This window comes from Pyrgilauda ruficollis, unplaced genomic scaffold (genome assembly GCF_017590135.1).
Source record: "Pyrgilauda ruficollis isolate IOZ18807 unplaced genomic scaffold, ASM1759013v1 scaffold66, whole genome shotgun sequence".
Classification (NCBI taxonomy): Eukaryota; Metazoa; Chordata; class Aves; order Passeriformes; family Passeridae; genus Pyrgilauda; species Pyrgilauda ruficollis.
Window position 1 is genome coordinate 5351495 of NW_024528377.1, and position 142636 is coordinate 5494130.

General features: G+C 42.8%; 4 protein-coding genes across 11 annotated transcripts; 3 read left to right on the forward strand and 1 right to left on the reverse strand.

The window, feature by feature from the left end:
* The first annotated feature begins 10316 nt into the window (after positions 1-10316).
* PYROXD1 (pyridine nucleotide-disulphide oxidoreductase domain 1) lies at positions 10317-21304 on the forward strand. The gene is made up of 12 exons (XM_041484493.1): positions 10317-10551; positions 11785-11865; positions 13235-13354; positions 14486-14614; positions 15414-15487; positions 16094-16254; positions 16865-16965; positions 17804-17933; positions 18776-18888; positions 19961-20083; positions 20307-20444; positions 20781-21304. Exons 1-12 carry the CDS (start codon positions 10471-10473, stop codon positions 21027-21029), a joined length of 1500 nt encoding a protein of 499 aa, XP_041340427.1. The 5' UTR covers positions 10317-10470; the 3' UTR covers positions 21030-21304.
* RECQL (RecQ like helicase) lies at positions 13144-37059 on the reverse strand. 8 transcript variants are annotated; one of them, XR_005956561.1, is made up of 18 exons: positions 36685-37037; positions 35666-35738; positions 34389-34586; positions 32359-32538; positions 31733-31839; positions 30566-30764; positions 28987-29153; positions 28543-28624; positions 27357-27505; positions 27146-27263; positions 26372-26510; positions 25588-25679; positions 25083-25302; positions 23638-23767; positions 23172-23419; positions 19224-19332; positions 17859-17900; positions 13144-13282 (listed from the first exon to the last, which is right to left on the reverse strand). XR_005956561.1 is itself a non-coding variant. In XM_041484487.1 (15 exons), the coding sequence occupies exons 2-15, from the start codon at positions 35679-35681 to the stop codon at positions 23231-23233; spliced, it is 1986 nt and encodes a 661-aa protein (XP_041340421.1). In that variant the 5' UTR covers positions 35682-35738; positions 37029-37059; the 3' UTR covers positions 23091-23230. The 8 variants fall into 8 exon arrangements, 6 of the variants coding, with proteins under 6 accessions (XP_041340421.1, XP_041340420.1, XP_041340425.1 ...); XR_005956560.1 differs by lacking the exon at positions 13144-13282 and adding an exon at positions 16269-16573; XM_041484487.1 differs by lacking the exons at positions 13144-13282; positions 17859-17900; positions 19224-19332 and having other exon boundaries at positions 23091-23419; positions 37029-37059.
* A 163-nt stretch (positions 37060-37222) lies between these two features.
* GOLT1B (golgi transport 1B) lies at positions 37223-49747 on the forward strand. Its single transcript, XM_041484506.1, has 5 exons — positions 37223-37348; positions 42629-42720; positions 44415-44593; positions 47272-47353; positions 48697-49747. Exons 1-5 carry the CDS (start codon positions 37324-37326, stop codon positions 48733-48735), a joined length of 417 nt encoding a protein of 138 aa, XP_041340440.1. The 5' UTR covers positions 37223-37323; the 3' UTR covers positions 48736-49747.
* Positions 49748-61852: 12105 nt separating this feature from the next.
* BCAT1 (branched chain amino acid transaminase 1) lies at positions 61853-114404 on the forward strand. The gene is made up of 11 exons (XM_041484436.1): positions 61853-62105; positions 77190-77246; positions 91563-91763; positions 94970-95080; positions 95936-96055; positions 98306-98469; positions 99871-100013; positions 105972-106057; positions 107737-107877; positions 108988-109062; positions 113036-114404. Exons 1-11 carry the CDS (start codon positions 62097-62099, stop codon positions 113075-113077), a joined length of 1149 nt encoding a protein of 382 aa, XP_041340370.1. The 5' UTR covers positions 61853-62096; the 3' UTR covers positions 113078-114404.
* Positions 114405-142636: the final 28232 nt, after the last annotated feature.

The window sequence follows — 142636 nt, forward strand, 5'->3', positions numbered from 1 at the left end:
GGGATGAGTTCTGGAAGAGATAAAGAAGAGATAAAGATTGCCCCACCTGGTTTGAACAACTTATGAAGATTGTGGTATAATACATGCTTTTGGTTACATCTTACACTGTAACCTAAGTCACTCAATATAACAGTCTTTGGTGAGGTTCAGCATTCTTGAATGTTAGACAATTTTACAAAACTATTTTTCATGCTTCTTGGACTCATAAGCTTGGCTTGATAATAGGTTTGTGAGTTCAAACTAAGGCTGCCTTGCTTTTCAGAGCCATACCCTTAGAGGTCCAGGCACCACCAGAACCCAACTAAGCATACATATTACCATCCTTATCCCTCCCACCAACCAGGTTTCAGGTTTTTCTACCCAGGAAAAGAGGAAAAAGTCAGCAGGGAACAAATTTCAGTAAAATTTGCTGGCAACAAACTCATAGCAGTCTATAAAAAGAAACTTATAAGACATCAAAAATGCAACAATCACTAATGAAACTGAATTTACCTGGTACCCTAACAATGGTGATCAGCACCATGTAGGCAACAAGCTGGAATAGCCAGCTATTCTTTTGAGAACTTTTCTGGAACTACAGTCCAAATATTCCCCAACTACAGGTGCATACTCCTTTCCATTTACAGGGTTAAGCTTTTTAGCTTGATTTTTGCTAAGCCAGTGGTATCCCATTTTGTCTGGAACAGGCCACCAACGCATTTTTAAAATGCCTATTCCTCTTACATCCAAATATGAGCAACTCTGGCAAAAAAACCATATTGTTATTCCTTGGTTACACTCAAGTAACTTCATTTTTTGGTGCTGTGCTGGTTTGAAAGTAAACCAGTGTCTTGGGTGATTTTATGATTCTAATCTATTCCCTGCTCATCTGTTTTATGCCCAAAATGGTTGCTGTACCTCTAAGGTGGGTCTGGTGGGGGGTGGGAGGGTAAGCCCCCCTTCCTTGGCCTTTTTCAAAGCATCACTCCCCAGGCATCTGTGGTGCTGTGCAGACTGCATTCTTTTTTTCTTTTTTGCTTGGCTAGCTTGGTTTCTGTTAGCTTAGGCAAGAAGTATTGTTCCCTTTCCCTGGCCTTGGAGAGGCTGTGGCAGTGATCACTTGGCAGCTTTCTTTAAAGGGAAATGTACAGTTTGGTTCTGGTCTGAGATCAGAGAGAACGACCACTGGGAGAAGAATTGGCCAGAGAAGGCTGCTCCATCTCGGCCCCTGACTTCATAATATCTGAGCCAGTGAAAGAAAAGGACACCAAATCCACCAAATCCACCTGCTCCAATTTATTTGAAGAGGAGACCAGCATCAGGGATTCACCAGGTTCCCAACTGCTTTTGCTCAAGCTGCTGCATGAACACTCTGGTTTTTTTAGGTTTTTTTTAGGGTTTTTTTTAGGTTTTTTTTTTTTTTTTTAATTGAGACAGGAAAAAAAACCCTAAAAACCTTTTCCTACCATGTTCCCAGCTGTTGTGGGTTTTTTTCTTTCTGCGGAATTTTGGCTGTTTTGTTCTGTTGGTGGGTGGGGAGGGGGAGTGACTAAGGTCTGACAGTTCAATATCTAGCATTTATTCACCCCTTTTTCCTGTGCCATGTGGGCACTCCATTTGTCAGTAAAGGGGTTTGAGTCCTTGAGACAGGAAAAAAAAAGCCCTAAAAACCTTTTCCTACCATGTTCCCAGCTGTTGTGGGTTTTTTTCTTTCTGCGGAATTTTGGCTGTTTTGTTCTGTTGGTGGGTGGGGAGGGGGAGTGACTAAGGTCTGACAGTTCAATATCTAGCATTTATTCACCCCTTTTTCCTGTGCCATGTGGGCACTCCATTTGTCATTGAAGGGGTTTGAGTCCCCCAGGACTGAAGGGGGATTGAAGATTAAATAATGTGCATATTGTAGATGGTCTGGGCATTGGGAACAGGAATGTCCCCAGAGGCAGATGGGGACAGAGGGAACAGACCTACCCCTGCACCAGGAATGAAGGGGACCAGGGGTAGAATCCACAGCTGAATCCCTGGTTACAATAGAGCCGGGGAAGAGGAAAATTTACTTTTTAATAGACACTCTGCCCACTTACTTGGTATTAAATACAAACCAGGGAAAAATAAGCCAAGAAACTGTAAATATTGTTGGTGCAACAGGAAAAGTGGAAAAAGAAACATTCTTTAACCCCATTAAATTCAGAAAACAGTGGATAATACACTGATTTTTATATATGCCTGAGTGTGTGGTTCCTCTTTTAGGAAGAGACCTGTTAAGTAAATTGGAGGCTCAGATTGTATTTAAAGATGGAAAAATACAATTATTGGTACCTGAGAATAAAGCCATCAAAAGAAGGACTTTTATGTTGCAGGGAACACCAGAACCAGACAATTCTGGAGGCATACCCAGAAGCAGCAGCAAATGCAGTAACATCCCTGGTTACTGGTTTGAGCCAGTGGAACTCCAGGCTACTCCCAAAAAGTTCAGCCTGTGCTGTCCTAAAAACTGGATCAAGACTGGTAAGGCAGAAATCACATCCTTTAAAATTAGGGAAATCAAGAGCCTAACAGAAAATTTCAGGGAAAATCACTAGTGGTTTAAAGTGATAGATTTGAAGGATGCCTTCTTTTGCATTCCTCTTGATAAGCAAAGTCATGGCATTTTTGCCTTTGAATGGGAAAACCCCCAAACTGGTTGGAAGACTCAGCTTACCTGAACTGTGTGACTGCAAAGATATAAAGATTATAAAAAGATATAATGATTTTTGGGAACCAGCTGGCAAAAGAATTAGAGGTCTGGAAAAAAGAGAACGCAGAAGGGTTGGTCCTGCAGTATGCTGATGATATCTTACTAGCAACTGAACCTAGTGAAACATGTATGGAACTGACTGTGAGTGCTCTAAATTTCCTACTCCAAGGAGGTTACCAAGCATCTCAGGAAAAAGCTTAAATCATGAGGCAGCAAGTTACCTCCCTAGGATTTGAATCAGTACCAGAGCAGTGGAGTTTGGGAATGGACAGAGAAGAAGAATCTGCCACGTATTCCAACCTGAGCCTGCCCAAGATTTAGCAGCAGCCTCAGGTGTGGCTGGGTGATGCAGATTGTGGGTCTCAAATTACAGAATTTTGGTCACAAACCATTGTATGAGCTTTTAAAGGAGGCCTGGGAAGGACTTTTGATTTGGACTCCTGAGGGTGAATATGCATCCTGTAGCCTAAAGCTGGCCCTGATGTCTGCACCCGCCTCAGGACTTCCAGACTTAACAAAACCTTGAACTTTTTGTGCATAAACAGCAGCCCCTCACCCTTGGAGGCAGCTCTGGCTCAGAAGGTAGGAAACTTCAAGAGGCCTGTGGGGTACTTTTGGAAACAACTAGAAAAAGTCAGCCGTGGGTGGCCCTGATGCCTGTTAGCCATAGCTGAGACTGTTCTCATCCAAGAGGCCAGGAATTTGGGACAAAAGACATTGGTGCTCAATTTGCATGCTGCATCAGGACAAAAGGGGGACACTGCCTTCCCCCAGGTCACATGCAGAAGGATCCATCTGTTCTAATGGAGCAAGAAGATGTGGAAATTAAAGTAACCACAGCAGTAAGCCCAGTGCAGTTCCTGGAAACCCCAAGGCAAGGAGAAGAGCCACTGACCCATGACTGCTTAGGGACAATTGAGAAGGTTTATGCTGTTTGACCAGACCTACAAAATGCACCCACTGAAGATCCAGTGGAGTTCCTTACAGGCAGAAGCAGCCTTGTGCAAGGAGATGAAAAGCCAGCTATGCAGGAGATTCATCAACCAAAATAACAGGAGCTGCACTGCTGCCCATGGACACCTCAGCACAAAGGGCAGAACCCACAGCACTACAGAGAGCCTTGGAAGTGGCAGCAGGAAAAAGAGCAAACGTGTTTGAAACATGCTTTTAGCACTGTCCATGCCCATGGGGGTGCATGGAGGGAAAGAGGCCTATTAACAGCACAATTACATGTTAATTACAATTAGAGATAAACAAGCAATACTGTTCCTCCTTGATGCCATCCTCCTGCCCAAAGTGGCCATGCCACACTGCAGGGCACAGTAGTCTCACCCAAATTTTTTAGAATTTGTTTTAGCAGCCTCTGGAGGTTGATAGATTTATGTTAGATTATGAAACATCTCAAAATGTCTCAGACTTGTCAGAGTGTCAAGCTCTCTGAAGCAATCCTCAAACCTAAACAAAGCCCCTAAAAGGACAATGGGAGCACTTAGGGGAGGCAGGATGCCTAGATACTTGCAGGTAAAGCTGCTTGAGAGGCTGCACAACGAGGCATCCTGGCATTGGTACCTGAGAAGGGCATTTCACTTCCAGAAGGCAGCCCTGGCTATAGTCAGGCAGATTTAGAATTAGCTGCTTGCCTAAAAGCCCAGAGTAAAGAGGGTGGGTGGCTGGTAACTCCCAGTCAGCAGGTCATAGCTCCATCACAACTGATGTTACAAATTGTGAAGGACAAACAGCAGCAGAGCACAAAGGAATCGATGCTATGGTGCCCAGTCTGCAGACTCAGAGTGCTCATATGACAAAAAAAGTCAGGTCTATTACAGAAAAAAATGCCCAATATGTGAAAATAATTGTTTGAATTCAAAAGGACCTCCTCCAGGGATCACTAAAAGAGGAAACACTCCCAAGGATAAGAGGCAAATTGATTTTTCTGAGCTACCAACAAGGAGTCAGGTATCTCCTAGTGCTGGCAGACAGCTTCTGGACACCCAATAAAAGATTCTCCTGTTGCACCAACAAGGCCAGGGAAGTCACCAAGGTGCTCCACAAAGAGGTCATATCCAGGTTTGGAGTGCCTACAGGGATGTCACCTGATAGGGAACCTCATTTTATATCTGAAGTGTTTCAGCAGCTTAGTAGGAGTTGGGTATAAACTGGGATTTACACACTCCATGGAGACTGCAGTCCAGTGGAAAGGCTGAGCAAACAAATCAATCCCTGAAAAGACAAATTAGCAAAATATGTCAGGAAGCTTTCTTGGAATGGCCACAGGTGTTACCACTAGCCTTGTAACAAATTAAAATACAGCCCCAAACTAAGCTGAAGTGAGCCCATATGAGTTGATATTTGGGGGACTATATTCTGTATTCTTTCCTGGGTCCAAGAAACAGATTGGAAATCAGGAAATGGAACAGTAATTAATTTCATTAGGGAAATCCTTGAGTGGGTTTACCACTCCCTCTGAACCTCTTGCCCTAGACACCCCAATTCATTCATTTCAGCCTGGGGATTCCATACACATCAAGACCTGGAAACTGGAGGCACTTCAGGAGCATGGAAAGGACCTTATCTGGTTCTGTGGACTACAAGAACTGTGGAAGTGAAAGGAATTCACTCCTGGATACACTGAATCAAGAGGGCTCCTGGCCCAGAGTGGCCAGTGGAAAACTCCAGACCCCTGCAGCTGAAAATCTTGAAGACATCAGTAAATGAGCAGTGAAATGCAATACTTATGGGAATCACATTACCTGTAGGTGGGGGTGTTGAAGAAAATTTAATATTGACTTTAACCCAGGGGTTTGGTGAAATGTGCAATCTGTCCAGCATTAGAGCCTGCCTCCCTATGCCCCATTCAGCAGGGGAACACATTCCTTGGGGAATTGTCCTTATAGCTCTGTCACTGGTGATTCCTTGGGGAATTGTCCTTGTAGATCTGTCACTGGTGATTCCTTGGGGAATTGTCCTTATAGCTCTGTCACTGGTGATTCAATATAATAACCTGACCAAGGAGATAGCAAAGGCAAATGTCACCCACTACCTGGATGAGAAGGAAAGATGCAGGTGACAAAGAGATGGTATTAAAGATGATATTAAACCCTTGGAGGCCAGGGGATAATATGGCAGAGGGGTGAGGAGTGTCCAACAGGGCCCCACAGTCTCACCCAAATTTTTTAGAATTTGCTTTAGCAGCCTCTGGAGGCCAAGCAGCCAGGTTGATAGACTTATGTTAGATTAGGAAACATCCCAAAATGTCAGACTTGTCAGAGTGTCAAGCTCTCTGAAGCAATCCTCAAAACTAGACAAAGCCCTTAAAAGGGCACTTAGGGGAGGCAGGATGCCTAGATTGGGGAATCACACCTATTAATCACCCAAGTAAGGGTCAATAGAGGTATGGAGAAAAACAAAACAATTAAAGTCAGCCAGCACCACAGACTGGATGGCCAAGTTAGTTCTAAACTTTGGTAACCAGCCCTTAAATTGTGTCAAGTCCCTGGAAGTTCCTTCCCCAGGTTACACTGTTTGGGGTACCCCGAGGATATTGATCCACCTGACTGCTTGGCTCCACACCTGACAAGTTACCTTAGGATCATTAACCTTAAGCCCAGCTTGGAAAAGAAGCCCCATAAAAGCCCAGTATTGGGGGATGCTGTCATCTTATGGCAAAAGCTCTATGCTGTTGTCTCCTTATCACTAAAGTTTCACACCTTCTTGGTGTTTTCTCATGGGCAGCTCCTCAGAGCACTGACTCTCCCTTCCCCACAAAGTGGCTCCATTTCCCTTCCCACCCAGACAAGCCACTCTTTTACAGCACTCTTCTCCTCACTGGTCACAGCTGTGGCCTCTTAAAGTCAGGCCTGTTCCTAATCTTTGCTAATTGGCCCAGCTGCAACTCCTTAGGGTGAGATTACTTTCTGCACTGTCTTTATTTTCTTATATTCTATCCCTCCACAGGGGTAGGGTAAAGCAGGACGTGAATGGACAGGACCTTCAGCTTCCTCAGTGTTTCAATGGGCCCTGCTGAGTTTTGTCTTACCAGGAGCCATGGCTCTAAAAAAAAAAAAAAAACAAACCAAAAAAACAACTTATTTTTTTTACTTTCCAAGTTAGATTATCTAACAATCTGAAGCTATAGAAAGGGAATTTCAAATTATAAATAAGCAAACATTGAACTGACTTACAAAACAGACTGGTCTTAGATTGATTGCTGGCCAAAGAACAGGGGCTTTGTGGATATTTAAAAGTGGACAGAGAACAGTGTTGTGTACACATCCCAAACATAAAAGATCTCCAAAAACAACTTAAGAAAATGTGGCAAGTTGCTGAAGACAGCAATGCTATCCACAAGGCCTCTGAAATGAATTGGTTCAATAAAATTCTCCAAGGAACAGGGAGATGGTCCCTGAGAGGATGGCTGGCTAAAATACTGGAAACCCTTGTAATTACAGTTGTAGTTGTAGTAATTATTGGTCTTGCTACTGGTCATGTTTACAAAACAATCAGTTGTGGTCTTGTGAGAATGTGTACGATTGTAGATAGGAATTGAATTGAAATGTACCAAATAATCTTACAAAAACAGAGAAGTTTCAAAGTAAGGAATTGGTGCCATGAGGCTTAACTCATTTCTCCTGTGCCTGTGAACTTTTAGCCATAAAAGATCTCCAAAAACAACTTAAGAAAATGTGGCAAGTTGCTGAAGACAGCAATGCTATCCACAAGGCCTCTGAAATGAATTGGTTCAATAAAATTCTCCAAGGAACAGGGAGATGGTCCCTGAGAGGATGGCTGGCTAAAATACTGGAAACCCTTGTAATTACAGTTGTAGTTGTAGTAATTATTGGTCTTGCTACTGGTCATGTTTACAAAACAATCAGTTGTGGTCTTGTGAGAATGTGTACGATTGTAGATAGGAATTGAATTGAAATGTACCAAATCATCTTACGAAAGCAGAGAAGTTTCAAAGTGGGGAATTGGTGCCATGAGGCTTAACTCATTTCTCCTGTGCCTGTGAACTTTTAGCTGAGAAATAAACCATGCAAAATCTGCTCTGCCAGCAAGGACAGCTGGGAGAGAAGGAGACATCTGGCTCAGGAGTGCTGGAATAGCCAAAACAAGGACTGAGTTTGGGAACTTAGGGAGGGTTTTATGGCAATGGCCAAATTGTAACATGCATGTAACACATCCAAATTGTAATATTCAAGCAACAGACTTGTAAAATTGTGTGTGCACACAAAGTTAGCAGTTATCACCCATGTAACCAGGTGCCTGAATAAATGATGTCCTCCTTAGCTCTAAACTGGTGTTAAGCAGCCTTACTCAACGAGTTGTCAGTGCATCTGGGGACAGCTCAGGCTGAGATTTCCTCAGCAGGGTCTCAGCTGTCTCTCGTTCCATGAAGCCATTTCTTCACAGAGTAATGAATAGGGCAGGAGATCTTTCTCCTTTTTAATGCCTTTATTAAAGAGAATCAGCTCAGGTGGGGAGAAACCGGCGGATCGCGCCCACACCGCCGCTGCTCCCAGGGGTGGCACGGAGGAGGAGGGTGGTGATGATGATGATGCAGCAGCTGTGTCTGCTGGTCTGCAGGCAGAGCTGGGGATTCCGTCCTCACGGGAGATTAGGAGATTCCACCTTTTTGGTTTAACATTTCAGGTCCTCTCTCTAATTAACATCTTCTCAGGTGAGGGTGAGAAATAAAAAGGATCTTAGCAGGTACTGGATTACATTCCTCATCCTTAGACATTACCTAGGTCCCCTAATTCTATGTTGGCTCGTTGTTTTTAGGGTTTTTTTCCTGGAAAGTTTCAAAATTGGTGAAATGCATTCTGATCTGCCTACTAGCTCTGATGTCACACCCTTCTGGTACTGCAGGGTCTGGTGTCACTCCCTGGCAGCACCAGGGGGACAATGGCTAATCACCAACCATTAACGGGCAATTGAAGAAGAACCCTCAACAAAGCTAACAGCAACTGGTTCAGCTTGTTTTAACTCTGCAACCTTAAAAAAAAAAAATAGATAACTTTTTACTCATAACACCAGCACGATAATGCAGAAACAGCCCAAGCTCTCTGAAGCAAGGCTCACACCTGGACAAAGTGTTGAAAGGACAGTGGGGAGGCAGGATGGGGGCACCCCCAAACAAAGGTCTGTGGGCTTTCATCCTCTCTCAGCCCAAGCAGCATGCACGTCTTCCTCTGGACTCCTCTGCTCCTGCTGAGGCTCCTCACCACACATACACTCCTTTCCTTGGACAAAATGTTGGTGTTCCACGTCCCTTGTCCCTGGCTCAGTCTGCAGCTTGCTCAGCGTTCCCGTGCTGGAATCACAGGAGGGCTTTGTCCCCTCCTCCTGGCTCAGGTCACCAGGCTGCCACCATTCTCTCACCAAGGTGAGACTCATTCCAGTGGGAGCAGGCAGTAAATCTTCACAAAATGTCCAAGCTGGATTGTAGCAAAGGGAGGGTTGTGACACGAGCAGGAATTGAACCCTCATGCTGTAATTTCAGTGAAATTACAAATGCAGGATTTGAGAGGCTGCATGTCTCCCCAGCGGTGTGGTCTGTAAATGCACAATCACAGAGGGTTTGTAAATAGCATCCTTTTCCAACACACACAATACACAGCTGCAGCAGTTCAATCAGGACGAGTTTCAAGATGACAAACACCTTGTTCCCTGTCAAGACAAGTGTCTTGGGCCATCATGGCATTACTTTCCCAAAAAAACCTCTGTTGTTCCTGTACAACACCCTTGTGACACCCCCTGCCCTCCGGATCATCCCCTCCCCAGCCATGTCCCACCCCTCCTCATCCTCACTGACCACCCTGGGGCTGCCCTGGACGCTGATTTTCACAGGAATTTCACTAAATCCCACTCCAATTCTTCATAAACTGAGCACACCTTGCTGCTGTTCATATTACGTGTGAAACTGGCTGATATGGAAAAATCTGAGGAAAAGTGGAACTGATCAGGGTTTATATGGAACTGATGGGGATTGATATGGAATTGATAGGGGATGATATGGAATTGATAGGGGTTTATCTGGAACTGATAAGGATTGATATGGAATTGATAGGGGTTGATATGGAATTGATAGGGGTTGATATGGAGTTTGCAGGGATTGATAGGGAATTGTTCAGGATTTATTTGGAATTGATTGGGATTTATATGGAACTGACAGGGGTTGATATGGAACTGATAGGGGTTGATATGGAATTGAGAGGGGTTTATCTGGAACTGATAAGGATTGATATGGAATTGATAAGGGTTTATATGGAATTCATAGGGATTGGTATGGAATTGATAGGGGTTTATATGGAATTCATAGGGATTGGTATGGATCGATATGGAATTGACAGGGATTGACATGGAATTTATAGGGATTCCAGAGGATGCCGGGATAGGGCCCGGGCTATGGTGTGCGGAAAACCCGGACTGGATTTTGCCAGAATACGGAATGGGAGAAAACCAGGCCGGACTTCAGCGGAGCACGGAATGGGGGAAACCCGGACTGGATTGCGGCTCGATCCCGGAATGGGGGCCCTAGGCGCGGTCTGACCGCCGTGGCTGGCACAGAGCCGCACACAGATGGCACACCCGGCACACACCGGGCACACACCGCGCACACACCGGGCACAGAAGCACCGAACGGGCGGGCAGAGGCCGCTCGGGGCGGCGCACACGGGCCGCTCCTGCCCGCGGATCGGAGGAAGTTGCGGCGCTCCCGCGCTCCGTAGGCGGAGCCGCGGCCGGGCCGGGCCATGGCGGGGCCGGGCGGCGCCGAGCGGGGCCGGTTCGCCGTGGTGGGCGGCGGCATCGCGGGGGTCACCTGCGCCGAGAAGGTACCGGGGCCGCGGCTCTCCCTCCTTTCCCCCGCTCGGCGCCCCCAGCCCCGGAGCCGCGGTGGGGCCGGCCCGGGGCTGCGGCCGGGAGCGCCGCGCTGCTGCACGCTCGTCTGCGCTGTAACTGCGCTAATATTCACATGTGTGCGCTACCTCCGTGCTCTGCCCTACACGCCCCTGATCCCCGTTTCTTAAAAATGATTTGTCCCCTTGGGGAAAAGCAAGCGCGGCCCCAGGGCAGCATGGTGTAACATAAGGATGTAGAAGTACGCCTCCAGAGGTGCAGAGTTTATAAGGTTATTTTGAAGCAGTTTATGAAACGCTTCGTAACAAGAGTTAGTTATGAATAACTAGAGAGCTGTCTCTCTGTGCCCTGGTCCGCAGGTCAGGGATTCAGGATCCCTGCTGGAATTATTCTAAGGCTGCTGTGATGTGCTCCTTTTTATTACTCTGCTGTTTTTATAGGCTCCATGTTTTAGATCTGTATATCTCATCCACCCCTCTGTGAGCCCAAGCTCTAAAAAGAAATCAGTCTGTGTCTTGGTCTCAGGGTTTTTGGTTTAAAACAGTAACTGGAGTTAACTTTGTACCCGTAGAATGAAATCACGTGGGTATTAGTTTGATGAGGACTATTTTGTCTCTTAGGGCTGCAGAGCAGCATGCAGACCGTGTTTTGGAGGCACGTGTTCTCTGGCGATGTCAGGCATCCCTTCCCCCCAGCAGCACCGCTTGTCTTGGTCTCTGTCACCTTGCTGAGCAGAGCACATTTAAAACGGGAGTTCTTCCCTTTGGCTTGGGCTTTTATAAGTCTTGCATTGCTTAATAGCACCCTGAAGATGATCAGTTTACTAAATAGGGTGTAAAATATCCAGGAGAAATCAGCATTTCCTCTGTGAAAATGAAACCTGTAAGGAATTAGTCACTGCTGTGCAGTAAAAATAAATAAATTTATCCAGCAACTGGGCGTGTCAGAAATCCCAGGATCACAGTCTGACCCATCAGATGGCCTTTGGAATATTGTGACAATAGTCCTTTACACTGTGGCTGCAGTTCTTGAAGGTATATTTATGTGTGATTGAAATAAACGTTGTGTCTCCAAATTCTCCTCAGTCCTTATCCTTCTGTTACCCTCAAGTAGTGTTTTCTCAATAAGGTTCTACAAAACCAATACTGCTTTTCACCATAGTTTTATTGTGTTCAAGTCTCTCACCATGGTTTCTGTTTCTTTACAAGCTGGCTGCAGAATTCCCATCAGAAGACATTTTTTTAGTGACAGCTTCCCCAGTTATAAAAGCTGTAACTAATTTCAAGCAGGTAAGAGAGACTTCATTTTTCTTACATTAAGACATGTTCAAAGTTTATTTGTGCAGATAATTTAGAACCCAGTGGTGAAGATGCTCATGACTTTGAGGTTGTTTTCATATTGTTGTGATTGCAGTGGTGTTAGTAAGATTGACAGGCTATTTGACAATGATCAGTAATTGTGAATATATTCACACCAAGGCAAAGGTTCAACCATGTACTTACACGACTGAAGTGTGTTCAGAGCTACTGAAGCTTTATTTCACTGCTTTATTAGTGAGTGACCACTTTGAAGCACTGGAATGGTGTCATAGTCTTGCTCATGTTTGAATTTGGAGCAGAAACAGCAAAAGAAGGGATAGGCTTCTGGGGAATTGCTTTGAGCTTTGTCTACTCCAGCAGCTGCTGATTCAGTGACATCTTTCCTGCTGGTTTGAAAAAGAAAATCAAATGCATGCATGAATTTGTGGCTAGTAGGGTGATGAAGCTGAGTCTGGGAGATCTCTGAGATTGATGGAGTAAGACCCAACTACAGAATGCTTTCTGTAAGTGCTGAGTGTCTAGCAAAGACACCTGCACAGTGCAGAGATGTCAAGTCTGTAATTCACATCAGTGGAAATTTACAGAGCTGAAGAATAAGGGAATAGCTAAGCACTATTGGAAGGCAGCAGCATCTAAGTTTTGGACATGAGCATTTTACTTTCTGAATTGCAAGCATGGTGTGGCTTCTTGTTCCTAGCTGTGTTCCAAACTCTGAATATTCAATAAAGTAACAGGCCTGGAGGTTTCCATGCAGCCACTCTCTTTTGGAAAAAAACACAAAATTGTCATCACTTACTTGAATGTTTTTGAAGTTCTGGCTTGCCCCTTTGGGGTTTGTATTTTGTGTGTGTTTGCTTTCTGTTTGATGTTGTCCATTTCCCCTGAGGTCTCTGAAATATCAGATGGTGGCTCTGGACGAGTTATTTTATCAAAGTTACAAAAAAGAGAAAAACCAGGATTTTAACATAACATAAATGAAAAATACATACATACATAACATAAGTGAAAAAAACAGTGTTAACAGCTCTGATAATAGATTTCTTTATGGAATAAAACATTGTAGCAGTTAGAGCAACTGCCAGGCTTCTCCATTTTTTGCTTAATCTCTATATTTAGTATTAACATGTAGTACTGTGACTCTTCAACCAGGAACAGGCATGAAAAGATTCTGTATTGAAAAAGAAACTTTCAGCACTTACATGATAACACATTTTCAGACAATATGGGCTTTATGTTGTGACATTTTACTATAAATGAACACAGCACCTTGTGTCAAAAGCTTTAGAAGAAGAGATGGATAAATGATCCATATTTTTGAATACTTCTCTTTCTCCTACAGGTCTCCAAAACACTTGAGGAATTTGATGTCGAAGAGCAACCAAGTTCCCTGTTAGAAAAACGATATCCCAATATCAGAGTTATACAGTCTGGAGTGAAACAGTTGAACAGTGATGAACATGTAAGCTCAGCTTTTCTTTTTTGTTTGGTTTTTTTTTTTCAAATTATGTATATAAAAATAATTTAAGAGGTAGCTGTATGTTTTGGGTGAGAAATTTTGATCAAGAACATTTTGGTTATTGAATGGAAAAGTTACCAGAATTACAAGAAAATATTTCCTAATTCTAATTTCACTTACTGCTTAACACTGGTTTTCAAGTAGAAATACATATAGAGGACAAAACAAATCTGGAAAGAACCAACATTTCCACCTTTTCTTCCTTCTGTTTAGCAGGAAATACGTTGCAAATATGAGCAGTGGACAGCATGTACACACCCTTGTTAGCTCTGTGTCAGCATGTTATTTTCACTTCAGCATGTATGAGGAACTCACATTCACATCCCACACTGGTTTTGCTCACTTTTAAGGTTTGGAGATGTAATTCCAGGTAGATTCTGCTAACATTCTGAATCCAGTGCTTTTCTTACATCATTACTAGGATAGTGTTTTAATACAGGTCTTGGTGGACACAAATAATTAATCTGTGTGGATTTAGAGGATCTTTTACCCAAAACCACTCTAAACTATGCAGCTTCTAGTTTGTAGAACAACAAATAATGTCACACAATGTTAAAATTTCAGATCTTCTTTCTCAGAATGATGTAGCTTGCTGAGTGCCTCCACTTTTTCTTCAGCAAAGAACAGATTTGCAGATTTCTAAGCTGTGTCCTATCCTGTGCCTGCTGAACTCAGAGCACAGCCAGTGCTGTTGAAATGTTTGACTGAGATTCTCAATTGCTGATGTCCAGCAGTGCACAGTTCTGTCCCTGGGCCTGAGGGACATTTGTCACATAGAAAACACTGAACTCTTTTGGCTCAGCCAGTGAGTACCAAGTGCCACCAAGTGGCTGATGTTGCTTTGAGTGCACTGTGTGCACTCCCCATTTTATTGGTCACATATTTGTGGTGAGTGTGGTGGGAATAAATGACACACAGTCATGAAGAGTATGGAGCCTTGTTCCTTAAGAAGCCCTTGCAGCTTATCTCATCTGCTAATTACTGTGACATTGAGGAAAGATGTCTCTTAGATGTCTTGATTTAGATGAATTCTCTTAGGTGGATTAATTTTTCTTTTCTCTTCATTGTTGACAGAAAATTTACACTGAAGATGGGAAAGAATACATATATGAAAAACTTTGCCTGTGTGCTGGAGCCAAACCAAAATTAATTGTGGAAGGGAACCCATATGTATTAGGAATCCGGGACACTGACAGTGCACAGGTAAATGTGTTTGGGACTTAAAAATGTGTAATATATTCCTGCAGCTGGTGCAAAATACCAGAATTATTGTGGAGGGAAATGGAGAAACAGAAAATAATGTTTGTTGTTATATATTCTTAAATAGGAACATTTTCAAAAGCAAAAAAACAGCCTTATAATGCCACTAAATTAATTAGCCACTATATTTGTTAAGTTTATAGATGGCTCATATGCATTATTTCTAACATGATAATATGGAATAAATGATATTTTTTCACTGTCCAGGCAGAATCCAATTGGAAAATATAAAGAAATTTCCCTGGGAAGGTGTATGTGGTACCAGGTACAAAGGGCTGCTTTGTGCAGTGGAAAGCTACTGAAGGAATGACTTTTTATTCTCTTGTAGTTCTACTGTAGCTTTTCCTCTTTGTACAGAGAAGAGGTAGAAATAGTCAAAGATGTGGAAAAGTTTTCACTTGAGAAATTACTTAATAGACTAAAAATGAAGCTTGGAAGGCAAAGGTGAAGTTTCACTGCTACAGGTCTTCAGAACTAGGAGTGCTCCATAACCTGGAACTGCCATTGACCAAATGAAACTGGACCTTGAGGAAAATAAAGGAGTTACATTTTCAAAGAATCTGAAGTGACACTGAAATTGTTGTTTGTTACAACAACAGCTTCTGTTACAGGTCTCAGCCTAGCCAGATGTGTATCAGTAGTTGAGAAAATCAAGACTAAGAGCAAGAAAATACTGGAAAGGATATAGTTGATCAGTGTGAGGGAACATGCTCTAATTGACATTTTTCCTTTCTTAATGCAGGCTTTCCAGAAGAATTTGGCTCAAGCTGAGAGAATAGTGGTGGTAGGAAATGGTGGGATTGCCCTTGAATTAGTGTAAGTGAACAAAAAAATACATAAATAAAATCTTTACCAATGCAATGCTAAATCTAGTGTACATGAGTTTGGGAGAGGGTTGGCTTATACAATTTTATCTCTTAGAGCGTTTAAAAGCAAAACTGATTACAGGAGTTTTTTTTTTGCAACTGAATGGTTTCTACTGATACATAAAACTAGGAAAGCTCCAGAAGAAGCTTTGACACATAGATATCAAGAATATACAGTTCATGTTCCATATAGTGCAAGCAAGATCCAAATGCTTGTTTTTAACAGTGGGAGTCTGGCAGAAATGCACTTCTTTTTCATTACAGGGAGCAGGAAATACTAATTATTAGTATTATAAATTGGATCTGCCCCCTATCCCAGTTCAATCAGGGTTGTGTTGGTGAGAAAGTATGACTTGTCAACTTGAAGAGATATTTTTTAATGGCTTCCTTATGTAAATATTTAGAAGTGGATTTGACAGGTTGGAAAGTCTTGGATCCAGTTTTGGATCCCCTGGTTCTGGCTTCTGGAAGGAAAGTTGACACACTTCTGCTTGTGCTGCTAACAGTCAGATCCTTGTTGGATCTGTCACTTTATCCCTTGTTTCAATGCCCACAGGTATGAAATTCAAGGCTGTGAAGTAATCTGGGCTATCAAAGACAAAGCCATTGGGAACACTTTCTTTGATGCAGGAGCAGCTGAATTCCTCCTTCCAAAGCTCACTGCTGAAGGCCAGGAGACTCCCATCGAGTGTAAAAGAACAAAGTACACAGTGGAAGGTATGGGCTTTAGCTTCCTGACACTGCAGCAGCAGCATGTCATGTTAAAGACAGTCTTAAAATCTCAATTTAGCAGCTTGGAATAAGGCTTACTGTTATCATTAAAGACATTTCCTTCTTCAAAAACTGAGAGTAAAAACACAACATAAAAACCTATCCCAAATTTATGTAGACAGAATGTAATACAGTTTCTTGTGAGCTGTAAAAAGTGCTTACCTTTGTGCCAAATTAATATTAATTGCCTGTATTCCTTCTGCTGAAGAACTTGTTCTATTTTTTGTAATGTTTTGATGTGAACTCACCATTACATAGGGAGGAGCTGTCATGTAGTAAGATATTGGAGGAGCAGATGAAACCACACAGATTATTACAGGTGGAGTGAAAGTGCAGTCTCAGAAACAACAATTAACTAGGAGTGCATGAACATCACACAAACACACATAGGACCAAAGTCATAACAAAAGAAGAGCATGGTTCTAGACATCAGGCAGGAAGCATAAGGATATTACCCTAGATGGTATTTTTCTGTTAATTGAGACACCTTCTTCTGAATTCTGAGGACAAGGAAGGATGCACACTAAATCTGATACACTCCATGTCTTTGCTCCAGGAAGTGAGGAGAAGGGAAGACCTGCAGGAGCATCTGACAGGCTGGGCAGTGCCTTGGGCCCTGACTGGCACGAGGGCTTACACCTTAAAGGGACTAAGGAGGTATGGGCATAACCTTGCTGCCATATTTATTTGGGTCTTGTGGGCATGAGAACTGGGAAGAGTTCCATCTCTGCAATAAAGCAAAAAATCCTCACATTTAATTTTGTTTTCATTTATGAATTCCTGAGCTGTTAGGTGGTTGCATCTGTTTTGCATTTAAAAAATGACCTGTCAAGGGTGATCAGTCATAAACCAGCTAAAGGATGTTCAGGATATTTAGCAGATTAATCAGTGGTGGTTTGGCTGTTGAAGGCTGTGGAACTGTATTTGTGGAGAATAAAACAAGGCCCAAATTCACAAAACAATTTAGAGAAACAGGCAGCTTTCCAACTTCTGGCTGGAGCTCAGAATATGGTTGAAATGTGGGTTGATGGTACAGAGTATTTTTTCTTTTTACAGTGTTTAGAACATAAACTTATTATTGTTACCAAAATTTAATTCATGATAGAAAAGCAAAGGATTTGCAGTCCTGAAAGACAGAAAAGATGAGTTTACTTTCTGTTCTGGTAAGGTTTAAGATCTGATAAGGTTTCTGATAAGGTTTTAGGTCTCTTCCTGTAAGTTTAGGGAAACCTGTGTTTTCTGGCGTGCCAGAAAAATCTAATTGTTATGAACTTTCAAGGAACATGAGATAGCTGCTGAAAAAGCAGGTAAATTGCCATTGGCTGTGGTTAGATCTGTGCCAAAAAGAGGACTGTAGGAATCCAGTTAATGGGCTGGGATATATGGTGGGGGGGTTTCCACTTTAGTAATATCAATTGAGGTGAAGATATCCTTGCTATTATCAATCTTGTGATCACTAATCATTATGTTTATAATTCTGTCCATTTTTCTTTAGTTTTCTCATAAAGTACACATTGAAATACTGTGTGAAGTAAAGAAAATATACTTACAGCAAGAATTTATCCAACTGCAGCTGACTTCCTTGACTTTTCCTAAAGGAGAGAAAAATGTGGAAGCAGATGAGGGTGAGTGCCAGTGCTGATAAGATCTCGAAGATAAATCTGTGCTGGAGCATGTTTGATCTTGTTTGCTGGTTTAAAACAAATACAGTTTTGAAAAAGAAATTTTTTTTCTCTATAATTTGAGGTGTAGGAGTTTACAGTAATCAAATTTATGGGCTGCAATTAAATTACAAAATCTTTTGGGTCAGACACTTTTTTCCATAAAGTAACCAAAATCTTGTATGCAGAATATTCCATCCTAACACAATCCTCTAATATTTTAATAATGAAGTTAAAATAGGAGAAAAAAAACCACCAACATTTTGTATCAAAACTGAAGTAAACCTCCCAAGTAGAGGAAAATATCCATTTTTAAAAATTAATAATTATGCCTATAATTTCCACCTAATTAAAATAATTTTTAAAATATTATTTTAGTAATCAGTTACTTTCAGCAAAAGTTGAATCTGTGCCGTTCTTTTTGCTTGTGATGCACTTCTGTGCATCTTTAAATTTCTACATAAAAATATCTGGCAATTGCATACTTGAGAGAACACCCCACAGGACACAGTATTTACCCCCCTACAAATGAGAGCTTTAATTTAGGAAATTTCTGAAGAAAGGTATTAGTAGGATTTGGAGCTGAGATCCAAAATCGTTTTTTTTCTCTAGTTCTAAGCAATGGTAAGAAGAGTTATAGGTAATCTCTGATAACTTTTTCCTTTTTAATTTTAACCTTTCTTTACCTATTCAGTTACCTCAAAGGTTTTGTGGTTTTTTTTTCTTTCATATCTTACCATAAGATATAATTAATAAAATAACTTCTGTTGGTTACATTCTTGGGGCAAAATTTTCTCCTTTTTCAGTGCTCTGGCCTGTATATGTGGAATTAACTAATGGAAAAATTTATGGATGCAATTTCATTGTCAGTGCAACTGGAGTTGTGCCAAATGTTGAACCCTTTCTTGATGGCAATAATGTAAGTATACTGATTTCTTTTGGAGCTTTTCAAGTAAGGTTAAAGAAACCTTTTCAGCTGGTTTGTGCTTCTGTTCTGACATGAAACATGGATTGCTACAGATTTAAATACTGTGCACCATCTCAAAATAAGGCAGGGTATGTTGATAGTCAGATATCCAACAAGACACAAGTGTATTTGATTTGTGTCTTGGTTTGTTATGTTGTTCCCAGGTGTTTATATACAGTACATATGCAGTATTAAGCTTAACCAAATAGAGAAAATCATCTGTATAATTGGCTAAAGTGGCAAAAACATAGAATAATTTCTGTGTTAGTTCTGTACCATAGTCTTACCTTGCTAATCTTGACATTTGCTCCTGGAAAGGAAGCAATTATTTCCAGTACTTTCCATCTGGGACACTGAGCTGTCACAATGCTCATGTTCATTGAGGGAGGTCAGCACCTAAATGTGGATGGTGATTCTGGAGTTCATAACTGCCACGTGCATTTCCAACCTCTGGATCATTTTGTTTCTGTGTTCAGTGCCTGCTCAGCAACAACTCAAACATCCCTGGGTTATTAATTAACACTGATCACAAATCCAACAAATAGCACCATACAAGCTACTACTAAAAAATGATCCCAGACAAACCAGGAGGTTGTGGTATTTCAGGTTAAGTGGTGCCATCTGATTAGGAAGTAAAAGGCTGTGCTCTGGTTAGAGTAGGAAATGCTGAAAACATAGATCTGATGTTGAGCTGTGAGATATTTCCAGGCCATGCATTTTGCAGTGGTATTTTCTTACCTTGGCAAAACTACAAAGTGATCTCTTAAGACTGGGTGTCCCTGTAACACACAGTGTGATCTGGAATTTGGCAAGCCCTGTGACTTCCCTGCCTAGGTATCAGTAATAGTCCTTTAAAAACCTGTGCTGTGCTCTAGAAATAATAACAGTAATGCTTTGTACCTTCCATGGAGCTCTTGCCACTCAGGATAGTCTCACAGTAAATAAAGGAACAGCTGATTGCTTAGGGTGGAGGGAGCTGGGTGCCTTGATGCCTTGTCTCACTGCTGATGTGTGAACCCTGCAGTTTGCTGTGGGTGAGGACGGAGGACTGAAGGTAGACAAGCACATGCACACGTCGCTGCCAGATGTGTTTGCAGCTGGAGATATCTGCACAGCAGCGTGGGAGCCCAGCCCCGTGTGGCACCAGGTACGTCCTGGCACGTGTGACCCACAGGAGGCACCCACCAGTGCTCACACCGAGGAGGGAAAGGTTAACTGTGGGTAATCCTGGGGGTTGGTGGCTGGAAACCCAGCTGGGCAGCCCTTCTGAGTATTAACAACACCAAGTGTGCACTGAGGACTCGGTGCAGCGAGCGCTCATGGCACAGTGATGGTCTGCTGACTTCACTCTTGCCAATTCTCTCTTCCAGATGAGGCTGTGGACCCAAGCTCGGCAGATGGGATGGTATGCAGCAAAGTGCATGGCAGCAGATGCTTTAGGGGAATCTATTGAGATGGATTTCAGCTTTGAACTATTTGCTCACATTACAAAATTTTTCAACTACAAGGTCAGTACAGTCTGATAGTTGTAAATCACTGAGTAACACATACTGCTTGCTTATATTCACTTGGTGACAGTGAGCAGATGCTTTGAGGAAACAGGTTTCTTTATATAGCAATTAATCCTAGCCTAGACTTTCTCAGTTTGTACTAATGTGTATGATATTTCAAGGGGAAGATTTTTGAGTCCATTGTGTGTTTGCAAGCCAATGATGGGGGGAGGGACCCTGGGAACAAATATTTCTCTGTTTGCATCATTTTTAAAGCCGAGAACTGTTAGCAGCAGAAATGCTAAAAGCCACTGCAGTGTTGTTATGAGAGCTTTTCCCTTTTCCTTCTGCTAGGTGGTGGTTTTGGGGAAGTACAACGCTCAGGGCCTGGGCTCAGACCACGAGCTGATGCTGAGGTGTACCAAGGGACACGAGTACGTCAAAGTGGTGATGCAGCACGGCCGGATGATGGGAGCTGTGCTCATCGGTGAAACGGACTTGGAAGAAACCTTTGAAAACTTGATTTTAAATCAAATGGATCTTTCAGCCTATGGTGAAGATCTCCTAAATCCAGATATTGACATAGAAGATTATTTTGATTGAACAACACCCCAGTCCCATTTTGTATGAAGCTTCGATAGCAAGTCATACATCTTAGAAAACTGTTTTCTCAAGATTGGGGATAAATACAATCCTCTATTAAGGCTTTGGGTTAATCTTGCCAAAATACTGGCTGGTTACTGCCACAGGTACCAGCTAATGGTGCAATCTCTGTTGAGCTGGCTCAGATGAATAGAGAACCGTTTTAGAGCACAGGGTGCTCAGAGCTCTTGCTGCCTGGAATGTAGGTTGCAAATACATGGCCTTACTCCATTTTTTTTTTTGAACAACACCCCGGTCCCATTTTGTATGAAGCTTTGATAGCAAGTTATACATCTTAGAAAACTGTTTTCTCAGGATGGGGGATAAATGCAATCCTCTATTAAGGCATTGGGTTGATCTTGCCAAAATACTGACTGGTTACTGCCACAGGTACCAGCTAATGGTGCAATCTCTGTTGAGCTGGCTCAGATGAACAGTTTTAGGGCACAGGGTGCTCAGAGCTCTTGCTGCCTGGAATGTAGGTTGCAAATACATGGCCTTACTCCATTTTTTTTTCCATTTTTTCCTCCCCATAAGTTTAATTCTGAAATAAATGCATTTTCTACTCAGTTAAGTACAGAACACAAGGTTTGCACAATGAAAGCCAGGATGAGATGGCAGTTGAGAGCAGCTTTTGAACTGCTTGTCCCTTCAGCTGTCCAGGTGTTGGGGTAGAGCTGTGCTGTACTGGATAGTGCCAGCCCTGGACAGCAATTGTTTCATCCTGGCTTTGATTTTCTTCTACAGTTGCTGCCTGAGAGTTGCTATTTATTTTGGGTCAAATTGGGAACCATTTATTGTACTCAATACAAAGCTGGCAGTACATACTGAGACTTGTCCCAGACAAATCACCTAATGGTTTTTAGGAGAATGACTGTTTTTAACTAAATTTTCAATTTTTGGCAAAGGTCTCAGCTAAAGGATGGGTTAAAGACTATAGGCTTTAGTCACTGTCACAGTTTTACCAGAAAAATAAAGATGAAGAGCATGTTCTTAATGGTATGAGTTTTATATTTGTTATACATGTACGTGTAAGGGAGAAGAACCATAATGCAACCACCCAGAACTTGCATTTATTAATGAAACTGAACATGCCTTTCTGATCTTTGGCTGCTAAGATGTTAAAAGTAAGAAAACAAAACTGAATCTAGCAGTCAGCACATGTGCCTGAGAATGCTTGCAGGCAGCAGTAGCTGTTGAGTGTTTCCTAGGCTGGCAGGTTGTCTTGTTTGTAAACTTAAATTGAGGTACTTCTGCCAAGCACAGAAGTCATAAATTTCTATTTGAATAACAACCTAGAGAAGTCCAATTTTAAGAGCAACAGACATATTTCAAAGGAATAAATACACATAATATTTCACTCAGAAATACATACAATATTTCACTCCAACATGCCACAGTGGGGGTAGGGACAGTGCCCACGTGGGCTGAAACAACCAGCCCTGGCACAGCAGCAGCTCTGAGCCAGCCAGGGCTCCAGGGGAAGGATCTTGGAGCATCCCAGCCTCCAGATGTCTGCTGTCACTGCCTGGGGCTGGTGACAGCAGCTGCCCTGGGGGGGCAGTGCCCTGGCTGCAGGTGAAGAGGAAAACCACCTGCACAGCAGGCAGAAGGAACAGAGGGTCACAGGGTCTTTGTGCAGAGCTAAGGACCACCAAGTCCTGTGCTGCAAAGGAGAGAAATCTCTAGGACTCTCAGTGGAGCAGTGGGTGGAGACTCCCACAGGAAGGAAGTCTGGAAACCTCTGCACCTTTGGCAGTCCTTTCCAGACTGCAAGAACCCACCACAGTGTTACTGTATTCTACACTTCCAAAAGAGGTAAAAAGGCAACATGGTCATTATATAGCTTTTGTAATCATTGCTGTAACTCAAGATTGGCACCAATTATTTTGATATGAAACACTTTTTCCTCCTCTATTAGCCTTCGTGATTTGACAGTTTAAGGTATTTGTTCCCTGTTCAGTGTTTATTAAATAAAAACACCATTACTAAAGCACAAACTGAACTTACACACTGTCGATTTGACAGTTTTTTAAGGTATTTGTTCCCTGTTCAGTGTTTATTAAATAAAAACACCATTACTAAAGCACAAACTGAACTTACACACTGCATTGTCCATGGAGCAGCAACCATGATTAGATCCTAAATTTAGTCTTTGACACTCAGTCAATTAGTACTGGTTGGTCATCTGCACCTGCCTGAAGCTTAGGCTTCTTTGCTTTTAAGTTAGGACCACAGCTGGGCCGTTTATGTTCCTGTGATTTCTTCACCACTGAATCTTGGACAGTCTTTGTTCCAGTCTGGGCATTTTCTCTGCTTCCTTTTGAATTTGAAGATTGAGATGGTTTGACCTGTAAGATTTAAGAAGAGTTCAATTAAAATTCTAACATTGTTTTCCTCCTTTTCCCATGTTCCCACACAAGAGAGAAGATATTTATGAGGTTGACTGCATTATTAAAAAACATGAGCATATTACGAACATTTGGTATCTTTGAGCAGATACCAAATCATTAAATTAAGCTTTAATGGAGAAGATACCTATATGGCAAATCAGAACAGATGTAAATACCTTGAAAACACTTTTGCTGTTTGTTATCCCTTCTATGGTGATGACATGTCCCTCGTTTTTCAGCAGCCGGGCTTTGGGTCCCACCTTCAGGTAGGATATTGTAGCAAAGGCTGTGAAGCTGAAATCCTCCCTGCATGAATGAAATCACTGTTACAAGGGAAGGCTGGAGACAGGCCAGAATATGCAGGGGGGAAAAAATCATAGCATCAAAGTTAAAGACCTCCAAGATTATCAAGTCCAACCATTAACCCAGCACTGCCACTAAACCATGTCCTCAGGTGCCACATCTGCATGTTGTGTGAACAGTCCCAGGAATGGTGACTCCACCACTTCCCTGCCTCCATCCCAACAACTCTTTCCATAAGGACAGGGACACATGAACCCTTCTGATGGATGTTCCAGAGAGCAGCTTCATTCTGCTTTATTTATTCAAGTAGACAGTCAGGTGACTTAGAGCTACTCCGATCAACACTTAACATAATTCAGTTTGTGGACCTTGACACACACAAAAACACTCAGATGCACACTTGTCAATCTCTTGAAACACATGGAAGAAAATGATATATATCAAAAAAGATGTAAAAGTCATCTGCTCACCCTCTTAATAAAAAGCTATACAGAGAGATGCAAAGAAAAATTAAGTTAAAGGGATTAGATATTTATAGATATTCTTGAACTTAAAAATTATATGAGAAGACAAAACACATAGCACACAGACAGGTTACAGAGGCAGCACTGTTGTTAGTTTCACTATGCTTTCTTAAAATTCCTGAGTACCACTTTCCACATGAGCCAGTCTTTCCTGACTTAGACATTGTGTGGGCAACCCCATTTGCTATATCAAAAATGATATAGATCAAAAAAGATCTGCTCACCCTCTTAATAAAAAGCTATACAGAGAGATGCAAAGAAAAATTAAGTTAAAGGGATTAGATATTTATAGATATTCTTGAACTTAAAAATTATATGAGAAGACAAAACACATAGCACACAGACAGGTTACAGAGGCAGCACTGTTGTTAGTTTCACTATGCTTTCTTAAAATTCCTGAGTACCACTTTCCACATGAGCCAGTCTTTCCTGACTTAGACATTGTGTGGGCAACCCCATTTGCTCTCCTTATCAATGGAATGTGAATGAGATCTGAATAACTGCAGACTTCTCCAAAATGAATCCTGCTGCAGATTTAAACATTCTACCTGAATACAGAAGACCCCAGCTTTTTAAAATTGCACAAGATGCAGCATCTCAACTGTTTCTCCCACTTTTGAAATGTAAATATAACAATACTTGAAGGGTTTTTAAGAATACATTTAATGCATCTAAAATGAAAACAAGACTACAGAATGTATCCATTAATGTTACACAGAAGTAACAAGAGAGCAAGGAAAAACGACTACTAAGTGTTAAAAAACCAAAACAAAGAAAACAAAATAGTTACATACTTCAGATACTGCTGCAGCAGTAAATGGGCAACAATTCTCTCCAGCTCCTCTCGAGGGTGCTTGGGTGGAGTAACTTCAGGCACCCTGAACTTGGACACACCTTTCCCAGACCAGGCATCGATTAATTTCAGTGGGGTGAGTTTCTCACTCATGCTGTCAGCTTGCTCAAGGATCTTTATCAGATCCCTGCAGTATCCTGTAACATCCATCTTCTCACATGCTGCAAGTGAAGGAACATTTAAATAGAAAGCTCTTTGTAGTTATATATGTAGTTTTATGTAGCTATAAATACATATCTTTGTGCTATACAATAGCAAGGCTTCTTTTGTTTTGCTTTGAAACTAACTTGGCAACAGTAGGCCACCAAAAATTGATATTCATAACAAAATCTGCACCTTGAAAACAGTCAGTAATACAAGCACAGGTCCCAAAATTTGCTCACAGTTTTTCTACACCAGGTATTTCTTTAAATCAACTTTTCCCATGTTCCCTGTCCCTTACCTACCATTCTCTCTACAGCAGTTATCACACATTCTGTTGCAGTTTGCAGAATCCCACACTTCATCAAAGTGGTGGGCTATGAGCACCCGGCGACACCTGAAGAGCAGAGAGCAGAGGGGGGCTTTAGATCCCAGGTGAGTATGTCACACCTGCCATATACAACATGAAAATGGCAAAAAAGGTCCTAGGGACAGCTCAGATGTCAAAGCAAGCACAAAGAATTATCAGAGGAAAAAAACCAGAGAACAAATACAGCAACACCAGCATTCCCTATCAGCTATGCCAATACTGGTGTAGAACAGTTTGGTTGAAGCAGAAGAGTATAATCTGCAGTTTCAAGAGAATGAAAAATGCTTAGAATATGAATTCCTTGTTACACTGAGGTCACAAAAGGCTTTACTGGATTGCACCAGTTGTCCACAACACAGATACACATTTTCCATGAAGTATTCCAAATATCACAGTGAAGCAGCAAATACACCTGGATTCCTATGTGGCCATTAAAGACTGTAGCTTGGAGCCAAAACCACAGAACTCCAGTATTTCCTCTGACTGGGACTTGAAATCCAAACTGTTTGTTGACAGATACTTCATCTCAACACAACCACTTCCAAAGGTGTATCCTGAAGCTGGCAAGCTTGCTGCTGTTTTTGTGGGTGGTTTTGTTTGGTGATGGGTTCATTTTGGTTTTGTTTGTTTTGGTTTTTTTTTCCTAACACCCCCTACAAACCCCCCCAAAAATTAGCCCATTTAAAAACTAAGCAACCAAGCCACCACAGTTAACTTACTTGCTCATATTTTGGCAGTAAGATACCATATCATACAGCTTCTCTTGGCCAACATTTTCCATCACCACCATTGAGCTGATTCTGAATATATCTCCAAATCCATAATACAAAATGCAGTCAGCTTTTTGGTCATCTCTACCTGCAATGCATTAAAATGAACAGATAATTACAGTCTCAACCCATTGCCCCTCAAATTCCTTGACAAGCTTTTCTCCACATACACTCAAATCTGCCTTTGAGAAAGTAATGAGATGAACAAAACCAAAAAAACCCCAAACACTGCAAAACGTTTTTGGGGGTAGAGTTTGGCCCTAACAGGTATTTAGTGCTGCTTAACATTGATCAATCCCTAAAATTCCCTGCTCCAGACTCCCCATCCCACTTGTATTTCTGAAATTCATAGTGATTAAACATCATATAGAGGCAATCTGAGCAAATCACACATCCCAGGTGCTATACAATATTAAAAAATTAAAATTGTATATCAAATCTGCATCATGTTATTCTGGTAAGCCACAGATTTCATAGAAAATCAAGTATCTAAAAAAATGCTGAGTGGAGGTGTAGATACCCAGTTATTTGTTACACTGCAGCAGAGGCCTGGTCATGAATGCAGTTTATATTTAAAGCCTCTTTACAGAGGCAAGTTTCATTACACCCTTTGAAAACTGTCTCAAAGGCAAGAGACTGCACAAATGCCAGGGAAATTGAAGGACAGGTTTCTGGTGTAATGGATGTAAATGGCAATTTAGCAAAAGCCACTCCCTGCAATACCTGCACGTCCACTCTCTTGGTAGTAGTTTTCCATGGACTTGCTCATAGAGTGATGAATTACAAACCTCACATCAGGTTTATCAATTCCCATGCCAAAAGCAACAGTTGCCACTACAACCTGTGAAAAAGAAAAAGATTAAGGAATCATCAAGATACCAAACCACAATTTGTTTACATAAGACATTAAGTCCATGTAAAGTATTTACTTAACCTGGATTTGATTTGTTGCCCATCCTTTATGAACTTTGGTTTTATATTTAGCATCCATGTTTGCATGGTAAGTCCCTGCCTTGATTCCCAGTTTCTGCAAACTCACAGTAACTTGCTCAGAATCCTTCTGAGAAAAGCAGTAAACAATTCCTGCACAAAAGTGAAAGAATCCTCATTGTAATGCCTTAAAAAGGCCAAACAATCCCCAATACTTAAAAACAATTGTCAAAGTTTTATTAGCTTATGAAATAAATAACTAAAAAGCATTATACAGTCTTTGTGCCTCTTTAGTCCACAGTATTGGTATTTATGAAGGAAAACTCAGTTATCAGGTTGGACCTGAAGGCTAAAGAGGAAATACAGGTGCCAATCCATAGAACCATGGAAGCATTCTGTTAGTGTTCAAGGAGGACAGTGCTTAGTAAAGCTTTTTAAAGGGGTGCTATGCCTTATGACATCTATGGCATCTCAGCTGAGGTTTCAGTTAAATCTGCCTTTTGTCATTAGTCAGGCTGGGCTAAGCCAGGGATTACACACAAAGCCATGTGATTGTTGATCATCTTAGCACAGTTTGTGCTCAGGGAGCTGCTCCTCACAGCCACAGAGCTCCAAGCAGAGACAGGGACAGGCTGCTGCTCTGGAACCTGGGTTCTGCGGCCTTGGCAAGATGTCTCTCCTCTTTACCTCCACTGCAGAATTTATTGATTACACAAGTCCAACTTCTACAGTTCTGCTTTTATCTGCAATTCACCCCATAACACCCATTCTGGGCACTGAGTAACAGATGACTCTTCTGATCAAATATGAAAACCATGTTAAAGATAGCACGTATCCTGACACATGGATAGTAAACAATGTGTGATTTAAGAACATAGAGCCCTGCTTTTACCATCTTACACCTTCCTATTATTACCTATGTAAACATTGTTCTATAGACATCAACATTCCAGCTCAATACTTCAGAAGATAAAAGTAAACTGTAAAGACATTTAAACAGTAATGGATGAAGAGAGAAATTATTCAAGGTATGGATCTTACTAAATTCCATTTATTCTAATGCTGGATGTTTAATGTATAATGAAGGCAGAATTTCTCAACATGCTTCAAGATGATTTGAAAACATCCCAATATCCTTGCAGTAATGAAGGTTATGGAAGACAACATGTGTCTTTTGTGACACGTTTTACCTGACAGTCCTTTGTATCTTCCATTAATTGTCTTAACTATGTCCTCAATGAAATCTTCGTTATTTGAAGGCTTATGCCGAACCTCAAAAATATATTAAGCACATGTCAGAGTTCAAGTGGGCAAACAGTCTGCCAAACATCCTTATTTTACTTTTCTCAGTATAATAATCACAACTATTTCACCATTTAAAAAGAAATACTATATTCTTTTTATGAACAGTCAGATTACAACTCAAAAGTCCATTGAAAAATAAACCCCAAAACAAACTGGCAAGCTTTCCCCACCAAGAACAATAAACAAACCTGTGGCCAAAGTGAAAATACAGCACAATAGAATAATTCATAAGACATATTTTCCAACAGGTTGAGGCAGTCTGAGCCTGCTGCCTGCCCCTCTCCCTGCAGGAGACAGCACAACAGCACAAACCAGGTAACAAGACCTACCTCATAGTAAAGGTTGGGCCTGTTGAAGGAAGCAGTAAAGGTAATGCACTTCTGAACATGCAAAATGTTCTGAGCATCCTTTAAAACGTGATTGGTAGCTGTTGCTGTCAATCCAATCAAGGGAGCATTGGGAAACTGTCTTTTCAGGATACCAAGAGACTTGTAGTCTAAGCAAGAAAAGGGGAAAGAACAAGATTTCTCATACCACAAATGCAAACTTAAAAAAGGCATTCATGTAGATCATATTTAATGGGGTAATACTGCAATAAATGTTATCACTGCTTATCTACTACAGAACTAATTAATACATCCAAAACAAGTAACAAGCAGGCTGCACTTAGCAAAAGAGATGTATTCCAAGTGAGTTTTAAAGAATCAATCACAGAATCATTTGGGTTGGAAGACACCTCAAAGGCCATCTTGTTGCAACCCCCTGCCATGAGCAGGGACACCTTCCACTTTCCCAGGTTGCTCAGAGCCCCATCCAACCTGGCCTTGAACACATCCCAGGGATGAGGCATCCATAACTTCTCTGGGCAGCCTGTGCCAGTGCCTCACCACCCTCACAGCTCTTCCCAAAACCCAATCTAAACCTACCCTCAGTTTGAAGCCATTCCCCTGGGTCTGTCACTCCAAGCTCTTGTAAAAACTCCCTCCCCACTTTTCTTTCAGGCTTCCTCCAGGTACTGAAAGGCTGCAATTATCAGCCACAATTCAGAAGGCAAAAATGTATGGAAATAGAAATTCTTAAAAAATTAGAAAAATATGTGTAGCATTGCATTAACCAACATCCAGGTTATTTTGTAGGTCTGTTTTTACAAACAGCTTTTGAGTAAACAGAGCTTTTCTAATAAATAAGCAATGTAGAATTTGGATACACAGACCAGAGTGTAATAATAAAAAATTTTAAAGGCTTAGTACTGACAATCAAACTGCCTACAAACTGAAGAGCAGCCAGAGGTACACATCCAAATTCCACACTACCTGCTGAACCAGCCTGGCTCTTGGCTCAGGCACCACTTCCTAGCAAAACTGCTAAGAGTGATTTTACAGTTAATATTGCTTCAAATCAGGTTTTCTTTCAAAGACAAACAGCAACCAACAATATTCTACAATCTCCAAGACAGGACTTTCTTTCCCTATAAGTGAAGGGCATTTGTTTCCACTTGCTTTACAGATGCTTAAAATATATCTCATGAATTTAAAAAATGCTCTACCTCCTTCATCAGAAGTGCCAGGGAGTGGTGTACAGAATGACACTTCCATGTAGCAGATTAAGGGTAACTATTATCCATATTAAAGATGCCAAATGAAAGTTTTGATTTTATACAGCTCCAATTACAGTAAGCAGAATAAGTAATTTTTCAGAATACTGACAGCAAAATCTATGTTGAAATCATCATTTGCATTAACTTAGCTGCTGGATGATTTGTGAATTAAAGTTCTTGAGTTAACACAGGTATGTGTCAAGCATTAAAATTCACTTAACACATGAAGGAAGCAGCTGGCCTTATTCAGGCCTAACCCATGACTCACAGCTGCCTGAGCAGCCCTGCAAGGGGATTTCTGAGGAGCATACCAGGCCTGAAGTCGTGGCCCCACTGACTGCAGCAGTGCACCTCATCCACAGCGATGCGAGCCAGGCACCCGGCCTGGTAAGCCTTCTCCAGCTTGGACATGAACATTTTGCTCTTTGCAATCTTCTCTGGGGTCACATAAATGAGCTTCAGCTGGGAATTCCTCTTCAGCATTTCCGTGTGGACCCACTTCACGTGTTCCTGTTCAAAACAAAACCAGACAGCAGGGGTAACAAACTGGGACAACACACTGAGGCTGCTTAGTGCTAAGGCTCTTAAGAGGTGATTAGCAATTCATAAGGTGTAATTAACAGAGACTGATAAAGTGTTCCACGGTATTGACCACTATAAGCCATTGCACAAGATCACTATATATATTTATATATATATATATATATATATATATAAAAAATGGTCCTTTTAATACCTAGAAAATCCGTGCTGGAACTTTGAAGAAGCACATGTTGAATATGTGTCTTTGCTTCATCATATGGTATCAATATTTCCCCAATAAACTGTGATTACCAAACATCCCTGTGATACTGCAAGTGTAAAATAATTCCTTGCACACTACAGTGGTTTTATTACTGAGTTTGCAGAGTGCTCTGCATCAAAGCAGGCTTCAAGTCTGGCACATTGCATCAAGCCAATCAATCAAATCCAGTGTCATGTGCAAGTTAATGATCATAGCCTCCTGCTAGTCAGGAAAGTAACTGTAAAAAAGCAACTGTAGTATGAGACTGGGAAATGAGTTGGTTCTTGGCCTCTGGATCAAACAGCTCACCACCCTATAGTAAGAGATAAATAATAATTATATGTAAAAGCCTGCACTGCTCAGCATGGTAAAAGAAGACAAAAATCACTTCAAGTCTAGAAACTGAGTAAAAATCTACAACACTCATGAGCCAAAGGCACTTCACACCCTCTAAATAGTCCCAAGAGATCTATTTATTCCACAGATGGTGTTGGTTCCCGTGTGTTGTTGTCACTAAAACATGAACACAAGATATTTAACCCCCTTCCTCCTATCACAGCACCCTCCTGGCCAGATACTGTTGCTAGAACAGCATTAGCTGATAAATCTGTCTCATCCATTCAACATTCACAAGTAACTACACAGAGGGGAGACACCAGCACATTCACCACAAAACACAAGAACTTAAACACACCTTGCTGCTTGAGGCATTTAATAAAGCTGCAGAGATACCAAGCTGTTCCAAAACCATGAGCTGATCTTCCATGAGAGATATCAAAGGACATATCACCAGTGTGAAACCTGTAACAATCAATCATTGTGCAGTTCAGATGTCACAAATATCTCCTCTAATTCTTTATACTGATGCATCAGCCCTGCTCTGAAGAAACTGCCAAATGTAAGCTTAGGCTTCATACACAGCAGGGGATTCCCCTCCCAGACAGCTGACAAGTGAGTGCCAGATCACACAAGGATAATTCTTATTAAATATCCACAACAAACACCTCCTCTTAGGGTCTAGACCACAAACACAACTGAGCTCCAACAGAGGATGAAAATATACAAAACAAGCTGGATATCTGTGTCATGAGGTGCTGATTTGCCACAGAACTAAGCAGTGACAGGGAGTGGTAAATTTGGCCTCTGTAAATAAGTAAACTTCCAACGCAATTGGATGAGTTATTAAAAATACACCAACCAAACAAAACCAAATCAACCAAATAAAAACCACACCAAGCAATGTTCATTCTCCAAATAATTATAAAAGGGAGAAAATAAATCAAATTCTTTTTATGATGTCCTTTTTTTCCCCTTACATACCATCAGAACAGACAGCTGGTAACTGGTAACAAAGGCTCTTCCCACCACCTGTAGGCATGACAAGAAATATATCCTTCCCTGCCATTGCAGCATTTACTGTTTCAAGTTGCAGTGATCTAAACTTCTGGAGTTTAAATTTGCTCTGCAGTGCAGTTTTTATCTTCTCATACCATGGAAAATCTGTTAAGGGAAAAAACCAAGTCAACAAACACATTTCATAAGCAAATTAAAATATAAGAAGGAGGGGTAATTTACATATTGAATAACTGAATCTAGCAGTGACACAATTTTAGATCTGGGAAAGTGTTTCAGGATTCATAATGGCACAGAAAAAGCTCCACACAACCTGAGTCTGGATACACCATATTCTAGGGTGGACCTTTGAAAACTCAAATTGTAAACACAATTCACCTCCAGACCAAAACTCTCATTGCACATGGATGTGAACTAATGTGAAAAACTGAAAACAGATGAACTTCAGAGTGCTAATGAGCATGTTAACTCATTAGTCCAAAATAACTAGAAATTAGAATCCCACCCTGAAAATAAATAAAACCAGACACTGAGCCCTACAATAGTTACTCAAATGCTTCCCTCATACAAATACAGAAATTACAAATAGGATAAAGAAGGAGGGATACAATTTTTCCATATATTCCATCAATAATAAGCATTTATTAAAAAATAAAGAGGGGGAAAAGTTGTTTAATCTTCCCCAAAATCACCACCCCAACACGCTTATAATAGGCTTTTCTTTTCTTCAATAAAGACCTAAAGACTGCATTTTTAAAAGATGTAATGCTGTAAAAACTTAAATTATGCTTCCTGATGCATCTTTTTGGTACTATTAAAATTAAAATGCAGAAAAGCTGTGGGAGCTCCAGGTTACACCACGTGCAATGCACAAGAATTAATTTTGGGACTTGAGGTGACATTGCAGAGAAATTTACAAAGAGCACAGTTAAAATCCAAGGCTCTGTGAAACCAAGAAAAGCCTCTCACTGACTTCCATGAGCTTTGAACTGGCAACAAATTTAGCTGCTGCTCCTGTTTAATACACACACAGCATCTGACTGCAAAGACATTCATTTTCAAAGCACAGGAGGTGAGAATTAAGCATAAACCTACACAAACCAAATTATTTGTTCAATAGCATAATCTGCATTGATAAAGTATCAGCATTCTTACATATGCATAATACTCCTCAAATACTGATAAATATGGATTCAACTACAACATTAATTTCATTTCTTAAAACAAAAAAAAGCTTATATATACAATATAGGCATTTACAAATTGAAAGTTTAATTTAAAAGGAGAAAAAAATTCATAATATCTGAGTCAAATTTGGCAAGGCATAACATGGCCAAGAAGCAACAACGATTCAGGACTTCATTTAATGCCTAACTTGAAAGACAGCAGCCCTCCCACCACCACGAGGCACTTGCCACTTGCACTAATTCTACAATAATCATGTATTCTAGGTTATTTTTGGCACTCAGCATCTATCTGATTTGCATTAATTTGGTGAGACAGTGAGGCTACATGACCCATCACGAACACTACCAATGTCCTACCCACTCAAGCAAGAGGAAACACAAAAACCAACTCTAAGTGCAAAACTGTCATTATCAAATCCTGAGAAAATCCAGAGCAATTTGTTTTAGAACACAAACAAGGAGAAGTATTACAATATAAGCATTTAATATACAAGTATTGCAATCAAAATTTACTCTGGGATTGAAAGTGCAAATCAGATCAAATTGTGACTTTGCAGCAAGCAAAGAATCCAAGGAGTTATAACAGGCCATTCTGACAGAACAGATAATTCTGCCCAGAACAGCTCAAGATTAGTGTTTAGGAATGTCCAGTGAGACAAGTACAAACATTACCCCATTACCCTGGCACGTCAGCCAGCTGACTAAAATGAAATAGGACAATATCATTATGCAAACAAAACTCTAAGTGCATTTCCCCCTACTGGATTAATTCACCTTCCTGTTAAAATATTAGACTTTGACTCTGCAAACCTTTTTTGTTCCATTCCTCAGCTGAGGTTTCAGTGTCTTTACTTCCACCTGCCTCCAAGTCTCCTGAGGACTGTTTTATCAGATTCTTCACCCTCATCTTCTTTTGAAGGAGTTCCTGCTGCTTATCCACAAGCTCCTGGATCTGCATCTCCACTGCTTGCAGCTCATTCTCAATGGACACCAGCACCTCCTCTAGCACTGCAGGGAGAAGCAAAGAGAAGGCACAACTGAGACCACAGCCATGTGCTGATGCCACTTTTAATTGTATTAATTGTACTCCAGCCAATGATCAAGTTGCTCATAGAAAGCATTTATTTGCAAGTGAGAAGCAACATTAACCCCAGCAAGTTAAACTCCTCTGGGGCTGAAAACAGGGCCATTAACAACAAGCTGTGTTTCATGCACCAGGATCCCTCCTCCACAGAACAAGGGATGTGCTGAACAACAGGGTTTGGATGTAGAGGGAAAATGCGTTTACAAACACAAGCCAGCCTTCACATGTGGAAGAAATGAAGTGCTCCCCAAAAGCTTGGGTTACACAAGTGACTCTTTGGCAGGAGTTGTCTCTTTCCATCCCAACACACACGTGTGTGAATTGCAGATTGTGTTCTAGAATCCAATCCCTGGAGTTTAAAAGAATAATTAACACACACAGCTGCATGCCAAGCGTGTATCCCAGAGGCAGGTCACAAAAGCATCAGGAGGAATTACTGCCTCAGCCAGAAAACCCAAGAGATTTAGGCTCCTCCAGAGCAGATATGGTAATATGTAATGGTATATGGAAACAAAAACGTGTGATATGGACAAAATATCTTCATCTCAAATAGCACAAAATGGTGATAGGTGTCTTGCTAAATGCCCACTGCTACTCAGCAGAAAACAGTTAGAGTGTCTTAAAATATGAAGCACATTTTTTAAATATTGACAACCAAGTAATTTCCTTGACAAACTTGATTTTCATCATACAGTAGCTCGGGTTGGAAGGGACCTTAAAGCTCATCTCATTCCAACTCCCCTGCCACTGGAGCAGGGTGCTCAGAGCCCCATCCAACCACACCTTGAACACTTCCAGGGACAGGGAATTTTGGTTTAGTTTCACCTAAGAAATAAAAAGCTATCCAGTAAAAGACTTTTTTCCTTCAAATCTTAAGTATAATAGCACAGATCCCACAAACTCTTTTATGTATACATTAAACCATGTAAATAACATCAGGTGATTGTGTTTTGTTAGGTAAGAGACAGCTAAATGAATATATGGAATATTAATCATGGATTACCTGCAACAGCTGTCATCTCTGGAGATTAAAGAACGTTATCTTTAGGAGATCTTATTTAACCAAGCAACTGTCACTAAAAAGAAAATGAAATAAATACATTTTAAAATATATTTTATAAGTAAACCTTCTCAACTTAGAACAAATTTCCTGCAGGAGATTCTTCATTACCAGAGCTGTCAATGTAACAGTTTAAGTCCTGGCTAATTTAATTTGCTCACACAAAGAAGCCCCACTAGATGACAAATGCTTTTTCCCTTCTGCAAGATGGATAAACACAAACTCAATTCCCAAGGCCACAGCTCACCAGGCTTCTAGATGAATCCAGGTGAATGTTAACCAAGTCATTCATTTCCTGCAAGAGGAATGGCCTAAGGCAGACCAGTCACTCACCAAGTGCCCATTGCCAGGTTTGATCTCTTCAAAGATTATTTTACAGAAAAGTCTGGACACATTACATTGTGCCCCTTAGAAAGGCAGCCACCATAATAGAGCATCTGTTAGGAGGAAATGAAAACATGGCGTGGTTTAGAGAAGGGGATTGATTTTGAATAATCTTCAATAGAACTGAATTTTTTGGCTCATTATTTGAACAATGGTTTTTGTCACATTGTACCTTAGCAATACCAAACATAAGAAATTGATGTTTTCTGTTATTGCACTCTGAACTATTTATTACATGGATGGAAACAAAGTCCAATGGAAAATGAAAAGGAATAAATTCCGCATTACAATAAATACTGGGGGAAAAAATATCTCACTACCAGCTGATTCCACCATAACAAGGATCTTCCCCGCTCCTATAAATGGACGGGGAAATACATATTAAAAACGATGTGTGAATAAAACACTTCCACATCACCCAGGGCCAGACCCAGACACCTCTTAATCACCTCCGGGGGTGGCGACTCCACCACCTGCCGGGGCCACCTACTCCAATGTGGCAATATTTACAGGCATACAGTGCGAGCAGTATCCAAGTACAGTGCACACACACAGTGCAACATTCCCGGCGTTCTCACCCACACGCCAGCCGCGGGCACGGCGCTTGCCAGGCCTGAAGCACCCGCTCGGTGAGGCTGCGGGACGGGGCACGACAGACAGACGGACGGACGGACGGACGGGCAGGGAACGGCCCGCTCGGCGGGTGCAGGACGGATGAAGGGAGCAGGGCCGCCAGGGCAAGCGGGAGCAGCGTCTCGCAGCCGTGTCCTCCCGTGCGGCGGGCTCAGCCGCCAGCTCCCACAGCTGTCCCGAGAGCTAGTGCCGGCCGCGCTGCCGCATCCTTTACCCTTTATCCCGCACCTTTTATCCCTTTTTATCGCAGCTCCCCCTCCCCTCACGGCTCCCGCCCCGCAGCTCCCACCTGCGCCGCGCGCCGGGCCCCGCCCCTTCCGCCGCCCGCCCTCAGCCACTGGCGCGCGGGGCCCGGCGCGAGCGCCGCCCCTCCCGCCAATCAGCGCCGGCCGCGGGCCGTGGGCGGGGCGGCGCGCCGGAGCGGCCGTACAAGCCGGCTGCTGATTGGCGGCCGGTGCGACCAATGGGCGGGCGGCTCTCGTGCGGCGGGGTGCGTGTTTCCGGAAGACGTGGCCGCCGCCGCCGGTGCCGCCGCCGCCGCTCCCCGTCCCGCTGCCGGAGCCGCTCCCGGAGCCACCGCCACCATGATCTCCCTGTCCGACACGCAGAGTAAGCGCTGCCGCCGCTCCCGCCGGGGAAGCGCGGAGGGGCCGCTCAGCTGCGGGGCTGGGGGCGTCGGGGGGTCCCAGGGCGGCCGGGCTGGCCGGGCCCGCAGCCTTTGTCCGCGGCGGGGCCTCCCTCCCCGGGGAGCGGCCGGGCAGCGTCCGGCTGGAGCGCCCGGGGCCGGGGAGCTCTCCCGGCCGCATGCCCGCGGTGGAAGGCGCGGCGGCGGCCCCGGGGCGCGGCTGGCGGGGAGCAGACGGGATGGAGCGGCCGGGCAGGGCAGCTCGGCCTTGGGACAGCTCTGCCACCCGCGCGGCCGCCTTCCTCCGGGGCTGGGAGTGCTCGGTGTGCCGTGCAAGGGTTGGAAGGGACCCTAAAGCTCATCCCAGCGCAGCCCTGCCATGGCAGGGACACCTTGCGCTGCCCCGGCTGCTCAGAGCCCGTCCAGCCTGGCCCGGAGCGCTTCCAGGGACAGCCACAGCTGCTCTGGGCAACCTGTTCAGTGCCTGGCTAGCCTTACAGGAGAAAATTTCTTCCTTTACCTAACCTAGGTTTGTTAGGGTTTGTCAGGTTTGTGGGTTTGTACCCATGGCGCTTTGAGCGCTGTGAATGAATGAATGAATGAATGAATGAACGGTAAACAAAGTAACACTCAGCTCCACTCTTGCCGTGTCGTCAGTGGTCTGGAACCGTTTAATTATCTCAATAGTAAATAGCTTTGCTGCGCTGCTCTTGCTGGTAGCACACCAAACGTCTGCAGGTGATGCTGAGGGGGCTTCAAGGTGAGGCTGAGACGTTGAAGTGGAAAAAAGTAAAAATACTTGTATGTGACCATAGGGTTGGGGTTTTTTTTTTTTCTACCAAAGTGCTTGGAAATAGAGATCAAAGAAATGAAGGTAAATGAAGGACACACTGCGAAGTTGCTCAGCGTGTCCTGAGCCAGGGGCGCGGTGGTGTCGGGGCGCTCCGCAGCGTGCCCGGCAGGCCAGGGGCCATCCTGCCCTCTGCTCGGCCCCACTGAGGGCACACCTGGGGGCTACGGCAGGGACACGGAGATGGGGAGGGCTCGGGAGCAGCGCTGGGAGCTGCGCCTGTTTATTCCGGACAAGACTGAGAGGGGATCCATCAGTGCACGTCAACGTCTCAAATGGGTGCCGAGAGGACGGCGCTACACTTGGCAGACTTGGTGCTAGACTTGGTGCCCAGCGGCAGAACAAGGAGCGCTGGCCATGAAGAGAAGCACAAGGAGTTTAGCAATGGCCATGAAGTGAAGCACAAGGAATTTAATCTCAACGTGAGGAACCTTCCTTACGCTGAATGGCAGAGCCCTGGAACAGCTGCCCAGGGAGGGATGGAGTCTCCCTCTCTGGAGCCATCCCAGACACATTCCGTTGTCACCTGTTACAGCCCCCCTTAGCAGAGGGCTTGGGCTGGGTGATGCCCAGAGGATCAGCCCTAACCATTGTGATTCCCTGATAACAGCTTAAGCTGCAGGGTAAAGGACAGTGACAGGCCTGTGATTTAAATGACCATCTCATGGGTGATGCATTTCTGGTATGATTGCCACAGAAGGAAATGAGTCTGCCTGATAAGAACCACAGCATCAGTTATGAAGGAGGGTGTGAAAAATGTAGAAAAAAAAATTAAAATAACTTTGATAGCAGGGTACTGGAAATTGGAGAGCCAGTTAAGGCCAAGGATAAAGACAGGCAGTGGAGTTTAGCAGCATTCAGGGTCAATGATTTCTTGAGATACTCAGATATTGTGCTGTTACTAACCCTTGGGGTTAACTTTTAGGTTTCTGATTGATTAAACCCTTTTGGGCTTTGCTTTTGCCCTTCCTGTCTGGAGTATTCATTGGGCAAAAAAATAAAAATCTCTTCAGAAGGAGACTCACTGTTTTTATTTTGCTTAGTTCCTTATGTGGGACCATCACCTATTTCCAGTGCTAAGACTGTTGGTTTTAGCTGTCAGAGACAGGAGTACTAAATAAAACACTCTGACATTTAGGGGTTTTAAGGGTTGGGTTTTTTCAGTTTTTCTGAAATTCTGAAGATAGTTTGTCAGATAATTTAAAATTCACTGCTGTCTGGAAAAATACAGAGTTGGCCATAGAGTCCTGGTGGAGTAGTGTGATAAATACCTGGAGAGAACCACTGCAGAACTACTGCTGATGTTTGGAAAGTTAATTCTGCATCTGTAGTCTAGAACATCATTTTAAGTGGTGCATTGAATGGTGTTATAAACCACCAGTAATTGCAGAAGAATTCACTTAGCTTTTCCCAAATTAAATTTTCAATACTCAAAAATAGTGCTAGCAAAATAATAGTTATGCATTGAATATAAACTGTATTAGTTTTTTGTCTTCTAAAAGCCTATAGCACACAATTCCATTTCATTTTGCACTGTATTATGCACCATAAAAGACTGGGGATGTGCATTGTCTGCCCTAATCTTTCACAAACAATCTATCTTAATTTTGAATCTTAAAATCTACTGAGCTGTTTTGACACAGTGCTGCAGTAGTCTTGCACAGCTTATGGAATTTCTGCAGAAACATTGATGAAGATTTTCTCTCTTGTCTCAGGAAATCATAATCATCCAGAATAAATACAACCTGGCCAGTGGGTGTTTCTGCATTTCTAGGCATTGATATGTTGTATTTGACTAATGTGGGAAAGCTCTTCTGGCACAGAAGAAAACATTTTAAAATAGTTTGCTCCCTCTATAAATATTCATAGTTTGTTGTTGAAAAGATTTTCTACAAAATGCCAGCACTTTTTTTTTTCCTTCCTCTGAGAAGCATAGTTAAATATATTTACAAATTCTGATCCAAATGAAGGCAGTAACACCCTCTGCTGAGATCTCAGCACTGGAGGATAATAGTCCTGGACCATTCATCTTCTTCCAGCAGTTATTTTGGGATAATGAGAATAATGTTCCTTTTTCTTTTTCCCTTTTCCCTCCCCTAAGCAGAGAACACGGGTGACTTGTGCAGTGAATCAGAGCCCATTGTGGCAGAAGTGCTTACAAACCGGTTTGGGGTGATCACAGAGGTGGCGGAGAGGGGATTGCAGCAGCTCTTGGGAGGTGGCTCTGCCTCCTGCCAGATCCATACCTTGAGCTGTGGCTGGGCAGGAGCAAATACTCACTTCCAGGACTGCATATTTATCTTGCTGGCAGCTGGTAGTTCCTCTGGAGTCCTGCCTCCAAGTGTTTTCCTTCCAGAATGCAGATTGTTTCTGCTCTTCTGAAGTAAAGAGTACTGGAGAAAAGGGCACTTGCAATTGTTACATTGCCTTCAGTCAGCAGATGCATTGAAAGTACAATTTGCAATTCTGTTTTCCATTGGAAACAAGTACGCAGAGTGCCTGTAGTAAATTTATTGGATTGAGTTACTTAGTGCTTTTAATTGTGGGGTGTTAAAATGCTCACAGTGAAAGTTTAAAGTGGCAGGCTATACCATGGAACTACAGCTCTAAGCTGAAAGCCAAGCCCTCAGAGAAGTCTGGGGAGTGGAATGTTGCTGTAACAAATCTCTGAGCTGTGTTGAAATTTATTTCCAATAACTACTTGGAAGTCCTGAAACAGGCATAATTATCCTCCTTTACTCCCAAGCTCATCAAGCAACAGCAAATGACCAACTACATCAACAAAGTGCAATTAAAATACATGGAGGCAGGTCTGGCCAACAGCAGCAGTGAGGGCTGTGATTGTGGATGTGCTCTTTTGTTTGTTTCAGGACAGGCTTGGAACTTCAAAATAAATACACATATATACAGGCATAGTATTAGGGTGGGTTTTGCTAAGCTGTTTTTGTTTTGCAGTTTACAAACCTGTAGGTTTCTGTGTCTGGTCAGTGAAAACAATAATAAATGTGTGTGTTTGCAGTCCTATTTACAAACCTGTAGGTTTCTGTGTCTGGTCAGTGAAAACAATAATAAATGTGTGTGTTTGCAGTCCTATTTACAAACCTGTAGGTTTCTGTGTCTGGTCACAGTGAAAACAATAATAAATGCATGTGTTTGCAGCCCTGTTGCTGCTGCTCCTGGTTTTTCTCTCCCATTTGTCTGTGTGAGAGTCAAAGGAAGGCTTTAGAGATTAAAATTAAAAGCAGGATGTATTTCTAATAGCAGTCTTTGATCCTTTAGAGGCTATTGCCAAATGGTAGTTTTAATTCTAGCTTGACATTTCTAGCCCTGTTTCTCATACAAACCTTCCATCCTACTCTTGGCTTCCCAGTATTTCTTGAGCATCCTTTGTAGAACTCAAAGTTTATAGAACTGTTTAGACTGGAAAAAAACCTTTAAGAGCATTGAGTCCAGCTGTTAACCCAGCACTGGCCAGTTCATAACATAAGTAAATATTTGAAGTACAAAAGGTATTTTAAAAAAATCTGCAAATTAAGATCATAAAATGAGAAATTTCATAAAATGAAACTGCTATGCACCACTAGCAGTCTAGAGATACTGTATTTATGTGTAATGTAGATCTACCATTTAATTAATAAAAATTAAATACGAAGTATGAAAACTATAATTGAACATTTATCTCTCAGTATTTAATATCTGCCAGTTTTGTGAAAACTGTCAATTGTCTGGAGACCCAGGCTAGTGTTTGATAGCTCTCAGCACACGTGTAACTTGGAAAAATCCTGCAGGATTCATCCAAGTTGTGTTCCATCTGGAAACTGCTGTGCAAGTCATGGGAGATGGAATGTGAGGTCTCAGGAGGATTGAGAGGACCTGGGTACTTAAATTACTATGGGAAAGAAAATGGGACAAGATCTGCAAATCCCAGTGTTCTGAATTAAAAGAGGAGGATCACAAGGATCCACTCAATGATCCTTGTCCAGCTCTTCAGTGAATGACTCATGGGAATTAAACCCACGATCCTGGAGTTATTTGTACCATGTTCTGACCAGCTGATCTAATCTGGATAACAAGGTTTCATTATCTCTTTACAAACAATCCTTTTCCCCATACCAGCAATTAATCAAAGCCATTAATTAATACATTTGCTGTATGTACATACGTATATATATATGGTTGCATTCAATTTCAGTGCCTTTCATTCCAAACATGGACTTTGTTGACAAACAACTTCCAAAGATCTGTCTGTTGAAGTAATTGCTGTCTACAAGATTTACGATATTTGTACACTCAAGGAAGTTTCAAAATTTAAAATTTATTTAGATTGGATGTTCTCATTTTTCCCCGAATTTTTATCCATGACTTTTTCTTTGTACCATGTTTTGTTACATGCCTAAATCTGCTTCTTTTTCAGAGATTGGAATGGGACTAACAGGCTTTGGAGTGTTTTTCCTCTTCTTTGGAATGATACTCTTCTTTGACAAAGCTCTTTTGGCTATTGGAAATGTAAGTGAATTTTCTACACTGCTTAGAATCAAGTATGTGATCTATTAAAGTAAAATTAGAACAGCATGTTATCAGTTTGAAGCTGCATGACAAAGATTACTGTGGTGATCTGGTATAAAGGAGGAGTTGTGCTCAGTGATAGGAGTGAATCATTTTTCCTGCTTGAGGTTAGAACAGCTCACACTGATGTGAATATCACCGTGGGTCAGGCCTGTGGGATGTTGGTAGACAAGAAGCAGCTTGTTCCACAGTTGTGCTGCTGCAAATGTGATTTTTTGTGTTCCTCTGAGATCACTGTCAATTTAAGTATCTATTTGGATAAGAATCTTTAAGTACATGCTAGCAAATGTTGTTTTGCAGTGCTGTAGGAGGAAAGAAAGAAATATGAACTGCTGACACTTCTGGCTTTAGAAGAGACAGACCTCTTTCATAAAAGAGAGATTTGGTATCTGCAGCTTTTACCAAATCAAAGTTGTCGCTCAAAGCAGCACAGAAAATAAATGCTAGTTCTGGTACATGAAATTTCCAATCCAAATATCAAATGACAGGGTGTTTTCTGCATGTGCCAGTCTCTGTGCCTCTGCTGTTCTCAGCTGTGCCAGCCAGCCAAAGCACAGCCTGGTCAGGAAAGGTTCACCCCCTCTTTTCCTGATGCCTAAAAGTCTGCAGCCAAACAGATCAGTTTCATTCTCAAACACTGAGATTCCCTGAAGGGAAATACAAAATTGTGGATCTGAATTTGGGTGCATTAGTTGAAGCATTGTTATGAACCATCAGATCAAGTGTGCAGTGGGAGAGTGAAAAATGAAAATAATGCTTATTTTTTCTTTTCCTAATGTAAGGTGGAAGTACAAGATCCTGTTTAGGGAAAATGAAAACGTAGGTAGGAAGAGACAATGACAGGCTATGTGGTAACCAAAGATAATGCAAGAAAAGGTACTGTATCCTTGCAGAGAATTGTTTTTATTAAAAAAAAATATCAAAAAGGGCAGGGGGTTCTAAGAAAGTGATTTATTAAATACCATCCAAAACTTGAGTTAAACAATCTTGAGTAAACCCAGAGATACTATTGCTTTCTGAGCAAAAACGTTGCTGAAATAATTCCAAGTCCTCTAGCTGCAGGACACCAGAAATAGTTCTAACTAGTTGGGACTGATGTGATAGCATTCAATCTATACTGGAACAAATAAATAAACAATAAAAAAACTCTGCACAGTAAAAAACAACTGTTCAGCTTTTTCCTTCTCTGGCTTTGCACTATGAGTAGATCAGCAGAAGCTGTTGGAGATGTCAGTGGCACAGAACAGAGGTGCTGTTAGGTGTGCTGTTAGTTTTTAGGAACCTTTGCTGTCAGTAGGACTGACCTTCAGCACCACCTGTGGCAAAGATGTGACAGGGCAGATACAACTGTTGTCAGCAGATCTTCTCTTTGAGTGTGTTTGGCAGAGACCACAGAGGACAGACCCTTTACTTTCAAGCAGCTGAGAGCTACAAGTGCTTTAAGATGGACCTTACAAAAAAAAAAATCAATAGGAAATTTATTCTCACCAACTGTCTCGTGGTATTAAAATAAGTTGTGCAAGAAAAGCAGTGTCATTTCATAAAATATATATATACATAAGTGTTTACATCCTGTACTTGGGAAAGTAATTAGTTGTTTTCTTTCTTTGGTTTGTCTTTTTTGTCTTTTCTAGGTTTTATTTGTGGCTGGCTTGTCTTTTGTTATCGGTTTAGAAAGAACGTTCAGATTCTTCTTTCAAAAACACAAAATGAAAGCAACGGGCTTCTTCCTGGGTGGTGTGCTCATAGTTCTCATTGGCTGGCCTTTAATAGGAATGATCCTGGAAATCTATGGGTTCTTCCTATTGTTCAGGTAAGTCTTGTTTGAAAACACCTTTGTGTTCGTTTATCTCGGAATAAATGTATTTGTGTAATGTTTCTGTGTTAGAGTAGACAAAGCAGCATCCTTTAAATGTTCCTGTTGGACAGATTTTATATGAAATTGTTTATTTACAAGTTGGTAAGTATTTTTCCAAGACTCAAATCTGCTAATGTTTGTGAGGCATTTATCAAAGTGACTTTGATAATGCTGATGTCTAGCCAAAGAATTGTAAAGCTTCAAAATGTGTGGGAGCCCAAATTGTTAGCAGTATGAAGTTTAAATATCTCCTCATGGAAAAGGGATACTTAGTACTTTCTTCAGTAGGGAGTTTGTTCTTTTCTTTAACAAATGGGGCAAAATATTTAGTTACAACCATCCTAGGTGTGTAACCTTACCATTTCATCACTATGGCAGCCCAGGGACAAGCTGTTTTCTGTCATGTTTTATTACAATTGTGCCTTGGAGTCAGAACTGCTTGTTTGAGTTAGCAGGATCTAGACTGAGATAAGGAAAAATGGAAATTCTGTTTTTTTTAACAGCAATCTTGAAACATGTTATAACTTTCACAATGTGTCATTTAAGTTCTTCATAAATGCAACTGTAATAGTGAAAGAATTTGACTTGTTACAACCTGCATAGATATCTATATTTTTATCTCTATTTCCATGGTTGAAGTTCTATGCTTCCCTGCAGAACAAAGCAAAAAATATGCAAAAAAAAGTAGAAAGGGAGGCTTCTGGTTGTTCTTGGACTTCTGTCCAGATGCAGATTGTTTCTCTAATGGTTATTGATCAAGTTTCAGACCCTGAAGTGTTCTGTGAATGGCTGAATAACACTGTTCCTGTTAATCAAAGTGAAACCATTGTTCTCGTGGAGGTTTTTTTTTTTGTACTCAGTAAAATTGTATGTTAATCTGGTATTTCATTCAGATAAAATGTTTATTTTTGAAAACAAATCTGAACTTGGCTCTTACTGGAGACAGCGACATTTCAGAAAATGAATTTAGCGGGGTTAATGTATTTCTTATTGTTCTGCTCTGTGTTACTCTGAATTCTGTCACTGCAATGCTGTGATAATCTCAGTATTTCACTGAATACATTGTCACTTCTTGCATGTAGTGCTTGGTTTAATCAGCCAGAACAAAGCAAGTAGAATGTGTTTCCAACAGAACACCCTCCTTTTAAAAGATCTCGAGAGAGTTATAAGTTATTCTGTCTAGGCAGGTATGGTTATGGATTATCTAGTGGTGCTTGCAAGGTAAAACAATATTGAGAGGTTTATAAAAGATCAATAGTTATCCCCAGGACTGTCCCTTAGCCTGAAGGGAATCAACAAGGGATGGATAATTCCAGGTGTGAATGTTTACCTGATCTGTTTTAATTTAAAGCATCTGGAGACCAGTTGTTTGGACTGAATGATATTAATGTCTTTTCCAACCTTGATTCCATGATTCTGTGACCATCTTTTCCAGGGGTTATTAGTTGATAAAATCTAAATCCCTTGCTACAAGGCTGACTAGTGACTACTTCAAGCAAAGCTTTTTGTTTTGCTTCAATCTCGTTCAGTTCAACCATCCTCCTGTTGCCAGCCACTTGCTCCCTTCTGAAGAAGTTACAAATGAAGTCTCTCCTCAAGCGCCATTTTGTAGTGTTCCTCAGGATCCTGCTGCTTGGTGGCATAGCAGAAAACTGCCCTGCTATTATGGGACAGCTGTTGTAACCTAAGGTGCTTTTGGAGCCTTGTTCAGATGACAGCCTTGCAGAGTTAGGGCTGACAATACAATCCCTGCTATTCCTTATTCTTGGACACAGCAGTTGTTTTAATCTGTTACAAGTGGTTTGTGTGCCCTGCCTCACAATTTACTGGGCTGCTGAAATGATCTGGTCTAAAAGAAAACAAACTCAATACCCCCCTTATTGGTGTGGGTATTACCCAGCAAATAGTTCTTAGCAGGGTGGTGAAGAGGATGATGACATGTGACACTTCACTGTTGCACTGTGGCTGGGGCCTCACTGCACATTAATCCTTATTCCAACAGGGAATGCTCAGCTGGAGATTGCTGGGAATGCCTGCAGACAGCTGAGATACTGCCACACAAAATTTGGTTTTGTGCTGCAGAGGTTAGGTGGAGAGTGCAGGGACTGCACCACGGCATCTGTGCCAGGCAACATCCCCGGGGTCACAATTCAAACCACTGACCTAAATTTGGGAAATAAATGAATACACGACTCTGTCATGCTTCATTTTCTTTAGTTAATGTAAAGAGTGTTAATTACTCACAGCTAACTTCACTTGTTTCTACATTGGATCTTGAATGTATTTTCTATAACATAAAGAGGAATGATATCAAAATATGCATGCTAATTTTGAAAAATCAGTTTTGCTGACTAAATTAATTATTCTCACTTATTTTTTGATGAGTTGTCTGAGAGTTGCCAGCTATGAGGAAAATTAAATCCATTTAAAAATACACCATTTCTTTCCTGGTTTTCTCCTTTCTCTGATGAATATGTATTGATATATTTGGTAAACAAGTGTGCTGCTAACAAGTTGCAAGATTTTATGTAAACTTGGTTTAAAAAATTACCTGCTATTTTTTCCATGTTACAGCAATATGAGAAAAGCTTAATTGCAAAAACTAATACAATCTTCTGATGTTTTACCTAAAGGGGGTTCTTTCCTGTGGTGGTTGGCTTTATTAGAAGAGTTCCAGTTCTTGGATATCTCTTGAATTTACCTGGTATAAGCTCGGTAAGTTTGGTACTTCATGCAACAACCAAAGCATGTTCTGGTTTTCATTCCACTGATATAGCACCTGTAGAAATGCATCAAAAATAAAGCAGATATAACTCTGGAGCAACGACTTCAAATGCACTCCTGCACAGTTCTTGCACCATGCACAGCCCATTCATTCCCAGGGAGACACTTGTAGGGGTAAAAGGAACAAAAGGAGGCGTTGGCAGGAGCTGCCCCTGCTGTGGGCAGGGAAGTGGGAAGAGCCCTGCATTGTTCAGGGAATGCTGGGCTTCTTCTGCTTCACTCTTGGCCCTGGGTGACCACACAGGGGAATCCTGCCACTGCCTGGGCCTCTCCTGCCTGTACAATGAGGAGGGCACCGTGCTTGGTGCAGTATTTGGGTGAACTTAGGAAAAGTGGCCTCTAAAAGCAAACAGTGGAGCTCAATGTTATGCTGCAGCTCGTATGCTGAACCCAGAAACTCTCAGCATGCATAGTCATTCATCAAATATATTTATTAAGGTTCACTGCACCAGGCTACATATTTTTATTACTAAGATTTGTGTTTTTTCAAGTGGAGTTTTCCATTTTTTTAACCAAAGGGCTGGGGATTTGAAGACAATTAACAGAAAGATGCAAAACTAGGGTGTTTCAGTCAACTACTTTTACTGTGCTAATTTATTTATGTATTTTAACACAAGCATTTGTAATACCAGTTTTGAAAGCAACAGTTTTAATAGCTACTACTGAAAATTAATAGTGGGAATAACTTAGATGCATAGAGGCTGTTTTTTAAAAATGAGTGTTCCAGATCATCTGTTCCAGTCTCACAGTTAGGCCAAGTTGTGGCTCATAATTCATGATCAATTGAATGTTTCATCTGTCAATTGATCCTAATCATATTTAATTTGATCACAAAGGGGTTAAGTCTTGTTTTTAAAAGGTAATTGTTAATGTTTTATTCAAAGCCTACGTAGGCTCAGAAGAGAATCCACAGTAATGGTCAGTTGAAATATCTTCCTTGGTCTACTAATGCATGTGTGGCTGAGACTGTATTGTTTTGTTTTAACCATTAAGCTGGCAGTGTTATCTGCATTCTTCTATTTCCTTTCTCATTCTGTTGCATCTTCATGCTGCACTGTTAATGTCTATATGAGAAAAACATGTTATGCAGAAACACAATTGCAATTGTAAGAATTTTGGTTTTCACAAACCTAAACCATGAGACCTCGGTGAGTACTACTTGACTCTCATTTCCAGTCACATACTAACTGTGCAAGTAGCAAGCAGTATTTGAGAGCAGCCTCACTCTACACAAATGTCATCAACCTAAAACCTTTTTGTCTCCTTTTCCACAGCTTGTAGATAAAGTTGGAGAAAGCAACAACATGGTATAATGACGAGAGGGTGGAAGACTGATCTAAACTTTTACTGTATTATTTATAAAATCCCTTTGAAGAATACTCAGCACAAAGATTAAGTTGTGTACAAAGGAAAAAGCTTGTTACATTCTTTACATAACAGTTTAATTTAAAATGTATAGTCAACAACATACACTAGAAAAGAAGCTCAGCAAGTATGCTTCTAGGAAAGTAACTCCAGAGTTCGGGAAGTAAACTGAAGAGGGAAAAGTCATGGAATAATCCCTGTTACAACTGTTCAAGACTATTTTTGTTGGTTTTGGAAAACATGCTAGAGGCAATGAACCCTTGTGGAATTAACGGTGCCTGTCCTTTACCTCCTTATTTTGAAGGTGCAGTAGAGCAAACAGGCCTGCATTTTTAAGGGTGACCCAAACTTACCCAACCCTCTGCTTGCTGTCCTCAGAGCGCAAAAAAATCAAACAGGAAACTTCTTGTGTAACAAGAGATGCATCTTTGCATGAAGGTTAAGATGACTATTCATCTATAAGTGTATTATGACAATAAAAAGGAAACCCTACACAGTTCTGTTGTAAACATTTTTGTAAATATGTGGCTGAAATACAGCATTTGTTATCTTAATGTTTCAAAGACAAATGTTAGTCGATTGTATTTGCCTTCCGTTTCGGAATATGCAAAAGGTCAATCTTTAATAACTTTGGTCTTAAATGTTGGTTCTGAACATGCAGAGCTCAGTGGGGAACTCTGGAAGCTGACTTGCAGGCCTTCCAAGTTGTTCTCCTTGAGCCATGTTCCATGTGCATCCTGATGAGAATGTAGCCCCTTGTCACTAACGTGAAAACTCTGTGAAACACGCTTAGTTCACAAAAAACTGCATTAGGCTGAGGTGCTGATGTGAACCCTGTGACATGTAACTTACCAGAATTTGGAGCTTTGTTTTTAAACAGTTTCAAACTAAGCTTTCTTTGTTTACTCTGGAACTACGAATTGACTTTTATTTTTTACGGTAATAAAATGGAAACTTAAAGTTCTGTGTACGTGAGTCTCTGGGGAGAAAACTGCTGGGGCTGACTACAGATCAAGTGCCAATCTCCAGGTGTTTGTAACTTGTTGCTGGGTTATCTGGTTATCTTCAGACAACTCCTGGCTACAGCAGCAGCTTTGTTGTTGTTACTGAGGATTCTTGGCTAACCTGGAATAAATGTCCCCTCCTAATGCACAGGTCACATTTCTGCTCCTGTTGGAATGTTAAATTTGTGCACTTGCAATAGTCTCAGTTACAGTGTCCTCACCTAACAAACCCTGCTTGTTCAGTGAATTGTGCTTGTGCAGGCAGGGGGGTTTCTGTTTGTTTCATTTTCTTTTCCCTTTCATGTAATCCTGAAATTATTACCCAATGTAGTATTAAAGGTAGCTATGTAGCCTAAAGGTCTAATGACTGGGGTTTTTTGGGGGTGTTTTTTTTCTTTATTATGCAGTTAAAATTGGAATTTTCTAATGTAAGTTTTAAGTTTAAAAAAATCCTCGTATACCAACTCTTTTGAAAGTTGCTCTGAAGTTTATTTGTATAAAACAAGGGTTTTTTTCATTGTATAAATAGCCACAATCTACTGCTATCAATATTTAATTTGCTTCCTTCTAAAACAGGCACAAAATTATCCAGGAAAAAAAAAACCCAAAAAAACACCTGTTATTTTGCAATTAATAACAACTGAAAAATCAGTGAGTTTATTTTATAAATAGCTGTATTTGCTTGATGGCATGTGCATTACAATTTAGAGACAGGAGTAAATACGATTGTTGGCTCTACCTCAAGAGATAAACCATTTTAGAGAACCCAATTTTAACTGCTCCTATAGCTTTGCTGTGTGTTCCAGTGACTAGAGAATAACACTCCAGCAGCTTAGCCAACTCGTCCTGTTTGCTGTGCTAGGGCACTAGGCTGTGCTGTGGGGAATGCTGTCTAAAGCAGGCAGTGTTCACCTTTTAAATCAGCTACCTGAACGTTTTTGTGCTTCTGTCTTGAAAAATAATGTGATGGAAAAGGTGGATTGCACCACACGACCGTGGATCTCTGGCTGCAGCAACTTGCTTGGTAAGCTGAAGTACCTTCATCACAAGAAATGATGATGATGATGGTGATGATGTCTTGTGGAGGTGGTTCATGTGTGGCTGTGCATGATCTCAGCATCTCTGAGAAGCTGGGGTGTAGGCAGGTCATCTCATTTATATTTAATTCATTGTTTTAAATCAAAAGTCAATTTCTTGTCACATGTGAACTGTTGTGGAAAGCATCTGAGGGAACAGAATTGTGTGTTGAATTTAGCATAGTCTATCCCTCAAGGTAACGTTGTTTTTGAGACGGTTTTGCCAAGATAAATGTGGGTGGCAGCAAAGGTCAAAACAACTTAGCCTTAAAGTGTTTCTGTCCTTGTAAAAATATCTCTAACAGAAACATGCTTGGAATGTTTCCCCTTTTAAATGTAATTTATAATTGCTGCTTTAAAACTCATAAGGATGGATCTTATTCTGAGCAGATGAATACTGTAAATATCCTTGTCATACCTTGAATAAATGGGAACCTTTTTCTATAATTTGTCTTTGTGTCTTGCTGTGCACATTTTAAAAAAGTCTGTTTACATGTTTTCCTTTCCAGAGGGTCAGGAGTTACTGCTTGGCTGTCTTACACTGTTGTCACTTTTACAGTAAATAGGGGTTTGGGTTAATCTTAAAAGGAAAGGTTTCCTCCCTTTTTTTTACAACAAACCTTTTACATAAGCATCCCCCTAATTTTTCCAATTCCAGTTTTGGACACAGCACAACAAAATACAAAATTTCAGTTTCATGGAAAACTACCTCCTTTTTTTCTGAGGAAATAACTCTGAAACTTCAAGAGAAAAAAAGCAGGTGCCTAGATGTTGGAGCAGGTTTTTAGTCTAGTTCAAGGATATGACCATGAGTTCTGTGTATCCTAGAAAGTGGCCTGATAAGCAGGTTTACCATTCCGTGGTGTTCTGCAAGGTTGTGGCTCGTTGTTGAGGATTTTAGTGCCACAAAAGCAGCAAAGCAAAGCTTTTAACAGGTTGTGATGTTGTGTTGGCACTGTGTACCAGTTAGTACCCTAAAAACCTAATTTGACCAAAGTTGCTTGTATAGAAAGAGCTGGCACTTCCTAATTTGAAATGAAAAAGCCCCCACAGCAATGTGTGGTTACATCTGTTAAACTAGGAGAGGTATCATTTTAATCTGTATGTAGCTCATGGCCAGTTACTTTCAGTTGCCATTCATTAACCAGGAATATTTTGGCTTTGCTACTGCTCACCATGTGGTACCACATACAGTTTAGAGACTGTCAAAAGCAGTGCAAAGAAAGGAATCTTGTCCCTGTGGCAGATGTCAAAATGAAGGTTTTATGGGATTACTTTGAATTGTTTACTCACCAGATTTCAAGGCACAGACTCATCTACTTGCTGCCTTTCTGGATGACTGATCATCAGTCAGGCTGGAGAGTAGAGTCCATATCCCTAAACCAAACGTGTGTCTCCCAGCTGGCTCTTCAGAGGTCACTGCTATCCCAGCTCTGCTCCTCTGGCTGCTGTGCCCTTCAGACTGCCAGTACCAGCTGTGACATCACTGGCATGTCATTACCAGACTGATTTACCAGCAGAACTTGGCCCTTGTGGCCCATCTGTTCCAAGTTCTGCCCCTCTAGTATTGATCTTGGCACATTAAAGTGTCTCTTAGAAGAGCTGGATCTCATGCTCAGCCCAACAAAGAGATTCTGCAGCTGCTGTAATCCCTCTCCAAGCCTAATTCACCACAATTATATGCTAAAGCATCCTCCTCAAACAGAGAACAATTTACAGAAAAAGGACATGGCTACTGTGGGGTAATTTAGTGTGGAATTCATTATCTCAGACTAAGTATTGTGCCTGATAACCTGGGATATGGTGCAATATCTATTTATAGGAATGCATTTATGTGTTGGTTACCAGTCATTAAGGGTAGTTTAATTAATTTTAAATTTTAAATTTTCAGTTCACCTGCTGAGGTGGTGCATGCCCAGAAATGTGCTTGCCAAAAAGCATCTGTGCTGCTGCATGCTTTCTAGCAGGCACCATTTTCCACTGAGTACAGCTTTTCCAGGGAATGTGGTGGATCTCCTATGGAAATGTATAACTTTGGGGTACCTTACTGCTCACAGAAGCTCTGGATTCATAGCTGAGCACCACAGGCCGAGCTGGTCCTGCAGTCAGGGTGTCCCCGTGAGCACCAGGAGGAGCCAGGAGGAAGGGAAATTCCTGGGGTCAGGGATGGCAGGAGGGGACTGGGGGGGTCCCCAGCTCCCCGGGAGCACCAGCATGGAGCCAAACCAGGAGGGCAGATGGGGAGGGCTCGTGCTCAAGGACAAACACTCCTTTTATTGTCTTCTCCTCAGTCAGCCCCAGCACACGCTAACAGCTCCGAGTCCTGTTGCTCATAAGTGGAACCTGGAAAACAGCTTGAAGTCTCCTGCCTGGTTATTTTTTTGTGCATTCTTTCTGCAGCCTTTTTAGACACGGTTTAATTTAGGCTGGGGAACCGCAGTGTAGCTTTAGAGCACAAGGAGGATGTTGAGCTTTTCACAGAGTGCCGTCGCAGCCGAAAGGCTGAACAGCCTTTCTCTGCCCCTCTCTGGGCTGCCAGGGATGGAAGCAGCCAGCTTGTGCTTGGGAAGTTGGGAAAAGCAAGCTTTCCACCTGGGCACAGCCCAGCTGCCTCACTGCTTCCTTTCCTCCAAAGCTTCTCCAGAAACATCAGAGAAATCAGGATTTCACATCGGTTCCTACAATTTAATTCTACTACTTGGAAATACAAGGCTTTTTTGGACCCAAATGTTTTACACCACCAAACCCACACACCCATTAGGTCAGTCTTTAAATACTGATTTTCTTTTTGTAATGAAACCAAGCAGTTCTGCATTGAATCTTCCAGATGCTCCAGCTGAGTGGCTTTTATCATTACGTGCCAAAATCTGTGATCCAAAGGGTAACAAAGCTGGGGAAGGAGCTGGAATACAAATCCTGTGAGGAGCAGCTGAGGGACGTGGGGGTGTTAAGCCTGGAGAAAAGAAGGCTCAGGGGAGAATTTATCACTCTCTACAAGTCCCCAACAGGAGGGTCAGATGGGGGACAGGCAACCAGCAATAGGGCAAGAGGAAATGGCCTCAAGCCACACCAGAGCAGGGTCAGGTTCAACATTAGGCAGAATTTCTCCACAGAAAGATTGATTAGACATTGGAATGGGCTACCAAGGAAGGCGCTGGAGTCGCCATCCCTGGAGCTGTTTAAAACAAGCGTGGATGTGGCTCTCAGGGACATGGTGTAGTGGTGGGCTTGGAAGCATTGGGTAATGGTTGGATTCATTGATCTTAAAGGTCTTTTCCTACCTAAAAAGTTCTGTCATTCTATGAACCTGAGTGGAGATTTATCCTCCACTTGCTTCTTCCCCCCCGAACTGCACAAAACACTGAGTGTTTCCTCACTTTCACTTTCCCACCAGTTTTTAAGGAGTGGGGGACAAAGAAGCAACTTTGGGAGCAACACTGGACGGAAAAAATGGGCCAGCAAGGACTCCTGGTGCTCCCTTTAAAAGAGGAACGAGGGCCTTGACTTTGTGGAGGTGGGGATTGGCACAACCCAGGTGCTAAAGGCTCAAACAGAGCCAGCTGGGGTGGGTTAGGGCCTGCTGCCCGCCCTGTGCCTCCTCCACGCCAGCTCTGGAGCCCTAAATCCCTTTAAAAGCCTTTTGAAGGCTGTGCTCTGATGGACACGGCTTGAAGGAAACCTGTTCTGTTCTACCAGGGCGGTGCAGCCACCCAGAACCTTCTGGAGCCCTAAATCCCTTTAAAAGCCTTTTGAAGGCTGTGCTCTGATGGACACGGCTTGAAGGAAACCTGTTCTGTTCTACCAGGGCGGTGCAGCCACCCAGAACCTTCTGGAGCCCTAAATCCCTTTAAAAGCCTTTTGAAGGCTGTGCTCTGATGGACACGGCTTGAAGGAAACCTGTTCTGTTCTACCAGGGCGGTGCAGCCACCCAGAACCTTCTGGAACGAGCCCCGGAGGAGGCAGAGGTGAGGTGAGTAGCTGGAAAACGAAAGGCTGGAGGAGATGTTGGAAACAAACATTTCTGTTCCTGGTTAATTCCCGGAGCATGGTGTTTTTCTTGCCTCTCCGGGCAGAAATAAGTGACACATTCACAAAGCGTGTGTTTAGGAGGAATGCGTAAAATGCTGCTTTTAGAGGGTGGGAACGAAGCGGGGGGAGATGTGTTTGTTTGCTTCCAATTACTCTGACACACGCAGGCCTTTCCCTTTCAGCCTTTTTCCCAGCATTTCCCCGCCTGTCAGGCGCTGTGTGGCCGCCTTCCCTTTCATCTCCTCTCCCTCTCTCGCTTTGTGGCGTTTCTTTCTGCGGGGTTAATGGTGCGGCCCGTGCTCTTTGTGCTGAGGCTTTCCGCCCTTCAGCATCCCCGACAATCGCTTCCTACCTACTCCCGGCCTTTGTATCGGGGATTTCACACCCGGATCGCCCTGCTGATGGGTTTTACAGTGGAGGATAAATCTCCACTCAGGGCCCGCACCCTGAGGGCAGGCACGGCCGAGGAGGTGGAAGTGAGGAAAGGAGCACCGGGCCAAGGTGCTGCCGCAAAAAGATCCTGCTGCTCTGAAAAGAGCATCCCCTGACACCCTGCATCCCACCCCAGCCCTTCCACAAAGAGCCAGACCACGCTGCTTTCATCTTTCTGTTTCTGCAAACAGTCCTTCCTCCTCCTTTTCCAAAGGAAGAGTGTGTGGCAGGCATATTTTCTGGAAAAATCCCCTTGCCCAGGCTTCCTTTCCTGGGAAGATGAGAAGCCTCAGAGAAAAAAAGAAAACAATATTATCTCGTTTGTTTCTGCTGTGTTTTGCTGCTTTGGAATGTGGTCAGAGATTGTTTATTCAACAGGTGATTGTTTCATGTGAATTGTTTTGGCTTATTGGCCAGCTGGGGCCAAGCTGTGTCGGACTCTGGAGAGAGTCATGAGATTCATCAGTATCTTTCTCACCTTCTGTCTGAATCCTTTCTGTATTCTTTAGCACAGTTTAGTATAGAATTCTTTAATATTATATACATAATAAAATAATAAATTAGCCTTCTAAGAACATGGAGTCAGCTGTATAATTCCTCTCTTTGTCTGGGAACCCCACAAATACAAGAAGAGTGTGGAAACCCAGAGCACTGGGAATATTTCTCTGTCTGCTCCGGGGTGCCCTGACCCCCAGGGGAGCACTGACTCTGACCCTCATTCATGGAGAAAGTTTCCTAGACTTCAAGATAGACCAGAACCCACAAAAGTGTGAAATAGGTTATAGAGAGTAGTGTAGGTGTATCACTTGGTGAGAAATTTAGGTTTTTGGGATTTTTAGTATGTTGTGGATGGAAGCAGGATGGAGGGCACAGGGAGTTGTCCTGAGTTTCTTCTTCATGCTTCTTCTTCCTTCTTCTTCATGGGTTTGGGTGGCATTTTGTAATTGGGCAGAAAAATCCTCTTTGGGGCTCTTTGGGATCAGTTATTGGGTTAAAAGGGAAAATAATCCAGGTGTCAGTTCTTAATTGGATAGTTTAATCTTAAAAGACCTTGTAACAAGAGATTGTGGCCATTTTGTGCCTTCTAGTGAAAAGCTGTTGAACTCACAATAGTGAGACTGATAAGAAATAATAAACACCTGAGTCTGAGCATGAACTACTGTCTCAAGTGCCTTCAATCCAGACCCAGAGAAACTGACAGAAGAGCAGTAATTGCAACCATCTGCTTCTCTGGTCATTGCTGTAGTCCTGAATTACCGGTCTCTAAAGGACCTCTCCTTCCCCAACATAAACTATCATTGCTGTAGTCCTGGATTACCGGTCTCTAAAGGACCTGACCAGTCTTTAAAGGACCTCTCCTTCCCCAACATAAAAACAATTAAAAAAATCATCCCACCCTAACATTTTGTACATATCTGAACACGTGTCTGTGTATAATTACATAATAATTTATATGCATGTATAATAATTGCATAATAATTTCTCTTCTCTGTTGGGAAATTTCTGCAGCACCAGCCTGATCCTTAACCAAAGGTTTGTCCTTCACTCACTTTAAAAGCTTTCCAAGCTTTTTCCAATTATGTTTCCACATCTGCAAGGCAACTATATGGAAATCTTGTACTCCAATTACCTTCTTAATCATTCTTAAGAATTTTAGTTTTGTGGCTGAAATCAGTCACAGGTTTTCTCTGGAGAATATTTTAGATGAAAGCTGATGTTTCCTTATTTTACATATTTTACAAAGAAAACCACAGAATCCTAGCTTTCTCTTACATGGAAAACCAGGTTTCTACCCATCTTCTCCCTATCCTCTTCAGAGGATACAACCAGGGTTGTAGAGGAAAGTTTGCAGTGTATCAAGAAGGGTTTGTGCTCTTTATTGTTACAGAATTATAGATCTACAAGCTTCCTCTTTCAACACTTCCCATTTGGCTTTCTATCATACTGCCTTTTCACTTCCACAACAGTAATTCCTTATGTTTCAGTGGCTTCAAGGTGAATTTATTCAGGTCTGGCTTGGAAAATGTGTGTGACTCAAATTCCTCCCCTCGTGAATCCCTACAACTTGTGGAAACACTTTGGACTTGGAGCATATAAATTACCTTATTCTCTCATATGTGTGAAAAATTTACTCATTAAAACTTCTAAAGTTTAACAGTGCTGTCAAGCGTTCACAGATTTCTTGGTGTTAATGGAAAAACCAGCGTTGAAATGAATAATGTTTTATGAAAATTAAATACTCAAGAGTGTAGACAATGTAATTTCTTACTGATGGAGCAACACAACTGAGTGAATCACCAGAGGTAAAGATCTAATGTCCTTTGCCTTGTAACTTTTGGAGTGTTACATAAAGGACTGTAACTAGTCTGAGGTAATGCAAACTATCCCTCCAAAAATACATCTTTTTGGCCCATTTACTAATGGCAGCTTCAGGTTTGGGGACGTTGCAGCAAGATGCAACTTTTCAAGTAAATTCTGCAGCTTCTCTGAGTTTCAGATAATATTTCTTCTTTCCCTTTCCTTCTCCTGTTTCTTAGTTTTGCCCAGGCCATGGATTCTGCTCTGTACCTCAGTAGTTGGCAGCAGTTTAAGGATAATTTGAAATGCATCTCTATGGGTGAGCATGTTGCAGAGAACTTTGGTAAAAGACTGATTGTTCAGACTGGTAAACTGAGCTCGGGAAACAGTCAGATTGCACTCAAACAGCTTTTTTTTTTTTTTTTTTTTTTTTCCTTTCATTCATTTTTTTTTGCCTTTTCTTTCTTAAGGGATTCAGGCTACTGAAGTGAGAAAATGCACAAGCTGTAACAAGAAATTCACAAAGATATATGGATAAATATGCCAGTGAGAGACTCAGCATGACTTTTCTGAAAGGAAATCCTGACCTACCTATAAACTCCTTCAGAGGAAGCAAAGGTTCAAGGAATATAATCCAAGTGGATTTCCAAAGCATTTGACAAAGTGCTTTAGCAAAGGCTCATAGAAAAGAAAGGTGCTTTTATGGTTGCTCTCTTTAATTGGGTAAGAGATAAGAAACAGATGAGAGAGCCTGTAATTGAGAGAAGGGGAAATTGCTGCAAACAGAGGAAAGACAAAGTTTGCTGATGAGATTTAAAGCCTTCAGGGAAAGGGTGTTAAAACAATTCAGCCAAACTGGGGCTATCTGCAGCAGGACCTTATGGAACTGAATACACAGTTGTAAAAACAACATATAATAATGTCTGTGAGTATAAAGTTATGCACATAACCAAAAAAAAAAAAAAGCTAAATTTATATAAATGGATGGGTTATGAATGAAGTGTTGCCTTTCAGCAGAGAAATCTTTGAATGAAGTAGTTCAGAAATAGATTGGTTCACTTTAGTGCTCATGAACAGTCTGAACAGGAAACAGAACTATAATGAAAAGAAATAGAGGAGGAAAAAAAGGCAAATTAAATATGGTAATCTGCTTTTTGAGAGTGTTGTGTAGCTCATGTCCCCATCCTAAATCAAGGATGGTCAAGGTTATTGAACTGTTTTATAGTAAACAAAAAAGATTAGAGCTCCTCAGCTGGAGAAAGGAGGTGGCTGACAGAGGATTTGACAATTGCCTGTAAAATCACAAGTTCCATGCAGGGGGTAAAGTGCTCTTCATTTGTGTTTACAGTCTCTCAGTATCAGAAAAAATGGAGAATGATGTGAAGTTTTCAAGTGGCAAATTCAAAACAAAGCAAAATTGTGAAGTTTCCCACAGAACAGAGCTAAACTGTGGAGCTGATGAGCACAAGATCTGAAAGATATCAAATTTTATGTAGGTTCAAGGAACAAATTAATAGAACAAAAAACCATGAGGAGCTGTTAAGCTTAGAGAATTAATCTTTCAAGAAGTTGATGTGGCACAAATCCTTTGAGGGATAAGTGTGTTCTGTGTGCTTATTCTCTTCTTGAAACTCCTCTGCAGGCATTATTACAGTGACAGGATATTGAGTTAAGTGGCCTGACCCAGCCTGGCTGTTCTATGGTGTTTATTTATGTTCCTATGGCTTTTATGCATGGTTGTAACCTGAAGATAACTCCTTGTGAATGGATTGAATTGCTCTCATCAGCACTGGGTAGTACTGCCCTGGTGAGGAGTTGAACCTATCTAAAGCTTCTTTGCTGCTTTTTCTGCCTTCTGTTTTCTGTTCCCTCTTTCTCCTCTCCTAAATAGCTGCTGAAATATCACTGTTCATGTGATCTTCTGTTTTGGGTAGTGCTGCTCACCTGTGTTCTTTTGGAATCCAAAGTGCTTGTAAATCCACTAAGCAGCACTTTTTTACCTGGCTGAAGAGCAGCAGGAGCAAAAACCTACTTCTGTAACCAATCTCTGGCACTGTACAACAGAGAATAATTCATGTGCATCGTGCACAGCAGAACCTGGCACTTCTGACAGTCACACGGAGATGAAACAGCTTCCTACAACAACTCTGAAGGAGATCAGAAGGGGAAAATCTTTACAAAAACATTAGTAAAGGAAGAAAAGACTTAAACGTAAATGTTTACGTTGTTTATGTTTCATCAGTTATGATGAAAGGAAGCACTTTGTGAACACTACAGCAGCATTTTCTCTGAAAAAATCGTGAGTTTTAAAAATTTTTTTTTTATTAGTTTCACAGGAACGCATAGAAGCAACCCAGTGGACAGGCTGCTATATTTATTGTCTTTGGGTGCTGGCCAGCTGCCTGCCAGGGACCAGAACGTGGAGGTGGCTCCGAGCTCTGCAGGGACATCCAGACCTTGGGCATGGCTGGGCAGGGAAACAACACACCTGGCAGCCCCAGTAATCCCAGGTACAGTGTGTGCTGGGTGTGCAGGGAAACACATCTGTTAAGCCCCACTAATCCCAGATATGCCCCTGTTTGGGTGAGCAGGGAAACACATCTGGCAGCCCCAGTAATGCCAGGTACAATAGATGATGTGCCCTCGTGCTGGGTGGCAGTGCTGGGGTACAGGTGGGCAGGGAAACACATCTGTCAGCCCCACCAATCCCATATACAGTGGGTGCTGTGCCCCTGTGCTGGGTGAGCAGGGAAACACATCTGTCAGCCCCACCAATCCCATATACAGTGGGTGCTGTGCCCCTGTGCTGGGTGAGCAGGGAAACACATCTGTCAGCCCCACTAATTCAGGTACAGTGGGTGCTGTGCCCCTGTGTTGGGTGAGCAGGGAAACACATCTGTCAGCCCCACTAATCCCATATACAATGCGTGCTGTGTCCCTGTGTTGGGTGAGCAGGGAAACTACATCTGTCAGCCCCACCAATCCCATATACAGTGGGTGCTGTGTCCCTGTGTTGGGTGAGCAGGGAAACTACATCTGTCAGCCCCACTAATCCCATATACGGTGGGTGCTGTGCCCTTGCTGGGTGGCAGTAGGTGAGCAGGGAAACACATCTGTCAGCTCCACTAATCCCATATACAGTGGGTGCTGTGCTGCTGTGTTTGGGTGAGCAGGGAAACACATCTGTCAGCCCCACTAATTCAGGTACAGTGGGTGCTGTGCCCCTGTGTTGGGTGAGCAGGGAAACACATCTGTCAGCCCCACTAATCCCATATACAATGGGTGCTGTGCTGCTGTGTTTGGGTGAGCAGGGAAACACATCTGTCAGCCCCACTAATCCCATATACAGTGGGTGCTGTGTCCCTGTGTTGGGTGAGCAGGGAAACTACATCTGTCAGCCCCACTAATCCCATACACAGTGGGTGCTGTGTCCCTGTGTTGGGTGAGCAGGGAAACACATCTGTCAGCCCCACCGATCCCATATACAGTGGGTGCTGTGCCCCTGTGCCCGGTGGCAGTGCTGGGGCGCTCGGCACAGCCGTGCCCGGAGCCCCGGCGAGGGAAAGCAGCGAAGAGCCGCTGGCGGGAGGGTAACCGCGAGGTGTTGGTGTGTCAGCGTGTCGGACCCAGCGAGACAGAGGAAATGACTCAGAACACCATGAGTTGCTTAGTGCCGGCCGAGGAGAACGTGGCTCAGTGTGAATTACGGCTCAAACCCTGCTCTGTCTCCTCCGCGCACGATGCGGGGCCATTTTAGGGCGGGGGTGCCCCGGCTGCAGCCGAGGCGCTTCCCGGGGCCCGGGGGGGCGGCGAGGGTGTCGGGGAGGTGAGGATACCGGGGGAAGGTGAGGATGCCGGGGCTCGGTGGAGGCCGGGGGGGCGCTGAGGGTGCCGGGGAGCGGCGGGGCCCCGGCCGGCCCCGGTCCCGCGCAGCGCCGCTCTATCGGCCCCCGGGGCTCGGCGATCCCGCTCCATCCCGCCCGGAGCCCCGCAGGAACATCTCCCCCTCCCGCCAGCATGATCAAGGTAAGCGGAGCGGCTTTGCCGCCCGAATCCTGCCCGTCCATCCTTCCGGCGGCTTCTCCTCGGTAGGTCGCCGATTTGTGTTCGCGGATTTTAGTGCTCCGGTTTGTTCGTGCTTTGCGAAGGGGATTTCTTTCCCTGGTGGATTTGATGTTTGGGTTTCAGAGGCGGATTGTGGGTGGCGGGGCGGCCCCGGCTGCTCGCCGAGCTCCCCGAGCGCCCGCCGAGCGCGCCGCCCTCGCCCGCTGATGCAATCCGAGCCCGGCAGCAGCGGCGGCAGCAGCAGCAGCACCGGCAGCAGCAGCGATCCGAGCCTCAGCAGCACCGGCAGCAGCAGCCCCGGCCGGCCCCGGTCCCGCGCAGCGCCGCTCTATCGGCCCCCGGGGCTCGGCGATCCCGCTCCATCCCGCCCGGAGCCCCGCAGGAACATCTCCCCCTCCCGCCAGCATGATCAAGGTAAGCGGAGCGGCTTTGCCGCCCGAATCCTGCCCGTCCATCCTTCCGGCGGCTTCTCCTCGGTAGGTCGCCGATTTGTGTTCGCGGATTTTAGTGCTCCGGTTTGTTCGTGCTTTGCGAAGGGGATTTCTGTCCCTGGTGGATTTGTTCTTTGGGATTCAGAGGCGGATTGTGGGTGGTTTTACCTCTTTCGTTGCAGACAGCATGTGTGGAGAAGAAATAATGAGGGAGGATGGAGAAGGGGAAGGGAAGGTGTATGATTTCCTTTGGGGCGAATTTCTTGTTTATGGGACTCTCAGTGAGTAAAAAACCTCAAACAAAACTAACAGAAAACCAGCAAACCAAAAGACTGCAAAGGTTACGGTCTCCTGGCAGACATCAAGCCTTTTTTTGCCTGTGAGTTGGTTAAAGCTCTTATGTCTGCCCTTGTACTGAAATAGACTATGGGTAAAATCCAGTAACACGTGCTGAGAGGTTCTGAGTAATTTCAGAAAAAACTTCGACTCATGGAAGAGGAGTTTTTGGTCCCAAACACTGATGTGGCAGGCGAGCATCTGTGGGCACTGCCCTTTTATAAATGCCACGTTTGTGTTCTTCAGCTTAGTGACCTGATCTGGGGATTAAAAACAAGTCTTGCCGGTCAAGGCAAAGGGCACGGAGTTATCACGGGTGCCTTTCAGCTGGACCAGGGGAGCATCCCAGCCACGTTCCGCCCTGTGCGGCGGCTGCAGCAGTGCCCGGGTTTGGGGCAGGGCTGGCTGGGAGCTGCACAGCTGCAGTGTGTGCCAGAGTTAACAGCTGAGGAAACCCACGGCTGAGGTGTTTGCTTTCCTTGGGTCGCGTTAGCAGATGGGTACAGGCACAGCAGTGGCTGGTAGGTGTCTCCCCAGCTCCTCTGTGCTGCTGGTGGCCGGTGTTCCTCACATCCCGCAGTGCTGCAGTGGTGGCAGGGCTGGGATGGCATGGAGCAGCCTTGCCATGCTGTCCCAGCCCTGTTTGCCCTCCCTGCTGGAGAGGGGCAGACCACCATGGCAGGAAACTGGCATGGAACTGCTCAGGGAAAATAGCCAGGAGCTCCCCCAGCCACAATGCTCAGAGACAGAATGGAGCATCTCAAGGAAGGGGCAGACTCGTGTTTTGTATCACTTGTGATGTACCTGTTGTATGTCCAGGAAACAGGGCAGGGCTCTGCTTTCCAGGGTGTCCTCCAGCACCTGCCAGGAATGCTCTGGTATGGCCTTAAAAACAGCCAGTAACAGGGAAACCATGGACCTACCAACCTGTGTGCTCAAAGCAGCACTGACCTCTCATTGGGCTCTTCTCACCTGCACAAACCGGTCCTTTTCCTGGTCCTTTTCCTGGTCCTTTTCCTGGTCCTTTTCCTGGTCCTTTTCCTGGTCCTTTTCCTGGTCCTTTTCCTGGTCTCTGCTGTAGCAATAGCTACAGCAGTAAAAGGACTCTCTGGCCACTTGGAAGTGATGTAGCCTTGAGCAAGTCAGCGCTGTCTGAGCCCTTCACCCTTTATTTGCCTCATCTCTTCAGACTGTCAGCTCTCCAGGGTTCTGCCTGTCACTGTGTGTTTGTAGACCATTTCTCAAAGGAACAGAGAATTACAATTTGATTATCACCATACTTACGTAAAACCTGACACGTGTATAAATAACCCAATCAACAGCATTATTCCACCTCCTTGTCCCTTCATCTTTCCCTTCATGATTTTCTGTGTTTAGTCACAACCCTCCATTTTTCCTTGAACTATTTCCAGCTCAACCACAGCCCTCCCTTTCTGTCCTGCTTAAAGTAATGTATAAGAAATGAATTTTGCCTCCAGTTTCTGCAGTCTCTGCCTTGTCCACCTAATGCACTTATTGTTACTGACAGGCCTGGCACTGGTGTGTGATCCAGTGGATATGCTGGTTTTTCCCCATGGAAACTGAGCATTGAAATATGCTGCAAAGCCATAGGTAAAAGGGAAGATTGCAAAGTCATGAGATAACAACTGATACCTTGTTAAAATCATCCACAGGCTGTATCCTTTGTTTAATTAGACAGATGAAAATAATTCAGGTGGATTTCATTAGTCATTAATTTATCCCTGGGAGGATAATGGTAGGAAGGGAGGTAAATCAGTTAATTAACTGTGTAAACACTCAGGAGCTCTGCATATATTCAGGCATTTTAAAACAAATTAGGAGACGTGGGCATGGTAAAGATTTGGAACAGACATTTTCATTGCTTCCCTGTGTTATGCCATTTTCTCTTAAGTAAATAATCATAGCTGAATGTATAATGCTGAAAATTTCCAGTGGGTTTGAGGGCAGGACCTTCAGTGTCAGAAGGAAGGAGCCAAGCTGTAAATTCTCTCCAAAATTTGCACAATCAGCCTTCTTAGGGCACAGATGTGGGCACTGGCACGTTGACATCCCCAGGGTGACACGCCACGTGCTTGGTGCTGCTGAGGAAGCTCCTTTCAGAGAGGCAGCTCTGAGCTCCGGGCGCTCTGCGCTGATTGTGGCTTTTGATAATAAACTGTGGCTACCCACATGCAGCGATGGCTGCAGTGGAGAGATGAAATGGCCAGACTGCATCTTAAAGCCTGGCTTTAGGTGGTGGTTGAGCATAAATCCAAGTAGTGTGTGACCCTAACATGTCATGTTTGTAGTCACTTCTGTGTGGGCACCTCGATGCCTCCCATTCTAGCACAGGATGAAGTCAGTGGGTGGCCCCGTTTACCTTGGAAACAGCCTCATTATTTTATGGCTTTACGCATTAAAGGTCCAGGTAAAATTACATCATAAAACAGAGCACCTGTTGCAGAAGGGCAATTTAGGAAGTATTACCATATGCTGTGGCAGAGGGAAATCCAGTGTTGCACTTATGTAAATCACCCTTTGGTGTGTACATCAGAGGAACCAAAACTTAGCATGAGAATAGTTGAAACTGCCTTTAAAAATGATCCGTAAGTTTTATCCATCTGGGGTTTTTTTTGTGCATCTTGGCCCATAGTTTATTACTAGTTTTGCAAACTAATGTCATAATTCCATTCCAACTGAGTTACTCATTTACTTCTTCCCCTGAGGTCTGCGGTGTGTTTTGAGTTTTATTTTAGAATATACCTGAAGCATTAATGAAATGCAGCATATTACTTCTCAGCAGGTACACAACTACTGCTAATTCAGTGTGCCTGTTAGAGCATATCACACACCATACTGATAAAAGCATTTCTAGTAAGCACAGAAAAGTGTTTTCCTGGTGTACAAATAGGGTTTAATTCCACAAGGTTCTGATTGCAATAATTTCCACTAGGATTCAGAGACATCATGTCCACTTGTTTAATTTCATTTGGACTGTTGTGTTAAGAGTCATCACGTCCGTAATAAATGGTTGAATTTGCATTACTCTTACTGGGAATGGAGGTTTTTAAAGCTTTAGCACTCAGAGCTGGAAAGAACAGAGTGTGCTCAGTCTGGAGCTGGCTCTGGAGTGGTGCAGCAGCAGCCTTCCACAGTCGAGAGGATGATGATGGAGATGAGGCCAGGCTCAGCAGGGCTGTGTGGCAGGAGGGTGAGAGATGATGGCATTAACTGAGACCAGATAGTTCCCATTGGGAAGAAGGAAAACACAGTCTCCACAAGCACAGCTGGGAAGTGGGTTGGCAGGAGAGACTGTGCCGTTTCCATCCTTGGGAGCTCTCGAGACCCAGCTGGATCAAGCCTTGAGAACCTGGTCTGAGCTCAGAGCCTACCATGCTTTAGGCAGGAGGTTGAATTAAAGACATCCTCAGCTTCCTTCTAGCCTGGATTTTCCTGTGGTCCTGAGAAAAAGCTTATAAACGATTTTTTTTTAAATCCAGTCTTAGTTTTTTGACACACCCAGTGGTGTGGACCAGCACATATTTGTGCAGAGCCCTGAACGCTTGGCTTTTAACAGCACAAAGAAGTCTGTGTAAAGGTGGTGTCTGAAGGCACCACTGTAGGCAGTTTGCTTAAGAATTGGGTATATTCTTAACATGTCAGTATAGCAATATTATTTTCTTTATTACCTTGAGGAAGTCTGTGTGCTTAACAGAAGAGAAACTGTAAAGCACTGAATAAAAGGAGATATTTTTGATTTTCAGGAATGTGAACTTGAAATTGCTGCATCTGAAATACGGTCTATGAGTTTACCACATGAGATTGCATATTCTACTCTTACAAAATGATACAATTGCTTATCATCACACAATTAATTAAAAATTATAGGTAGTCCACCTAAAATCAGCAGTAACAATACAGTTTCTTTTGATGTAGTTTCTCAACCTCCATTAAAATAAAGGAAATTCTTAATCAAACAAATATGGAAAAGAAACTTCAAGTGTTAGTATTTACTATGAAGTTATTGTCAACATAGCTGGCAGGTCAGTTGCTACATAAATTTCTTCCCAGATGCAAGATACGGGTTTTACTTCCCTGGTTTTAAAGTTTGAAGAAACTGGTGGAGAGGCTAAGTTTTTGATCCTGGATGAAGAGAAGCTTAAGGATTTTTTAATAGGCTCCATAGTTCATGGTTTGTTTGTTATAAACTGTCTTTATACATGTATACTTCAGAGTACCATAATTATTTTTTGAGACCAGAACATGAAGATTTATTATTCAATTATCAACATCACAGCCCTGAGTTCTGTCCTGTGGAAATGCCTGCTTAAAATTTGACAAACACCTTCCTAACTGGTAGAAAGTATTGCCTGAAATATAGAGGGTAAAGCTAGAAAAAAGGAATAAGCATGAAGAAGTAGTCTTAGCACAGGGTGTTGCTACATGTGGTGGCTACACAGGCACAGGTTTGCTACAGCTGCACACAGAAAAAACCATAATTCTGTTCACATGCTCATGTATTTGAGACATTTATTCATCTTGAGTATGTCATCTGTATTTTTAATATTACCTTTTATCTTTTAAAAGTTTTTCAGAGGCCATTTTTGGTATTTACACTTCGGTTCTCTTCTTGACACCTGAAGATAGAAGTTCAGTAACAGCATTCCTTTCTGTTGGTTCACTAAGCTGAAAATTAGCATTTACAATTGTTTTCTTTTGGATTTTCTCTTGAGGGGTTGTGCTGTAGCCAGCAATGTTTTCATCACGTTAATTGGGCAAAATATTTCTTAGAGCATACATATAAAGTGAATGTTTTTTCAGATGCAATTCTAAGCTTTTGAGGGGTTCAAGATGAGCTGCGTACCTTCTGAAATGTGAAAAATATTGATGTTCATGTGCATTGAAGCCTCACAGACCCTTTGCTCGTGTAATAAATGAGTCATTTGTCATTTTAGGTTGGTGGAGCTGAGCAGGGCTGTTTGGTCATTGATACAGGTGTTGAATTGTAGGAGGACAAGGCTACAGTACTTGTCATAGGCAAGTTTCTTGTCTTCATTTCCATTTCTTACCATTTCAGAGCTGTCATTTTCCTAATAGAGACTGCATCACTCCTGATTTATGCTTGTTGCAGCTTTTACCATGCTATGATTTGGGCAAAAGTCCTCTCTTCATTTGGTGTGCTTCGTGTGTGCTTAATGCTGCCACCTCTACAAATGCCTCATCTGTGACCACCCTTTTCTTCCAAGGCCACTTTTAATGTGCTGAGTGATATTTTGCTCTCAGATTCCCTGGGCAGCCTCCAGTTTGCTCTGGGCACTGTCAACAAATGATAGGGCATTTCAGATGGAGGACTTGCTCACGTTGTTTAGAAAGGACACAGAGGATAAGGTTAATACAGCTCCAGAATTTTGGAGCCTTACAATCCATTATTTTTTCCTGCCATGGAGTTGTTACACTGTTGAATGTATATTAAGTAGGTGGGATATTTGGTTCTGTCACCAGTTTGGAATATTTTACCTCTCTGAGCAGATGATATGGAGAAAAGCAGCTTCTTCTGGCTGTTATCTTGTTGTTGTACCACACTGAAGAGCGCAGTGTGTGACACTGCAGCGATGCTGTAGCTGTGCCCAGCTTCTCCTGGCTTGTTAGCAAGCTTCCCTGGGATTATTTACATCTGCTTGGTGTGGTGGATAATGCTTTTTACCTTCTGTGGCAGCCCCTGCAACTCACAAAGAGTGTAAAGCAATTAAATTCCTAGAATATTCTGCTGAACATCTATCATGCAGATGGGCTCCCTCTCTGTTACTGGAACAAGAGCATTGTTATAGAAGCTGTCCTGAAACAGATCCCAAGGATTTTCCCTTTGGTTCAGCTCTGTTCTAGTGCCCTTTACATCAAGAGGAAAGCTTCAATTTCCTTTCTGCTTTGCTGAACTGTGTCTACTTGAAACAGATCAGTGTTTGAGCACACATCACAGGGCTACAAGACAGGCTTTGGAGAGCTCTCCCATTGCTGCAGACCAGTTATGGCAGGTTTAAACCCCACTGGAGCTGCTGTGGGCAGGTGTTCTCAGCCACCTGAACAGGTTACAGCTGTGAGCAGTGAGCAGCCAAACCCGCTGTAAATCAGTCATTTGCACCTGTTCTTCTTCCTTGAGAAGGACTCTGATGGATTTGGTGTTTTAGCTCCTGGGGAGCTGTGCAGAGCCTGTTCTGGCACCCAGGGGATTCCCTGAAGCAGCTGCTGAGCAGGGTGAGGTGTGCCAGTGGGACAATCCGTGCCTCAGTTTCCTTTTTGTGGAAGAGGTGGGTATTTCTGCCTTCTTTCACCTGGCTGTTGGGAGTGCAGAGCCAGGCTTTACAGTGAGAAGAGTCCTTTAAAGCCTATAAATAATGAAGGTCTTCGTTCCTTATCTGGAACAAGCAGTTCCAGCCCATCAGAATCCAAGAGAACAGTATTTGCAATATTTCTTGCTGTCCTTCTGGTTAAAAATGCATCCTGCTTAATTTTACTATAAATTCTTAAAATGCTGATTTAGTACTTGGCTTTTAGAATACAAGAGGAAAGAGAAATGTTGGAGAAAACAAAGAGCACAAGAGCAAAGCCTTATCTTTATAGTAGTAGGGGAAAGCATGTAATAGCATTTATGTTCTTTCTTGTTGCCAGTTTGATGCAGAAGATCTCATATCAGAGAACTGGGCCTAAATGCAATAAAACTGTGGTGTCTTACAGTATTTTTTTTTGGGGCAATCACTGTATCATCCAGCCATGAGACACTTTCTAGTTACAAAACAGGCAGGTGCATTTTTAGGTCAGCTGGTTGCTTTAACATGTTTTCCTTTGTGCCATTCTAACAAACAGTGCATTTGTTAAAAACCCGATTTCTCCCAGAACTGCCCCAAACCAGGACAATGACCTGTTTGAAGAGACACAGGATAACTTTAATGCATCTCTTAGCAAGACCTACAAACCACTGTGAGCCCTGAAACTGGAGTCAGGGTTGTGCTGCAGCATGGTCCGGGCAGAGCCCACATCTGGGTGTGCAGGGAAATGGGCTTTGCTCAGACACTGGAGAGGAACAACAGCAGAGAAACATGTTCATGGGACTCTGGGTGACCAGTGGGGCAGTGTCCCTGCAGGTTTGAGCCCTTCAGATGCCCAGGTTAGATAGCTGCTGCCGTGCCTTATCAGCCTCGTCTGCTGGGACAGCCTCTTGGGAAGCAGGGACAGGGAGCAGCAGCCAGCACACTGCACACAGTCCTGCTCCTTGTGCTTCTCAGCAGTGCCAGCTGGTGATGGGCTGTGGTTAAATAGGCCATGCAAGGTCACCAGGGCTGGATGTGGTGCTTTGCACACCAGCAGCCCCACGTGTGCATTGCATTGAGCCAGTCACGGTTCTGTCACCTCCAGTGGCGCTTACACAGCGCTCACGGTGAAAAAAGGAACTCCTCCTTCCTCCAGAAGCTCTTCTGTTCTTTTCCTCCACAGAGCCTTTGTTTTCAGTGTGCCATTCATCTTTCCTCAGTGTCTTATGTAAAGCTTTGTTCCAGTGCAGAATGGGTTTAAATGGGACACGGTGTGAGCACTGAGAATAGCTCCCAGTGACCCTTCCACAGGCCAGTGATTCAGGGCTGGCCTCGTGCTTCTCCTGCTGCTGCTGGACTTGTGCTTGCACACAGCACTGTGTCCTTAAAAACAGGTTTTTTGTCTGCTGGCTTTTTTCTTTGGGCACGTCGGTTCTCATTTTGGAATCCATCACTGTCTCTGCTGTGGCTTGGTTGGGTTTTTTTCCCCCCCAGGAGTTTACAGTGATTTATTTGCAAACTGCAGAAGCTTGGGTCTCCCTCACTAAATTGTTTGCTTCCAGTTCTAAGCCCTCAGTAACTCTTCAGACAATGATTTGATTTGTTTCTGCTCTCTATGCCTTCATTTATTTATCTTTTCATTTGGTAATTGCATAAAGCCAATTGCCTTGGTCATTAGCTGCAGAATCTGTGTGGGGTTTCCACTATCGGGCAATTTCACAGATAAATTGCAAGCTACATTTTATGCATCTTGAAATCAGATCTGTCGTTCATCTGTGCAGCTGTCTCAGAATAAAAAATAATAGTCAGTGTAACTGAATCTTCAAGGAAAATAAATTAGTTTTTATTGTGCTTAGGCTCATCTTTTGTGGTATAACAGTGCAGTTAAAGTGCATCATGCTTAATTTTACTATAAATTCTTAAAATGCTGATTTAGTACCTGACTTTTAGAATAAATGAAGAAAGGGAAATGTTAGAGAAAACATAATGAGCACAAGCTTGTTATAAAGAGCAAAGCCATGCTACAGTGTTAGGGGAAAGCATGTAATAGCATTTATGTTCTTTCTTGTTGCCAGTTTGATGCAGAAGATCTCATATCAGAGAACTGGGCCTAAATGCAATAAAACTGTGGTGTCTTTCAGATTTAATTTATTCTGTTTGGGCAGTCACTGTATCATACATCCATGAGACACTATCTGGTTAGAAAACAGGCAGGTGCATTTTTAGGTCAACTAGGTCCAGCTGGTTGCTTTAACATGTTTTCCTTCGTGCCATTCTAGCAAACAATGCATTTGTTAAAGACCTAATGAATGCTAGACGGGACAAACAAACCAACAAAAGCCTCACTTAGAGGCACTGCTCGCAGGAGGCAGAGATGGAAGAGCCCCATTAGGTCATCTGCCTCTTCCCCCCATTGTAGCAGGCTGCTTTCCCAAATCAGAAGGGCAGTAAACTGTAAAGACAGAGGAAATGGCCCTGGGGAGATAGAGCAGCAGAAGGGTCAGGGGAAGGGAAGGAAAGCAGTCAAGAGCAGCGTGTTTGGAAATGGAGGTTAAAGCACACAGCACCTGGATGTCACTGGTGAGGAGGGTTTCTTTAGAGTACTTGCCTGTTCCTGCTAAGAAAACAGGAGGAGAATTGTTTGGATGTGCAGGAAATGTACTAAGAGCCAAGTGAGTACTGAATAAAGGCACCACACCGAAGTTACATCTGCTTTGTGTCCTGTGGTGGATGGCAGTGCTGGGAGGCTTGCAGTGTTTTCCAGCTGGAAGGATCACACCTCCCACTCCGTGGTGTATGGCTGTAATTCACAGGTCAAGTTGTACATTTTTCTGAAACATGTGACAAAATCAATTCAGCCTGACGCTGGATAGATCCCTGGTCAGGTTGTTCTTAGGGTTAGTTTCAGCAAATTAATTTGTTTTCTGCTTCTGCTGGTGTCTTTGTTCCTCTGGAGTTCTTGGTAGTTCGGCTTGTCAAGCCCACGTTCTTTTTGGACTTCAGGAGTAGATCTCCTTCATCTTGCCTAGCCTTGCTGTCTTCCAGGTGAACTGAGACAAGCTTTCTTCTGCATCAGTTCAGGCTTTACTGAACTCACTCAAATACTAATTTAAGCCCTGAGTCAAAAAATTGGCATAGTTCTAGAAGAGGTTTTTCACCAGAGTGCTGCTTGTAATGGCTTTACTTTGCAAGCGTTGTTCTGCATTTGTTTGTTCTCATGGAACCAAGTTTGCCTGCTTTTAGAGATGTGAATCAGCTATAAATGTTATTAAACATGAGTCTGGGGTGGACTAGCTGAACATTTCTGCTTCTTGATGGCCTCTGTTCTAAGGCTTTTCTAACCAGCAAGTTGGGCTCATATAATCTGAGTTGTCTTTTATTTAAGCATATTAAAAACAGTGATGCTTGTTTTAAGAACATATTTCAGTTTTAGGCAGACCAATTAAACTGGTTTAAATTAAAGCCAATGAACAGCTCAAGTCAAGGGATAAGTGCCTGCACAGTTTTTCGGACTAATTTAATTACAATCTATTTCAATTCAACCTTATTTCATACAATGCAGCTTTCTTGGACATAAAACCTCTTGTATTTTCTAAGCCCCAGTGCCCTCACTGTGAGGCAAATTTATTATTAAATAGTGTGGAAGCCCTCTTTTTCTGCTACACTAGTTGCCTTGTGTTTTTCTTTGTTTGCTGTCATTGCACAGCCTGTGTTTAAATAACATTAGTGCCAGCCCAAGGTTGGACAGGCAGCTGCAGTGAGGTGATAATGCCACGCTGACAAGGAAGATCAGGGAAGATCTCTGTGAGGAGGAGCAGTCTTAAAAATGTACTGCAAGTGCAGAAATTATCAAAATTGTAAATTGTGTAAACGGCCCAGCCCAATGAATGGACTAGGTGACATTTGCAGGGTGGCACAGACATGTGTTGTGTGTGTTCATGTTCACATACCTGCAGTACAGAGACAGGATTAAAGTGCTTTTGTGGCTCTTGGCTTCCATAAATGAGCTTCTTAAACTGGAAATCTTTTCACAAGTGTCATTAAATTAAAAAAAAATCTGGTTGATATTAAAAATGACATTATATCACTTGGGCCTTCAGCAGCTTTTCTCTGTCTGAGAGTATGTGGTTTTTTTTTTTGGTTTTTTTTTCTTTTTTTTGTTAAGCTGGGAACATTTTTAATGGTTTTTTTTTTTTTTTTTGCAAATTCATCTTTGATGTGACGTGACTGCCAAATTGTATTAACATTTCCTAGGGACAGATAAAAGCTGTTTTGAAGCCGTGGCAGTGTCCTTGCTTGGCTGTAACAATACAGAATATATGGCATTTGTGCCCTTTGGGTTGTGTTTCATCCAGGAGCAGGAGGGCAGCTCTGGTTTGTGTGGCTGTGGATGACAGAGTTCCTGTCACTACACACCTCACTTGGTGTGTGCCAGAGTGTGATTCCTTACTGGATTTATTGATCTGCTGTATTCCTGCAGCCTGGCAAGGGCTCTGATTTCATTATCCTTCCTGTGCAAATTAGAGCACAAAGTATTTCTTAGACACTTAGTAGCCAGAAGCAGGCATGGGAAAAAGCAGTAACACACTGTTTTATCTTGGAGAAATGTCTCAGAAAGGACTTTCTTCCTTGAAAATTGTCTTTCATGTAACTTCTGACTGAGAGGCAGTTTCTGGTCCATCTTTTCTACAGGATGGGATGGTGTTTATAGCAGGAGGTGGGTGTGCTTTGGTAGGAGGAACTCTGTGCAGACATGGCTGTGTGTCTGTGGTTTATTTGGTTTCTTTAGGTTCTGACCTCCATGAACAGCCAGTGCTTGCCCAAAAATGCACTGTCTGCAGTTCTTTCGTGGGCATGAAATTGGGTTTGCAGGCGTTCCCTGTCACTGCTAGTACTCAGCAGGGCACTGATGAAAATCTCCCTCAGAGTGGAGAGATTTGGGGGAATTTCATGCAGGTGACTGCTGAAACCAAAAAAGATGACTGAGGGTTTTGTGAGGCTGCAGAACTTGAGTTGCTTTGAAAAGCATCCAATATGATTTCCTAGCTGAAAGTGTAGACAACATTTTCAATTTGTTTCCTTACTCTTGCCTTCTGCTAGGGAAAGTTTTCTGTCTCTAATAACAGGGAAAATTAAGTGAACAGGGAACTGAATAAAGAGCTATAGTTTTATTTGAGAAAGAGTGACAAAGTACATGGCATATGGAGGTAACTGGAAATTTGTTTGAGAACTGGTGTGTACTGGGATTACTCTGTCAGTGCTAAAGGATTTGTAATGGTCATTAGAGCATTGAGATCTTCAATAAAAGTAATAACAGATTTACTACTCAGCAGGTCTTTATTTCAGTGGTGTTTCACAGTGATAAAATGACATACAAACCCCATTTTTCAACCAAGTTTAATCTATTGTAAAATTTTACACCTCGTTCTCATACATGCTTTACAGTAATGTGAAAATCAGTGTGTGTTTTCAGTATTTTCGAAGGAAAACTTTGAAATACTCTATTTCCTATTTAGAAAAAGCAGTTACATACACCACAGAGAAAACACTGCTATCTCTACAGCACAACATAGGAAATAATGTCATGTTTGTGTAATTGTACAGCTACTTGATCTATTTCCTATTTAGAAAAAGCAGTGACATACACCACAGAGAAAACTGCTATCTCTACAGCACAACATAGGAAATAATGTCATGTTTGTGTAATTGTACAGCTACTTGAGACAGTCTTGAGTGGCTTTTGAGAAGTTGTTGACCCAGTGGCTCAAATGTATCTTTAGGATGATAACATCAGTGTTTTCATGGGGGCAGGTTTAAATCTACCATGCTCTTAAACACAAAGGGCAGATTTATGCTTGGCATATCTCCCTTGGCAACACTGGCACCAAACCAGGGAGCAATTTTCCCTATTGCACTTAGCAACATGTTTCAGATTTGTAGTCCATGGAGCCATTAAAATATGACTCCATTAATTAGAAAGTAATTGTGGTATTTCTTTCTAGTACTGAGGGATTAACTCTGTTTAATCTCGGTGTGGTTAACAAAGGCAGTTAGCTACTTGCTTTAAATATGAGTTAAATCTGTAAAAATTAATAATGACTTCATGGAGAGCAGGACTGGCCCCGTGGCACGTGCCCAAAAATTGGGCTGGTGACTTCACTGAGTTCAGTGCTGATGTTGAAATGAAGGGCAACGTGATGGAGCCCCAGGGGCTGTTCTGTAGGTGGTCTGCACTTCAAATCCACATGCAAGCTTGCTATCTTTAAAAAAGATCATGAAAGAGAATATGAAGCTGTATCCAGCTCCAGTGCTCTGTGCTGATGCCAACTCTTGCTTTAGGGCACCTCCATGAAGCAGCAACAGGAAGAAACTGAAGCAGAATGGTTGAGCACTTGTCAGTATTTGCTGTCACCAGTAATTATTATTAGCAAATCCAGCTTGGCATGCTGGATGTTAGACAAAAGCCAGCAGTGGAGCTGGAGTCTTTGAGATATTTTTCTTCCAGAGCTGGGGTGATGGCATTAGGATATTTTTCTTCCAGAGCTGGCAATTCCCATCCTGTTAGCTGGTAACCAGCACGCTCTCCATCCTAATTCATTGCAGTGCAGAGAAAAATCAGCTGCCTCCATCCATCTGTGGAATTCTTCACTGCTGTCAGCTGGTGGTGTCAGGAAGGCTTTCTAGGATTTTACCACTGGGTTTGGAAGTGTTTGAAAAATAACAGGTAAAGCAAGGAGCTGTTATTGTACAGTGTCCTTGGCTTTGGGTAACACTTTAGTCCTGCTTGGGTCTGCCACTCTGCCAAAGTCTTGTCTTGCTGGAGTAGAAAACCCTCAGCTTTAAGGCAAATAAAACATATTTCTAATGAAGGATATTGTAAGGAGATTTATGATCTCTCTTGGTACATTCTCTTTTAGTGCATAGGGAGGGTCCTGCAGCCACGATTGCCTGCCTTGCTGTAGAGAGCTACTAAAAAAAAAAGAGGAACAGAAGGGTTAAAGCTGAGAAGAGGCAGCAGGAGGGATGTGGGGGGCTCCCTGGGGGGAAGGGGAGAGGAAGTGAGATCTGCTGTGGCTGGAAGTTTGCCTTTTACTTTTTGTGGTAGCAAGGCTGTGATCTGTGGAAGGTCCACTGAAAAGACTGCTTCTTTTTTTTTCTTTTTTTTTTTTTGGTCTGTTTACTATATTCCCAAGATCTGCAAAAAGGGAAAAGAATCATGTTATTTGCCCTGTGTGTTACCTGTGATCCATGTGGTGCCAGCCTTGCCCCACGTTTTGGTGGCTGCTGTCCCTGACCCTGCTGTCCACCTGCACCAGCCCTCCCTGGGGAGCGAGGGCTGCTCCCTGTGAGGAGCTGGGATCTCACAGGCTGACCACGAAAGGTTTCCTCTGCTTCTTTTCACCAGGGGGTCGTACCTTTGATCTGGGGCTTTCCCATCTGGACTGGGAGCTCCCAGCTGAGATGCAGCACCAAGTCCTCTCCATCCTTCCAGCTGTGCTCCCTGAAGCCATCCTCTTTCCTGGCCCATCACCCCAGCCTCTTGCTCCTGGTCCTTCTTCCCTCTCCCAAGCCTCTGCACCCACTTCACCTTCTCAGCTCCTTCCTGAAGGCTGCTGGGAAGCAGGAGCCCTGCTGGGGCTGTCTTTGTCTCCTTTGTTCTGTGCTGGTGGGTGTAACTGGCAGGGGAGGTGCAGGGGCTGCAGGAGGGTCTGCAGAGATGCTAAGGTGATGCTGTGGGAACTGGGAATCTTGTTTTGAGGTAGATGGCTTCCCCCTGTCTGTTACCCCTCTGTTGTTGAACAGAAGGATGACTGGAGCTGCCACTCTTTTTTTTTTTTTTTTTTTTTTGGTCTTCTTTCCCCTCCCAGTTCCTTTGCAGAAGCCTGAAGTTCAACATTGTAGAAAATCCAAAATAATCTCATTATTTATTCATATAGGTGAATAATTCCTTATTACTCTCTTTGCTTAATGAAGGATTTAACAAAACCAATTTTTAATTTTTTCTTCCATTCTGCCTACTCAACTCTCTCTTAAAAAGGCAAAAGCAAACTGCTTAGATACTTCAGTAGAGAAACTTGAGTAAAAACCCCATTTATTTATTCAGAATGAAAAACTTGTGATGTTGCCCATACCCCTCTACACTACAGAGTGGTAATCTAATCTAGGATGTTATGTGTGTGTTTTTATGTTACACATCTGAAGCCCTGACATGCAGCTGCACAAAATAAAGCAGCTGAAGTAAAACTGAGAGCCCAGAGGATGGAAAGTTGTGCTAAGAACTCACCACAAAGTTCTTGGTAATGTATTTACTGATGTCAGAGTCTGCTGGTTCAACACAGTCTGTCCCTGAATGAATGAACTGGATGTGTATCACCTTTCCTGCAGCATGCAGTGGATTTCATTTGCTCTGGTTTTGTTTTTCCTAGGGCTGCCAGAATGAGTACACGGGTGAAACAGGAAAGCAGATGACTGAATCTTTCAAGGTACGTGCCAATGGCCTTCAGGAGAAGGTTTTTTTCCATTGGGTTCCAAACTAAGGATCACAGAAGGGCTCCAGAGCACTGCAGCTTGGGAACATTATCAGCACTCCACAACAAACAGGGCTGTGAGAGTCAGGAATGCTGAGCAGCTGCCAGGAGCTGACATGAAATTGCATCCCTCTCTTTTTATTTTCATCTTATGCCTAGAAATGAGCTCAGTTAAGATACCATTCTTTGCCTCCTTCCTGAATGCAGTGCTAGTAACTAAGAGCTCATTTTAAAAACTGTATGGGTACAGATGTCAGCTTCCAGTTTTCTGTTGAGAGTGCAGAGCCTGTCAGCTTGTGCTCCTTTGAATTCCACATCTGTCCTAATTTCCTTTTTCCTGCCTTTTCTGCATCTTTTGCCTTTATTCTTTGTCACACATCTGTAATTCTTTTTCTCTCTTAATCCCTGATTTGCAGTCTTTAAAAAAGCCTTATCTATATTTTGCAGAAATATAAAAGTAGTACTCCGAAAAATTAATGTTTTTTTTAGCAGTTCCCTTCCTGTTCTTTCTGACTATTGTCAGCAGTACATGAGATGAAATTAAAATGATGTGTTTTTAAGTGTTGTGTTCTTCCTGACTTTTTTGGGCAGTGCCACAGCTGTGCAGTCTTCTGAACTATGCTTGAGTGATTATTTCCCCTTCAATTGTCAGGCTCTAAACAGATGTGAAAAATTAATGCTGCAATAAATATTTGATAATGTATTATATATTATATATCTTGCTATATCTTAGTATCTTGTATCAATATAACATACAGATATAATATCTTTGATAAGGTTTATTCTGATGTTGGTCTCATTGAAAACAGCAAGGAATTCTTGAGAGAATTTCAGAATTTCACCATGTAGCAGCATGCCATTTAATTTCTATTTCCTCATTCTCAGCCCTTCCCAGTTCTTCTCTTCCTCGTTTCTTCGTGTTGTGCCTCCCTGGCAATTCTGCCCAAGGAGGAAAATTCAGGGTGACTTTTCAGCTAGAATGTCTGATTGAAAAATGCTGACAAAGCCAGGCATGCAGCCAGTTTTGAAACCACAAGAAATCACACGTGTGGAGTGCAGGGGCTGTTTTGTGGATTCACCTTCAATAAACAGACAGATCTCAGTAGATTCATCCAGCAGAGTGTACTGGGGTATTTGCAAACAAGAATTGCTGTGCAAGAGGAGATCCTTGTGTAACTGAAGCAAACTTTCACTGATTGAGGCAGTGCAGAAGGAAGACAGTGACAACAAACTTGTGTTTGGGTCACAGGTGAGCTTGGCATAAACTAAACCAGGCTTAAGGCAGATTGAATTGTACCAGCAGTCAAGCAGGTGCCTTACCCAAAGCTCCAAATACCGGGTGGCACAAAGCTGGATTTAGTCCAGGTTCCTTTGCTCTGATATTTGTGTGTCAGGCAGAATGGCAAATCATTTTAGGGGAGAGGCTGGGTGAGGGGAAAAACACATTAGCAGGTGGGACAGATGGTCATAAAGGGAATAATGCTAGGGGAAAGCAGCTGGCTCAGGCTGAAGTCTAATTTGTGAGACTTCATTCCTGCCTTATGGCTCTGTTTCTGAAGGTGAGCTGAGATTTTCTAGAAATGTAGAGATTTCTAGAAATTGCTGTACTGTGGGAAGTGTGTGTTTGAAAGTTAAGGTGAGAACATAGGTCCTGGTTGTAGTATTGTGCATTATAATAATTATTTTTCAGTCTCTCTAACTTCACAGTAAAATTAAGAAGGAAAAACGTAATAAATGAAGACAAAACCAGCAGCAGAAAATGAAAATAAAATAGCCTGGATTCATTCTAGGGAGCTTCTCAAACATTTTTGTGGAAGACAGTTACGGGGTTACAATTTCAGAAACTATAGCTAATAATATTTCAAAGGAATCAAGCTGACCCATGGGGCTGATTGTGCTGAGCAAAGCTGCAATTTTGTGCCAGTGACCTAAGCAATCCAAGATTGTGGGAGTGCAGAAAACAGGGTATGGTTTTGGTTAAAGCTTACATAAAACATATTGTTCACAGTGGGTCACGGCCAACATTTGAATGCCAGCTTAGCCCTCTGAAGACGTTTCTGCTCAGAATGCAGTGCTGAGCTTTTTATTTTTAGGTGGGCTGAGCTGCTTTTGAGTTGTGCTGCAGTTTCTGCCTGGCTTTGAAAGGTGGAGTCAGAAAGTCCCTGTTCCCTGGGAGGGAAGGCATGAATGTTAGCAGAGTTTCTGGCACTGAGCCCCTCTGACTGCTGCCTGTTCTCTGTTCTCATGCTTTTAAAAGCAGCAGGTCAGAATTGGCATTTCCTCCATCCTGACTGCCACTGAGCTACCTTAATTTGACTCAGTTCTGCAGTTAAAAGTCTCATCCTGGCAGGTCTGTGTTTACATTTAATGTGTGGCATTTAGAGTTGGCTTGTGAGCAGTGATCTTGGAACAGCTGAGAACCATTGAAGGAAACAGTGATTATGCTGCAGTTTCCTGTATTGCAGAAAGTGCCAGATCTCCAGGATTTATCTGCCAAGCTCCTTCCACGTGAGTGAAATCATCTTCACTCCCTCAACTGCTGTATGCATTTATAAATGTTTAAATAGCAGATGGTGATTTGTGGCCACAGCTAAGTTTCAGTTTTTGTCTATAGCCAGCACTGGATCTCTGTGAGAGGATATCACACCAGTCATGGGGAGCAGTCATCCTTAGTGCCACTGAATGAATTTTTGGGAAGTTGGATCAAGAAATGCACATATCTGATTTTGTTTTTACACTTGCACCCAATAATTCCATGAAACAGCACACAATTATGTTGAAGGCACTTAATTTTTATGGCTAAAAATCTGGTAGCTCCTTTAATGCATTCATTCTGCTCATTGTGCTGTCACAAGACAGAATGAATGTTGTTTGGAGAATGCAGCAGTCTGTTTCCATATGTAACTCTGATTTGGTTTCTTTTAATGTGTGAGTTCTGACTTGGAATCCCTGACATTTGATGTTAAGAAACTGAAGGTGTCTGTTGCGCCTTTTATTTCTCTCATATCCCAAAAGATGATTTAATGTAGCCTTTTGTCTTGGGCTTTTTCTTTGTTTTCCCTTTGAGACTGATACATGGAGCACTTCAGAAAGGTATTAGCTACTCCTGTAATGTTTGTCTGAGTTTGTGATCTGAACCTCTGGAGAAACTGGCATTGTCATGGTGCAAAGTTCTTTTGTTTTACTTTTTACCAGCCTGCTTAGTGTGCCCAAGTGGTGCAGGCTTTCTGGGGAGTTTCTAGGGAATGCTGGCTGCTTTGCCACACCGAGGCAGAGTGGAGTAGCTGTAGCTTACAGGTGGACCTGGATTGAGTTGCTCATGGGAAGGCTTCTGGTGGCAGAAGGAGAAATGTTTTAGCTCTTGAATTCCCGTGCTTGTGCTATATTGGTGACATTTTCCCCTAATGTCTGGGAGGAATGATGAGGAGGACTTCATCTTACCAGAAGGCTAATTAATTACTTCATTATACTGTATTATTCTATACTATATTACATTACATCTAAACTGGATCTGCCAAGCACTCCACTGCACAGAATCGCATGACTGACAGCTGACATTCCCAAAACACACAAACACACCTGGATCCGGTTGGTCACTGAATGAAAACACACCAGAATCCAATCACCAATTCCCTTCAGGTGAACAATCTTCCACGATGCATTCCACCTGTGAACAAACACAGGTGCAGCAAATGAGAGAAGAACTGTTTTTCCTTTCTCTGAGGTTCAGAGAATGAGTCCCAGACTATCCTTGGGAAGTTGTGCCTTGCTTTTCCCTGTGGAATGTGGCCACAGTGCTACTCTGAACATCTGTGAGCACTCCCACAGTTTTCTGTGAGTGCTCCCACAGTTTTCTGCCAGGCTCTGAGCCAGTGGGATGTGAGCCCCTGGCTGCAGCATCTTGGGCTTGCTAGACAAAGTGCAGTCCTCTCCTGATGCTCCTGCAGGGCTTCCAGTTCAGGCTATCTCCCCTCCAGCCAGGTGAGGTGCTGGATACACTGAATTTTCCATAGGGACGTATGGTGTTTGTTTCTTGCATTGCTGTAACGTTTTTAAGCTGTGAGGTGATGCTGTGCTACATATTGTACAAATCTGAATATAAAGATTATTTCCACTCTACATGTATAAACCCCCAACCAAAAAAAAAAAAAAAATCTCTGATAATTTTTCCACAAAATCTAAAGCTGTAGTGTATTTACACAAGAAGAAACTGAAATTATTTTTCCAGTGCAGGTTCAAATTTCCATTTGTGGTTCAAACTGAGAGATTGCCAGTGAAAGTTTTGCATTACTGTGAGCCATAATCATTTTTGTACTAAGGGAGCCTGTGATTTGTGGTAAATGCAATGGGATATAGAATTCCTTACTCTGGGAATTGGGAGAGAAAACAATCCATTTTGAGAAAATAGATGGTTTTAAGCTTTATTTTAGAAAACTATATGGTATGTGAGAAGTTTGCTGGCAGTGTGTATGGCTTGGTGTTTGTTTCTTGCATTGCTGTAACGTTTTTAGGCTGTGAGGTAGGTGATGCTGTGCTACGTATTGTACAAATCTGAATATAAAGATTATTTCCACTCTACATGTATGAACCCCCAACCAAAAAAAAAAAAATCTCTGATAATTTTTCCACAAAATCTAAAGCTGTAGTGTATTTACACAAGAAGAAACTGAAATTATTTTTCCAGTGCAGGTTCAAATTTCCATTTGTGGTTCAAACTGAGAGATTGCCAGTGAAAGTTTTACATTACTGTGAGCCATAATCATTTTTATACTAAGGGAGCCTGTGATTTGTGGTAAATGCAATGGGATATAGAATTCCTTACTCTGGGAATTGGGAGAGAAAACAATCCATTTTGAGAAAATAGATGGTTTTAAGCTTTATTTTAGAAAACTATATGGTATGTGAGAAGTTTGCTGGCAGTGATAAATAACAAATAGTTCTCTGATCCTGGGGGTTTTTTTAATGAAAGATGAAATTCTTTTTTACCAAATTTTCTTGTTTCCCATCCAGTGCAAAGATCAAAGTATGTAAAATACTGAATAGTCTGCATTTTGAAACATCATCTTAAAGTCTAAGCTAATTGACTTTATCACATTAGCACATTAGTGTGGCAGGGTTAAAGTTCCACTTCTGGAAGAGTTTAGGAGGCACTGAGCAGTTTTCCTCTATTTTCATTTTATAGAGCAGTAGGTAAAGTTACTGACATGCTCAGAGCATATGGACCAAAGGAACACTCAAGTATTTCTGGAATAAGGAAATATTCACAGTCACAGTTACCGTATTACCTACAGGGCTAATAAATACTAAGCAATTTACATGATTTATATATTTTCAAATATATGTATTATTTCCTCCCCAGCTTGTCCTCAATTTGTCATTTTCTACTGACATCAGTAAATGATTTACCTGCCAGAGCATATGTGCACTCAGTGAGGCTTTAATTCTTCGGGGGTTGTGAGTGTTAGGGGGGATATTAGAAGAATGCCCTGCATTGCCATTTTAAATTCTTAGAAGAATGCCCTGCATTGCCATTTTAAATTCTATATTAGACTCCATTTTAAATTTTGCTTGATGAGATAGAACATTTCCTTTATATTAAATGGTACAGGGGAAGATTTGTTATAGTAATGACATGGTGATGCTGTGATGAGCAGTAGCTCCCTGGAATGAGTGTATAGAAAATCTGCTCTTGCATAAACTGTGTTGAAGCAGTAAAAGAGAAACAGCTCACTGGAGGTGTGTAACAGGATACAGCAAGTAAGTAAATGCTTTGGCAGTGGGGCTCCCATCAGCCCTGGAGCAGGCTCTCTGTGCCTTTGCTGAACGCAGTGCTGGGCTGCTCTCCTGAAGAATTCCTGTTTTCCTGGTGTCCAGCCTGATCCTCTTCAGCTGAAGCCCTGGAAGTTACCATTTGGTAGCTCACCTCAGCATCACCTCTGTGGAAGTACATAGCTGTTAGCTCAGGAGTGCCAAGCTAGAGGCCAGCTCTGTTGTCATAACAATATTTAGCATGTGTGAGCTGGGCCCTGCTTAAGAAAAGTTTATTCTGATTTTATTTTTATTTTTGGCAGAATCTGTTTGCTTTGTGTTATTGTCAGTGGTAGCAAACCTATTTGTTTTTTGTGTTGTGTTGAATTTAGAAAGATTAGTCAGTATAATACTGTTAAATCACTGTACTTCCACATCACCTGGTTATGCATCCTAGCAGGTATGTGTATGCTGCAGAATTATTTCAGGTGATTTGCAATCAAATCCATTCCCTCATCTTTACCTGCCAAGAGGAAAACTTTATCCAGTTCCAGGATAAAGAGTGCTGAGTGGTTTTTGTGATACTCTGCATCCACATGGGCATGGTACAAACTCTTTTTGGTATTACTATTAATAGGTGCACCAGCCTGACACATATCTGCTGCTCTCATTCCAGTTATTAGGAAAGAATTTGGGATCCCTGGCAGCTCCTTTCAGTTTCAGCTCGATGGCAAGTGGTTCTGTGTTTCTCTTCAAGTGGGTGATGTTCTTCAAACAGTTACAGGCTTTTAGCGAATAGATTCTCTAAGCTGGAATAGAGGAACTGACTGTCCTGTTATCTGGAGCTGAAGGATTTGCAAATAAAGCTAATTGTCTTCGGCAAGGAACAGGAGCTTTTAGCCAAGATAAAAGGAAGCTGCTAAAAAAACAGCCAGGGGCAGTTTGGCTGAGTTGATGTATAGCACGGTAATGCTTTGTCACTTTTTTTCACTAGGAGCTTAAGATGTGTCTGTAACAGCACAGAAATTGCACTGGAATTTTAGAGATTGCATTTAGCTTGTATTATTTTCTGGATTTGTTTTTCCCAAGGTAAAGAGTTGGTTTTAAAATGCTGCAAGGGTTAGCACCTGTCAGTGATCAAAGAAAACTTAGAGACTGGCTCCAAAACTTCAAAAATCCATAGTGTCCATACTTATTTGCAAAATTTCTTAAATTTTAATGTCGTTGTGATGTCATGTCCCCAGTTTTGATAGTAAATGTTTTCTTTGCTGAACACACTTGCATAGAAGCTACAATTTAGGAGGAGAATTAAGTTGTTTTTTTTTCCACAGGATTCTCTTGGCCTTCCTGCTTGCTTTTGAAAGGATATCCTAACTTTCCATGAATTAACAGCTAAGAGAGTTGGAAGAGCTTTATGTTAATCCCATCTTCAGTCCCATTTTTAAGAAAATACTGATTGGACTGGAATGGCAAACTGCAGAATTTTCACTGGCAGATCAGACACTGAATTTCATGGCAGTATTTAAGTTTACCTTCTGTCTGCCAGTGTGAAAGGGAGATGGAATCTGAGGAAGAGCCAGGTGTGGTTAACTGAGTGTTTGAAATGGTTCCCATAACGTGCAATATAGAGACTGTACCATGAAAGCATTTTATATTTCCAAAAGGTTTTGAATGCCTGCATTCCATGAATCCACTTCCCTGCTTGTCTGCAAGCTTATTAAAATCAGGGTAAGAAGATTTAATTGTAACTGCTCAGGACTTGGACATACGAGATTATGATTCTATTCTTGGCTACTCCACACAACATGTTTGTGACTGGCCAGGCTACTTAGGCAAAATACTTCCAACTTGGCTGTCTGAAATTTAGGTTTGCAGTTCATTTCTTCCATCAGCATGGCTACTTCTTTCAGAGAAGGTTAGATGCCAAAAAATCTCATTTTTTGTTTCAGTTGCTTCGTGTGAAATACAAATGGTATTTCCCAAAGCAGGAGACAGTACTGTCTTGAATCTTTGTGCAAGGATGCGTTATTGGTGAAATGTCAGAGACCTCTCTGTTCCAGTCTTGTGTCACAGGCCAGTGTGAGCCCTCAGCTTGTGTTAGACTCAAGCCTTCTCCCAGGCAAAGTCTTTCTAAAAATGGAACAGTGTGTTTATGCTGCTGTGCAGAAATGCAGTGGTTGTGAGGCAAGGAGCAGCACAGCATCAGGAATTGCATTAACCCAGCTGCCAGATCCTTGAGAAAAGCAGTTTGTGTTAATACTGACCCCCATGAATGAGGGAACTGCCTATGTCTGCCATTAGTGAAGAATGGTCCTAGCTCTGGGTCTTCTTTTTTTATTTTTCTGTTTTAATGTTCGCTTAGAAACATGTGAGAGAACTTTCTGCTGTTATGGAATTGCAGTCTGTGTTTCCCTAAATGGAATTGCTTCTTTCTGCTCTGAATCCCAGGTGTGACTGCCCTGCCAGAGAGGGTTTTTAGAGCTGACTTGCCCAAAGGTAACGGAGCTTACAGCAGTGTGTTTGTGTTTTTCACAGCAGTGCAGTGGCTGCATTTAAGCCTGCTCACACTGCTGACCCCACTTAGCTGACTGGAGCAGCTGTTACCAAACCAGTGATTCGTGGGACCAAAATACAGCCAGCCTGTCTGGTTTTATTGCAATGTTGAATAGACTCATCAACCTCTTCGTGGTCTGAATCAACACAGAGAGAATGATATTTGAAATGTTTTAGAGAATTGATAGGAAACGTACTAAGTGACTGTTTTTTGTAGATCTGAAAATACAAATAGCTGGAGTAGAGGAGGCAGACCCACTAAAATCAAGTTGATTTGTTTGTTAAGATTTCCTTAATATCAGGTGAAAGGTTTCCTTAGGATTGTAGGAACACCAATCCAGCATCTTTCTTAACCTTAAAAACACATCCTTTGAAATATGTCAGTGGAGAAGAAACTAATCTGAGTAATGGAGGAAAAAAAAAAGCCCCAAACCTATTTAAACTATTACTAAATTATAAATCCATTTAATTTTCCTGAAGCAGAAGAAAGGGATGAGGCTATAAAGATTCAAGTCGTTTTTCCTGCCTTACAATCCAGATTCCTACAAAGCTGGAAGAAAGGGTCTTGATTAATTTAAATGGTCTCTGGATCAAATCAGTGGGAAGTTATGCAGGCAGCATTTCAGCAACATGGAAAAACTCTTTAAAATGTAGCTAGTGCCATTGAAATGAATGTTTTTAGGGCAGAAGAAATTCTTTTATGCTTTCGCCGCCATCTAGCCTGACTGTAGCTTTCCAACATCTTTATTTCCCCTCTGTTATGTTTTGAGGGCTTCAGAATATATTTTCAACTGTGCTGCTGCCCTGGGTGCCCTTTTCATTCCTTTAGACAAGAAATTCATGTCAATTCCAACCACTTTTCTGTTTTCTTGTCGGAACAGGCTTTACTTCCCTACCTACTGCTGCAGATCAAACATTCCTGCAGCAGAGCTGGAGCCTCTGTCAGATCAGGGGAAAGGTTGAAGGAGCCAGCAGGAGGTTGTGCTGCCCTCCTTTTCTTGCAGAGTGTGGCAGGGTTTCATTGTTTGGTGAGACAAATATTTGGGGAGTGTCTGTTGTGAATGGTTTGGGTGAGATGCCTTGCAGAGGATGGACATAGTCCTTCCTGCCATATTTCCTGCTGTTTCCATGACTGTCTCACAGCTGATTCAGAGCCTTGACTCTCTTTTGCTTTGTCATTTCTTCTGTGGTTTATTACCCAACGTGCAGCCAACCTGATGCAATGATTCCAGGACTCAGTCCAAGTACATGTGCTAGCATACTTGTCAGATGAAGTTTCAAGGAAGCTTTATGTTGAAAGATATCTGTTATTTTTGATATTTACCCTGGGATTGCAGAAGATGGATTTTTTTTTTTTTGGTGAAAGTAGTAGTAGTAAAAATAGGGCTTTTTTTCCTCCTCAAATCTTATTATAATATCTTGGCACACTTTCCATTCTCAAGCCTCAGGCTCTGTTGTAAATTTAAAATAGTATTGATGGTAAAGGGATTATAGGATAGCTTACATAAATGTTACTTTATTCATTCTCTCCAGCTCTCCTCAGCTATGCTTTGTTACCTTTCCCCATCACAGTAATTCCTTATGCTTTTTGTAATCTGTCTCCTTCTCAGGATTTGTTCCACTGCTGTTCTCAAGTGCAAGGGCAAAACAAGTAATTCGATTTTGCCTGTGCTTCTGTGTTTGTTTTCACATGAGAAGGCCTTGATCTTTCCTAGGATATGCTTACAAATTCAGCATAAGATAAAAAATTATTGCAGTTGCTTGTGATCTTGAATTAATTACCTGGACTGGAGGTCAGGGAGGTTACTTTTTCATCAGAGGAGATTGCAGTCAGTCTCACTTGGGTGCATGTTAATGTTTTGAGGATCTCTGCTGAAACTTGCTGCTGTTTTTAGGTGACCTGTGAGTTATTTTACAGCTGGGGCTGCCAGGTCTGGTTTTACTCAATTAAGTGATAGAGATGCCTGGTCTAGCACAGTGCTTAGGGAAGCTTGGGTGTGTCAAATGAGTTAGACCTGTCACAGCTTATGGCCTGGGATTTTCAGTGCAGTGCAAATAACTGCAGCCAAGGATTGTTCGGGAAGGCATTGCCAAAACTTCCTAGAAAGCGTAGTACAAAATCTGCCCTTGCCATCTGCACCTACCTGGGATGGCTGGCTGGGGTGAGAAGGGTGGGAATGCCACAAGGAGAGCAGCAGCTCTGGCCAGGGGCTGTGTCAGCCCCAAATCCACACAGAGCCATTGCAGAGGTGGGGTGGAACAGGCATTGGAGTGCCAGCTCAGCCAGGCACCGGGGTGGCTTGTCACAGCCTTGACTGGAAGTGACATGGACCAGCAGGTCACCTTTAATTGGCCCAGCTCATAATTGAGGTGATCTGTTTCGGTCAAATGATGAATTTTAGTTTCATGAGGTCACAATGTGTCTTCTGTACTTGGGCTGGGTGAAGCTTTGGCCTGGAGGAAGCTGCACTGGAATGAGCAGGCACTGTTCATTCATCACTGGGGGGGTTCTCAGAAGGTGTCTCTTGGGGGCAGCAGGTTTAATGTTGCCATATGAGCCCTGAAAATCCACAATAAGCACCTGCTTTCCATACCACTCCCTTTTGCCTACCACAGGCAGGGCAATCTGGTATTTCCTATTCCTTTCCAGAGTGTCCTGGGCTGGGATGTTGGAGGGACATCTTTACATCCCTTTCTGCTGTGGCATGGAGATTTTGCAGGCTTGGGACTGTGTGATTTTACTTTAGAAAACAGGTGCCAAATAGCTGCACTCTGTTAGACCATGTGCCACATCCACTTCTTTTTTTAATCTCCCTTATCCATTTTGTGCAGCATTTACCAGTTTTCCTTCCAGGTTAATGGTTTTATTAGGCAACAGCATCAGGAGGTGCTTGGGAGCATGTTTGATAAACAAAGCAAACAAAACACGAGGCTAGCTGAAAATTCCCCTTTGTGTTGGCAGTACAAACAGTGGAGATCTGGATGGGAGCTAATCCAATCCCTAGTGCATCCTTAACATGCTGCTCTTAGGGCTTGGGGAATGCTGGCAAAGGAAGCAAGTAAATTGCTGTTTGTGAAGGTCATAGGTGATAGCAGTGACAATCTTTTAAAGAGTGATGTTAACATAATAGGCATTGATTAATGAATCAGATTAATCAGACCCTGGCATTTGTCAGCTGGCCTTGCTCTGCTCCCTTTTGTGTGTTCTTCTGAGTGTTTGCCTTCCCTCCCCAAATCCCAAGGGGTCTGTGAGCCAGGTAAGGTGTTGTGTAGGGTGTCCTACTTCTCAGGCACCCAGAAGAGGCTGAGCTAATACTAAATGCAGACCACACTGTGGGAGAGAGTACTCCAAGGATGACCCTCCAGATCCTCCTCCCAGTGTGTTCTCCTCCGTGGAAAAAGGAGACCAAATGCATTGCAGCACTTGATACTGCCTTGACATGAAAAGCATTTAGATTCTGAAAGATTTGGGTGCTGTTGCATGCTGTTAATTTGCACTGCTTGGTAAAAAAATGGAGAAAAAGACATAATGGGTGAAGGAATAGAGTCCTAAGAAAGGATGTTAAGAAAGTAATGACCAAAAAAAGTGGATCTCCAGAGAGCTTAACAGGATTATAAGAACGAGAAAATAATGAGAATGAGAACAATTGCCTTTTTGCCTGTTGAGCGATTGCTGCCCTGCTGGTCTGTGCGGTTCAGCCTGTCTCTAAGGTGTTGGCCAGGCTGTTCCTGCTGTTGTTTGAAGGAATTGTCAGGGTCAGGTGCTGTACCTGACGCTGTTGACTCAGGTGTTGGCACAGCGTCTGAAGGAAAGCTGCTTTGGCCAGATTCTGAGGGAGGTGAGAAAGAGCAGACAGTCAGATTGTGCAGTTCCAGGAAGCCCTGTGGGCTGGGAATTGGCTGCTGCTTTTCTGGGTGAGGGTCGGGGTCTCCTGCCTCTCTGGGCTTTCTGCCTTCGAGGGGCTCAGAGTGAAACACTGTGTGTGCTTCTTCACTTGTTCAGCTTGCTGCTCCTCTGCACTGCTGGTGGGTTTATGAGAAACGCCAGGTTAAAATCCTTTCCCATCCTTAAATAAAAGCTATTGTTAACCCCAGCAAACTTAACAAACTGTTTGATGTGATGCCTTTGAAGTCGTTTTGCTGCCACCAGTGAGGAGGCAGCAAAGGGAGTCGTGAAAGGGAGATCAGCACACTGATGGGAGTTCTAGAGAAGAGGCTTCAAATTATAATTATGGTCCCCAGGCCACTTTATTGTACCCTAATTAACCTAATGAAAGTGACCTGAGAGGCAGGAAGCAGTTGGTAGCACGGGAAGGGAGAGTTCTTTAGCAGCTGTGGCTCTTGCAGAGGTAAACCCAGAGGTACAGCTGTGTTCTGCACACTCACTTCAGCCCCACTGACATCCCTGCTCCCCTGTAATTGTTTTCCTGAGCTGAGTCCTGCACTGTGGGTAATTGCAAACACTTCTCTGTGGTTTTTACTCTGATCCACATCTTCTCTGATGCCTTTTTTTCCTAAAGCTTGGTAAGAGTGCTAAGAGGTTGCCAGGTAAAATTAGTTTCAGGACATCATTAGCTGGTGCTTCTCCCATTGGAGTGTGCACTATCAGAAGAATAAAGGGAAGAGTTAAGAAGAGTAATTGTTGTTTCATCAGATTATGTATTAATTCAACCAGACTAATGCACTCTAATATCTAGACAAGCCTTACAATTGCAGATAGTTGAAACAAGCTTTTAGCTGTTCATGTGCTCCTGCTCTAAGTTAATTTCACATCTAAGCCATTAAGCAAAAAAAACCAAACCTAAACCAAAACAACTAATCCATAAGAAACGAGTCTTTGTTCACTAGACATCTGGAAAATTAGGTTGTTTACAGAGATGGGGGGTACACTTCTTCAAAAGCTTGGGACTGGTTTTGTCTCTTTCAAAATGCATAGAGGGGATGCGAAGTCCAAGACACTGAAATAAATGTCTTGCAGAAACACCTTTTTAGATCAGATAATCATTTTGCAAATTACTTGATCAGTATTCTGAGCTGTCTATTGCACAGAGGAGCAGGATTTCACCTGGGGGTCTGCAGTAAGGGCCAGTGCTTTCTGAGTTACGTTAGGAAGGAAAATGGAGCTTTGAATATGGTTCTTTGAACTCTGCCTGGCCTCTGAGCAGCAGTTTAAATGCTCAGAAGGAAGCATAGGAAGAGAAAGGAGAGGGTGAATCAAGGCTCTGCCCTCTCTGGTTGTTCAGCCCCTACCTGTGAATAAAAGGGGACTGACATGCCAGAGGTCTGCATTCCTTATTTCCCTGCTGTTCTTTAGGATGATTCACACCACAGGAGCTATCGCAGAGAATATTAACTCTATCCCAGCCAAAACCTTGTCTGCAGCTGGTCATGGGCTTATAAGAGAGTCTCTGCAGTCCCTGGTGCAGGGGAGCATTTAGCCTCTTTGCTAATGGGATGTTCCTAGGATAAGTGTTTGAAGGAGCAAATTATTGTGGCATAAGTGACTTGGCTGGCTCTGATCTCTCACATTGGTTTTAGGTATTTAAAGGAAAATCAGTGTAACATCTGCTTAGTTGTGATGGTGATTAATTTCTGATGATCAGCTTATGTTCTAAGGTTTAACAATTGGGTGTTTCTGGAACTTGTACAAGGGTGTTAACCTAAGTGTCCAAGAGATTTCATGTGCTAATTTTCTGGGTTTGTATCTTGTAATATTTCTTTAACTTAATTCTTAAACAGAATTTCAAAATACGCTACTTCTTGTATAACAGCACTGTGTTTATGTTTGTGTGCACTTTATGACTATTTTGCCAGCTACTAAGAGGTTAGTTGCCTTTAACCATCATGTCATTAAATATCCCTACAGAGAAAATATTAAGGCTTGTCCTTGCTTACTGATGCAGAATAATTTTGAATCAGTCTGACTTCATTATTTTGATACACTTCATTCTTGTCTCCGTGTTCCTTCAGGCTTCCGACTTGATTATCACCCCAGCTACAACATTCAAGGAGAAGCCAGACCCCACTGGTCTGGTGTTTGGAACTGTGTTCACTGATAACATGCTGACAATTGAATGGTCCTTGGATTCAGGATGGGAGAAACCCTGTATCAGGCCTCTGGAGAACCTCTCCTTACATCCAGCCTCCTCAGCCCTGCATTATGCTGTGGAAGTGAGTAGTGCATTGATTTGGAAACCACTCTTCTGTTTTATTAGCCACAGTTTTGTAATACAAGGAGTATTACTGCCTTAAGTTTATTAGTATTGAGTTACATCTTGTTCTACCTGGTGTTCTTCCAGAGTAATTGCATTGTTTACAGCAGGGTTATGTGTAACACAGAAGCAGCTGTGGCCCGGGGTTGCCAGCACACTTAAAATCCTAGCCTAGGGAAGGTGAGCTCTTTCTTGAGCGGTAATAAATTTATTTTAAAAACCATTCTCGGTCACTGACAGTGGGTTGGTCCAGTTGCTAACTCTGATGTGTGTCAGACCATGAGCTTCTCAGAGTAGCTTTGATTTGGGGGCTGAACATGCACTCTGTAAAAGTCACTTCAGGCTGGTTTAAAGCTGGTAGCTTGCATTGCAGGACAGACTAGGCAGCTGCTTGTTGGAACTGAACCAGTCCCTCGAGCTCAGGGCTAGATCTGATGCACTCACTGTGTCCAAGTGTGTTTGAAGAGGGAAGAGACAGCAGGGAACTTTGGGAAGTGCAGTGTTAAGTCGGAAACCAGCGTGGTTAAAGTTTCCCTGCTTAGCTGATTGCTGCCCCTGGTGCCTGCAGAGCAGCTTGGGCTGTGCTCACACGTGTGTGGGAGCCCCAGCAGGGCACAGAACCTGAAATGGGAGCCAAAGTCTCCCACTTCTGGGTAGGTGGGAGTTATTTTGCCTTTTTTCCTTTTTAATTTTTTTTTTTTGTGTGTATTTTAACCACTGGTACAAGGGAAGCTTTCCCTGCTTGTTGTCCCTGAGCTGCCGCCTTCACCATTTTTATTTTGACTGATTTTTTCCTCATCTAGTCACCAAGCCTCCAGAGGTCCTGTGTAAATTACAGCAGGTCCCTGTGACTGAGGCTGCAGCTCTTGATCTGCCCAGGAAGTGAGAAACCACGCTGGAGTCCCAAATCTGTATTTCACTCTTAGTAGCACACTGCTTTAATGCTCGGCCTCTGGCCTGGTCTGAAATCATTGCTAATATGAATATGCTCTTATTTTTTTTTCCCATTTTTTTTTTATTCTTTTACCCTTATTGCATCACGTTTCCTCTAGCCAAGAGGACAGAGAGAGGAGAATCTGGTGTCATTGCTGTGGCTCAATGAATACACAGTGGGTATAATGAAAGTGATGAGTTTGGCATTCCCTCCCCTTTCTCCTTGCCCTTCATGATGCAGTGTGGTAATCTGGATCTGCTGAACTCCAGATCCAGCTCCTGTGATGTACAGATAGTGCTGTTCTCACACCACTGTAGCAACCAACCATCCAGCAACCACAGCAGTTGCTTTCATTAAAGCTGAACATTTCTGGAACACATCACTGTCTCCCTTTTTTAATGAGTGAAAGGTTTTACTGAGCTCTGGAAGATGAAAAATACTTCTTTTTGGAGAAAAATAGTTAACATCTTGAGAAGGCTTTGTGTTTCAGTAATGATGTGATTCTTACTTCTGTCAAACCATTGATCAGCTCTTAGTAGTGACATTCCTCCCTTTTTCCTCTCATTAAAAGTTCTGTGAATGTGTTTGGGAGAAGGGTGGGGGGGAAAAATGTGTTCTGTGATGAGAAAGCAACATTCCAACCATGTGCTATCAGTTAGTGACTGGCCCAGTAAAAATCATACCAAAATATCAGCTAGATGACCAGCTATGCTGTCCTTTATTAAAGACTTTTTTTTTCTTGTGGCTACAGTGTCTACCCCAGGAACAGCTTCTTTCTCAAAATTGTGCCAAGCTTTTTATAAGTATAAGGTTGCCATAGGACTAAGATTTTGAAGGCAGAAAGTTCTGGGTTCTAATTCTGGTTCTGCTACATAATTGGCACACAGCCTGAGGAAAATTGCTGGGATTCTGCAACCCAGTTACAATCCAATTAAAATTTGTCATGTGGAAGGACCTGGCTCTGCCATGGAACTGCACACAAGGTTTCCAAAGATTGCATTTCACTGATTCTTACAGAAAGATACAGAATTTGATAACAGTGAAACCTACTCTGTTAAAATTACTTGGGCACAAATACAGGATTATTTTTTTCCAAACAAAAATAATGTTAGATAATATTATAGACAATACAGATATTTAGATAATATAGACATTTAGACTTCCAACCACATAGGGTGCAGTTCCAGCCACTTTTTGTGGAACAGTCAGAGGAGGAGAAGCCTGAGGAGGCTGACAGCAGTGATGCAGTTAAATTCATAGAACTTACACTGAAATGTAATGAACAAAGAAATGCTTTGGAAGATAAAATTCTGAGAATCTGACCTGTTGTCTGTAAGCATAAGTGAGCCTTTAATACTTAATCTAAACCAGAGTTGTGTATACATATATATTAATGTGAGCTTGTATAGTACATGTGCTTTCTGTCTATAAGTATAACCAGAAATTACCAGTCTGTAACTGAAAATAACTGGATATTTGGTGGGTGTGGTTTTTGATGTGGTTAGGAGGCACTGGGAGGGCATTGATAGGATATAAGGATTTCTGATTGTCAACTCCAGTTGTCTGGATCCTGCAGTTTGATGGGATAACGATGTTTAAATTCCCTGTAAAGTATGTAGAGAAAATAGTTTCATGATTTTTATCTTTAAAGTAAGGCTGCATCTCTCATGCAGGCTAAATCCCATCCCACAGGATAGGGGCATGAGGGGGAAATAAGTGGCCAGCTCCTGCTACACCTACAGCAAGAACTTTACAAGAATTCTCTCAATTACCTTATTCTATACTTCCTAACAAAGATGTGTTTTGGACAGAGCTCTAAAAATAATTAACATACATACATATATATGTGTGTGTATATATATATATAGTGAAATTCTGTAGGTCCCTTATGTAAGCAAAATTGCTGTTTTGACTCAGGTATTAGTAAGGAAGTGAGGGAATTGTTAAGCCAAACACATGCCACAAATTTTAATTGCTGTAACCAAATGATGAAAAAAAAAAAAGAGATGTTGTGATGAGGAATTCTGAAGTTAATGCTGCAGAGATGACCTGCCTTTGCTGCAGGTAAATCTCTCACTGGAGTGCATTGCCAGAACTCACTAGTTAGCGTCTCCGTGTCTGAGTGCTGTCAGCAGGAGGGTGAAGCTTTTCTCTGCGCCGTGGGCACGGATCATCACGGCCTGAGGTGTCTGAGTTGCTGTTTGCTCTCTCCCCCTTCCCTGGCCCGGCAGCTCTTCGAGGGGATGAAGGCGTACCGAGGCGTGGACGGCAAAATCCGCCTGTTCCGGCCGGCCCTCAACATGGACAGGATGGCACGGTCAGCCCTGAGGACAACCCTGCCAGTAGGTACCAGGGCAGCTCCTGCTCCTTCAAACAGGCTCCTCGGAGCAGCTTTTCACTCTGAGTGCACATCTCCACAGCTTTTCACTAATACTGTTTATCAAACACTCTCAAGCCTTTGGTAGCGCAGTAAAACTTCGTTAACAGATCTCACTCACTGAAGGAAACCCTTTAAGTGCTTATTTTAAGATCAGAACAGTGGGTGTTTTGCTTTCCTTGTTGCCTCCCTGCTGCCTCAGAGTGTTTCTTAGGGATGGGTGCTGTCCTGCAGGCGTTTGCATGCAGACAGCTGTCTGACTTGCTCTGGTGCTGATGTTCTCCCTTTTCTTCTTTGCACCTCAGTTAAGTTGTTCAGCCTCTTGAGTGCCTTTGGTTTTGATCATGCCAGTAACTTAACGCTGCTTTTAGCAATTGTATCTTGGCCAGTGGACTTCCTCCCAGGCTTGTTGGCTTAATTGCTGTAAGAACCTGGGAACTTTGGGGGACTTGCTGGCCCTCGGAGTTGTAAAGCAGAGCACTCTTGTGTAGGAGAGGTGGTGCTGTATGCCCGGCTGAGTTGGCTGCACAGGGAGTTCTCCACATGCTTTGGAGGCAGGAAGGGTCAGTGGCTCCTTTTTACCATCTCAGGAGGACACTGTGGAGCAGAGGAGGTCACTTGGGATACTGCACAAAAAGGCACAGTAGCTGAGACCATGGGATAGTAAATTCTGTAAAGAATGAACCCAAGGAAGATGTGAACCACTGCAGCGTGTCACTGTTGCTTATCCTGAGGAGCTATTCCCTGAAGCATGTGAGGACTACAAAGTGTTCCAGCATTATTTCTCCATTTGCTTTTTTCCCTTTCTGTTCCTTGCCAGTCATTTGACCAGAAGGAGCTGTTGGAGTGCATCCGTAAGCTGGTGGAAGTGGAGCAGGAGTGGGTGCCCTACTCAACCTCTGCCAGCCTCTATATCCGTCCTACCCTCGTTGGAACTGAGGTGTGCAACATTTGTTTTCCCCTCTCTTTTTATTTTTTTGTTTATTCAGGTACGAGGCAAAGCCCTCCATCCATACAGGGAGATATTCAGCAGTCAGTAGGTGACAGGATGAAGTCTGGGGGCAGATTTGTGGTTTTACTTGGGAGTCCACAGCACGAATTTAAGGTTGACCACACTGCCACTCAGTGGGCACACTGGTTCAGAGCACGGAAAATAAACTGAGTTTCCTCCCACTACTCACAGTGGGAATGGAGCAATGCTTGTTAATTGGGGTTGTGCTGAAAGGATAGTTGTACCTGTCATGGCAATATTAAAATCCTAATAATTCGGAGAGAACATGATGGATCACAGCTTGCTGTGTACATTTTGTAATTTCAAGTCGTATCTGAACATAAGAGTTTTTGGAAGATTTTACCCTGTAAATTAAGATATCTCAGAAGAGACACTTTCAGCAGAGCTGAGGACTAGCCCCTCTGTCAATTATTCTTGAAAACTGAGCTTCTAAGGGGCTCCTTAGCAAATAGCTGTTAATGTGTCCTCTCTGAGTTTCATGTGTGAGTCAGTCTGTAGTGTTGATAAAGGGAATTAGAAACAGAGTTTATTTTATTAAATCCTTCAGGGTTCTTTTTTTTCAGCAGTAGCAAGACGGAAATGTACAATGGTAGAGCATAGGACAAGGAAGCTAAAGAATGTAGGTCCCTAACTAGGTAAGCCAAACTCCTGCAATATCCCTGTCTGTGAGTAGTTACCATACGTGAGCATTTTACATTTCACATAGGTTCTAGGACTCCATTAATTTAATGCTTTTCAACTAGCTGCAGATTTTCAGATTAAAGAATCTCCACTCAGTGACTATAAGGTACTGATATTAAAACGGGGGTGCTTACCCCAGTTTTGTTTTTGGAAATTCTTCTGCTCCGAGCTTTGTTTCAGGATAGCCACTCCTTGTGGCCTTTCCACTATCACATGGTGTTCCAGGTTGCATGTTTATCAATCACCCCAATCAGAAACCCGTGAAGCACAATCTTCTGAATGATCACATCAGCAAAAATAGCAAGCTCTCAGTGAATCCTGTCAGAAGTTTTCCTGAAGCAGCAGGGCAGACAGAAATCCAAGGAACCCTTTCAGCACCTGGAGAACTTTGGCCAACACCAGACTTCTCACCTGCACCTTCAAGTACTGATGGTGATGACTTGGAGTGTGAGAAACCATCTCTCAGAGATGAGGGGCAGAAAAAACTCTGACGTTGTTGGTTCTTTCCTGGGCTGTTGTGTGAGCTATTTTTAGCAGGCAAATAATTTCAGCTGTCACACAGACATTCAGAAAGCCAGCACTCAACTCCAGCAATGCCAGCTGGCACTGCACAGTTCTTCTCACTAATGCAGCTGACAGTGGTTTCTCCACTGCTGTTACTGCTGTTGTTGCCACTCCTTCCCCTGGAAGGCTTTGTGGGCTTCTGGTATGATTAATTCATATTGTTATATTCATATATTGTATTATATATTATATTGTATTATATATTGTATTCTATTTTGTATTCTATTATTTTGTATTATAGTGTTTTGTATTAATATAATTGTATAGCACTTTGTTAAGCTAATCTTTGAATTCTCAAAAACTTGAAACTGTTTGAGAGTGCTAGAATAACAGATAGATAAATGGAATGGCTGTAAGTGAATGGTGACAGGAAATAAAATTAGGGATGTTGTGTTGCTTGGATGGAGGGGAAGGTTATAGAAATATTTTTTTATTCATTGCAGCACTTTGGACTGTTAAGCTGATCTTGGAATTCTCAAAAACTTGAAACTGTTTGAGAGTGCTAGAATAACATATAGATAAATGGAATGGCTGTAAGTGAATGGTGACAGGAAATAAAATTAGGGATGTTGTGTTGCTTGGATGGAGGGGAAGGTTATAGAAATATTTTTTTATTCATTGCAGCACTTTGGACTGTTAGCTGATCTTTGAATTCTCAAACTTAAAACTGTTTGAGAGTGTTAGAATAACAGATAGATAAATGGAATGGCTGTAAGTGAATGGTGACAGGAAATAAAATTAGGGATGTTGTGTTGCTTGGATGGGGGGGAAATGATAGAAATATTTTTTATTCATTGCAGCACTCTGCACTGTGCTGGTAAAAGCCCTCTCATGCTGCAGTCCCACTGAGAGCAGTGTTTGACAAGCTGATGGTGCAGCCCCTGATCTTTGAAGGACAGCAGTAACTTTGGATTTGTTTACATTTATTTTCAGCCTTCCCTTGGAGTGAAGAAGCCGACTAAAGCCCTGCTGTATGTCATTCTGAGCCCTGTGGGCCCTTACTTTGCAAGTGGAAGCTTTAATCCAATATCCTTATGGGCAGATCCAAAATACGTGAGAGCCTGGAAAGGGGGAACAGGAGACTGCAAAGTGGGAGGGTAAGGAAACATCATCCTGCCTTTTCCACACAGCTCCCAAAGCAGTTTGGGATTTTAGTGAAGTATCTAATCCAGCAGAAACAGAGACATGAAGTGCAGCAGTTAAATAAACAACGTGCTACAACGCAGAGTTCACTACTTGGCAAATATTACTTATGCAACTCAGTTGCATATTTTTGTTTGAATATTACAGCCAGTTGATTTTTTTTTGCAGCATCTCAAGCTGAGGAGCTGCACCTGGAAGGTGTCCATGTGGTATTTTGGCTCTTGCCCTTGCAGCTATTGGCACTGGAACTGCACTTTGTGCTGCATCATCAGTGCAGGAGCTGCTGCCAGCTCTGGCTGCTCACCTCTTTCCTTGGATTCTCCTAGCCAGGAGTCTCTTTGCCAGGCAGGAGTCAGTAGCTGTCAAGTGCTGCTCAGCTGAGTTGGTAAAATAGTCAGAGGGCAGGAAAATAACTTTCCTTCTTTCAAGCTGATGTTCTGAACATTTGCTCTTTTTTTAAAAAAAAGAGACTTTTTAAAATGAGATTTTGTTCTTGAGGTTTTAAATGAGGTCTTGGTTTTGAAAGAGATTTTTTAAATGAGATTCTGCTTACTTCTAGAAATATATTGTTTCCTGTGGATCCTTCATACATCAGCTGTGAAAAACAGTAGTCTGGAGTCATTACTGACTTGATTTGTGCCCAGAGATGAGAATTTGTCTTCAGTGTAGTCAGCATTTTGGAGCTGATGACTTTGCATCTTGAAGGCTGTTGAAGATCGGAAGCAAAAAGGGTTTTTGTTTTTTCCCCCCTCAAAGCAGCAGGCATTATTCAGTCAGGTTCAATCTGTAGGCAGCATTTTAGAAAAATTTGCTCCTAAAGAATATGGAATTAATCTAGACACAGTTGCATTTCCTGAAGGTGAGGTTCTCTTAATATCTTTTATTAGGGAAAAAAACCTCTCACCTCTGGTGTTATTTGTGCTCCAGGAGTTTCATCTGACATGAGGTAGATGAATTAAAAAAAAACAAACAAAAAAAAAACCCAAGAAAAACACCAAAAGATCCCAAAACCTGGAGGGAAATGATGCCAACCACTAAATAAAGATAAATGCTTTCTGAGGGTTTTCAGTTGCATTAATTGCAATGTCCAGTATATGGAACAAGAGGTATGGTAATACAATTTGGATGGATATGTTTGAGTTGTTGGTGCTGTTCAGCCCTTCAAAGTTTTTGGGTTTTAGGTACAGACAATCTAGTAAAATACTGGTGGAATATTTCCAGTGAAAATATCCCAGGGCCAAGCAGTGACTGTTGCAGAGCACTTGCTCATGAGGTATATGTGCACAAAATCTTCTTTAAATTGAGAAGGTGCCCAGCCTTCATAACTCATTGGGCTCTTTTTTTTTGCCCTGAAGGAATTATGGTTCTGCTATTTATGCCCAGCAAGAAGCCCTGGAGTTTGGCTGCCAGCAGGTTTTGTGGCTCTATGGAGAAGATCACCAAATAACTGAAGTTGGAACAATGAATCTGTTTCTCTACTGGATAAATGAAGATGGAGGTATGGTAACACAAAGAGTGAAAACTTTAACAGAGCAGATGATTGGGACTGTAGTCCACAAAATGATTGTTAGAACGCAGATCACAATCTTCTTAATGAAGATGGTTTAACAAAGAAAGTGCCTGTTTTCTTCTGCAAGTCACTGGGTGAGTGCTGGTTGTGAGAGAGGGGGTTCTGGAGCACCTGTGAGTGCTGCCTGCTGGGACCAGACCAAACTGCTGGGCTGGTCCCGTGCTCAGAGGGCAGAGCTCAGCCCTGCACAAGGTCACACTTCAGCTTGGGGCCAGCAGCGTGGTGTGTTGGCTCAGAAGCAGTGCAGATGGGCTAAAAGGCAGCTTGGGCTGTGCAGCCCTTCAGGCTCTGTAGCTTTGAGTATGAGTGGCTCCCATCATCATTTCCTGGCCCGTCAGATATTCCTGGGCCATATCCAGAAGTATTGCAGCATCCAGTCCAAAACGTTTTCTTTGAAGAATTTGAAGTTCTGTCCAGTGGTGGCAGGGAGAGAGAAACCTGTCAGTGAGTGTCAGGTATCAATAATGCCCAACAGATGCTTTCAGGATGTATCATCATTCTTGAACCTATTTTTACCTCTTTCTACCCACAGGCATCTCTGAGCAAGAGACATGCTAAACTGTTAAAACTAACTATTAAAAACAGCCAACTATATGGGCATCTAAAAACACCCACTGGGTATGCAAGTGTTCAGTGCTTGTCATAGCTGTGATAGCTGCACCTGATAACTGGTTTGGAAGACTACAAGCAAGGGAATAAAAGACCTCTCTTCCTTTTTTTTTTTTATTTCCCCAAGAAGGCTTTCTTCTTGAATAAAAGTGATTTTCATCTCTGAATGTTACTGAATTTTTTCCTGGCAGCAGATGCAGGGGTCAGACAGATTTCATTGTAGTGCCACAAGTACCTTTGAGAACTGTCATCTGTCTGCAGAAAGCAGGCAGCATTTTGTGGGGATAGCAGTGTGCCTTGGATAATGTAGTGTGGTTGGGATCCAGCTACCTGCCTCCCACCTCCAGTTGTGTTGCTTGTTCTTCTGCAAAATCTTTACCACATTTGTAAGAAGAGGAATAACAGTCCCTCAGTGCTGAGTGAGTCTGTGAAGCTTTGTGAATGAAGTGACAAATATCAGACATTTTCTTGCTGCTGCAGTAGCAGTTGATCTGTCAGTGTAGATAGATGGCCAAAATTATGCCTGGTGGAACTTAGCTGGAAAAACAGGAAAATAGATTTTGGCTCGTTCTGCCCAGGGAAGGACACTGAAGCGGGGACATAATTAGAATTCAATGTTCTCATTGTCCTTAAAGCAGGAATATGCTGGAATTAGGCAGCTGCAGCACGGTGCTGTTCCAAAGGGCTGCCAATCACTGTGCCACCAGGGCAGGGCTCAATGCTGCTATTGTGAGGTGGCTGGAGCAAACAACTTGGAATTCCTGCCACCCAAGAGGGCTGGCTGCTGGCAGACCTGTCCTTTCACAGGACATGGGCACTACCCTCGTGGAGCACTTTGCTGTCTCCCAGGGTGCTGAGTAGCTCTTCATTTGTGGGATTTTTGGCTGAGAATCACCCAAGCTGCCAGTGTGTCATCACCTGCCTGCCTGTGGCTTTGCACGGGGGTTTGGAACGTGTCTGTCACTGTGTTCTGTCACTTCACAAAGGACACCCACTCAGGCTGTGCTTTGGTTTTCTTATGCCAGCTTTGGTTTTCTTATGCTGCAGCTGAGAGGGATCAAAAAAAGTGAGGCAGAAATTGCAGATGATCATCAAAAGCAAATGCCCATTGCTGCAGCTGAGAGGGATCAAAAAAAAGTGAGGCAGAAATTGCAGATGATCATCAAAAGCAAATGCCCATCTTTGTGTGTTCTGAGCTCGCTGCTGGGAGCTGAGCTGCTCTCCCTGCTTTGGAAGCAGAGGCTTATCCCAGTAAAGCCTGGCCTGGGGGACAGCCATGCTCCCAGTGGGAGTGGGCTTTTCCTGCAGCCTTTGTGCCTAAAGGTGACATCTTGTCCTGCATGGCAGGAGGAGCCTGAAAAAATATTTAGTTTGTAACATCAGGGAGGGAGTAGGGGAAAAAAACTGCTCAGTTTTTGGTAAAACAGCAGGACGTGCTCCATGCTGTTCTTGTATTCCCACTGCTGCTCTGAGGCTTATAATATGGCCAAAACTGGATCTCTGCTATTGCCTAAAAACCTCATTGATCATTTATAGTTTATGTTCACTAAGTGAAAAATTTAGTCACCCTACAGTCCCTTCCAAATGCTTCTTCAGAGCGTGTAACTATCCCAGGAAGCTCTTGACATTGAAACTCACTTCCTCTCACAATGTCTGTTCTTCTGCCTAGAATATAGGCTTGGCTGTATGGAAAACCTTAAAATTTAAACACATGTCCAACCTGAAGATGCTAGCTGTGAAATCTGTGTGCAGTTTTGAAAAATTCCATTTCTTCAGAATGATTTGCAGCCAGTTGGGCTCTACTTCTGTCTTCAGTGCTAAGGCACTGTGAATAGTATTTGGGCATGATTTAATATTTGTGTGCTCCAGTTGAAAGGGTGATTAATAGTCCCCACTTCAAAATCACATAAGTTAAAAAGTAAATCTGTTAAAAGATTCTCTGAAGCAATCAGGTAAAATTTAAGGCTAGTTATTCTGTAGCTGGAACATTAGTTGTGCTGCAAAAGTGTCTTGTACAATTACAGTGCTAACAAAATCAGGATTGTAGCTTCTCTTCTAGTAGAGAGCCCCAGAAATAGAGTGGAGGGGAAAGCAGCAAATGAATAAGGTGGTGGACAAAGCAAAGGATGGAAAAGTAATTGAGGAAAGCAAATTAACAGACGGATGCAAAGGCAGTGATTGCATGAGGGAAGAGTTGAAGGAAAACCTGAGGGAAGTAAGGAGAGACCCAGCACAAGCTGGTAGAGGAAATTAGCTGTTAATATCAGTGAAAACGGGGTTTTCTGGGTTCTCCTGGATCCTGAAGTTCACTTGGAATGTATCACTTTGCTAAAATGTGTATTTGGGTGAATTCCTCAGCACTGTTGCAGCCTGGCTAGTCCTGAAGGCGTCCCAGGAGTGCAGTCTTGCCTGCTCTGTGTTCAGAGGCACGCGTCTTCAAAAGCTGCCCTTGTGTAACATGGAAGAGCTCGGTTTAAAAACCCCCTTAAACACTCTGATGGAATTCTGCTGTTAGAGCAAGCCCGTAGCAGGTTGAACAGGGCACTGGGCAGGCAGTGCTGCTGGTAGAATGATAACAGGAGTCTGCTGAAGAGACACCTGACATTGCCCCTCAAACGCTTTCCTCCCGCTTTTTGCAGCTATACATCCAAGCCCATCAAAATAACTCAGAAGGCAGGTGGAGCCTGTGAGCCCACAGTCTGTTTTTTGGGAGATGGACACGCTGATGTCACATGGAGCCTGCTTTGGCACCAGTTCCCAGGGAGGATGAGCTTTTGGCATGCCGTGTTGGATGGTGTTGCCATCCCTGCCGGATCCCAGGGGAGCAGATGTTCCCTGGCTGGCCCCAGGCTGGGAGGCATCATATGCACACTTGACAAAATTCTACAGAGCAGCCTGTTTGGAACATTTTGAGACTTCCATGTCCTGTCTGCTCAGTGTTGTTTGGCAGCTGGCTTGGCCTGGCACCTTTTCAAACTAGCTCAAATCAATTAATATATGTTATTGAGCTTAAACGGGTCCTGAACAAGATCTGTGGCAACATCACCAGACAGAGAAGTGTAATCACAATCTTTGGTATCAAAGTCCACGTTATCTGAAGTTTTCTGTTAAAGAAAGGAGTGTATTAGACTGTGACTGGGTCACAAATGCAGAACTTCAGGTTTTCAGTGTTTAGAATCAGGTGAGCCCTGTGGCTCTTGGGAAGTTTTAAAGTCTTCTCCTTGTGATAGCTGTGCCAGAATGAGGACCAGACATGCACCACAAAGAGGAGTGATGCTGGACAGACTCCAGAAAGGAAATGCAGTTATTCCTGACTGTATGAGGAAGAAGAGAGGGCTGATGGAATTAGAAGTCTGGGATAGGTTGGGGAATGGCACTCTGGGCTACTCAAACCAGAGCAGAGCATCCAGCCTGTCCTAGGGCAGCATTTCTGTACATTTTGGCATGGCACTTTACCCCTATTACTGATGTGTGTATAGATCCTCATAAAGGGAACATGGAAGCACTGGTAGGAGAATAAATCAAGGGGTGGCTGCATGAGAAGGTAACAGATTATTTCCTGAGAGAGTGGATAGTGAGTAGCAGATTCCAGTGAATTTATCCTCCACCTCCCCTGTCCCATCCCAGCTCCCAGTGCCCCTCCTGCAGGGTGGGCAGCCCAGGATGTGCTCAGGCCAGAGCTGGCAGGCAGTGTTTGTGCACAGAAATCTCTTGTGGAGTGCTGAAAACAGCACTGAGCTGCTGAGCTCAACCTGCTCCCACACACCCAGGACAAACACCACGTTCCTCTCTTCTACCCAGCTGCAATATTCACAGCATCTCTAGAAATACATTCATGAGAGGTTCTCCTTGGAGAAAGGTTCAGTCAGGCCTGGACTCAGTGATCTTTTTGCAGCCAGGGAGAAAGGGGACATAAAATATATACCTTCATGTTTTAATTGGGTTTTTTATCTGACCTAGGTAAAAAATAAACAAAGCTCTTCATGGTTTATGGATTTATTGAGCAGGGATAGTATATAAGGTAAAGAAAGAAAAAGGATTATAAGTAGGGAAAGAAAATGGTTAGGGAACAATATGAAGAGTACTACTGAAGGACTCTGGGTGTCTTCACTTCTCAGTGCAGATTTGACACTGTCTTACAAGTCTCTGTCTGAAAAGAGTAAAAGGTCAGTCTTCTCTGATGGTAGAAACCAGTGAGTGCATTATGTGATGGCTTAAAATCAAAAAGATTTGCTCTGATTGCTGCAGAGATCAGATGGAAGAACAAAGTCTGCACAGAGACCTGTGCTTTAAGTATTTTCCAAGCATGGATTGTTTAACCAAGTGTTTATTGTTTGCCATCTATTTACCATTTCATTAGTTTGGTTAGATGAACATTTATCTACTGCTCTTTTTCAAAAGCAAACAAGAAACACTCACAAACCAGACAGATTAACAGCTTGAATTATTGTTGTCGTTGTTGGATTTTCCTTAGGATTGCTCTAGAGCAAACAAGAAACACTCACAAACCAAACCAGCTGAACAATTTGAATTATTGTTGTCGTTGTTGGATTTTTCTTAGGATTGCTCTAATTGTGTAAAGAGAAAATTAGTACAGAAAGAGGGTGTCTGGGCTACAACAAAGGATCAGTAAGAAGTCTCCTTCCAAGGAGGGTTGGCAAGATTTCCACTGCTTTGCTGGTTCATTAAATGAACTTCAGAATTTTTGGTAAATGTTTCATATTGCTGCTGTGAAATGGGTATGCTAAATCCCCTATTCCTGAATTAGGGAAAACTTTTCAAGGAGAGTTATGATGTGCCCTGGGTTTATTAGGCATGACTTTCCCTCTGCCTTTCTGCTGTGAATCTGGAGACTGAACCATTTAATGGTTTGCAGTAGAAACACAGTGCAGTTACACTTTTATAGGTGCAATATAACCTCCAAGGCATTAGCCATGTGTATATTCATGTATTAAACATGTTTCTTCCCTGCCCAAAAGGTGGGGAAAAAACATATTTAATACATTAATACCTAAAAGTTATAATGAAAGGTGAACAAAAAACATTCCAAGCACTCAACAACAACTTAACCTGAACTGAGTATCTGTTTGTGTTCCTGGAGAACTCAGAGAAATGTTGCATCTTACAGGGTAGGGGTTGTTTTTGCTGCCACAGAATCATGGAATATCCTGAGTATCCTGAGTTGTAAGGGACCCACATGTTTGGTGTAATATCAGTAAACTTTTATTTATTTGTTTCTTCATTTGTTTTACAACCAATGCTTTTTTTGTTTGGCAGAAAATGAGCTGGCAACGCCACCTTTAGATGGCATCATCCTTCCAGGAGTGACAAGGCAGAGCATTTTGGATCTGGCACGCAGCTGGGTGAGTGCTTTGGCAGTAATGCTTTCAATTGTCATGTTACAACTTCAGCAGAAATCAACATTTCTGGTGCTCAGTATCCTAAAGTTCCACTGATTTGATTAAATAATGTGATCAGTCTGGCTTCCTAGGATCATACAAGGGTCTGGGTTGGAGGAGACCTTAAAAATCATCTCATTCCAGCCCCTGCCATGGGCAGGGACACCTGGCACTGCCCGTGGCTGCTCAGAGCCCATCCAGCCTGGCCTTGGAAAGGACCTTAAAGGCCATCTATTCCAGCCTCCCTGCAGTGAGCAGGGGCATCTTCCACTAGATCACACGGCTCAGAGCTGTGTGCAGCCTGTCAGAAACCCTGCTTTCAAGGGTTTCACCCCTCTGCACGGCACCTCTTCAGCCTGTCAGCCCTGCCACGCAGCCTGGTGCTGCTGACAGAACTGGCTGAGCATTCCCTTGAACCTGCTGGGAACTCAGGGTGTGCTCATTCAGGGATTCTCAGGAGCATCGCCAGAATACCCACACCTGTCACACAGAACAATACCCAGCTTGTTAAAGTAGCTCCATGCAGTATTTCACATGAAAATTCTCATTAAATCCACTGGTACCAGCACTTAGAGCAAGGAAACAAAGAATTACCGTGCGTGACCGTAGCTGCACTTCAGTCATCAGCTCAGTGTTTCTGTGTTTAGTTCTCATGCTTCCAACCTTGTTTCTGCTAACAAGCATGCAGCCTGCCCAGCCACAGTCTGGTTCCTGTTCCTGTTCTGTAGTGCAGCAATCCAAGAGCTGATTTGGACACTTGGGACTGGAGCATACCTGGAAATGCAGCAAACTCTGCCTTGCTGTGTTCAAAGGTTTTATTGCAGCCTGGGGAAGGGTGCTGCACAGCCAGAGGCTCATCAAGCCCAGGATCCTGTCTCCTGGATTTGGCTGGGGTTATGCTTAGGGTGGGATAACAGGAATACCATGTACATAAAAGAAACATTTATATGAAATAAAAATTTCAAAGTCTGACATTTCTTATTTTTTTTCTTGAAACACATCCCTTCAATTGATTCCTGTGCATTTTTCCACTCTTGCAGAAGGTAAAACACTCCCAGTGTTAAGACTGCAGTGCAAATGGCTTTAGTCATACCTGTAGTGCAGTTAATTTTTGTATGTGACAGCTGTTTGCAGGATACAGTGGGAAATTTCACTAGAGATTAAAAAAATACATCTCATAAATTGGCCTGGCAGGTGAAATTAATCAACAGAATGTATCTTGCTTAGGAATTGTCTGAGGCTGAGATGCAAAGGCTCTCTTGATATCATTGAGTAATTTTGGGACAAATTCCAGCAGGCTGGAGACCATGAGTGGAGAGATCCGGTGTCCCATAACAATTCTTCTTTTTTATTCTCTAACATGATACTGATACCCTGCACCAAACCAGAGGGAAGTGCCACTTAATCATCAGCATTGCACCTGGCAGACCACTGGCATCTTTTGGGGCATTTTCTTTTGATGAAAATCTGTCTTGTGTGAAACTGGCATGTTTGAAAAGATCACAAGATCAGAGTCAAAACTTGACTTATTGTCACTAGGCTGAAATCCCATTGAAAATGGTTCAGTGTAGAAAACAGAAACAGTAATGGGGTTTTTTTTTTTTAACTTTTTCCCATTTTTATGGTTGCTGATTCTTTTGCAGGGAGAATTCAAAGTGTCTGAGCGATACATCACCATGAGTGACCTGACAGCTGCCTTGGAAGAGAACAGAGTAAAGGAGATGTTTGGTGCTGGAACGGCTTGCATTGTGTGTCCCATCTCTAAAATTTTATATAAGGGCAAGGTAAGGAAGTGTCTCTTTTTAAACCCCTGTCCTTCTTTCTTCTGAATTTTATCACAGTTAATTGCAGCTGAAAGCCAAAACCAAGGGAGATAGAGAAGGTGCACTGCCTGGAAGGATAAACAGTGTCAGTGTGTTGTTTCCCAAGTGAGTTACTGGTTGTCAGAAGAGAACTTTTGTCATCTGGGGTTTCTCCTAATAGCTGAAAACATAAAATCTCAAGTTCAGGGAAAAATGAAAGAAAAAACCAGTTCCCAGCCTGTTTGCAATTGCAGAAAAAGACATTCTTCCACATTTCTTTTATTCAGTATTTATTGCTAAGGTACCTGGGGAGGGTGAGGAGAGAAAAGACTCTGAGCCACTGCTGTCCTTCCCTCTCAAGTTCCTCTCTTGTTCACTGCAGGGATCCCAGCTCTGTTTCCAGGCAGTGCACAGCTGCCTTCACCTGCTGCTCAAAATTTGGGAGATTTCTCCTGCACAGGTGGAACTCCCCAGGCATTCAGCCTGTTAAGCTGACTTGGTGTTATTTAGTCAGCACAAAGTTAGCTCAGAGGACCAGGGGCAGTGCAGCTGCATGAAGGGTTGTGCTTTGTCCACTAAACATGATAAGTACAATAAATGTCTGTTGGGTGATTCTTCCTGAATGAATAAAGTAAAATAAATGCATTGATATTTATTGCCTGATGCTAAGATAATCTGAGACATTGAGGTGCTGAATGAGAAGTACTGTACATGTAAGTGTTGTGTTTCTACACAATATACCTTGAAATGAAGTGCTGTATGTAATGTTACCTCTCTTGCCTGCACAATATCCCCTCCATTTTGGACAGATCTCTTGGGAGGCTTGGATTAGCCTTTATTGAGCAGGAGCATAACAGTTTAACTCTCTAACTTTTCACTGGCTTAGCAACACCCTCCTGTTTAAAAAAACCAACCAAAAACCCCAAACTAACCACACTTTCCTACTCAAAAGGAGGGCTAGATAAATACAAATATTGATAAATACTTACTAAAACTTCTGGCAGCCATAAGGTATTCATATATATGTAAAGCTGTTATTACATGTTATTCTCTTTCTCTCCCCTTGTCTCCCTCTCCTTTATTCCATGGCAGCACTTGCACATCCCAACTATGGAGAATGGGCCTGAGGTAACAACCCGTTTCCTGAATAAGCTAACTGATATCCAGGTAAGGTGTTTGCTCTTCTATAACCAGGTAAAATAATAAAAAGCGAACGTTTGAAAGGAATGGAAAATAATATTTTGGTAGTGATGCTACAGGTGGCATTATACAATAATGTAAACCCTTTTGTCTAGTGGGATTATTCTGCCAATTTTCTTTCCTTGAGAAAGTGTGGTAGAGATGAGGTGTAGTGTCATTTTTTCCTGCATCTTGGAAGGTGGATGAGAGTTGCAAGATACAACTGTTACCAGTGAAACCTAATACTGTTGTTAGAGGTTGCTTTTTAAGGGAGAAAGACAGGATTATGAAACACCTTAACCACAACCACAAATGGGTACAGGTTAATCAATAAAGAGATGAGTGAGGCAATTAAACACTCACTGGGCACAGGCAGCTGATCACCATTTCTCATTATCTTTCCAATCACACGATCACTTCTCATCCTTAAAGCAGTTTCCTCCTCTGTCATGTGCTGAATATCAAAGTCTGTTTGGAATCTGTGCTTTATCTCCATGTCTGGGCATTCCAGGAACCATTTCAGGTGAAGTCAGTGAGCAGCAGGTGACGACCTTTCTTATTAAAGTTGCCTGGGTTTTTTTCCTTATTTAGTGTAGTTTATGGTGTGGGGGATTTGGGGATAGGAGAAGAGCTTGGCAAGTTACACAGTCCCCTTTTTTTTAAGATCTGATAGCAGTTGCTTGGCAGTATTGCCAGGATTTCTTCAAATTGACTCTGATGGTTTCCGTTCTACATTTTTGGCTCCAAGTGTTCTTAGATTTGCCACTAAAATTTTTATGTTCCTGCCAGTAATCCTGTGGTCTGTTCTTCCTCCCTTGAGGCAGTGAGCAGTGCAAGACAAAGGTGTCCAGGCTTTTCCCTGAGGGAAAGGCTGATGCCCCCCTGAGCACAGGGTGGGTCAGGCTGGAAGGGCCCACAGGGGACACCTGGTGCCACCTCCCAGCTCCAGCACATGGCCCAGGACTGTGTCCAGACAGTTTTGGAATATTTCCAGCTAGGGAGACGCCACACTCTCTCTGGACAGTCTGTCCAGTGCTCGGGCACTGCACGGTGAAGAAGTTCTTCCTCGTGTTCAGGTGGAACCTCCAGGGCATCAGTTCCTGCCCATTGCCTCCTGCCTTACCACCCTGGTGTTCCACCACCAGCCAAGGCTGGAAAACTGTGGATTGTTACTAAACATTCTCTTTCTGTGACTTTTCACTTCACTTGCCTGTTGATGTGGACCTTTTCACCTTTCAGCTGTGTGTACCTAGTCTGTGTTCATTAGTTACGTGCCAGGAGTAAATTTGTTATTCCTGGAAAATGCTGGACTATTACGTCTATGCTTAATTCTGGGTTCTCTTCCTTCTTTTAAAAAAAAAAAAAACAAAACAAAACAGGAGAGTTAGAAGACATAACCATTGAAAATCATCTTTAAAATCATTGATTTTAAATAGATTGGTGGTTGCTTCCCCATTAAGAGTCAATCAGTGGTTGCTGGTTTTGTTTCTGCACCTTCCTCTCTCTGTAGAGATGGGCTCATATCCAGAAGGACCCCATGATGTCACACAGAGAACAATGCTGTGACACAAAAAGTGGACTATAAAATAATCCTAAAAATGTTAAAGGAGAATCTTTGATCAAGATCTTCTGTATTCTCTACCAGAAGAAAAAAAAATAACAGATCTCTCTGCATTATCATTGGGTTATTGTGGTGTCATTTGGACAACCTGAGGCTGTAATTCCAAAGAATCTTCCAGTTTTGGATCATAAAGTGCAATAGAAATAGCAGTCAAACACAGCTCTGGTCTCTGTGCTGTTTTGTTGCCTGACCTGGGGCAGTGTGTGCATTGCATGTTGAACCATGGGAATTTGTAAAAAAGTGGAAATTCTCAGCACCACCATGTCCTGCGTGAGCACCTGTGACCAGGAGGTGCAGGCTCCATATCCAGTGTTGTTACACCAGTTCCCTTGTGTAGAGCACATGCTGCTTTTGTTATTTTCATGTTCTCTTCACTGTTGTGTTTCCAAGTCTGGTTTTGCACTGATCTCTTGCAAGTGTGCAGTGTTCAGTGGGATGTCTTCAGATGTGAGCAGCTGCTCAGTGGAACCAGAGCTGGAGTGACAAATTGGAAGCTCATGGGCAGAACTGATTCAATTTCTCATGCCAGTTGAGAGGGACAGTGGTGGCAACTGCACTTCACATTTCCCTTCCTGTCACTGCATAGATATCATGGTTACTAAAGGCTGATAAAAACTTCAAATTAAAGAGCATACATTATATAAATGAATGGTGTGCTTATGAATGAATTAGTAACAGTGCACTCTTCCATAGCTGCTTGAGTGGGAAGATTTAGGGATGAGGTTCTTTTCTCTGGGAATACACTCAATGAAATGCCACTCATGTTTCTGTGGGTTTGCAGCCATGCTTTGAGAATAAACAAGCTTTTGCTGTGCCCTTTAATACATGGATTAAGCTGCAGCTTGGAAGGGATGGATAGAAAATAAGATCTATTGCTTATGCTACGTGTTATTAAATGCATTTAAACACTGCAGGCAAGACAGCAGAGAAGAAACATTTAATCAAAGCCCCTTTCTCTGGGCAGTGAAAAACATACAGGAAAGAACCATGGATGTGTTAATTTTTATAAAGAATGACCTGGAGGTGGTGGACAGTGGAAGAGGGATCAGATGGACTAGCCTGAGATGACAAAGCCCTTGAAAGAATTAATACTGGAAGCTAAATTTGCTTTTATTTGCAGAAAGAAATGATTTTCATTGTGGTATTGCAGCTTCATTCCCCTCTTAATTCCGGGGCAGGTGCAAACTCTAGCCAAATGGCAACTCAGAGTGGCCCCTGCAATAATTTCTGTATTGGAGCATTGGATGATACTGCTGCCTAAAGATAACAAAATTTGCAAATAACTGCAACTGCAGAACAGGAGCAGCAGAATTAATAATGAAAAGAAGATGTGGTAATTTTGAGGGTCAGTTAGAGCTTTGCCTGCTGGAGTAAGGAGTAAAACACGAACCCACTGAGCACCATTCCTTTGTGGATCTAGAAGTGTGTTTCTTCTGGCTCATCCTGATGTGGAGCTGTTGTCTTTTCCCTGCTTTAGTGACCTGTTCTCACATTTCCTGCTGATGCAGAACCTGTACTGGAGGAAAGTGATCTTTTTAGCCTGCCTAAAGCCTCCAAAATCAGTTTTCGTTTCTTGGTTGAAGGTGTTTTCAAGCTCCCTGAGTATAACACTCTAAGGGAAGGGACTCCCATCTGCTGCTGTCCCTCCACCTCTGAATTATTTACCTGCTTGAGCCCTGTGTGTGTTCTGGGGTCTCTCTGGAGCCTTGTTTACAGGACTGGTGGCAGAGCTTTAGAACGTGGAACCAGTCTAGCTGTCAGAAGTGCAGCCTGGGGGCTGAATCCTCCCCTGGATGTGGCTGCATGCCATGGGTTGCTTTCATTTCTGCTTGCTGAGCCCATTCGTTTGTGCACGGAAAGACAACTTGTTTTATTTTGGATTACAGTTCTCCCTAATTGTACTCTGCAGTATTTGTGATGGTTTTATTTCACGTTCAATCAGAATGTTGTAATAAAAAGCCACCTTGACAATAAAAGGAAATAAAATGAAATGTGTTTGTTTATTGGAGCTTGAGCAGGGGCATAGTTATAGTGAATTAGTGAGCAGGCCTCAGGGAGTAACTGCATTAAACTGATGGAAGTGAAGCAGGGCTGTTCTGTGTCATCTGTGATGAGTATCAGCTCTGTTCCTTCCTAAACCAGCTATTGTAATGTGGGCAAAGCAAGCTGTCTTCAGTCTGTGCCCAAATCAAAGGCAAGTAAAGGCATAAAAACCAATGTAAACTACTGCCAGAGCAGTGAAAATGAACCTTTCTGAGGATAGACCTAAGAAGTTGTTATAAACATACACTGAGTCTTTCAACTTTTATTCTTAAACTTCATTTTTTTGCTTTGTTTCAGTATGGAAGAGAAGACAGCGACTGGGCAGTGCTGGTGTCATGAAGGTGGCAGAGTTCAGAGCCTCCAGACAGACCTGACATCTGAACAGTGACAAATTCTGTAGCTGCCAGTGCATAGTCCCAGTATCAATTTGCTCCCCAGGATGATTGTTTCCACAATCTGGCAAATGTGAACACAATCATTTTGATTTCTACTGTAATCCTCTTGGTAGAAGCCTGTCTTCTTGGTAGAGGTGCTAAATGTTAGCAATAGAACTTTCCCAATGGTTTTCTTAGTGCCTCCTTATATAGAGTCTGGAAACTTGTAAAATGCTCTTCAACTGCTCTTCAGTTTGGTTTGTTTACTGCCTCCACCAACAGAACGTGTGTCACAGGAGGATGTGGCCTGTTAGCTGCCCACAGGGTTCTGTTGGCATTGTTCTGCCTTTTGCTCTGGGTTTGGGAAACAAATTTAGCCATACGCTCCATCCTTTCATACTCTGCTGGTATGGGAGGTTCCTGAGTTGCATAGCCTGGTAGGTGCCCTCACACTCTGTCCAGTAACTCTGGCCTTTAGCCCAAATTCTCTGGGTCGGTGTAGCCTGCAGGATGGTCCCTGTGGGCCTGTTGCCCTTCCCTCCCTGGGGATTTGCAGTGGCTGCTTGGGCAGTGCGTTCCTCTCTAAGAGCTCAGCGCATCCTTCTGGACAAGATCTAAAAGGCTGTGTCAGGCTTTTCAAAATGAGATGAAGTTCCCCTCTGGCCTAGCAGGGCTGGGCTCTGCAGACACGCTGTTGCCTTCCAGGTGAGGTCTGGAAAGTGAGATTAGACAACTTCGGCTGTGAAAATAGAGTCATTCTTCACAGCAACCAAACCTTTGGATTGAGGAGTTTCTTCCATCACCCACTCACATAATTTAGATCAGAAAAATGTTGTCCCTTTCCCATGCTTGCTGTGTCCAGCCTCCTTTGACACGTGTGCTGTGGAGGGGCCTTCCTGTTAAGGAGCAAGCAGGGTTGTCAGCAGAAAATGTCTGGAAGGAAAGGAGTTTGGTTCAAGCCCTGATTTCATTCTGGTTAAGCAGATAATCCATAGAATGCTGCTTTCCCACATGCAGTCCTGGTTCTTTGGAAGCAATACAGAGCATGTAGCCCATAGCTGGGGAAGTAACTTCTGCAAATGTTCACTGACGACCATCCTGTAATATTTATTAGCTTTCTCCTTCTGCACACAGCTTTGTTGAACAGCTTTAAGATACCTCTTGCCAAAAAGGATAACCATACTCTGTATCCATGTTCCAAAGTGCTACTTCAGTATAAAACTGGTGGAACTTAACACTTTATTGGAATCCTATAAGAAGTAAAAGTGAAACATTTCTTGTTCTAGTTTGCAGTAGAGTATTAACACTTTATTGGAGTCCTATAAGAAGCAAAAGTGAAACATTTCTTGTTCTAGTTTGCAGTAGAGATGCACCAGTATTAAGGGAAACATTTAGCACTTTAATTTTTTTAAGACCAACAGTATCTCTCCCATCCTTAAAAGTCTTTTGTAGTTACTGGCATTTGTTAACACAGCTTAAAAATGCAAAATATAATTTCTAGTGGACCATCCATGCCTTATGCAGCTGTTAAAGAGCAGCCTTATGGCTTCCTGTTCACTTTTGGTCACCTTTTGAAGACCCCTCCTTAGCTGTCACTTTCTTCTGGTCCCTGAGATGATTTTTCCTGTCTTTGACTGCAGTCCAGTCTGATCTTTTAATGAAGAACAGTTGAAGGTTCTCTCTGACAATGTAACTATCGCTAAAAATTGATGGATAATTTTTTCTTTAGTCTACAACTGCAAACACAAAATGTTGTTTCACTCACAGTAGTCATAGTGTTGTGACCATTTGAATTTGTATCCTGTGCTGGTCTTTGTTCAGTATCTTACTATGTGTTATAAGCTGCTGGTAGTCTTTCCTTTTATTTAGTTAGTAGTATGTCCTTTTATTTAATTAGATGGCTGGAAATATAAACATGGGGAATATGTCAAGGTGCAGCATGGGGTAGAGACCAGTATTGAAATTAAAGAGTGCCTTTAACCAGAGTGTGGAGTGGAGCTCTCTAAAGATTTGTAATGAGCAACCATTTGTGGCTTACTGGTACTGAACAATCTATTCTTTCCCTTAAGTTCATCTTTGCTTTAGCAGCAAATGGAAAAGTGAAGATATCTAAGTTCAGGTGCATGGCGAAGTGGTGGTGCAACACTGAACATCTCAGCTGTGACAGAGCTGATAAATGATTCCACATATCAAAAATGCCCATGGAGGCCTCAGTGTACCAGCAGCAATCTGTTCACTAGGCAGAAGGAATCAGAACCAGGCAGAAGAATTACTTTTACTGAGATGTAAACCTGGAAGTTGTTAAATTGGTTAAGCTGTTAAATTGGTTGCAAGTCATTTACCATGAACCAGGTGGTTTCATTTGTTGTGTTGTGCACTGTTTCCTGCACTGACCAGAGAGACACCTCCCTTTTTTCTGCTGATGGACACTCAAAATGGGGAGATTTGATAGCGGAATGACCCACAGAAGTGAGTGGTCTTTTCTCCCAGGCAAGAATGAAAACGTGGAGCGTGTGTATGTAAATTGTTGTCTTTCACATCTTGGTTAATTGCCTTGCTCTCTGCGTCAGCTCGAGGCTGTGCTTGTTTCCAAGTGGAATCCAGGTGAATAGGTTTTAGGTTTTAAACTTTGAAACCTAAAGAAGAGAGCTGACAGGTCAGTGTAGTACAGGAAATTCTTCAGATGTTGCCTGCTGTCCTACTCTGAATTCTGGCAGTGCATTTTATCCCATTAACCAGAGGAAAGAAATAACCATGTGTAAATCACAATCAGTATTTGATACTGCATTCTCCTTGTTTTCACTTGTAAAATTTAGGAGGGAGCTGTGGTATTCCCTGAGCTAGTAACAGATTGTAAAAGAACATCTGCACATCTTTTCTCCATGTGCCCTATTTGTTTAATTGCAACAGATTTACATAGAAAGAGTATGGTACATCATAACTAGGCAATTATCCATTCTTCATCACTTAGTTATGGTTCTGGTAATTGATCATTTAAGACATAAGATAGTCTAACATTAGGAAAATTTGAAACTGTTCAAAAAAAGATCAACAAATTAATATTGTTGTGTGATATTTGCATAATTGGCTGCAATTATTTAATGTTTAATTGAGTTGATCACATGAGATTCAGCCTTTCACATGCTTATGTTTTACAAACACTGGTACTTTAAAATGATAATAATGAAATCTAATTTTCATACGTTGTTTCTTCTTCTCTGCATTCTTTTGATTATTATTTTCAGTATTGAGAGTGTCCTTAATTTTCAGTTTGGTTAGCATGATTCATGACTAGGAAAAAAGTCCTTAAAATAACAGAATTTTCATGAAACTGGCATTTCATACAAGCTGCTCTGGTGCCAAGAATTATGGCTTCAGCAACTGGCATTACTTAACCAGATTGTTAACTGCAGTGAGGGCAGATTTATTGGGAATTGGCAGGGACAGAGCCAGGTGAGGATGCTGATAAAGGTTCCTAGGGTAGATAATCTGTTCAGTCCATAGCAGGGCAAAGCAAATAGGATTTTTCTGGAGTATAGAAGGGAAGACTGATAAGACAAAGGCAAGGTGGTGAGATCTCTGTGCCCAGCCATTGTTCCCACCTGTTAAACTATCTCAAGCCAAAAAGCAGTTACCAGCCAGCCCTCCTCTTTGTACATAACCTCTTGTTTGGGTTTGCCTAATTCAGCATAGTCATATTTCCTGTATACTTATTTTTATTATTTTTCCTCAGGCACGAAGAATGGTAATTTGGAAAAATAGCCAGGCAGGCTGTGGTAAACTGCTTTTCTCTGCTGAGGGTGGGTTTCAGAGTTCTGGAGGCAGGCTGCTGTCCTGAGAGCTGGCAGCTGTAAATGGTGGCTGAGATCGTTGTTGCCCCTGTTCCTTGCTGTCTTTTCCTCCCTTTCACACAGACTTGCACCCCTTTTTCCCCAGCCTGCTATTGTCTCATACCTAAAAGGGGCTATTTAAGCAAATTTGCATTCTTCTTGCTTTTAGCAGAAGTGACAGTTTAAAAATAAACAACAAAAAAAGTAGTTTTTTTCATATTCCAGCTGTTGAAGGATCAGAATTGGGCTTTACCACCAGGACATGTAATCCCTGGACAGACTGCCACTGACTTTGTGACCCTGGACAAGTTACCTAAACTATTTCTGACTGCAGTAGTACTACCACTTACACCACTTCTCACTCTAATCCAAACTTTTGCTTAAAAACTTAATTCGTTACAGATGAAATTAAGCTTTCCAGAAAAAGCTTTTTAAGCAACAAGAAGTGTGCCATGTAAAGTCCAGTATTTCAAGGATTACATTAGAATAGACTGACTTGGTCATGCAAGGAAAAATGTTATTTAAATGAGAAATACATTTGTGGTTTGCTGCATAAACCCATAGATGTGTAAGAAACATAGTTCATAATGTAAAAATTAGTATACAGAATGATCTTGACAAGAGAATTTCTTCTCAGACTGGGCTGTCCTGTTAGGAAAGTGATGCTTGAAGGAATCATGACACCTCTCAGTGTAAAGTCCTGAGCATGGGGTTGTTGTAGAGGTGCACTTGGTCACGTAGCACTGGGACAGATCTCTTTATCCATCTTGACCAAAAATTTGCTGAACTGCAATGCTTATTCACTTGGAAGTGTGAAAGGCCTGTGTTTTACTGTATTTTGTCTCTAACCTCAAGATTTTGAACAATAATTCATAGGTCCTAAATAATTTAAGCTCAAAAACTTCTTAATAAGTTATTTGTATTTTTAGCCATAAGAGCAGAAGAGAATACTGGCATTGCATTGGTGAAAAATATTGTTGTAGCAGTCCTCCTGTCCATGCCTTGCTGTGAGCATGATTCTTATTTATAGGAATTCCAGAGTATTTTCTCTGTGCAAAATCTGAGTGCCATCTATAGTAAATATATATATATATATATTGGCAAATATGTCCCCAGCTCCATAAACAAAACTGACTTTGCCATTACCTTGAGCTAGAACAGTCAGGCACATGGGGACTTAGCAGGAGGAGCAAAACTGAATTACAACAATAAATAGATTTGAAATAAGATTAGTCAGATTTGGAATTAGTAGCTCAGATACTAACAGAAGTCTTATTAATCATACTAGCAAGGCTAACCTAAATATACTAAAACACTATTTTGGGCACTCCCAAATATACTAAAAAATAATGGTAATTATATTCACCAGTAGTAACAGCAGTTCTCTCTGAACATGAATTTATACTCTTAGCTTATCTTAAAAGTTAATTTATCATATCTGATTTTTAGCACCGTTCTGCATTTTCGTGCCATGCTTTACAAAAATGAAAGAGTCGTGAGAAGATCTTAAGGAAGATTTACAACCTTGATTTAAAATTTTAAAGGCTTTAAAATACCTGCTGGGTAAAGTTAAGGTAGAAACAGGGAAGACAACTTTGTGCAAGCATTTGACTCGTGTTCCAAATGGTTTACCAGCACTGGCCATTTTAGGTTTTTACCAAAGAGGTATGCAGGGAATAGTTGATAAATAAGCTTATTGTTTGTTTTTCTAAGCAAGAGTTGGGGGAGTTCCTGAGAGCTGGTTCTCTTAACACTAACTCTGTGTAGTTCCTGACTCTGTCACGCTTGGAGCAGACATTTCAGGGGGAGGTAGAGGAGCTCAGGAGCTTTTCTCAGGCAGTACTGTCTTGCAGAAACAGATTTTCTGTCCTTTTGCGATCAAAGTGGTCGAGGTATGAACGTGGACTCTTTCAAACTTTGCACCTTTTTACAAAAAATTAGTTTTTCATTTTAGAGTTCTGATACAGTGTTGCTGAACTGCTGTCTTACACTATCACATTGCAGTAGCTTATAGGAAGAAAGCAAACATTCTTATTCTTCCTGTAATCACCTTCTTTGTGTATTGGTCACTGTGATTTGGTCACCACTAGAATTGTGATTATTTTGGCTGAAAGAACTGCACCCTGCTTGTGCTAAACTGAGTGCTGGCAGGAAAGGCCAGGGCAGTGAGTGGACATCTGCTGTGTCAGGAAGAGGCATGCCAGGAGCAGCAGTGGAAATGAAAATAAATACCCATCAGGTCAGTGAGGCAGGAGGTCAGCAGCACATCACAACCAGCATAACTCCTGTTCAGTCCCCTGAGGGACCACCACAGGTCTGGCAGGACCAGAGGCTGATGTTGGTATTTAAGTTGGTGTTAATGCTCTTCACTTGCTTAAACACCTCCATCTGTGCCTACATTTTCGACTTGGGCCCCTGTATCTTCACTGAAAGCTGCGTTACCTTTATTTGTTGTAAAACAGTGGGATATTTGGTCAAACAGCTGATGCTGCACACCATCTAACAGGTCACTGATGTATTCTCTTCCCATCATTCCTATTAAGCCCAGTGGTGGACTAGAGCTGCAAGCAGGAGACAGACACATCACTAGCACTGTTTCATAGTCCAGAATGTTCACAGAGGGTGGATCTGCCCCCTTTGTCCCCTGGGACATGCCTTGGACCCACCTTGGCCACTGAGTGACAAGATGCAGAAGGTTCTTTGCCGTAATGGAGACAAGTTACAGTTTCATCTGAAGCTATTTACAGACAGTTTCTGTTGGAAAGCCAGAAGTCCCGATCCACTTGACCCTTGAGGCATTTAGAAGGGTGCAGTGGTGGTTACTGAAATTGCAGTGGGAAATGAGCAACTTAGGGAGGGAGAAGTAAACACCTCTGAAGGGTCTCTGTTTTCTCAAATGCTGAAAGGTGACTGGGTATTTTACAAGAATCTGAAGCATATAAAAGCAGTAAAGGACAGATGTGTGAAAAAGTACTGGATAAACTAAAGGAAACTCTACCTCATTCTTCTCTAAAGGTTTTTAGAAGCACAATTAAGAACTCCTAATGGCATTGTGACGTAGCGATCATCTGGCACGAAAGAAGCACTATATTTGTACGTCTGTACATCCTGTAAGAACTGTGTTTTGCTGGCAGTAGAAACAGTCTATACTATTTGCAGTTTTCCTTCATCAAATCTCTATTCAAATGTTCTGTATTCAATGTTTCTGTCTCCAATAAAGGAATTGAATTGGCACCTGTTTGTGGCACGTTATGAAATCGTCGGTGTTGAGTACAGCTAAGTAATTATCCCAGAGATGGGAGCTGCTATGAAAGAAATTCTTTAGGCTGGATTAAAAGAAGAAAAAAATCTCCTGGATGAAGTGTGGCATGTAAGAGCAGCAGAGCAAGGCTGAAGTGGCAGACATGCACCTACCCTGCCAAGCCTGGAGGCCGAGCCAGTTATCTCACTTACAGTAAAATGCTGGACAAATTAAGCAGCAAAAGTACCTACGTGCTAACCATGGGGTCATGAAGGAGTTTTTAATATGCCAGGACTGTGTAGCAGTGATTGAATACAGCTCCCATTCTAAGGCTTTGGGGGTGATGAAGTCAAGGGAGAGAATGCCAGAAAACAGCTTTATACATGGAGCACTTACTTCACAGGGCATTTTTGAACAGTCATTACTCCCAAATACTTTAACCAGTGGGAAGCCTTTTGAAGATGGAAAGTACTGAAAGCGAGTGTCATTAAAATCTTGACATTTGCCATGTGTGGTGGCTATGTTTACAAAAACCCTCTACGTATTCCCCTTTTCCAGGGGAAGGGAATGCTGTGATTAAAGGTAGTACTGATCCATGCTGTGGTAAAGTAAGCATCAGGGTACATGTTCCACCTGGTTTGATTCTCAGTGACTCCAGAGGAAGCTGGCATGGACACAGGACACTTTAAAGAAGCTGTAGATAGGTAAGTACTGAGAGTTATTAATTTCTGCTAGGAGAATGAACCTAAGATGTCAGAATCTGACTTTCTTTTTCCTGTGTCTTGGCCTCTCCCCCTCCTTTCATCCTAAGGGAACCTTTAACCGTAACTCCAGCTTTCAAAACTCACCTATCCCAAGCAGTACTAAGTTGGGACTGATCATACAAGGTGCTGAGTGGGCTTCAGAGACCAACCTGTGCCTTTTAGCAAGATTTTAAAATACTTTTTGTTTTCTCTGCTGTTTGAAACATCCCAGCAGCAGGCAGTATCTTTCCAGTAAAGCACTTGCAGTATCACCACCAGCACTGGGTTGTTGGGGCTGCAGGGTACCAATTCTCAGGGCTTTGATCCAGGAAACAAACTCTTGTAAAGTTGATGTGACCAGAAAAACTCCAAACCCACAGTTTTAAAATAATACAGTGAGAGGGCAAAGCAGAAAGCAAATAACCTGTGCAGTGTTCATATAAAGAGGGTATCAGAAAAAAAAAATAAAAATTGGGGAATCCAGTATAGGCAGTCAGAATATTAGAAATGCCAGTTTTAAGAGCATATCAACAAAAGTGTTGAATTGAAGCTTTTCTTTTCCCTTTAATTTTGCTCAGTGTTTTCTTACTGTGGCGTCACAGTGGTGATTTTTAACAGCTGCTAATGAATTACCACCTTGGCCAAGAAGAACAGAATTTTCTGTAGTAATATCCTTGTTGTTCTGGATGCTTCTCAGATGACAAACGTGTAAAAGGAGATACAGGAATGTGGGAGGTGTGTCTACTGCTCTCTCTCCCAATGGCTTTTAGTGCCCAGGAAGAGAATGTTTGTTGTGCTTTACCTGCTGGTGATACCGTATTGTATCTGTACAAATTAGGGTTTTTAAATTCTGAGCTTTCAAGGAAACTGTTCTTCTGAAATTATTTCAGAATAACCTCTGTTTATTAACACTTCTCATTTTGCACATAATTCTTTCAGAAGATTCAACTTTGGTTTATTCAAGCTCTTGGTGGTATTTAGACAATTATCCTGAACTTTGATGGGGGTGTAAGTTAACCCCCTTTATTTTAGAATGATGTAAAGAAAGCTTACACACAAAGAAAGGATCCTCACCAAACTGAGTATTTGTGAGACAAATACATAATTACCTAACCCTGAAGGAGAAACAACAAAAAAATTAACAGACTAATGCGCACCCACACTTAAAAATTTGATACTACATAAGTAATGTGATGTTTTAAGTTGTCTAAGTTAGTTGTGTAAGGCTCGTTTGGATATTCACAGCCTTAGAAAGACAAAGCTGATGAAGCCCAGACTGGTTTGCAGTGTGGATCTGTGAAGTGGCACTGTGTGGATGCCCAGAGCACAGCAGCCATCCTCAGAGCCCAGCAGTGTTCATTGAGGGAGCCCCGGGCTCTGCCCAGGGCAGATGCAGGCAAAGCCCTGATCCAGATGTGCAGGTGGAGCTGTGGCACAGTCTGGAGTTGTGTGCTCTGCAGGGCTCTTACGTGTGAGGGAGTTGATTTTATATCTGCCCTTTATAATGTGCAAATTAAACACCTGCTGGGAGGCTGCCAGGAACACCAGTGAAACAGCCAGGCCAGTTCTGACACTCACTGTCACAGGGCTGGAATCCATCCACTGTGCCACACCACTCAGAACAGGCTGGGGCTTAGCTGCCCTCAGTGACATTTACACAGCTCGTCACCAAGCAGAGCCACTGGCAGCTCCAGTTTCAGAGAGACTGCAGCTGGTGTCAGCTCAGAGCTCCACTCCAGGTGGTTTCTGTGCTCTGAGGGGGATGGAGAGAGCAGCTCCACTCCTTCCAGCTGCCCTGTCCCTGCTCTCCCCTCCGTGGCACTGCTGGCCCTGCTCCAGCTGCAGGGTGCCCAGGTCCCTGCTTGGCCAGGAAGGCAAAAGCAATGCCCAGATGCCAAACACAGGAAAAGCAGGGCTGCTCTCCTACCCACAGCAGCATTTGTAAGGATCTGAAGCCAGTTCAGAAATCAGCCCCTATGAAAAACCAGGATTTATATCCCAGGTGCTAGACACTTTTATTGTGGCTCTTAAACTTTAATGCACCAGACTTTGCTTAAGTCATTGCTGAGTTCTGGGTTAATTAATTTTTTTTTTAACCTTCCTTTAGCTCATACAAACCTTGTGCCTGAGTGAAGTCTGTAATATTTGCTTTACTGTGAAGTCCCAGGTTGGATAAGAAAGGACCTTTTGAAGAGTTTGTGTCATGAGGGCATGTCTGAAAACTGACTAGAGCAGACAGTGAAAAATATGCCCATCTATTTAGGAAACCTCAGTGCTTTAAAATTGGCAGAAAAATGTCACACTTCAGCCTAGTGTCCTAGGATTTGTTACCTCTAGGGATGGGGTTCTGACCATCCTATTGTTCTGGATCCTCCCAGCTAAGAATCACCTTGCTTTTAAATGCTTAAAAACTTCATACCATCCCCACCCACCCCTGCAGAGTCTGTCCTTGATCATACAAAGAACAGAAAATCTGGGAGATTTGTCAGGTGTTCATATTCCTGTCTTAAAAGTACACTCCCACAAATACCAGCACAGGCACCCTTTGCTACTCTCCCCTTTTGCAGGTAGAATATTTTTATGGCTAAGGTTAAAGTTAGAAAGGTTTTAAAGTTAGAAACCCTCTCTAATCCCTTTTCCATGGAGGGGAAGGAGTGGGTCAGTCTCTCAGCAGTGGGGACAGATCCCACCTGTGCTCAGTTTGTTGCAATCAGAATGTTTACTTTGCTGTCAGGTGGCAGCAATCACCACACAGTTCCCCTGGCAAAGTCATTTTTTGCTCATTTTGGGGGGAGAGCTGTTTGGAGGGACACTGCTGAGAGAAATGGCATTTCCCTGGGCTCTCTTTGGTGTCTCCATCATCACTGGAGGTGCTGGTGGCTGCTGTCAGGTGAGTCAGAAATCCAAATCTGAGTCTCTAATCCAAATCTGAGTCCCTAATCCAAATCTGAGTCTCCAATCCAAAACTCTTCAGGTTTCCCCAGGGCTTCTCAGGCTGCTGGCTTTGTAGGCTCTGTGTGTGCTGAGGTGGGAAGCAGAGTTGGTGTATGTGTTTTCCTCAGGACCAAAGAAACACAGTTTGGGGGATGCAGGCTTTGCTTGCATTGCACACTGGAAGAATTCTGACTGAGGAACCTTTTGGTGCCATCACATTGCTGAAATAAGGCTTCTTTTTAAAAAATGAAGACATAGCTTACCTAACTTTGATGTCATGGAAGGAATCCAGTGAGACCCCAAATGCTGCATTTTTTCCCTTGTGCAGTCTGACTTCCTAAAGAGGCAAAGCACAAATTATATATTTATTTTTTTGACTTCAGGGAATCCAGACTGCAATCTGCCAGCCTGGGCAGAGGCTTCTTTAACAATATGTGCACAAAATAACTGGGACTGGTATTGTGCATATGGGCCATGACCAATCAGCCCATTTTTAGGTCAGATGGCTGCCTGGTTTTGAGAGGTAAATGTTGTTGAGTTCCTACCTTGCAATTTCTTACATCTCCTAGGGTGAATCTCAGAGCTTGGTGGTTCCTCTGGGCTCTTTGGCTCTCAGAGTCCCTTCTGCTGGTATATCTGAGTGGCACAAAGGAAGACTCCTTATTCCACATTTCCTTCACATTTCAACAGCAACAAAACATCAACATCCGCCCTATTTACCCATTTCTGCATACGTGTAATATTGACAAGATTTTTAGTACTAAGGTAACACAACCCAGGAGTTAAGAGAGATGTCAATAAGGGAAAATTTCAGCCTGAAAAAAGGGAAAATTGCCCCAGTTTTACAGAATAAGATCGTATTAAAACCCCAACCTTGTTTTCTGAACACGTGTATGTCTCTGCCAAGCCTCACAGCCTCTTTATGGCAACTTTTTCCTGGAAAGAGAAAGTAGCATGAGCAAGGCTTTATTATCTGTTACTGCAATTTAGGCAGCATGAAGGAGAGCCAATGTTTGACTCAATGAAACTCTCATCAAATTAGATTTGAAGTTCAGGGCAAAATTAATCTGCTGCAGAGTTGTTTAACCTGTTTTTTTCTCTGAAAAAACAGATATCATCAGGAAAAATAATTTTTTGTTTGTGTAGTGCTGGTAGCCAGAAAGTGTTACAGTTTTTTATTTTAAAAAATAAAAGTAATTTTTCAGGGGAAAAATAACATTATGACCCACAGATAACCAGTAATCAACCAAGAATATTGTAACAGTTACTACTTCATTCAGTCATCAGACGATAAGTTTGAGATCATTCACAGGAAAACTGAAAAACTGCAATTACAGTAAATTGCAAAAACCAGGGTGTCTTGCAATGATTTATTTTTGAAAGACACCGCTTCTCCTGGTGTGCACAATGCACACTTCTCTGCAGCCCACAATGTAAGTTTATCAGAGAAGTGATTTTCTTTAGGGAAAAATTCCCGGCAGTGTGGAAAGGAAGAGGAGGTGAGCAGTGACCCCTGCTCAGATCCCGTCTGTGCCTTGGGGCAGGACCTGAGCCCCTCCTGGCTGTGACATGGGAGCAGCTCCCTGGAGACAGAGGTGCCCGCCTGGCAGGCTGGGTGATCCAGGGGCAGGTGGAGCTGAGTTCAGACCCCACCAGGCTGCCTTCCACATTAATTGGTAATAGCAGGCTTATTTCAATTAAACCCTGCGATCACATCGCTGCCAAGCGCAGCCTTGCCTCCAGTTTCAGTAAAACTTCACAAGCTGGAGCACTGCCTACAGCTGACAGCGACAGTGAAATGCGAGAAAAATCAAGTTTATGCATGGCCAAACCTTCTAGAATTCCAGGCCTTGTCAGCCCACAGCATGGATTCTGGTTTAAACAAATAAACACCCAGCTCATTCTCACCTAACCCTAGGAGAGCTTGCATTGCCTGAATGTTCTGCTCCCAGCCCCAGGTGGTACCTTCTGGGATTCTGAGGGTTCAGAAGCAAATTTAAAAAAAAAATATATATATATAGAAGTATAGAGAAGTCCATGGTAGAAAATATTTTCTTCTTTTTATATATATACACATATATACAAATATATATTATATTTTATTTTAATATACAAAACTATATAAATATATAAAATATATTTTTAATTTATATATATAAATATACATATAAGCAGCAGTCATCTGGGCACAGAGCTATGTTTTTGCAGAAGAGTGTCTGTCCATTTGAATCCCTTCTCCTTTGTGCATGAGGACCAAACACCTCAGGGGAGGAAGGCAAGCTGCAAGGAGGACTTTGGAGTCTATTCCAGAAACTGAGGTTTCTGTGCATGTCCACTGGCCATAATTTTTGCATGTGCACTTTTGCTAATTGAGGACCAGCTGCTTTGCAAATGCAAAGTTCCTTTATGTCCCTAACCAGCATGAAAGAACCCACACAGGTGAGACTTGAGGCACTTACTGTGCTCAGCTTTGTGATCTTGACCCAAGCCCACACAACGGGGAAGCCCTCTGTGGAAAAGACACTTTAGTTATTGTTTCAGAGAGAAAGGACGGGCTGAGCTGCAGTTCAGCAGTGTCCCCAGTCTGTCAGCTCCAGAGCTGAAAGGTTTGGGCTAAGGGGGGTTCAGCTGGCTGCACGTGCAGGAGCTGCAGGAGCCCTTTGCTCCCGCGCGTCTTGGTGAAGAATTGGGCGCCGCGGCCTCTTGGCCAGGCTGGCTCTGCTCACTGTGCCTGCCTGTCCTGCTCCTCTGCGTGTCCCCACGCGTGTCCCTCTGACAGATCATCTCTGGGGGTACAGCGCCTGGGGAAGGGGCTGAGGCACACAGAGCAAGAGCCACGTTTGGCCTCTTCCTTCCTGCTCACCACTGAAAAGTTTTTGTTGCTTAAACACACGATGTAATGGTGGTTTGAAAGAAAAAGGGGAAAAAAGGATGAAAAAGGTTCTTCTGTGACCTCCACTGCAGAAGGAAGAGCTGGCATCTGCCCTGGAGCCGCTGCAGTCAGTATCTATCACGTCCACGTCTGTATCTTGGTCCTGCTTTTACTTTTCCAGGTTAATGCGATTTTCAAATGCCTGAGCTGCAGGAGCATTTGTTCCCTGATAAAACGCTGAACTCCCAACTTTTCTTCCTTCAGCTTGCACCTAAAACCTGCCTTGTCTCCAGCAATCATGTTGTCACCCCTCTGATTTCCACAGGCAGGATGACTCTAGGTTCTTTATCACAATTCTAACTTTCTAAGCAAATTATTCCTTTACCTTGAGATGCCTGCTTGGCTCTTCTACCTGAAGGAGACATCCATGGAGGGCTGGGCGCAGTCCTCCCTCCCCCTGGAAATTGTAGGGAATGAAAGAAGCTGTTTTCCGTGCACAAAAGAAAAACAGAATAACCTTGCATATTTTAAGTTCACAGCACAACACCCACAAAGAGAACAGCAAAGCCTCTGTGAGGATTTTTAGACCTGCTGTACACAATGAGCCTTCAGCCCTGCTGAGCAGCCCAAGTGTGACATTCTGCCTGTGCTCAGGGCCATTTCATCAGGGCACACAGAGGGCTGCAGCTCGGCCAGAGGAGCTGCATTTGGTGTTTGTACAGTAAAACCACACCTGGCCAAAGCCCCACACAGGAAAAGTTGGACAAGGAAATACACTTTTTTTATCTTTTTTTTCTTTTCTTTTTTTGCAAGAACAACAGAGTCTTTTGGAGCTTTGGCTGGCACAGCCATGCTGGGGAAATCACAATTCACCATGCTCCTAGCTGGCATTGCTGTTAGCAGAAGTTTGGAACGGAGTGCCAGTCTCACAGGGCTCTCCCAGCTCAGGAAGAACAGATTGCCTTTAAACTTCCTGATCCCAGGCGACTCGGGCCTTTGGTGCTTTCTTGACAGCCCTGGGAGCTTGTGTGAGCTAGAGCAGGCTTTGCAGAGCTTTTCTAATGTACTGTGATTTGTTTTAAACCAGAATATCCTTCCTTCATCCCTAACTGCTCCTACCACATTCCTTGCTGGAGCAGACTGGAGTACCTCTCCAGAAGGTAATTTGTAACCATTTTTGCTTCAACCCATAACTACTTATTTATCTGATACTAGAAGGCTGGGAAATTGGATCTTGTTCTGGTTACCTTCCCAGCTTTAAATGTGGTGTAGGGAAAAAAATAGGTCAACCCTCCAAACAAAAAAATATTCTCTTTCCCCTGCCATCAAGCACCCTGTCCTCTTAAAAATAATAAAAAAAAAGCAAAACCAAATACAGAGAACAGAGGTAGTGTATTTCAACATGAAACCTTCTATATTAGTCCTGCCAAGAAACACAACAGTATTAATTAATTTTGTACTTATTTAAAAGCTTTAGTACTATGTTCCTTCCAAACCAAACAAAAACCGATATAAAATTGCTCTTATACTGAAATAATGTACAGAGAGGAGCCTTTGGGACAGTCTGCCTAAGAGTGGACCACAACCACCATCATCTTAATCCCCAGAGTGCTACCTTGTAAATTTATTTTCTTGCACCGCATTCTCTATTTTTCCATTACTGCTCCCCAGATTGTTACCAGCAGTATTCAGAGTCAAAACAAAGTAATTTTAAATCCTCTGCCGTTTGAATTCCATCCAAGTTCAGCCTTTCTGAAGGTCTGTTCAGTGACATTTTCCTGGTGGGAGGATGCCCTTGGCAGGCATGGGCTGGGGCTGCTGCTCCTCAGCCCTCTGTGCTTTTCTGCCAGGGAGGAGAAGGATTGGTCAAACACCTTTGTGAGGGTGTACCTGCTGTGGGTCAGTGTCTGGGTGTCCTGCCAGGAACAAATCCCTCCCTTTCAGTGTCTCCTCTTCCCACTGGGGGTCCTGTCTAAGGACCACCACTCTTTCTTGGAGTAGAAGCAGCAGCCACTTAAAGACTGGGACAAAACCAGACTGGGACAAGTTTTCCCCTGCAGATCTGCCAGCAAAGCTGCCTTTGGTGTTTGTACAAATGTTCACACCTGCCTGGTCCTTTATATTGCTCCCAGTTCCACCTGTGGATGGGTGAGAGCTGCCCCTAATGCAGCTGTGCTCCTCTGCTCCTGGCAGTGCTGACAGTCTGATTGCTGCCACTGCTGCCAGGCTCTGGGAGGAGGGAAGGAGCTGGGCATGGAACAGAGTCAAAGCTGTTGGAAAGGCTCAGCCTCAGGCAAATGTGAACCAGGCCGTGTTTTCCTAACACATTTTGGGAGATGAAAGTGGTCTCCTACGTTCTAGGCAGCAGTGAATCATTATCTGGGCTATGGGATATTAAATGGAGGGAATCCCAGAGGCTCAAGGAGAACACACCTGAATTGGAATGATTTAATTCTTTGTTTGATTTCCTGCTCCCCTTTCTGTTATTTATGAGGAAAACCAGTTTTATTCATTTACAAAAAGCAAGGAGTCATTAGCATGCTGATTACACAGTTAACTTTTGAATCAATAACAAAGCCTAACCCAAAATCATGAGCCAGGTCTTAGAACACTTCAGCACAACCTTGAAAATCCTAAGGATATTTTGCTAAATAAACCAAACATCTCTCTCTTCCTCGGATTTTCTGTTTTTAAACTGCCTGATACAAATATTTCACCTTTCATCTCCATCATATGTGCTAAAAAAATAATGTTTAAAAATAATTTATTCCCTTCCAAGGCATGTAGAGCTTTATAAAAAAAATGTAGCAGGTATTATGGAGCTTGCAACAAACACAGCTGTTTGCACTGTATCAGGGATATTTTTTTTCCAAGAGTTTGAAGATGTCCCAACTTTTTTGCTGCAGACACTTTGAAGTGGTGTTGCTCATATTTTTTGTCATCTTTACCCTCTCCTTTTCTCAGGAATCTCTGCAGCCAGATCTATTGGAAATAGCACAGAGTTAGGCAACACGCTCCCGGTCTTTGCAGCTTGTGTACAGCAGCGTTTTGTTTTCATGTTTTCAGATCTCCACCCATCAGTTCTTCTAACTTTGTCCTCACTCCAAACCTTTGCATTTTCGTGCACAATATTGCAATAGTTGCTTAAAGTGAGAAGCAAAAATTAACAACATCATCATCCAGTGCTAACAATTAGCATCCCTTCAGATATGTTCGAAAGTTGTGTGTGGGACTCAGAAAAGATACAGCTTTTCCTTCTGTCATGGAAATCTATCCACCTTAGGCTCTTGGTAGTATTTCCAGGGTTTTTGTTTTATTAGGGATGGTTTGTAAATTATTTTATATCGTGCAGGAAAATCCCAAGACCTGTAACAAGAAAATTACCTTCAGCTTCACACTGATGCCTCATTAGAAACCAGCAGCGGCAGTGCTGCCCACTGCTCTCTTCCTCAGCTTTTTGGGGTGCTCCTTGGCTGGAAGGAGCCAAGGAAAATGGAAGGATCTTCCTTGGGGGAAGATGCTTCCCTTGGGGATTACTCCCTTCTTCCACATCAGTTGCTCCCAGTTGCAAAAGGGGTGCAGCCAGGGCTGGGATTGCCAGCTGCGTAGAGACCAGCTCTGTAGTTCACCTGTGTCAGATATAAACACCACAGAGAGGTTCATGCCGTAATATTTCAGGGCAAAACTAATTACATAGTTATACAAATATTACAGGGAAGCTGCTTCTCACAATATTTCCAGGCTGGAGAAATTAGCTAGGGATACATCCCGAACTTACGGATGCATTTTCTGGAAAACCTTTAAGGTTTAAAGGAAAAGTTTAAAGTTTTTTTTTAACCTTTTTTTAAGGTTTAAAGGAAAACCTTTAAAGCCTTTAAGCATCAGTTGGAATTGTTTCTGGCTGCCGTGGGGATGCTGCTGCTGGATCGCAGGGCTCCCGCAGCCGGGGCTCCCTTTGGAGAAGCGCTGCTGCCGCATCCCTGGAGGAGCAGCCTTTCACAGGCAGCAATAGATGGCGCTCAGTTTCCACCTGCCCGGCGCCGTCAGGCAGAAAATGTATTTGAAGTAATTAGGGCTGCGAGATAACACTTAAAAGGGTTACTGCTGAAGTTGATGAAAGTGTGTGGGCATGGAGAGGCAGGAGCGCCAAGATGCTTCACCAGCTGGAGAAGTCTTAGGTGAGATAGTCTGGCTGCCAGAACAGGCTGCCAAGATAGTCAGAGGGAAGGAGCCAGGAACTGGAGAAGGATTTGCAAATTCTTGAGAACAGCTATCGCGATCCCCGAGCTGGCTGGGTCAGGTAATGCCTGTCATTATCAGCGATTGAGGATCCCAGGCCAGACACGTTAAAATTCCGCTCGGGATTCTCAGTCTAGTTGTTGGTTTGTCACAAACTCCCCTCGTCCTGGTGATACCTCGGGTTTTAGCTTTTATTTTATTTTATTATTTTTTTTTTCTGATTCTGTACTGCTTTGGTGTGTGGGTCTGGGTTTCACATAAAGGGATTGTGAGCTCTCTGCACAGAGCAGGGAGACAAAACAATTCCTGCTCTAGCTGGGCACCAAGGACAAATGATCCAAATCTCAGCCCAAGAGCACAAACAACGTGGGCTGAAGAGAGAAAAACAAGGAGGATGGGACTCCATAACCTAAAGCTGTAATTGGGCAGTTAGCTCCAATATGCTAATGGACCAAAACTTACAAAAATGTGAGGTCTTGTGACCAAGAGACAATTAACTGCAATCTGCAAATGGACCAAAACTTATAAAAATGTGAGGTCTTGTGACCAAGCCCTCCTTTGCTTCCATCTTGGAGCCATCCGGGCAGAGCCACGACTGTGGCTCCAGTGCTGCCAGGGTGTGGCCTTTGAAGGCCCTTCAATAAATATCCTTTTTATTCCCCTTAACTCTGTCTAGCCTCTGTTCCAGCTGCTTAAGGCACCTCTGGGATTAACCATTCCCCAGCTTGGGGGATGTGCTGGGGGCTGTGTCAGCTGGGCGAGGCTGGGCTGGCAGAACCCGAGAGAAGGGTTTGTGACAAAAGGGTTTTGTCACTAAAAACAGCTTTGTGACAGTCCTGTTGGCCATCACCTCCTGGCTTGGGGCATTTTCATGTGTGGCAAGCAGAAGGGGCAGGGAAGAGGCTTCCCTAGAGAATTTGGTGCTCCTTTTTGGTGGCTCATTTTGGAGCACCTTCGCAGAGTAGGGCTCAGAGCTCACAGTTTTCCTTGCGCTGTCTTTTTCTTTTGTTCCATAGCCTGAAGGTGATGAGTACAGGTGAGGAAAAGGAGAGGAACAGCTTATTGCAATAGCAAATCACTCTTGTGCACGCTGTGGAAATGATATTCATGAGAGGAGAGGTTGTCCTGCTGGGAGCTGGAGCACAGCTGGTGCCATATGGCTTTCCCTCTGCTGCTCTGATAGCTATTCTCACCTGGCCACTCCGAGCAGCTGCCCGCAGCCCCCTCATGGATTCCTTACTGCTGTGCAGTCTGCCCTCATGCAGGATCATGCCCCAGATCCCTGCTTTTTGAGGCACAGGCGTGGAGTTACTCAGAAAGATGTGGAGTGTGTTTGCCATGATTAGCTGGGGGTGTACCACGTGCTGTGGGTACCCCGAGCCCTCAAATGCTTTGCAAAAATCAGATATATCGTGAAAACCTTTGACAAACTAGTTTTCTTAAACAGTTTCCCTCCCCTGACACACCTAAACATACCTTGCAGGGCTCTTTTTTTTTTTTTTTTTTCCATCATGGAAAAATCTGTTTCTGCATTTCCCATAAGGCTTCTCCTCAGAGCTGCTTTGCATAATGGAGTGAGCTAAGTCAGAGTGTTTTGTGGATGATGGCTGCACTGTGCACGCTTTGCAGTACACTGCCTTCTTTATTAGGTGGGCAGGAGCTGGCACTGCAGGAGTCAACACAAGGAAGGGTGTGCCAAAAGAAAAGGAATAGCCCAAAAAACGAAATCCTGACCAAGGATGTGAACGAGGCATGGAAGATAAAGAAAGAGTGTCAAAGCAAGGAATGCAGCAAATTTTGCTCAGAGACACCCAACTTGAAAATGAAAAGCAAAATGGAAATCTTGTGTTAACTTTGCATAATCAGCAAAACTTGTCAGATCTGACCCCGGGTTGCTCATCAGGACCAGACCAGAACCAGACTGTGCCTTGCCTTGTCTGAGGCAAGGAGTCGAGGTTTATGATGCTCATCTGGACTCTCAGTCCTGCATCCTCCAAGCCAACTGAATATTGCAGCAGTTGATAATCCTTCTTCTGAATAATGCCCACTGTTCTGGAATAACACCATTCACTAGTTGGGTGCTGTTAAAGCAAATTTTGTGCTTGAAATGTTGTCAAAGTTTAAAGGTGGAAGCTCTTTTGTCCCTCTCCTTACCTCCTGTCCTTAGATAGTGCCTTTCAAGGAATCCAGTTCTCCCTCCCTGTTTCTCTAGCAGAACTCATCTTTCCAGCAGTGATGTGAAAATGATTGCACCTCTGTTCAAAGATCTAATTAGAGCTGGTATGGTTATTATTATTACTGCTGTTACTACAACTACTGCTGCTCTAATGGCATCTCTCTGCAGTACTTTGCAAAAGAAAATATTGCCATGGATTGAAGTTGAAGACAGTTAGAGGAGTCCTCCTGCCAGCCACCCTCTGTTTCCTACTTGTGCTTGCAAAGCTGTCTTCTAGCAACACTCCAAAAGGGCCTCCTGTCTTTTTTGGCAAAAACGGAAGAGCCCCAATGCCAAAGGCAGCTAAAGGCTCTTCAGGGGCAGAGTTCTGTTTATACAGACACCAGGAAGGCTGTGGTGCTTATCTGAGATTGTAGGATGTTAAATGTAGGCCACTGCACATCGTTTGCCGGGCTGTGGTTCCGGGAGCTCTGCTGCAGGGTTTGGGAATGCTCCTCTTGGTGCTGGCAGCTCGTGCTGCTCCGAGGGGACAGGAGGTGGCTGCTGCTTTTTCTGCTTTTTCATCTCACCAGACAAAGGGTGGACAGAGCAGAGACTCGGACCCATAAATCTGGTGCAATTAAAACGCTGAATATTAATTGTTAAAAGTACTCTGAATTAAAAGGCTCTGAGAGATTTAAAAAAAAAACCCCAAAAAAAACCCAAATCAACACGGAGTTTTCAATTACTGCTAAATGAAGCAACAAATGCACATCCAGCCAGTGATGTATTTTAATTATTATTCTCAGCTTCTGCCTTGTTAGTAATGTACACTGGCTGGTGAGTGCAACAAGCTGCAAGGATCAGCAAGGATTCTCCAGTGCCTCCCTTCTTCCAGAAGGTGTTGCTGTTATCCAGCTCTGCTGCAGACCCACAGAGCCCTGCAGAACACGGTGGAATAAAATGTGGTGAGGCTGGATAAAAAATGTAAACCATACTAAGTATATAGAATCCAGTCACAAGGATTTCTATTATGCAGGGAAAAGAGAGCCTTTAGTGTAGTGTGTGTCCACAGTATAAATAGTTCAGCAAAATGTAAACACCAAATATTTCCACCAGAGTTCTTTGCAACCTCACATACAGTAGCTCTACTTTTCTTTTTCATTAAGGACTTCTTGTAATAAAGGGGCTTTTGTGGACTCAATTGGGGAAAATAGCAGCCACCTGTAACTTTTTTTAAACCTAACAGTACATACAGTACCTCTATCAAAAGCGGAGGAATTTGAAACCTGCAGACTTTTTAAAGAAGCAAGTTCCACACATGATATAAAACAAATGCCGTGTGTGCACCAAGCCAAGCAAATTAACAAAAGGGCAGGGGCACTTCTAATATTGCTTAAATAACTCAGGCTTAATAATGAGGTCTTTTCACACAAGCTCACAAAGGCTAAAATGTGTTTAAGAAGAAAAACATGCATTTTTATTGTATTGTGTGGCAAGAAACCTGATTTTTGACATTTTTTGTTAAAAGCTATTAGCCTAAGCACATGGATTCCCCGTGGTGTTCTTGGGGGTGAATGTAGCACCTTGGTGTAGAGCTGGTCTCTGTGGATGGAGGGGAGAGGTTGGTTTTCCTGGACCACTGTGTGTTGCTGGTCTGTCAGAAGTTACTCCAGGCATCACAGAAGTCGAGTGAGTGCTGCTTTGTTTGCTATCAGCACTCAGGGAGAAGCCAAGTGTACGTGGGTGCAGAGAGTGATGCAGTGAGAGCCTGGTTTGTGGAGCAGCGGAGCTTGTTCTGTTACTGTGAGAGCCAGGTTGGTGTCTTTGGATGCTCAGCAGTTCTGTGTCAAACTGTGAAACATTCCCAAAGGCAGCACCTTGGGGTTGGGGCAAGTGTATGCAGTTAAGTTATTCTTCAGAGTTAGCAAGTCCCTTCTTTTTCACAGCCCCAGATAACTCATAAAAGCCTTGGCACGACCTTTCAGCTTCAGCTCTTGGTGGCTGGCGTGCTCCTGATGGTGCTATGTAGAGATCTGGAGTCACTAGGGTTTCCTTACAAAGGAAAAAGAGTATTTTTAACATGATCATGCTAATGCTTTTCAGCTCGGTGGGGAGTGACAAAGACACAGGACAAAAAGATACCAAAAAATGATTAAGACAGGAAATTTAAAACTAGGTGTTGCTTGATATAAACAGTTCTTTGTATGGATCTGTTGGGCTCCTTCTTAGCTGGCTTTGAATAAGCAACACAACATGTCACATTTTGCTTTTTGTGTTGTCCTCCATTTAAACTTCTCACTTTCCTGCAGCCAGCATTCAAAGGTCTTGTGCATAAAATATTTGTGACCCTTCCACATAAAAAACCAAAGGATCTCTAGCACAGATCCACTAGAGATGATCTGTCCCCATGATACAGAGCTCTGTGTGAGCACAGCATTTAAAATCCTTGTGACTCCAGCCCTGCCTGGTTGTCTGTGCAGGTAGAGATGAAATGCTGGGATGGGCTGTGCCAGTGCTGTGCTTGCCAGGTGTCTGGAGCTGCTGGTGGCTTGCTCTGTGTCTCAGGTGTTACTGGGGCTTCTGCACCAACTGCTCAAATGCAATTGGCATTCAAGAATTCCAGGAATGCTCCAGAAGCCCTCCAGGTGACATTTTGCCAAAGCCAGGGGCCAAAGGTGTGAACGAGAGCCACCTGCACCCAGCAGAGACTGTCACAGCGGGGTAACCTTGAGCCAGCAGCTGGGCTTTATTGTGGTCCTTTTGTGACAACCGAGATTTCCCCTCTGTCAAAACTGTTTTGCAATTCTTAAAAATTGACTGCAAGGGTTTTGTTCCCTTTGGAAAACACAGATAGTCAGGGAAACTGAGACGACCAAGAATCACAGTCATACCAAGGATGTGAATAGAAATCATTTCCCAGTTCTCCTTTACCCAGCCATGGGGCTCTGTTCTAATTTATTTTTAGTGATCTCCTATTGTCTTGCCATGAAATTAGAGCTTTTTGAGACAGAGGCCATCACCCTTCTTTTTGCCTGTTAGGCCCCACTAATTGCTCTCTGTGGGGACATAATGAGTGCCATGAGCATTACTGTTGGGTTGGACTTTCAGCTGCTTGGCTGTGTGACTTCAGTGCCCTTCCACCAGAGCCTGAACCTCGATTCAGCTGTGGCTGCAGCAGCTCAGGTGCACAACCAGGTCACTCTGGGCCCACCAGGGTGATGCAGGGATGCTGAGGCCTGATGCTGCTGCAATTCCTCAGATTTGCTGGCCATTTTAGCCTTTCCAGCTTACCTAAAGTGCAGCTGTTAAGGCTGCTCTTTGCTATTCTACCAAAAAGAGACTTTTCTTTATTAAGTATTTTTGATGTTCAAATTGCATCATGATGTATCTGACACATATCTGGCAATCGAAATAATTTAGTGTACTCTATGTGTTTGCACATCAGCCAGTGTAAGTAAGCTGGTGGCTCTGCAGCTGGTTGGAATTTGGTTGTTTTCTCCACACGTACTTGTTTTTATTTTTTATCACTTTTTAAAACAAACAAAATTTAGTTTTAACTGAGAATTAGGTGTCCCTCGGCCTCTCACCAGATTCTTCCATAAAAAAAAGGAAAAAGAGGAAATCCAACAGCTAAAAAAATTCCTTTAAACTGAAGATTCTTTAAAGAGCTGAACAGTTATTTGCAAAATGCTCTGAATTTTAAAGAAAAAAAAAGTTTTGTTTTTTTTTTGTTTTTTTTTTTGTTTTTTTTTTTTTTTAAATAAGAAACCAGCCTTCAGGATGAAACATTGCAGGCAGCTTTCCCACTGGTGCTGCTTTCCCTGACCTGGAGAGGCGAGGGGCAGCCTTGGATCAAGCAGGGGTTACTGGCACTCTGTGACAGTCCTTTCCAAAAACAGGCCGGGAATTTCAGAGCCCAGTTCTGGGCAGCGGAGTCACTGGATCAGTCAGATTTCATAGCAGCTCCTGATCTACCTGTAGCAATAAGAAAGGGCCCTCTTGAAGAGCAGGAATGGAGCAATCCCTGATCTCCAGTTTGACCAGCACAGGTCACTGTCTGTCTGTCTGTCTGTCTGCTGAGGAAGTTGGGGCCTACTGCAGGTGCCACTAGCTGTAGGCCCCAAAGGAAAACAATTGCATCACGCAGGGATTTAATTTTTGTCTCCTGTGGAAGGAAGGGCAGGCCATGCAGCACTCCTCAAGCTGTAGGTTTGTTTTTGTTTTGTCAGGTTTGGTTTTGTTTTGCTCAGTGCTGAGCAGTGCCCTCAGCCACTGAAGCTGGCGTGTCCCAGTGCCAGCTGCTTGCGGCCTCAGTGCTGCTCACCCACTGAGACTCTGGGGGTTTTTAGGCAGTCTGGGTTTTAACAGGGCTCCTCTGGGGCTCTTCCCCTGATGGTTTCAAACATAACCTTCACAGACAGGAGGTGAGACTCAGTTTTTCCCCCTCCCTCAGCCTTTGTGGCACCTGCAGCAGGGCACAGGCAAGGCCCAGCTCCTGCTGCTGCCCATCCTGCTGTAGGAGATTCTCCTGTGGCAGGGAGCGAGGCAAGCCAGGAGGAAATTCAGCCATGGTTTTCAACAGGCACACAAATCTTGCTGGGGACATGGCCCATTTTTTGGGTTGCTGGCTGGATTCAGCAGCAGGAGAGCTGCAGTTAATCAGCTCTGCCTTTGCCACTAGGCTTCACGACAGCTGGAGCCGCATCCCAGAGGAGGCACAGGTGATTCAGCTGCTGGACAAACAAGGAATTAACACAATAATACTAAGGAAGAAATATCACCATGAGCTCCTACTTCTTTGCCCTCTTCTCTTATGCAAAGCTGTGTTAAAAACAGATGTGGCAGGAGTTTTAGAGGGGAACATTTGCCACGGGGAGCTGGATGACTGGGAGGAGTGTCAGGGCTCCCTTTGGCCAGGGCACAGCTGGGAAGGGCAGCACACTCTGCTCTGCTCTGCTGGCTGCTCATGCATGGCCAGCAGCCCTTCCCAGCTCCAGCTTTTTGGCATGCTGGGCTGCAGAGAGCTCATGGCAGTGTTTTGGAGGGAAGGCCGGGGCAGCCCAAGCAGGAGAGTGCACCCTGAGGGCAGAGGAGAGGGGCTGGGGCACGCTGGGCAGCTCAGGATGCTCAGGTGTGCCACAGCATCATTTCATCCCAGTGGGAGAAAGCTTTCCTGAGCCTGGGGAGAGCCCTGAGGGAAGGGGCTCCTTCCTTTCACTGTCCCAGCCCTTGCCTCTTCATAAGCAATGGCTGAAGCTCAAGGCCAAAACTGTGTGAAAACATTTGAAAACCATGGGAATGCAGGGTTCTAGGGTTCCCTCACTGGATCTCAGTGCACCAGGGATCCAGAGTACTCTTGGACTCTGAAAAACTTCTTTGGCTGGTAAATAAGGAATATCTCAAGGTGTCTGCTTAGGAAAAAGGCACAATTTCCACACCTGGAATTCCTGCACTTTCCTGTTCGGTCCTGACAAGTAAGCAGCTGATGAAGGACCTGGGCATTGTCTGCCCTTGTGGCTAAAAGGGAAAGGGTTGCAGTTGTCATCCAATTCAAAGTGCCCAGGCAGCACTCAGATGAAATCCTCTGCTGGATGTGATCTGTATTTTCATACATCAGCCCACCACGGCAGCCAAGAGGGAGATCTGGACATTTGAAGGACGTGCATTGTCCCCCACTGTTGAGAGGAAATTATTTGGGATTTCAGTTGTCCTTCACTGTTCCTTAGTATTATTTAATACTCCCATTTCAGTAGTGCCCTGAGGTTTTGGTTAAGAACTGGAGTGCAGCAAGCCTGCTCTTGCTCTCATTGCAACTGCTACCTGAGCAATCCCCTCTCCTCCAGGGCTCCTGAGGCATGCTGTCAGCTCACCCTTTGCTGACTGGATATTTATGCTTTGCCTCTCAGCCACAATAGTGATTTTTGGTTTGTATGTGCTTCTGGAGATGCAAAATGCTGAACATATGCTGACTGCTGTGGGTGGCAGAAGGTAGATGGGGAAAATAACATTGTTCTTTATCTAGAACTTCACAGATTGTAAAAACTGCTGCATATTCTTTAACTTCTAGTTTTGTTCTGCAATGCCATTAGTAATAAATATACATCTTGGAACTTGCTACATCACTTCACTCTCCTTGTCTCCTTGTCCCATCCACTAGGTTTATTATGTTTTATAGTTGTCACAGGCATTTGTTTTGCCCAGCCACTGATCTTGAGGTGGTATGTCCCAAACCTGGATCCTTTACCCAGTCAGTGCCCTGGCAGAACGTGGATAGCAATAATCCAAGTGACCTCGTGCAATTTCCATAAGACAAAATTTTGCTTAATCCAGTCAGGAAAAGAAAAAAAGCCCAAACAAACAAATAAACCCCATACAAATAATCAGAAATTATTTGAAAAGAAGAAAAATACACCAATATCTGTGTCACATCACCTAGTGAACGTTATTCTAGTGCAACTCTCTAGTCTTCCCACTTAAATATGCAAAAAGATTGATCTTTCTACCACTGAAGATAAACATAGGTTATTCAGTGTCCCTAAGGTCCTCCCATGGGTCCTCTGCAGCAAGTAGCATTAAAAAATCTGAAAAAAAGTAAATTTTATAAAAATATCTAGATTAAGGAAAGTGGGAAATTTGGATGTACAGAATAAAGAGCTTGAACCAGGAAACAACAAAGGAGATTGGGAGTATCAGTTGTAAAGTCTTAATTTATGCTAAGAGACAAATAACTGGGGCTTTTATAATTGTTCACTCACTCCTAACAAAAATAACTCTTGTGCAGCAGCCTGCTGGATTTGTAAAAATGGTTTGTTTAGTTTACAAAGCATTTGTGAAGCATATGATGACTGTGGAATGATAATGCTTACAAACACCACCTGTTGAGGAAAGTAAGTGTTAATATTTCCTAATTTCACAGGGAGAAATGGAGAATGAGGAGATTAGTCTCAGACTAGATCCTGAAAACTCAGCATTTCTGCTTCCTGTGCCATTGTCCACAGGCATTAGCCCATGGAATGGAGATGTCCTTCCCACCACAGGAAATGCAGGATGCAAAAAGGCTTCCAGAGAAGTCACTGATGACAGCTCAAAGAAAAGGCCTGCAGATGTTGGAAGCAGTAAGTAATTACACACCTAATATCTGCCTTATTTTGCCTTGCTCATTTATATCAATCCAATCTCAGAAATTCATGTAATTTTTCAGTACACCATGTTGACTATTTTTGTTTTCTTAATTCATCAGAAAAGTGTGGGATCTTGACAACCCAGCTGCTTGACCACCCATGAACTCTTTCTCCTTGTGTTTTTGTTTTTCCCCCTTTCAGGTAGTATATTAAGGCTTATTAAATTGTTGAAAACTTTTTTGCAACTCAGGAAGTCAAACAGTCAATTCAATTATGCAGCCAAGGGTCTTCTTCTTCCTTCCCTTGCTTCTTAGTTAGCAACTATAGTGGTTTTGGTTTGCTAATTAGAGATTTTACTAATTTTGAGATTTCCTGGTTAATGTATTAAAGAGTGTGGTGGGTTTGGTGCTGGTTAATCACTAGTGTATTCACTTCTTGTTGTGAGATAGGTTTAGGAGGAAGGTAAAGTAGGTTTAAAACCTTAAAAGGGTATAAAGAAAATTTTATTAACAGTAACTAAAAGGAAAAAATTAGTAGGAATTGAAACAAACCCTTCAGAACACTTTTTCTAACCCTATAACCTTTTTCCCACTGATAATGCAAATTTATAATTTTACAACTGCTGTGAGCATGTGAACAGCTCTCATCCTGTAATATTTAGATGCTTACTTTTAATCCCAAACCCTAAATTTCTCACCAAGTGATACTCCTACACTACTCTCTGTAATCTATTTCACACTTCTGTGGCTTCCAGTCTATCTTGAAGTCTAGGAAACTTTCTCCATGAATGAGGGTCAGAGTCAGTGCTCCCCTGGGGGTCAGGGCACCCCAGAGCAGACAGAGAAATATTCCCTGTGCCCTGGGTTTCCACAATGAGGGATTCTTAAAACCAAGTATAAAACTTTGTCAAAAAAAGGACGTGTGGGTGTGTCAGTAAAAACCTCCCACAGCAGATTTCTGTGGGTGGGATGTGTGTTGGTGCCCTTTGTGTGGGTGGGGTGTCAGAACACAGGGACCAAGGAGCGCATGGCACGGGGATAAAAGGACAGGATTCCGTGGAGCTTCCAGCCCCAGCGTGCCAGAGGCTGGTGGCAGACTGCAGGAAAAGAGCAGTGGTGAGCTTGGGTTAGACACACAAGACAAAATGGCTACAGCCTGCCAATGACTTACAGAGTCATTTTAAAATTATCCCTGGATGGATGCTGCCTGGAGTTGTGGGCAGCATTTGAAGGGATGCTTCCCGTCTGCGTGCTGGCACTCGTGCAAACAGCAAGAGTTAAAAATTAACAAGCTGAGGACAAGTCAAAATACACTCCCTGTCTGTAAATCAAAAAGTACTGCTTCAAGCTCAGCCAAATCTGGCTGCTCCCTTATCCCCCACAACCACCATCATAATTACAGCAGCTGATTTTCCTCACACCCACCTCGGAGATTTCTGGGGGTTTTGGCCAGGTTTGCATCCCCATATGATTCAGCCTACTTTTACTTATGTTTAGCTCATTGTGTAATAAGTGAAACTTACATAAGCTGGGGACTGTGGCTCCAGCTCCATAAACCTTCATCAAAAATAGGAGTTTGGAAGCAGCATAACAACTCGTGTAATTTTTTCCTTTAGCGCCGATACAGAATCAACCGTCTTTGGACTGAATGCTCAGCTCTTTCAAAGCTGGGCAGAATCATTAATTCCTGCTCAACTAAGTTAATTTACACCTTGCTGAAGGCCTGGTTCTCATCAATAAGTGTCCCAGTGTTGAGATCTCGACAGTAACGAGTCAAAGAGAACAGGGATGGAATTTTGACACCTTAAATTCACGGGGAATTTTCTCATTACCACCAGATAAACCCTCAGCTTACCCCAGAACAACCAGCTATTCAAAGCAAAAGACAGACCCTGCTGTGTATCTCTGTTCCTGTCCTGAAACTGTTCCCACCAGAACAGCCAGCAGTTCCTGCTCCAGCTCATTTTATCTGGAAAAGGTAAATAGAAGCCGCCAGCTCCTCACAAGAAGAGGTCTGAGCCTTGCTGAACTGATACAAACTGCAATCAGTGAGCTACACATGCATGGAACATTTCCACAGGGCCCAGACCATAATGAGATTAATTGTGCTTCACTAGCACCTTACCAGCCAAGGATGTGTTTCCTTGTGGAAGGAAAATATAATAAATGCTCCAAAATACAGAGTAAGAAAGCTTATGAAGAAGTCAATGCTATCTACAGGATAGCTGCTGGCCTGAATGGTGTTTTCTAAGGATTAAAATAATTCCACTGGTATATTTTGGGGTGATATTGCTTCTAAAATGATATATATACTTTCAGTTGTTGGCTGGGTCTGTGATCACTGTTAGGTTGATGTAGAGCCAGGACTGTGCTGCTGGAGTCAATGG

Excerpts from the sequence above, each read along its gene's own strand:
- PYROXD1 (XM_041484493.1), top strand. The coding sequence starts at position 10,471 with ATGGCGGGGCCGGGCGGCGCCGAGCGGGGCCGGTTCGCCGTGGTGGGC. Across the intron at positions 14,615-15,413 it reads GGGACACTGACAGTGCACAG|GCTTTCCAGAAGAATTTGGC; the intron begins GTAAATGTGTTT and ends TTCTTAATGCAG. Across the intron at positions 16,966-17,803 it reads ACCTTAAAGGGACTAAGGAG|TTTTCTCATAAAGTACACAT; the intron begins GTATGGGCATAA and ends ATTTTTCTTTAG.
- RECQL (XM_041484487.1), bottom strand. Across the intron at positions 30,765-31,732 it reads TAAATGCCTCAAGCAGCAAG|GAACACGTGAAGTGGGTCCA; the intron begins GTGTGTTTAAGT and ends TGTTTTGAACAG. Across the intron at positions 29,154-30,565 it reads GGGCCACGACTTCAGGCCTG|ACTACAAGTCTCTTGGTATC; the intron begins GTATGCTCCTCA and ends TTTCTTGCTTAG.
- GOLT1B (XM_041484506.1), top strand. The coding sequence starts at position 37,324 with ATGATCTCCCTGTCCGACACGCAGA. Across the intron at positions 37,349-42,628 it reads CTCCCTGTCCGACACGCAGA|AGATTGGAATGGGACTAACA; the intron begins GTAAGCGCTGCC and ends CTTCTTTTTCAG. Across the intron at positions 44,594-47,271 it reads GGGTTCTTCCTATTGTTCAG|GGGGTTCTTTCCTGTGGTGG; the intron begins GTAAGTCTTGTT and ends TTTTACCTAAAG.
- BCAT1 (XM_041484436.1), top strand. Across the intron at positions 77,247-91,562 it reads AGATGACTGAATCTTTCAAG|GCTTCCGACTTGATTATCAC; the intron begins GTACGTGCCAAT and ends GTGTTCCTTCAG. Across the intron at positions 91,764-94,969 it reads CCCTGCATTATGCTGTGGAA|CTCTTCGAGGGGATGAAGGC; the intron begins GTGAGTAGTGCA and ends CTGGCCCGGCAG.